The sequence below is a fragment of the Acomys russatus genome, chromosome 23, assembly GCF_903995435.1.
Source record: "Acomys russatus chromosome 23, mAcoRus1.1, whole genome shotgun sequence".
Lineage (NCBI taxonomy): Eukaryota > Metazoa > Chordata > Mammalia > Rodentia > Muridae > Acomys > Acomys russatus.
In genome coordinates, this window is record NC_067159.1 from 31664161 (window position 1) to 31808339 (window position 144179).

The following is a 144179-nucleotide window of genomic DNA, read 5'->3' on the forward strand; positions in this document are numbered from 1 at the left end:
CCTGGAGGCAGGAGCTGATGCATAGGCCATGGAAGGGTGCTTATTGGCTTATTGGCTTGCTCAGCCTACTCTCTTATAGCACTTAGGTCTACCAACCCAGGGATGGCATCATCCCCAACGGGTTGGGCTCTCCTCCATCAATAGTGAATTAAGAAAATACCTCTTCTACATGTTTGCCTACAGTCTGAGCTTACGGGGGCATCTTCTTAATTGAGTTTCCCTCCTCTTAGATGACTTTAGGTGTGCCAAGTTGAAATAAAACTAGCCAGCACAAGAGTGTTTTTTTCTGTAGAGTAGGATGAGCTGGTTATGGAAACAAACAAACAAACAAACAAAAAAGCAGAGACAGAGCAACAGGCGGGGCAACAGTGGCAGTCAGAGCCCGGGCAGCACACTGAGTAACAGAAGTAGCAGAGCAACTAAGTGCTTTGACAACCCAGCGAAGGCAGAGCTGTCCAGACAGACCAAGCCACAGAGGTGGAGGGAGCCTCAGGCTGCAGAACCAGAAACTGCAGAAACTGGTGCCGCAGACAGGCAGCAGGGAAGAGCTGCATGTTGGGCCCATGCTGTAAATGCAGAACTGCAGCAACAGATAGAGCAGCAAAAGGAACGGCGATGCTCCAGAGAGAGCCAAAAAAGCCCAGGAGGCTGACCAAAAAGCTGCTGCTGCAAGGGCCTGCCACGATGGTCAGTGATTAAGAGCCCTTGCTGGCTACTCTTGCAGAGTCCGAGTTCCATTCCCAAACTACTGGTAGCTCCAGTTCTATGGGATCTGACGCCCTCTTCTGGCATCTGTAAGTACCTGGCATACATGCAACCAAAACAATTTGCACACATAAAATAATTAACCTAGATTTTGTTTGTTTTTTGTTTTTTGGAGACAGGGTTTCTCTGTGTAGCCTTGGCTGTCCTAGACTCAGTTTGTAGACCAGGCTGGCCTTGAACTCACAGCAATCCGCCTGCCTCTGCCTCCCAAGTGCTGGGATTAAAGGCATGTGCCACCACACCTGGCTCTAAAATTTTTGTAAAACATGTTTCAAAATGTCATCAGTCAAAGGGGCTGCAGGAGAGGAGCTCAAAGATGCCACCACCTAGAAAATCTGAGGTTTGGGCTCTGAGACATTTTGTTAATAAAATAAATAAAAACAAGGTGTTTACCAGCAACCCAGGGCTATACTGGGTAGCTCATACCTACAATCCCAGCACTTGGGAGGCAGAGGCAGGAGGATCACCACAAGTTTGAAACCAGCCTCAAATTCACAGACTTTCAGGCAAGCCAGGGCAACACAGTGAGACCTTGTCTCAAAACAAAACAACAAGGAAACCCAAGGAGTATTATTACAAGATCTGCAATACACCTGAAGCCAGAGTTTGGATCTAGCACTTAGGTCTAGAACTACATAACTTTTGACTCCAAGATTTTATAACCTTCATCTAATTCTTTTGTCTTTGCCTATAAGCTGATCACCTCCCTTCTCACAGTCACAATGTCCTAGACAGCCAGTGAGGTGATGCCTCTGATGTACTGCGCAAATCCTGAACTTGAAATTTTGATATGTTGCACACCACGAGTCTTGCATGAATTTCCACTTGCATGTACACATGTTCATGTATGGTTACACACATGCACACGGGTAGCCCTGCCTATGAAGGCAGGTGTCAGCCTCTGATGTCCCTCCTTAGGAGCTGCGCACCTTGTTTTTTGAGACAGGAACTCTCACAGGAACCCTGTGCTCACTGATCAGGGTATGCTGGCTGGCCAGCGAGTCCCAGGGATCTTTTTATCTCTGTCTCTCCAGCACTAGGGTTACAAGCATGCATCGCCATGCCAGCTTTTTATCTTGCATTCTGGGGCGCTGTTGCTATAGCACTTGGTTTTGATTTAGAAAAACATTCCTTTAGCACTTGGGAAGCTGAGGTAGGAGGATTGCTGTGAGTTCAAGGCCAGCCTGGTCTACAAAGAGAGTCCAGGACAGCCAGGGCTGTTACACAGAGAAACCCTGTCTCGAAAGACCTAAATGAATAAATAAATAAATAAATAAACAAACAAACAAACACCAGTCTGGACCACAGTGAATTTCAGTGCAGCATAAGCTAGCCAACAGCTCCGTCTCAAAATCCCAATGAGTACAGGAAGGAGAGCAAGAAAAGGTACAGCAACCAAACCCCACCACTGTGGCTCTCCATAAGCATCTTGCTTTGAATCTGACGGCAAGTGAACATTACAGTAGACTAAAGAGGCTTGGTTCTTTCTGAAGCACATGTTAAGTATCATGAACAAACTGAATATACCAAATGAGAAAGAAGGCAGCAATAACAGCGGGGGTGGGGAGTTTGTTTCTGGGTGGAGTGGGTAAGAATTTTAGCGAAGGTAGAGACTGAGAGGGCAAATCGCAGGCTCAGCCAGTGGCTAAGGACCATCTGTTGTGCTGGACTGCAGCCTTCTGCTTTGTGAGATGATGTCCTCCTTGCCAGACTCTGTATGAGAAACTCTGCACAAGTCTTCAGGAAACCTTCACCGAGGGATTAGAGGCGAAGGCTAAGGAAGTGGTGAGAGAGGCCCAGGTCATACAGCTAGAAGAGGCCCCATTGTGTGGCAGATGCAGAGATAGAATTAATTTTTTTCTCAAGACCACAGTTACTTCCATCACACCTCGCTCAGATTGTGTTGCAATTTCTACTGAGCATCATTCAACATTCCTTACCGGGTAGGAAATCCCATATTCACCTTCTGAATGGTTTGGATTAAATCATCCGTGTTTTGTCCTTTTATGGGGTTGTAGAAATACATTAACTTTCTTTTTTTATAATTTATTTTTACATTTTATGTGCACTGGTGTTTTGACTGCATGTGTGTCTGTGTGCGGGTGTTGGATCCCCTGGAAGTGGAGTTACAGTTGGAGCTGCCTTGTAGGTGCTGGGAATTGAACCCATGTCCTCTGGAAGAGCAGCCAGTGCTCTTACCCACTGAGCCAAGGCAATGTAGAGCAATTGAGTGCGTGCGCTCCCTCTCTTTCTCTCTCTCTCTCTCTCTCTCTGGGCAGGGCATTTCAGCCCTAGTTATTCAACAACTCCAAGTCATGGCCTTTCTTGTCCACAATGTGTTCTTTAACTACTTATCCATATATTCCTTATTCCTGACTCTGAAAAAATAATAAAATCCATTTTTAATAATTAATTGGAAGCAGATCACAGAACCTTCTATCCCATTCCAATTTATCATCCAGTAGGAAATTAAATCCTGCTGGGGCAGGACTACAAAGAAATTGAATGCCAGGGCTTCGGGTGGGCCATTAAAAATTAAAAGTGGGAGATTCATTACAAAATGGGAGAGTCCTCTCAACTGGCACATAGTATAACTTGCCGAAGGGTCAACGTGAATGAGCGTTGGTGGTACAAGGGTAAGCACAAAGCCGTTCTAGGAAGGGCTAGTAAGGTTTTCTAGTTAAACAACTCAGCTAGCATGGTTCTGCATACTCTTGTCTTGGGAGGGGAGCCTGGGGATATGGCAAGTAGGATAAGAAGTTCAGCCAGGCATGGTAGCACATGCCTTTAATCCCAGCACTTGGGAGGCAGAGGCAGGCAGATCGCTGTGAGTTTGAGGCCAGCCTGGTCTGTAAAGTGAGTCTAGGACAGCTAAGGCTACACAGAGAAACCCTGTCTTGAAAAAACCAAAAAAAAAAAAAAAAAAAAAAAAAAAAAAAAAAAAAAATTCAAAAAAGATAAAAGGTGACCTGGGGTGTTGCTTAATGGTAGATAGAGTACCTGCTGAACACGCAGAGGGCTGGGCTTCAGTCCTTAGCATGGAGGAGGAAGGGAGGAGGGAGGGAGGAAGGGAGGAAGGGAGGAAGGGAGGGAGGGAAGGACCTAAGATACAGTCGACCTTTCCTGTTAAGTAAATATATATATATTTATATAATATATATATATAAAATAAAGAACTAAGAGAAACATACAAAATGTTTATTTTCAAGAACTTAAACACACAACCATAAAACTATAAATTATTAACTTAAAGACACCCAGTATTTCTATTGTTCCTCTTAATCATCAGTATGTGTTATAAGCAAAGTAAAGGTTAGGTTATACAACTTGAGTTTTTTTCTTTGTAATGTCATAATTATTTCATTTCTGAGCTATCTTAAAGTCTTACCAGAAAAATAAAGTATCAAATGTGCACATATATGTCACCACACACTAATCAAAATAATATACAACGACCTAAGAGGTTCTCAGGATAAGTTATTCACAAGAAAGCAAAGATCTCGACAGGAACCATGGCCACTTCTGGGCAGGGCTGCTTGCCTGAGGGGTGTCCAGCACCGACTGCGGGGCAGCTCCATCAGCCGCTGGCTAGCCTAGTGTGGGATGGACCTGCATCTATGCTTCTGGGCACTCTTATAAAATTATAAACCTTATACAGAAAGCAAAATTCTGTGAATGGGTGTACCAGTAAAATCCTAATAAACACTGACTACCATTTAGTATACACTTTTAGTAATCATCAAGTCAGGCACAGAATAAAAAATATCTTCTCTCATATGCAGAACTTAAGTACACAGTCCTGGCAAGACATTAGATGGTAGATAATGACGAGATACAGTGAGGAGGAAGGCAAAAATATATTTATTCTAATTTTTAAATTTTTATTTCCTTTTTTGAGACAGGACCTCACTATGTGGCCCTGGATGACCTCAGCCTCAAAGATCTACCCGCCTCTGCCTTCCTAGCTGGGATTAAAAGTGTGCACTACAACACTCAGCTCATATTTATTGTCATAAGTAAAACCTACATGTGTGTGTGTGTGTTTGTGTGTGAAGATGGGGAGAAAAGTGAAAGATCAAAAACGAGCAAGGTACAGTGAGATCTATTATTAAACATCATAATGAATGCTATTGTTTTGTATGCTAACTAAAAAACCCAAAACAATAAAAAGTGGGGGTGAGGGTCATGTGAAATGGTTTAGTGAATACAGGACTTGTCACCAAGCCCGATTACCTGATTTTAATCTACAAAATCCACACGGCAGGACTGTACTCTGACTTCCACAGTATGCCTCCTCATAAACAAACATTAACAGTAATCACAAGGAGCAATTTTTTAGTGATCTGTAGCAAGTCATTCAGTGACATTCTGGTTAGCATCACTGTGGCTGTGATAAACACGGACCAGAAGTGACACTGAGGAGGACAGCCTACCAGGCTTGCAAGTTATAACCGCTCAGGGAGGGAAGTGATGGCAGGAGTCTGGAACTGAAGCAGAGAGCACAGTGGGAAAGCTGCTTCCTGGATGCTCTCCAGGACTGTGTCATGGCACCCATGAGCCCTCTTAGTCCAGAACCACCTACCCAGGGTGGTACTGCCCAGATGGCAGGGACCTTCCACATCCATCATTAGTCAAGAAACCTCACACACAGGCCCACAAGCCAATCTGATGGAGGCGGCTTCTTAGGTACATGTCCATTTACCAGGTGGCTCTAGTTTGTATTGAGAGAAACTAGCAAGCACACGTGGTTACAAGTAAGTTTTTTTGTTTTGTTTTGTTTTTTGTTTTTTTGAGACAGGGTTTCTCTGTGTAGCCTTGCCTGTCCTGGACTCACCTTGTAGACCAGGCTGGCCTCGAACTCACAGCGATTCACCTGCCTCTGCCTTCCGAGTTGCGGGATTAAAGGTGTCCATCACCACCGGCCGGCTGGTTACAAGTAAGTAATGCTCATAGATCTGCACTGTTCACCAGTGGGTGGGTCTGTTTATATCCCACCGGAGGGCATGGGCACCTGGGTGCCCCAAGCATGGCCACTTCCCCTCCTAAAGCCACTTCCACATATGTGCTTACCTACTTTTGTTTTGTTCTGTTTATTTGTTTTCAAGACAGGATTTCTCTGTGTAGTAGCCCTGGCTGCCCTGGAATTCTTGTAGACTAGGCTGGCCTCGAACTCAGAGATCTGCCTGCCTCTGCCTCCTGAGTGCTGGGATTACAGGTGTGTGCCACCACTCCCAGCTTGCTTACCTACTTCTTACAGATACAAGGAGGTAGGAAGGGTGAGGAGAAGGAATCATAAACTACTTTCTTATCATTTTATATTTTAGGTCTTTGCTTCATGTGTCAAACCAACAGAATGTTTCTAAATTTTTACATTTATGCACACGTGTGTGTCACATGTACACATTTGTGGGAGTTGGCTCCCTCTTTGAACATAAGAGTCTAAGGGCTGAAGTTAGGCTTTCAAGATTAGCAGCAAGGACCTTTATCCACTGAGCCGTCTTGTTTTTCTTTTTCTGGTTACTTACAACTATCTGGATAAAATCTTCAATGGTAAACTTTTTTTGCAAGTGGGTTTTCATCTTTTCCTGTTTTCAAAAGTATTTTACTGGAAATACATGCTGAATAGCTTCATGGCTTCTTCAACATACCAATATCCCCATCTGTGTATTTTCTGGTCTCATGGCTAAGAGTTCACATCCTTAAATAATTATTAAACCTTGCCTGGCGATAAGGCAGTTGGGAGACTGCTCACTCAGCATGCACAAAGCCCTAGGTTCTATCTGCAGCACCCTATAAAGTGAAGTGTAGCAAGGCACACCTGCAATCTGAGCGCTCAGGAGGTGAAGACACGGGGTCAGAAATTTAAGGCCATCCCCTCAGCTTAGTAACCTCAAGGCTAATGCTAGTGGACACAGGCATGTATACTCATGCCTAGACACTCCTTGAAAACACACAATGTGTTTCTGGTGCAAGTGGTGCACATCTGGCTTGAGGAGGAAATACCAGACAGGTGTACAAAACTTTTTTCCTGGAGCTGTGAGTTCAAGGCCATCCTGGTCTAGAAAGGTAGTGCAGGACAGCCAAGGACGGTGAAGACCTTACTATGTCACTGAGGAGAACCTTGAACTCTTGACGTTCCTGCCTCCATGGCCCAAGCACTGGGATCCCAGCTGCACACCCAGCTTTGGAATCTAGACAGTTTCAACACAACAGGGTGCTCCTGGCAAGCGTGCCCTTTGCTCATCCAACAGTTGATGTCTCACAAAACAATTGGCTAGAGACTTGTCCTAGGAGACCATCAGGATAAGTCTCCCCGTGCCACCAGTCTGACATCACTCACCAAAAACTGACACCCAACTTGTGAGGTACGACCTCCACTGCAAACCCTCTATGACAGTTTCTAAAGCATGTATGCATGTATGTTTTTGGCACTGGTAGGCAATTACACATGCCACAGTACATGTATGAAGGTTAAGAAGACAACTTGAGGCACCTGTCTCTCATTCCAGCATTTGAATTGCAAGGATGAAACTTAGATCTTCAGGCTGGGTGACAAATACCACTGAGCCACCTTTCCAGGCAAGAAAATATATTTTAAATTATTCGGTAGACTGCTTATAACTCCAGCTCCACAGGATACGATGCCCTCTTCTGGCCTCCACGGGCATTATTTACAACTGGTGCATACACTGAGGACATACACGCAGGCAAAACCCCCACAAACCTAAAGTTAAGAATCTCTTGAAAATTAGTGTACACTGTTGTACAATGTGCTTGGTTTTATAATGACTTTCATTGTTGTTTTTCTTTTTTCTTTTTTTCCGTTGTTGTTCTTCAACAGGGTTTCTCTGTGTAGCCTTGGCTGTCCTGGAACTCTGTAGACCAGGCTGGTCTCAAACTTAAGAGATCTGCCTGCCTCTTGCCTCCCGAGTGCTAGATAAAATGCATGTGCCATTATAATGACATGTCTGTCAAGAATATACACGTACTCTGAATCATATTCATTTCCCATTATCCTCTCTTGTTCCCTCCTTCTGCTATCATGCCTTATATATGCATGTGTATTTGTTGCATGTGTGTTGAATATATTTTATTTAAATATATTTATTTTAGATAATATGTATTTTAAATATAGTGTATAATAGATAATATATGCATTTATCTTATATAAATATTACATATTAATTATACTAGTAGATAATAAAAAATTCTATTAATAAAAATATTAAACATGTTATTTATCTTTAAAAAAATATGTATTCCTCTTCTCTATCTTTGATAACATCCCAAATGTTTACTCCCATATATACTAGATATAGCCTACAGCAGTCTTTTCATAGCCACTTTTAAACATACACACACACACACACATTTGTTAAAAAGATGATCTTCCATTCTATCCATTTTCCTACAAATGGCATAATTCTGTTCCTCTAAATTTAAAAACTGAACTGTACACATAGACTGACTGGTTTTGGTTCCCATCCCCACGAATCCCTCCTTATCTAAAGGAAGGCACCTTTCTCCTTGTTTCACGTCTCTCAAGAGCATGCCACCCAGTATCATACCCTGACATTTATAGCCCTTCACTTCTGTCACTTTCACAATTAGAGGATCCACTTTAAGCCTAGAGCTTCCTGTTCTGAGCCCTCTCCTCTGGCTATCTCTGATAACACCTCAAGTGTTTACTCCCACATATAGTCTACAGCAGCCCCATTATATTTAAAAAAAAAAAAAAAGCCATGTGTGCCCATTTGTATTTGTATCAAATGCACACAGTGCCTCGGAAGCCAGAAGAGGGCAACAGACTCCCCTAGTACTGGAATTACAAGGAGTCATGAGGCACCCTTTTGTAGGTGCTGGGAACTGAAACCCAGGTTCACTGCAAAAGCAAATGCTCTTGACCACTGAGCTATCGTCTTCCCCAGTGACAATTACTTGACCCCATCCCAAACGCAAAACTGAGGCCTACATGGTGCCCATGTATTCCTTCTGGTATCTATATTCCACCAGCCCTTTGACCTCATTGAGATCTGCAAGCCACCAAGTGCACTCTTTTCCACACATTTTGTCTTCCTTTAAAGATTACAGGTGTGTCCACCAGACAGGATTGCTTGTCCGACCTGCTACACACCAGCAGTCAGTTCAGTCTCACTGTTCTAGGAGGCACAGGGCACTACCCCACCTCCCTACTGATATTCTGGGATCTTCCCAGAAAAATCAGGTCTAATGCAAAGGTGATTTTCAGACTCCCTGACTGTGACAGCACTGCCTGAACACGTTCCTCCCAAATATCCACAGGGCTTCAGGTCTTCCTTCAACATTCTCTTGCCATTCAGAAGGGCCTTCCCTTACTATCTAAATAGCATCTTCTGCCACCCCACCCAGCTTCACTTCCCAGCATTCATCACACAGACAGGTAGGATCCAATTTCCCTCTCTCCTCTCCCCTTACAGTGTAATAAGCTCCATGGATGTGAGGGTTTTTGCCTTGTGCTTAGAACAGAACCAGGCTAATGCTAAGTGATTTAGTAATTTCTAAAATAAACAACAAAGTTCACAAAAGCAAAACATTCAAGTAGAACTATTACACTCTTGTTATATAGTGACAGTGTTAGAGCAGTGAGATGGCTCCGTAGATCAAGGCTATTACCATGAAAGCATGCTGGCCAGAGTGGATGGAGGGACGTCACCTCCAGAAGGTGTCCTGATGTCCACACACTGGCTCTCATTCACATGCACATACCCAACAACACATGATAAATAATAATACAAACCAAACACAATGGGATGGCAGTATTTAGTCGCCCTTAGGGAACCGCATGCAGTAGGCTACTGGGTGGTGACAGCAGGGCACAGAGACAATCAGTGGGGGCTGTGGGTGGGGAGAACACTCGGGTTTGATTACAGCTTTGGCACTAAATAGAGTGACTCATTTAAACTCCTTCCCATTGGGGATGGAGAGAGAGCTTTTATCTAAAGAAAAGAGGGAGCTCCGGGGTGCCGTCTCCGGGGTTACAGCTGTGCTCAGTGTGCACGAGACTGCATGAGCTGGATTCAGGAGAGCAAACGCCTTTATCTCTCCAGGAGCTGCCTCTTCAGTCAGTCACCTTCTATGCCCAATACCAGTACTAAGCCAATATTTTGTTCAGAAAATAAAGAAAAGGGATGCAAAGCATAAACCCAATAAAAGCCACACATGCCAAGAGCCTTATTGTTTCCCCAACATTTACCACAGGGACTTTCACAGAGCATAAAAAAATTCCACTCCGTAGTCTAATGGTCATCATCAATTTTTATAGCAAATTACTTGCTGTGAATGACAGAGTTCTTGATCAGAACAAAAATCTCTCAGAGCTCAATATGATAATCTTCATGTCAATTAAAAAGGAAAGTCACATCCTTAAAAAAATCTCATTACAAATAGGTAGGAAAATCCTCAATTTCAATGATAAGATTATGCTTAGTCATTAAATGTATTTTGAAACTAACATCATGTTTTAAGAATACAAACAGAATCACTAGGCAGAATCTACAAACTGATGACAATGTATTAATTCATTGATGAATGAAACTCAGTATTGCATTTTCTCTAAGCAGTGTATTTAAGATTCTTATGTTTTAAAAAACAAAACAAAACAAAAAAACCAAAACCCAACCCCCCCCCAAAAAAAAAACCCAAAACCACCAATCCCACCAAACCAAAGAATTTCTACAAACAAAGCACCAAACCAACTGTCAAGCAAAATATTTTTAATTAGTAGGCTGATCATAAATAAATCCACATAAAAGATTTAACAGAATTACAAAGTTTTGTGTTTCTTTTGTGGACTCAATTCATAATATGCATTAGTCAACCTCATTCCCTAACTGTGACAAAGAGTTGTCATCCAACAATGCAGCACTGTTGAAGCAATTCATATTTAGTTACATTTACATTTTCTTTACAAATGTAACACTTATGTACATTATATATATTTTTTCCTATAGTTCATATACTGAAACTCTATTGCCTTTACAGGGAAAATGTTGAATCCATTTAATGACTATGGATCATTCCTGTTAAAAAGTAACTCATACAAACAACACAGTACCGCTGCCCTTTGTCATCTCCTGTCAGAGTTCAAGTCCAGAGCTGTTAATTGGAAGATGACTTTATCTAGTTTTAGATTATGACATGTCATTCCATGGTCCTCAGGTCTGTTGCCTGGCAGAAGAGCACTAGTCAGTCCTGGAACTACTAGACACCAACTCCACACGCCGCGTTGATCAGCGTCGCTGGCGGGGCTCTGCCTAGCTCTCTCTTCCCGGTATCTCTGACCCACGCCTTAGACAGTGATGTGCACCATGTCTTCTAACAGCTAGTACCTCGTGTCAAGCCCGTGTGCTTCTCTGATGGACTGAGCCCACCTGGCTGCGGAGCTGGTCATCCTGGTCCAGCTTTGTTTACATCACTTACAGATCTGCTGCTGAATGTGAATCAGAAACTCATAGTAGGAGAATGCAGCTTCCGTGCGGTCTTCAATCAAATGCTGAAAAAAGTCTGTTTTGGCAGGACTCTCATCTCTGAAAGACAGAAGGCAGCATTTACCTAAGAATATGTATTACTACAAAAAATAAATATGCATTGTGGAATTTTCTACTATGTGGACTTCAGGAAAAGGGAACACAGGGGTTAAACAAGCCCTGAAATTCGCTTTGACGAGAAGCACGGAAAGGAGTTGGACTTACTTTACCAAGTGAAGGGCAGTGCTCAATGGTCGGCTGTCTCTAAGCCAAGTTATAAAGGATCGAGTTCTTTCTGATGGAAGCGTGTCCAGTTCTGGAAGATGTGTCTGATAAAAGAAATACAATTAGAAAACAAATACATGCTAACCTTGAGCACACTCTTCCCTCTTTAGGCTGCGTTCCTTTTAGTGACAGCAGGACAGCTGAGCATTTAACCCCATACGCACGTGTCTGCACACACAGATTTCCATGAACTCCATCACAGTGGACCGTTGCCATCTAGGTACTGGATGCCAGAGTAGCACTGGACGATAGGGCAGCACTGGACCTGGAGCTTCCAGGGCCGCCAACCACAGCCTGCATCATTCCACCCCACACCCCACATCAGAGCTAGATAAACAGTATTTTAGTTGTAGAAAAGAAGTGTTTACTGGCAAGTGTGTTGATTTACCCATTGCTGTCCCGTTGTGGACAACCCAGTAAAACATGCAGGACCTGGTGTGCCTCTGGTGCTCTCCCAGCCTCCTGCTTCTCCTAAGGGCGGTATTTGAATGAAGGGGGCCTCACACCCAGCTCTGAGTTCATCTCAAAATTCACATAACTTACTTGAAAATCATCTTTCTTTCTTTTTTAAATTTTGGGGGGCTGGAGAGGTGGCCCAGTGGTTAAGAGCACTCCCTGCTCTTCCAGGGGACCCAGATTCAATCAATCACAGCACCCAAATGGTGTCTGATAATTGTCTGGAACTCCACTCCCAGGTGAGCCAATACCCTCTCTTCTGGTCTCTGTGGGCACCAGGTAGGTATGTACATGATACATGTACAGACACACACAGAGACAAAACGCACACATAAAATAATCAATTATAAAAGGAAAAGTTCCTAGCCGGGTGTGGTGGTGTACGCTTTTAATCCCAGCACTTGGGAGGCAGAGGCAGAGGGATCGCTGTGAGTTCAAGGCCAGCCTGGTCTACAAAGCGAGTCCAGGACAGCCAAGGCTAACACAGAGAGATCCTGTCTCAAAAACAAACAAACAAACAAACAAACAAACAAAAAGAATCAAATTTGGGTCCTCTAGAAGAACAATAAATGCTTGGTGGAGCTATCTCTTTAGACCTCAACTTTAATTCTTAAAGTTCACAGGCAGTGAATGTTTAAACTGTAGATTTGTAATCTATGTGTTATTTTAAATGACCTAAAAGTAAGTATGTGCACACACATATTTTTTCATAATTTACAGCATATGTATGTGTGTATTTGGTTATTCTATAGCAGGTAGGAACTAGGCTAATTCTTACTGCCAAAGCCAAAGCCCACTGTGACATAGTAAAACAAATGAAACTGTTGAATTATCATACATGTAATGTATGACATGTAATGTCAATACTTAAAGCCTTTTTAAATCAAATTTTTACTGGTGGTCTTTATTCATTTGTTTTTGAGACAGAGTCTCACTTGTGTAGCCCTGGACAGCCTAGAAGTCACTGTACAGCTCAGGATTGCACTGAGCTTGCAGAGGTTTGCCTGTTTGTGCCTCCCCAGTGGTGGGATTAAGGGTCTCTTCCACCACCCACACCTGACTTTTTGGGGCTTTTTTCTTCTTTTCTTTTCTCCCTTTCTCTCTTGTTTTTTGAGACAGAATTTTTATGTGTAGCTTTGGCTGTCTTGGACTCACTTTGTAGACCAGGCTGGCCCCAAAATCAGAGATCCGCCTGCTTCTGCCTCCTGAGTGCTGGGATTACAGGCGTGAGCCACTGAGCCTGGCTTAGTTTTGTTTTCTTAGGTTGTACTCGGGCTGACCCTAAACTCCTGATCTTCCTGTACCTGCCTCTCAGATACTGGGATTATAGGTGTACACTATTATATCTGGCTAAAGAAGGACAAAATGAAAGGACAAATGTCCACACTTCAGCAATCCTCACAGCTACTTGGAACCCAACCCCCAGAGACTCATGATCATCAAACAGCTCGGGAGCCAAATTCCTAATGACCACTATGGCCTACTTTTTAAAGGCTAGTCTCAAGGAAAACAAGCCACTCTGTAGAACTTACTACTGGACACAATCCTGCGATGCCACTGTGCAGACATGAACCCTGCAAAAATGGCTCCCGAGACAAGCTCAGCATTTCCTCTTAACTTCTATAAAATCCCACCCCTCAGCCATCTCATTCTCCCTCCGGGAACTTGCCATTGGTTGCCCTTTGTCTGTTCATGTGTACTTGATAAATAACATTTATTGTCACATCAGCAGCCTTCCAGACTGTCTGGGACATGGCAGAAAGGCCAGGCAGTGTACAGCTCAATTTATACGACTCATCAAGAACAGGTAAAATCATAGCAAGTAGACTGATAGAAACCAGGGAGGGGGAGGGTAAATGGGCAGAAAGGTTTCTTTCTTGAGGATGATGGAAATGCTTTGACACTACACAGTGGTGACAGTGAGGAGTACAGGAAGGAAATCTCAGGGATACGGAAGGGACAGGAGCCCCTGCATCCTAGGTATTTCTCCTGTCAGATGAGTCAAAACACTCAACATAATTAACAAATCTGCAGTAGAGAATAAGCTTGGTGTGGTGGCGACACTCATAATCTTCACGCTCAGGAGGCTGAGGCAGGAGAATTGCTGCAAATTCAAGGCCAGGCTAGAATATGCAGGGAGTTCCAGAACAGCTGAGCCACAAGCAGAGACCCTGTCTCAAAACCTAAAAGGTTTCCTAAGATGCCTACAGACACAACATTCCCTTTTGACAGCAATTACTTCAAGTATGAATATTCAAATATCACAAGCCATGCTTAATGGCCAAAGGGTATATGACATTTGAGTTTAACCTTGCTCTCTTTGAGGGTGCAACCGCATACCCCTTTGAGAGTATCATAAAAGATTATGAACTTGGTATACAGTCCAAATGGGTCTAGCTCTCTTTATGATCTAGAATAGTAATGATTCCATTGACTGTAGTGGCTTAAGTTCTGATCATATTTTCTAGTATCCATCACCAATAATACCATAGTCTCTCATACAGGAGCCGGGGCGCCTTAGAAGCCCTTTAAACAATGTAACTTCCGCAGCTTCCCAAGCTAGTGCTGACACTTATGACCGCATGCCAGCCCCCACCTGTGGACACTGCTCCTCTCTCTGCAGTTCTCACGCTGACAATGGGTTGAAGCCTCTTCTTGCTAAACTCCCAAATCTGCTTCACATGGACTCATCCTGGAATTCTTGTGTGTGGTAAAATACTAAGTAAGCCGAGAGCTGGGAGAAACCCTGGCAGCATGGGGCTACAGCTCCAGACAATGTTTGTACACACTGTGATTAACTCCCAGTAATCGAGTTGAACACACCAAAATGATAAACTAAGCCAGATGCCACAGGCCACACCTGTAATCCTAGCAGGTGGAAGAGAAGGACTACCAACCTGGTCCAACCTGCTCATTAGCTGAGACTATACAGGGAGACCCAATTTGAAAAAGGGGGGAGAAAAGAAAGGTAAACACACAAAAAGTTTGTTAAAAAAAAACAAAAAACAAACCAACCCCCCCAAAAAAAAAACTACCACCTGGGCACAGTGTCACACGCCTTTAATCCCAGCACTTAAGGAGGCAGAGGCAGGCTGATCACTGTGAGTTCAAGGCCAGCCTGGTCTTCAAAGTGAGTCCAGAGCAGTCAAGGCTACACAGAGAAACCCTGTCTCGTAAAACAAAAAAACAAAACAAAACACACCCAAAGAAACAAACAAAACAAAAGAACCCGCCACATACATATTAAATACTGCAAAAACTGTTGACATAAAGGTACTTCCTCCAGGCCTAACATGTGCCATCACCATTCCGTCACTATCAGTGAGGACAGAAAACCAAGGTCTGCAGTCAGGGAAACAAAACAGGTCTATGCTAATACAAGGAGTCTGTTAACATTTCCCTCCTCAGGGGAGAAGGTGACCCATACCCTAGGCTGAGGTTCCACCCGTCTCCCCTGCTTCCTAGCTGTAGGTACTGCAGAACGTGAGAGGGGTTAACAGAAAGGGGATGCTATGATTACACTGTCCTAAGACCAGCACTCATGACAGGTGGGGCTTCAGTGACACCTGCTTCCATGTGTACCCCTCACCCACATTCCTGTGAGCAGGCCAAATGGAGCCACTGGCTCAGCAGACTGTCTTGGGTGGAGCTTGTCTGGTTTCTGTTGTCTGTTTTGTCTACCCGAGATAAACAGACATTTGTTTTCCTCTCCCCAAGCAAAGAAACATAACAAAAACCCACTGACCATTTTCTGTGGTATTGCTGCAAAATCAGGACAGCCAAGCACATTCTCTATAAAGTTATTGTCACAGCCTTTGCCAATCCAAATGTAAAACACCTAAAACATAAAGAGGGTAGGCACAACAGAATATTAAATTCCCCACTAGAAAATCCATTACAACTAACTCAGTTATCCTAAGAAGTCACTACACGGTCTCAGACACAAAAGCTGATGAACATAAAAGAGGAATACCACAAGCACTGTGAACCTCGTTCTAAGAGTCAAAAGCAGGCCCCAGCTTTGTCTAACTGCGAAAGCTTCTCCCAAGATTTTACACGCTTCCTCATTTAAGATTTATTTATGTATTTGGGGGCTGCAGAGATTGCTCAGTGGCTGAGAGATCTGCTGCCCTTGCAGAGGACCTGGGTCCGGTGCTTAGCATCCACAGGGTGGTTCATGGCCATCTGTGACTCCAGCTCCAGGGGATCCAGCGCTCTCTTCTGACCTCAGGCACAAGGCATGCACGCAGCACATGCACATACATATAGACAAAATACCCATGTGTATAAAATGAAAATTTTTAAACTTACAAAAATTTTTTCTATGTGTATATTTTGTCTGTGCATGTATGTGTACCTCTTGTGTGCAGTGTCCACAGAGGCCAGGAGTGGACATCAGATGTCCTGGAACTGGAGTTACAGATGGCTGTTAGCTGCCATGTGGGTGCTGGGAACCAAGCCAGGGTCTGCTAGTTAAGCGCTCTTAGCCAGTGAGCCATTGTCTCCAGCCCCCTTCATGTGTCTCCCTAACAGGAATGTAGCGCTTCAATAAGAAGCTGACCCTACTTCCTACTCACTCTTTCAGTTACCGTCTCCACTTAGCTCATGAGCTCTGTGGTGTCCACACTTGTCTTGATGCCTGGACACCCCTCCCACCACTCCTGAGCAGTGACTTTTCTGACTCCTGAGCAGCACAATTTCTGGCAATGGATGTAAGATGAACCACCAGAGGAAACTCTTGAGCTCCATCTGAATTGTATGATTCGGATGGTAAGGTTCTTGATGGTAGGGTTTTCTTTTCTGAGTCCATCTAACTCTTGGTAATTCACTAATTTATGCTAATTTGACATAACAGCTGCTTCGGCCCTGTCTTCTGGGTGATAACAGGGCAGTCCCCTGCCAGTCAGAGCAGCACTTGGCTGGCAGATGCTTACTGAGCCACAGTCCATGAGGAAAGCGCCTTCTCTGGTCAGCCTCTCTGCAGACAGTTTTTGAAGGGACGGCTGAGGCACTACCCTGTCGCTGACATGTATGGCACCCTGAAAAGAAAAGGGAAATGCTGAGTCACAGGTAGTTCAGTGCTATCATCAGATCGTAGAAGTCACCACCCTCTATGACATTAAAATATGACACATTTTAGAGAATGTAAAATGTATTGCCTGTTTACCATGGTTCTACCGTAGACTGAAGACTTTCAAATGCATTCAAATTAAAAAAGTAAAAAACGTGAAAGTGGGGAGGATACAAGTGGCGGGATAACAATTGAGTTGTAATCTGAATAAATTAATTAAATGGATCCCTTTGCCTCATTTACTTTCCTTCTGAGGTCAGTATCTATTAACACCAAAACAGCTGACTGCCACTTTTTAACAACATAATACTATGTGTAGAATGAATACGATTCCCAAAGAATACAGTTTGAAGACAAGGAAGAAAAAAAGATGCTATACAGTTGTGCACTTAAGTCATTCCTGGATAACACCCAGGATAACACTACGTACCTAACACTATAATCTGGTCACATCACAAACTGCCAATGGCTACAAAATGCAAATGGAAATCATCTGTATTAGCTTTGAATCAAATACTGAAACCAAATCTATGTTAAGTTATTTCCCATAGAAAACTATTTTAAAAACCCCATGTGCAAGTCCTCTCCTGTGCCTAGATTTTAGCATCACAGGGAAGGACTACCGAAAATGCCTTATCACCTTAGGTGAAACACTAAGACAAATACACTCAAATACACACCTCGTCTGTCAACCTGTCTATTCTGTATAAGTTGGGGTGGATCATTTTCATCAGATGAACAAGTGGCTGAGACTTCATCTGGCACATGGCATATACTCGATCATCCAGGCGCGTGCTTGTACCTGTTCTAAATGCTTTCTGCAAGGAAAAAGACAAATGCTCCAAGTGAAACATACAGGTAGCAAAGAAACCGCAAAACAAATGACCATCAGTCATAGGAAAAGCATGTCTTCAAGTCACACATACTTTTTTCATACTGATTTTTTAGGAGGTAAGGAAGTAAATTGGTTTCTGTGAACCATCCTATCCTTGTAGGTAAAATAGAAACTCTGCTAGGTTGTTAAAAGGGCAATTTTACAATGCCCGTTAACACACGCAGCAATGCAAAGTCAGTCGGTAAGCGTCAGCGCTTTCCCTCAGCTAGTCTCCTGCAGGGGTGTGTGTGAAGGGCTGCCCCTGAGCACAGCATAACTCAAACTGCTCATACAAATGAAGGAAAAAGGATTTATGCTTGGACGAGAGGCATGGTGCACCTGTACACCTCCATATCCCACACTTTCCCCTTACTTTTCAAGCCTTAAAATGCCAAAGCACATAATCCTCTAGCTACGTTCTAGTTCTTTGTTCGCCCAAGAGTTTGCAAGAAGCTGACTAGCTATGAAATACAGAGAACTACCTGCTTGAGAAGCGCCAAAACATAGAGTGGGAGCAGCTTAAGCGAGCTTGGTGCCGTCAGGGTGGAGCGAGGCGCACTCGACACTGCTGAGCTGTAGGCAGACAGCGGGTCCACCACAGCATTCACCAAGGCGTCCCTGGCATCCGACAAGCTTGAGGACACGGAGCGGTCCACAGCTGCAAAACAACCAAAGTGAGAGGACACTGGGCCACCAGATTCCAGCAAGTGCTCTCTTCTCGTTCGCGTGTACACACACGTCTACACAGTAAAATCCTGAAGGAGGGGTAGCATGCTCCGTGACTGTGCCCAAGAGGTGTGAAGAGCAGGTGTCTTTCAGTTACACGATTATAGTTTTGTACCAAGGTAGTAATAACGGCTGCGTTCTCTAGTGTATGTGGGAAACCACAAGACTCACTGAATGTTTAGATATAAAAAGAGACACATTAAAACCAAACCCTCAGCGATGTATTAATTCTGAAGGCTTCCTTTAAGCTTAAGAGTAAAAATTTCTTTCTGAGTGTAGTTCTACAGCAGCCACTGAGTGAGTATGACAGTTTACTCATTAGGAGATACTGGTCTTTACAAATCATGCCCCTAATAGATTTTAAATTAGGAATTATTTTTAAAATATTAGAATAGTCTAATTCATCCTGTAATAGATAAAAATGTGTTAAAATGCTTTTTAGTTGAGAGATTTCTTTAAAAAAAAAAAAAAAAAAAAAAAAAAAGTAGAAAAGCCCCAGTGTGGTTTTAGACAAATTTATTTTACCTGCTTTTTTATATGTTACTCACCCATGTTGGCCAGAAGGCAGATGGCAGCTTGCACATCCACTCCTGCATAGACATCTGCGAGTGAACTTACCACGGGCAAGCAAAGCGTATGCACTCTAATTCTCCGTTCACCTAAATAAAATGAAGCACGTCATTAAAGCATCCTAGGCTAGTTAAGAGAACAAACACATCATCACCATTCCACTCAAATTGCTGTTTTGGCTGGATTAAGTCATCAACAACACTCTGGCATAGAAAAGGCTTTGATGAATATGCTTTGAGTGTCTGCTTTGTATTGTTTTTGGTGCTAGGGTTTGAACCTAGGTCCTCCCAAATGCTGGGCAGGCATGACAGCACTGAGCAGCACCACCAGTCTAACTAGCATGCTCAAACAAACTATTCCCCAGAGACTAGACATCTGCTTAGAGGATACGAACACTTGCTGTTCTTTCAGAGGACACAGGCTCAGTACCCAGCACCCATATGGCAGCTCACAACTGTCTGTAACTTCAGTACAAGGACATCAACGCTCTCTTCTCGCTTCCATAGGCACCAGGCATGCACGCAGTGCATATACAGACATACAAACAAGAAATTCACACCCATAAAATAAAAATAAATCTTAAAAAAATTATAAACTATGAACATATATCTTGTGCATAGTTGAACAACAGCTTCTGGTTGTCTTGTTTGCCTTTTTTTTCTAAGATTTTATTTGTAATGACAATATATGAACATCTCTACATGTAAGTGTGCATGTGCCCACAGAGGCCAAGAGTGCAGGATTCCCTGGAGCTGGTCATACAGGCAGTTGTGCTCTGCTGTGTGGGTGCTGGGAACAGAACTCCAGCTTCTGAAAGCAGCAAGCACTTTAACTGCTGTGCCATCTCTCCAGAGTGTCTAGTTGAACTATAATGCTGCTCTAAGTTATACTCAACTGAGTAATCTATTAAAATACTTATACTGTCAAATAAGAAACAAAGGCCTTCCTTGTAGTTCTTTATTTTACAGAGCACTGATGCAAGGCATAGTAGTCTCTGTGCTTGCCAGAAACATATGATGCTGAATAGAAGTTCTCCACAAATTAAGAAAATCACATGGCTAGTGCAACGGCTCAGCAGCTGACATTTGTTGTAAAGCCTGCTGGGCTATGTTTGAGCCCTGGCACCCGTCTGTGAAAGGAAGAACTGATTCCTGTAAGTTGTCTCCTGACTTCTACATGTGTACTGTGGCATGCCTTGCCCATGAGTGTACACACAGAGAGTAAATAGATAAATATAAGAAAAATACTTTTAAATGTGTTATTTGCGGCTGGAGAGAGGGGTCAGTGTTAAAAGTGACTACTGGCTGGGTATGGTAGTGCACGCCTTTAATCTCAGCACATGGGAGGCAGAGGCAGGAGGATCTCTATGAGTTCAAGGCCAGTCTGGTCTACAAAATAAGTCCAGGATAGCCAGGGCTATTACACAAAGAAACATTGTCTTGAAAAACGAACAAAAAGGTGATTATTGTTCTTGCAGAAGACATAATTTGAATCCCAGCATCCATATACTGGTTCAAAGCATTAGTAGCTCTAGGTCCCCTTGAGCTTATGTTTGCATGTGGTGTAAATAAACTCACATGGGCACACACACTTAAATAATAAATCTATTTTTAAGGTGTGCTATTTAAGGATTCAAATGTAAAGAGAAAAAAAAAACCATATATTTAGTCAGCTAATACAAATGCATTATCCTTCTTTTTCTCCTCTACTAAAAGGGAAGTGGAAAGAGGACCTCTGGCTACAGGCCACTTCAATTTTGATAGCATTACCTTTGCTTGATGTATATAACAGAGCTGTCTGAAAGCACACTAAGGAAGTATCTGTCAGACTTTCTTCAATTGACAGCTGCACCGCAAATCCAGCATCAGGATTGATGTTGGCAAGAGACAGTAAGTCAGTGGAACGGACAAAGAAGTTTCCATGGAAGGTGTGCATTGAAAGCCCTGGGGAGAGAACACTGGCATCAGGATGAGCACGAGCACTTCACCTCCAGCTAAAGCTGCTGTCCAAAGTCAGAGGCGCCTCTGCGTAACTACAGAGTAAGGCTGGACTCTAGGGAGGCCTCTAAAGGGAGCCTACATATTTAACCTATATTTACACCTAACCTTACCATCATATTTTACATGCGAGTCCAGCTCAGACACAAATATAATACACAAAACTAAGAAACCAAGGGTTCCTTATCTTGAATTTAAGATGAGATCAGAATCCACCCCACAAACAATCACATAACCCAAGGAAGTTATTAATTAAACGGTTGTTATGGTAGAAGCCTTTCCCGTGCTCCATCACTCTCAAATCATATCTAATACACGCTTTTCTTGAATAAACCACAGTGTTGCTTTTATCCACTTATTCTAGTTATTTAAAGAAACTGGTCAATGATTACTCAAAAACTGTATTTCAAACAGGGTTCAGCTGGACCCAACAGAAAGTCCTCCACGATGAACGGCCATCACTATGGGTCTGGGAATGCTTACTGGCTGACACAGGAATGCAGAAGAACCCACACTTTCCACAAGTCCATACCTTTAGTGCATCTTATTCTCATAACAGCTTCAAATCCAATTTTCCTAGTGAGGTACCGTTTTAGGTCTTTCTGTAACTTTTCTGCTTGCGAAGGATTGTGGGTAGAGTGGAAAGATGGATAGTAGAATATGCAGCCAGCAGAGTACTTGGACATGCACGCTTTAGAGAGAAAAACATCAAGTATCAGCTAGAGGAGTAATGGCAATCTACTTGCCTAACAGTAGAGATGTCATGTTATGAAAAAAAAATTTGTTATGAGAAAGCCCAGCCCATGGAATCAGATAAATCTGAAAACTGAAACATTAATAAACATCAACAGACATTAAAATTCATTGTTGAAGCTGGGTGTCGGGGTGCACATCTTTAATCCCAGCGCTCGGGAGGCAGAGGCAGGTGGATCTCTCTGAGTTTGAGGCCAGCCTGGTCTATGAAGTGAATCCAGCACAGACAAGAATGTCACAGATAAGGCTACACAGAGAAAGCCTGTCTCGAAAAAACAAACAAACAAACAAAAACAAAAAGAGAGGAGGTTCATGGTCGAGTGGCTAAGGGAATCATACTACAAAGCAGAATCGTATGAGCACTGTCTTTTGGTACAGGGCTTTAAAGCTTCCTGTGCCACCGAAAGTACATATCTCATCCACACGCTTGTCCCCAGCACAAAGAATGTGTACTGAAGAACACAGCTTCAATTACATGTTAGAATCTTTAAGCAGGTAACACAGTGACATCTTCTTACCCAGAGAAGCAAGGTCAGAATACTGTGAACTTAGAAGGAACAAATCCACTGCAGTCTGCTGTCCTGAGCAATCTAAAGCAAGTTTCTTATAAAAATCAGTTGCAGGGCCAAGATGATGCACCACCTAAAGCAACAGATCATAAAAAGGCTTTGGTTACGCACATAGTACGGCTCTCTTATAGCAAGGAAGAAGATATATACTTTACTTCATTATCAACAAACAGAGGATGGGCCCAGATTTCCAACAGTAATAAAATCTAGTGGTTATAAAAATGCATTACAGCAAGGCATTATGGCTCAGACTGTTACCCCAGCACTTTGGAAACTGAGGCAGGAGGACTGCTGAGTGTTTAAACACAGCCTGGGCTATTCATCCTTCACAGATGACAATACTGAGACAAGACCGATGATATCAGACTGACCAGAAAGCTAGTTCCAGGGTGAGCGCTCCTGAACTGTATGATAGCATCTTACTCAACGCAGTAAGAAAGGCATACTAGATTCCCTCCCAGCCCTGGACAGGTAACTGAGCAGTTGAACATTCACTAACTCATACACACTTTGGGGATCACAGAGATCTCAATAAAAAGGCCAAAGTGAGCCGGGTGCAGTGGTGCATGCCTATAATCCCAGAACTCAGGAGACAGAGGCAGGGGAATCTTTTTGAGTTTGAGGCCAGCCTGGTCTACAAAGTGAGTCCAGGATAGCCAGGGCTACAGAGAAACCCTATCTCAAACCCCTTCCCACCGCACCTCCCCAAAAAAGGCCAGAGTGAAAACAGTTTATGTGAGTGAAGACAAATTACATTTGTTTGTGTGTGTTAACTAAACACTAATGCCCGGATAATGAGATAGTCATGGCTTACATTTTTCTCTATATCTAAGTTTTATAAAAAGTTTATTCATAAGCATGCTAAATTATAATAGCTTGATTAAGTTTTTACTTGTATAATAGAAAAGACACTGAGGACAGAAAAATCGAGCCACAACTTTATCATCAAATAGCCATTCAACTTTTGACAAGACAATACTTTTTTTATCTGAATAAAGGGATTAAGGTATGTTTCTAAACATTAAAAAAATTAATGTATCTAGTTTATGTGTGGGTGTGAGTGCACACATGCCACAAGCAGCAGGGCTGCTGGGACTGTAGATGTGTTCCGCCACATCTGATGTCTGACTTGACAGGGATTTGATTTGGTGATGGTGTGCATGGCCAGTGCTCTGACCACCAAGCCATCTCATCACACCATATTTATGGCCTGCTAACTAAGTAATAAGAATACCAAACCCCTAATTCTTCCTGGTTGGTTTTATTATTGCTAATGAAGCAATGAAGAGAAAATGGATAATTTCAGTCTGTGGGGGAAGAAAACTGCAATGGTTAAGATACAAACACTCAACATACATACCTTGGTACTTGACCTCTGATTTGGATCTTCTCTGGACTGCAGAAGTCCCGCCCCCAAGGAAGGTAACTGTGTCTGAAATACTGACACCCGGCCACCCGTGGGGGACATTAGCTTGAAGGCAGCCTGAAGTGCAGGCCCAAGGGCACTGTGTGTTTCTCTGGTATTGACGAACATATTTGGTAATGCGTTCAGTAGGTCTTTTATAAGCTGAGGAAAGAGTGAAAGTTGAATTACTGAGAAGGCAAGCTGTTTTCTTCTCTAAGACATCCCAGGATAAAGCACGGCGTCTCCGTTCCTGGGGACTGAGAAGGACGACTCACTAGATAGCTTCCTACAGTCTAACAGCAATGTACCAGTGAGCAAGTGTTACACAGCAAACAGCTGGTACAACAAGTGTCTTGATACTTTGAGAAAAGAAATTAATCTCACCTCTTTACTTTCATACAGATTCACAAGCAAACTATCCGGTGTGGGCAGAAAAACATCTATAGGAACAAAAAGATTTCATGAGCACACAGCCGAGAGGACACTATAAAGAAGCGAGTTTTGATTGTATAAGAACATTTGCTGTGTATATTGTAATTCTGCTTTAGTAAATACATACACGCCATATATATCATATGTACACATGTGATAACACACACACACACACACACCTTAGAATTGAGCATTTCCAAGAAAATGACTGTAAAAAAATGCCAAGGTACACCAAGCCATGCTCACAGAAAACGACAAGACAGACCTTAAAATAAAGTAGCGCCCACCCTGAAGTCCATGGCTCCAGACCATCCTGCTGATGCTTACCGTCGATATCGGATACAATCAGCATCTGAGGCTGGGATAACCCTTCTTGTAAATTGTAGAAATGAATAGTGCTGTCAAAAGTCATGAATCCTATTCTTGTTCGTGAATCTCCAGGAAGCCTAGTGACAAAAACAGCAACCTGAAATCCAAAGCCCTAAGTCTCAAGATAGCTACACATGGCTCTGCTGGAGACAGAAAAACTATGTGGACCAATATACAAGGAAATAGACAAGGGTACAACCTCCTGTTTTCAGGCAGGAGCACGCACATGAATTCAGGCTCAGATAGTAAAACATTAGCCTTCGGGTAAGAGCAACCAGAACTCAAGTGGTTTTTAGAATCTCAACATTTCCCACTTACTTTCCTCTAGAACAGTAGTTCTCAAACTTCCTAATGCTGTGACCTTTAATGCAGTTCCTCATGTTGTGGTGACCCCAATCATAAAATTATTTTGTTGCGTCTTCAAAACTGTAATTTCACTACTGTTATGAATCATGATGTAAACACCTGATATACGACATCTGTGAAAGGGTTTCTCACGGCTCCATAGGGGTCATGACCCAGAGGTTGAGAAACATGGGTCTAAAGACCTGGACTCTTACTTTAGCTCAGGCTGGCCTTGAACTTGTGGCTATCCTGCTGAGGTGCCAGCCTATGGGATTACAGGAGCAAGACACTACACCTCACTGTATAGTCTTGGATAAAGATGTGCTCATATTTTTTGTCTCAGTATCATGTAGCAGTGTAATGTCTTTGAACACTTTATGGGCAGAATGACAAATACTTTTCAGGAAAAGGTTTTTCAGGAATAAACTAACAATATTGTTAGACTTTAATGTGTGAATTTTAAACAGAAAATACAGTTATGAACATTGAAATGATTATCTATTATCAATCACTAGGATGTTTTCTGTTAGAACTCAGTTTTCGAAAGAATGCCATGGTTCCAAGAATGAAGCCTGCTGTCAAAGCTTCCCTCAACAACACCGTGTTACAGAAGTCTATCTCAAAGTAGGCCTGGCTGTGTTTACCTGCCTATGTAGTTTATGGTTTTAGCATGTCATTAAAATATTTTGAGTACAAATGATACCAGGGGCTAGAGAGATGGCTCAGTGGTTAGGAGCACTTACTGTTCTTAGAGAAAACCCAGGTTTGGTTCCCAAAACTGATAATAGCTTATAACATGGTAACTCCAGTCTCCCTAGACCCGAGGCTTGCACACGGTGCACATCATAAGAGCAAGGAAATCTTTAAACACTTCAGAAGTAGAATGTACATCAAAGTACAACACTTCATGTTAAGGATGACTGATCTGCTGCTCACAGTCTCAAGGGCAGTCAAACAGACTTCAGGGAGAAAAATACAATATTCAGGTGCCAATACCGGTCAAGACTGATGTCTAATGTACGTCTAATGTGTACTCTTTTGAGACTTCAGAAAGTCTGAGGGCAATCGTCAGCAGTGAGAGTGGAGATTAGTGACCTACGCTGTTAAGAAGATATCCTAACTTCTGTAGGAAACTCCTCTTTCTCAAGAGTGTTTCCAGAATCCTGTCAGGAAATGTGCTTCTACAGTGTTGTTATTCTTCTCTCCTTTCTATTTCTGCCTTTAAATTTCCAATGTGTCTGTTTTCTGCTGGAATCAAATAAAAATAACTATTTTCCATTCTCAGTTCTATCCTTTGGTTTTATACAATCTAATTGACAAACAGTCATGCATCCTTGTTGCAGTAAAACTGCGGCCATCTCCTCATGCCTGTTTGAGAACAGAGGAGGAGAGGGATTGATGGAGCAGGAGATGGAATGGGAACTTGCTCCATTCACTCAAAGAAGACATGTAGTACTACAGTACCTCCGGGGCGCTGACTGCAGAGAGAACAGACGGCATGGAGGGCGGGGCGGGGTGGTGGTGGTCTTAGTGATACAGTACTGGCCCAAGGAGAGGTCCTGGGTGCCTCCTACTTAAACTGAAGTCTAGAGACTGTACAAACAAGTGGAGGGACTCCTTCAGGACTGCTGGCAGACAGGCGGGGGCTAAGGGACTAGATAAAAGCCACTTTACTCTCTGCTCCTATTTCTACAACAGAGCTTGGGGCTCATGGGCCAGTACGCAGAGCACACTCTCTGGCTCCTACACTTTCAGCCCAAACTCAGTTCCTACCTTCCCTTTCTTCAAACCATTCTCTCACTAGTGCCAATAAAACTTGTTTAAGAAAACATACCTTGCCCAGTCATAAATTATAACTAAATTTTTGTGAACTTATTAGCTTTATTAAACTGACAAATCAAATTATATATATATATATATATATCAGTGTACAAGTGTCTTAGGATGCATTCATACCATGAAATAACAAAATATAGCTAACTAATATGTTAAGTCAACATGTGATAACAATATTAAAATCTACTCAGTATTTTCAGGAACACACATACCAGTCAGTCACCACGTCAGCAATAGTTCTCTGAATGACTGCAGTCTGAACGTCTGCACCCTGCCAGCCCACTCCCCTGCCCTCCGACCCTAGTTGCTGGCACTCTCCTGCTTACAGACCAGCTGTTCGGGGTCTAGCTATGAGACCATCATCTGGCAGGCCTTTCTCACTGCCTTTCTAATGTCACTAACCCTAACATCCCAGAGTTAGCCACACTGTAACAGTCTTATCCAGCTTCCTAACGCCCAGGCCAGTCCCTTGATCAGCTAGTCAGAGGAAAAAACAAAATTCAAGTTCTTATAAAATAGTAGGGCATATCTTATTTTATGAATTATATACATGCTGTTATTAAATCATAACAACTCAAGAAACAGAACTCTATGAAATTAGGTAAACATAGCCAAATTTAACAAAACTTAGAAGAAAAAGAAAGAAAGAAAGAAAGAAAGAAAGAAAGAAAACAACAACAAGAAAACCCCAAACCCATAAATAGTAAAAGAGCACTTCAAAGGTATGCACACACTTACATAGCCTATGTACGAATAAAAAATATTCTTACTTGTCTAAGTTTTCTAATAACGACTGGCACAAAACTGTCAAATACCCAGCTTCCACTGCATTATGAGACACATCTAAAACAAACAAGTAGACTGCAGGCTGAGGAGGACGAAGCTGCAAGGAATAAGAACAGCATTTGGTTACCAGGCACACTTAGCTAATGTGACAGTCCCTTCTTCAATATACTTTTCTTGTAAAGTTCATTTCAGATTAGAATGAAAGGCAGTTGTAATGGCTAAGTATGTTAAGTGGTTTGGGTTTTTTTTATTTTGTTTTTGTTTGGGCAAAGAATATTGTCTAACATGTCTTCTAAAGTCAAAGCATGCTGGCTTATTATTTAATGCTAACCTGTCTAAATATTTACTTATTTCTAAAAGCCCTCCACTTGTCACCAAGGGATCACAAAAACTTGTACAGTTATGCTCAACTTCTTATGTGCGTACTGGGATTTGAACTTGGGTCTTCATGCTTGTGCAGTGAACACTCTTTCCCCCGGAGCTATCTCTCTAGCCCCCAGATTAGAATGTAATATATTCTATGACAGGAAGGGGCAAGAGGATGAGGAGGGGGTGGCTGGGTCATTAAATGTATTTGTCAAATATACTTACATTAATAAATATTCAAGCTCAAGTTATATGAACAGAAAGGCTTACTAAATTTGAGTCCCTAGTGCTGGAGAATTGAACCCAGCACCTCACAAATGTGATGGTTAATCCATGAAGGTTTTCTTAAAAATATGTCATTCAAAGGTCATGAAACCACACAACAAAGGTTAAGGCCTAATGCACTGCATGTGGACGAGGGCCCCGAAGGACTCCAGAGCTGAGGACTTGGGATGCTCTAGAGTTGAACTTCATAGTAGTTAAGGTGGGAACTAACAAGAAACCTGTAGTTAAGTTAACTTAGGCTAAATTAATCATCAAAATTACAAAATAAACAAGTCAGCACCAAGAATCTACTAGGCATCAGGTCATCCTGGCTACCTTTTGTCATGTGCAGCACTTCAAATTTTTGCCAGCAACCAAGAATAAAAAAGCAAGGGGGGGGGGGAGGAATAATGGTTACGGTTATTTTTAATAAAAACGAGAAAACAAAGATGAGCGTTATGTAACCTTAATTCCAGTTTTGTAAGTAGAGAATAAGATTTAGAATCAATATAAAGACAGATGGAATCTTATGACTGACTGAACTTGAAAGAGAAAAACTGAAGGTGTCATCCATTCATCTTGCTCTCTGTCCTGGAGGGACCATTAAAGACTGATATATATTCGTTTGTTTGTTTATTTTTATTTTTTGTTGTTTTGGTTTTGTGAGACAGAGTTTCTCTGTGTAGCCTTGGTTGTCCTGGACTCACTTTGTAGACCAGGCTGATCTCAAATTCATAGCGATCTACCTGCCTCTGCCTCCCGGGTGCTGGGATTAAAGGCACGCACCACCATGCCCGGCGTCAAAGATGGCAATAATTTTAAGACCATTGTTTTGGGCAAAAATATATGTCAGGTTTTCTGTTTGGGGTCGCTTAACCTCAAATAGCTAAATTATCTACACTCTAGTCCAGCATGTAGTCACACTCAAGTGGCAACTAACTATGGACACTGTTGTCCATAAGCATTGACTAGTGCTTCTTAGCACAATAATGCATTCTCTGGAAGCCCAAGTCAGATCTAGGAAAAGCTTTCTGTTTATTACATGCACACTTCAAATTCTGGATGAGAACTGACTTAAAGAATGGACTCATTGAATTGTATCCTCTAACCAACTCAGGCCCTGAAGCTGTTACCATGTAGTCCGAGGAAGCGATGAACTCCACAGTTGAATTCTGAACTTCTGGTCGTTTGTGAGGCTCTCCGTAAGACCGAGTCAGGGGGTTATACAGAAACTCTTCAGGAACTAGAAAGAAGTAAGGCACATTTAACAACGCACCAGGAGTTAAACACAATCACCACCAATATTTATGCAGTTTACTAAAAAAGAAAATAGCTAGCACTCTTTAAAAAAAAAAACTTATTTTTTGAGAAAACCAGGACACAGGTAACCTTTTCCCTTAGATTCACATCCTATTTATTACATCACGTGACAGGAAAACGTCAGACAAGTACAGCTAAGAAGCAGCTTTACCAGGAAGCCTTCATAAACAGGCAAAGAGAACAAGGAGACCCATGTGCCTGTGTGTGGCTATAAAGGTTGGCCTCAGTTCATTGAACCAAACACATGTGTTCACCTGAGTGACCAGAAGGGCCTTTTATGTACTTTTTCATTTTATTTTGTTTTTCTTTGCCCTTGTCACTCTTTTTATTGTCAAGTATCTCTTCTGAGATCAAATTGAAGGCATCCATATTCTATCCATTAAATGTCACCAAAGCTGTTTTTAAAACAATAAGATGTCAGAAAATGATATGGAAACACCTAATTTTAGAGCCTGAAACTCACCATCATTAACTCTATAGCACAGGTTGCATTTCCACCTACGCTGATCGATGAAGGTCACGAAAGGGTTGATGTACGTCCGACACGATCGGCACCTCACAATGGTGTTTGACGTAATCACTGGTAATTGCTGGGAAAGAAGGAAAGACAATGTAGCAGCAGCGCAGAGACCCCAGTGAACATCAGGACACAGACGCGCCTGCTCTGTGTACAAGACAATGAGTGTGTTATTCAATTAGTGTGTGTTCAACAGGACACTATCACTTCCCACAAAGGCAAGCCACATCGATATGAAAACCAGAAGCTCACTGACAGGTTGGTTAGCCACGAAAACCATCTCAGGACTCCTCAGCCTGACTTGGGAAACAGTAGCAAGGGAGCTGCCCACAAGACATAGGGAAGCCTGCTCTCTGCTGGGTGTCTGCCCCTGGTACCGGGCAGGGGAGACTGCTGTACGGCTGACAGCCATCCTACAGCAGCTGAGAACAGAAAGCCAACAACACAGAAACTACATTCCTGTGCTTAGCTTGGAAAAGAACTGTGTACTTAGTCAATTTGGAAAACATGAACCACATTAAAATGCCATATACTATTCTATGTCCCTGAATTAATCCACTATTGTTTTATATGCTTCATTTGGGATTTTAAAAATATCACCACACAGTTTTTGTATTTAATGTTCTGCATTATTATTGTATCATAGTAATAGCTGCATATCACTTGTAAGGGAAAAAATGGAAAACAAAATGAATTGAAAACGCCTTTAATCCCAGTGCTTGGGAGGAAGAGGCAGGTGGATCTCTGTGAGTTGGAGGTCACCCTGGTCTACAAAGTGAGTCCAGGAGAGCCAAGGCTACACAGAGAGACCTGTCTAGAAGAAAAGAACCCCCCCAAACTGAAATTTACTCATAATTCTAGATCCCAGAGGGCATCACTATTAATTCTCAGTATACAAACTTCTACAAGATATGGTACGTATTATCTGTACTTGAAGGCAAAGTCAGGTGGATCTCTGTGATTTCGAGGCCAGTGTAGTCTACACAGGGAGACCCTGTTTCAAAAAAAATCCACCAAAACCTAAATGGTTTAATGATAAAGGTTGTGTTAGTGTTTACATTACATAGTATTTACTGAATGAATAAATTGATAGAACTGGTTATGCATTATAATTATTTTCTATTCACTGATACTTTCCATCCATCCTAGCAGGCTAGTATGTCTCACACACACACACACACACACACACACACACACACACACACACACACACACACACACACACACAAATGTGAGAGAAAAATGTAGCTTAAGTATAAATGTCTCTGGCTGAATTTTTTCCTGGACCTTAAAAATCTTTATTTCTATTTTCTTGGCCGGCCAGGCTGTTTTGTCAGCTGCTGCTAACATCACAAGAAATAACAAAAAGGTGTGTAAGTCCCTAGCAAAGTGGCTATGAGCCCAAATATGCAGTGGAGGCCTTTCGTTCAGGGAACTTGATGTTCTTCACTGTCTCCTACTGACACAGGTTATTTATTTTCAGCCAGACAACTTCTCTATGAGGACATAACTGTTCAATAAAAGACTCTTGAAGTTTTCACATCGCCCATGGTGGCTGCAACTTCCAAACTACTACCAAGTAGTTCAAACTGAGGTCCAGATGCTTGCAGAACGCTGTTGCTAACCATACTCTCAGGGGGCTGCTTTTCCCATTGTGCTGCATGCCTCAGCACAGACAGGCAGCACACAGCTGCGGTTACATCTGTCCCAGTGGAGAGGAGACCCAGGCTGGGCCACAGCCCAGCACAAAGCAGTGCTCAGAAGACGTGCTCACTTGAGTGTTAAAGGCACACAGCAATTGTTAGATAAATGTATTACACTTATTTAGTTCTATTCTGCATGTGCCACAGTGTGTAGGAAGGTGTGGGCTGTGCTTGTCACAGCCTCAGTGTGGAGGTCAGAGGACAACGTGTGGCAGTTGGCTCTTTCCTTCCGCCACATGAGTCCTGGGGATCACTCACCAGCCCAGAAATGATAATTTCCAACTCTAATAAAAGAAGCCAAACATTCTTAGGAAACAAAACAGTCTGGATACCTTGTACACGTATCAGAACCTAACTATTTTAAATGTACTTTACCGTCAGGTCTCTGAAGGGATGCAACAACAATCCTAAGGGAAGCTTAGCTTTGTTCAGTAAAGCCTGCGTCTGCGGGATGTTTGTCAAGGTACATCGAAACGAACTGAAAAGACACAAACAAGCAGTATGTTAGCTACGAGGGTAACTGCACCTGTTAGCAAGATTACTCAACCAGTCATGTACGAGACAGACGTCAAAAGACCTAAACCAAGGACCCCACATTTCACTGTTGAAAAGCACAACATATTCTAAATAAACAGTGAGTGCACTGTACAGGAGCTACAGACACGCACCAAGGGCGCGTCACTCCCAAACCTGTGCTCCTGCTTACCTCATCTTTCAATGGGGGGGGGGGGGGGGGGGAGGGTGGCTTCCGCCTGCGCTCTAGGGTACATTCCTGCTGTGCCGAACAGTCTGGACAGGAAGAACTACCATAGCCTAGGTGTGACTCCCTGAACATAGTCTGCTTTCTCCTCCTTGGACTTCTTTGCAGTGCCGAAGCTTAGAACACTTCCCCAGAACACTGTGTGTCACTCTTTCACTAGTCTGACTACATACATATATCTTTCTTAACAGAATGTGAGTTCTATGATTCCACAGAGCTCAGGAAAATGGTTTTTGTGTACTGCCTTACTCATAACCCGGAGAGGGTCCAGGAAATGTCTGCTGACTCAGGGATGGACCCTATGTGTACATGCTATTACCATAGGCTCCGAAAATATGAAACTAAGAAGGCTCCCTCAAAATGTTTTGAGCAAAGAGAGGATGCTCAGAGGGTTTCAGACGCTGGGGTATTTCCGGCTTCCCAATTAAGAATGCCACCCAAAGACGCCCATGAAAACACTCCCAAAGCTAGAAGCACTTGCTTGGTAGCTTGAGAAAGAATACTCAACCCTTAACTGTTGACAACACTGACATGTAGATGAAAGTCGCATAGTGCCTTAAGCCACCTCCACCTAGAACCACAGTAAAAGATCTGTGTTTCCTAATTTAAAGCTGGTACTAATTACCCTTTTACATTTTGTCCAGAGCTGCATTCAAAAACATAACTAAACACAATATATGTGTACACCACTCCCTCCCTACAGGGCTTATTTACTTAGTGTTAAGTAGCTGGGAAGACCTTTAAGTGGAAGTTACCCTGATTCAGCATCCCATGCACACACTGCTGCAGCCAGCCAAGATCTCACACATGTGCACATGCTACATTCACCTCCTAGAAAACGTGCAACCAACCATTAACGCAAGGCCATAAACAGCCCGAGAACAGCTTAGAATCGCAACCGGTAGCTGCTGCTAGCCTGCGATCCTTGGTATGCTATGTTTTTATGGAAATCATTGTAGCACTGCCTTTGGGAGTCATGGGCTGCACGACAGAAGGAAAGCTGTGTTTAAATGCCATGTAAGAGGGCGCTGGAGAGAGACGGGTCAGGTGACTGCTCTTCCAAAGGTTCTGAATCCAATTCCCAGCAACCACATGGTGAGCCACAGCCCATCTATAATGAGATCTGATGCCCTCTTCTGGAGTGCAGGTGTACATGCAGGCAGAGCACTGTATACATAATAAATAAATAAATCTTTTAAAAATTCCATGTAAGATCCTGGTTGAGAAAGAGTAGCCCCTTCCCTGAACGACTAAAAACATGGGAAGCCATGGCCTTAGGAAAAGGAGAACCCTGGCTCTAAGGATGGCCGTTGCTCTTGCGTGAGGAGATAGTGCTCTCCTCTCCTGACATTCAAAGCCTATGGTGTGCAGAGAAGAAACTGCAGAAGCAGACATGCGTGCGGTGGGAGAAGCTGGCCTCAGGAGGTGAAGTACTGAAAGCAGGTAGAGCAATGAACCCAGTCTGGGAGGCCCTGGGAGGTGAGCACAGACCCAGACATGGAGGCAGCGGCTACACTTCCCCAGGAGGCAAAGGCACTCTGAGTGAAGGAAGTCCCTATGTAAATTCATATTTCTTCAATAAGCTGGGGGTTCTATCCTGAATGAGAAAAGGAAATTCAGAGGAAAAATACTCATCTAAGCCTATTCTTGGGATTACATTATGAGGTCTTTGCCATTTTCAAGAAAAGCTGAAAACAGTTTTTTTCAAAGACCACCTTACTTAAAGACGTTCTGGAGGATGGCTGAGCAGCAAGAGAGCTTGCTATGCAAGCTTGAGGAGCTGACTTCAAATCCTCAGTAGCCATGGAAAAGAGCAAGAGCAGCTATGTGTGCTTGCTGTGGGGAGTAGAGACAGGACTGCTGAGGTGTGCTGACTACCTGCCTAGATTCTAGGTTCAGTGAGGGACTGTCTCAAAGGAATAAAGCAGAGGGTCAGAGCAGGACGCCTGAAGTGTTCCTGTGGCAGGCCTCACCACTCCCCAGCACATACACAGTGTGCCACACAGATCAACACGCGTCTTCAACACACACAGTCAACCTGAGGACAGCTTACATATACTTCTCTCTACAACCCGAAACAGAAAAGCCCATGTGAACAAAACCTCCCGTGAAGGGGCTGACAGCACACTGCATGCCTATTTCTGGAGTCGGGCCCTGTCTTCATCAGTTCTCTCGCTGTGAACACACTGCAAAATAGAGTACCTACTCTGGGCTACAGTTTAGCTTGCTGAGTTCTGCACTCAGGTTAGGTACAGGAGCCCAAATAGGAGTCGCAGGTAAGATATTCTTCTCTTGGGTGAGGTTTACAGGCCGGAGGCTCTCTGGCTGTGGAGAACTCTGCAGACTGAGTCCCCCTAGACCCAAGGACAGCTGGTTCACACCTGGGTAATGCTGAGAGAGAAATTCAGAGAAAAAGGGAAAATTACACAACAAATGTAAAGGTTTCTGAACACTAGATTTTAATAAAAAGAAAACTCAAGATGAGAAAATTTACATCTGGCTTTATAGTTGTAGTTAGCAAAACAGTCAATTTAAAGCATAACTAAACATTGCAAAGCAAACCCAATCTTAACTGTTCAATATCAAAAACCAGTTTACACTAGGCAGAAACAATAAATGTTGAAGTGATTTCAAGTTCTGTTCTATCAAGTATCAATTTTCAGGATGAGCTGCCGCCTTAGAGCAGTGATTCTCAACCTTCCTGATACTGCAGCCACTAATGCAGGTCTTCATGCTGCATCAACCTAACCATAAAACTATTTCATTGCAACTTCCTAGCTGTACTTTTGCTAGTTATTATCCGTGATGTAAATATCTGATATGCAACCCTGTGAGGTCAATCTCCTCACAAAGGGGTCGTGACCCACAGGATGAGACACCACAAGGAAGCAATGAGCACTCTAGGGCGCCCTATAGGACAAAAGGTATCTAGAATTCGACTCTGCTTACTTTCTGCTGCCTGTGCTATGCCTGCAATATTATTATAACTTCACAGATTTTTCTCAATTCAAAATTATCTAAGAAATTACTGTCATAATTTAAAACCACTCAATCTTTCAGTTCAGTAACCAGAAACAATACCTACTTTCACACTTGCCCTTTTAAAGAAATAATTTATTTACCTTATTTAAGAAACTTAGTCAAGTTCTATTACCATAAAAAATCCTGTTTGAACTGATCTTACTGTCCCTTGGGACATATCTAAGGACAAAAATTATGACAAGACAAATCTTTTATTTCATTCTGTGAACCATAAAGAATTAGCTTTTCTGTATTTTCTCATCACTTTTATACACTTAAATTTAAATTTTATTTTGTGTACAGATCTCTTGTTTGTATGTGTAGCTGTATACCTTTTGTGTGCCTGGTGCCCTCAGAAACCAAAAGAGGGTCAGATCCCCTGGAACTGGAGTTGTGCGCTGCAATGTAAGTTCTGGGATTTGAACCCAGGACCTCTGTAGGAACAGCCAGTGCTTGTAACTGCTAAGCTGTCTCTCCAGCACCACCACCAACAAAAAAAATCTTACATTTAATAATCTTACACTTATAATATAAAGTTGATGTTATTTTGAAATTATTTAAATATATTAAGAACTGTCTGTACTCTGTAAGCTACAAATGACAGATTCATTCAACTATGGACCAAAAATTGTATTATTTTGATATGAAAATTTTATAAGAAAGCATACTCAGGGATATCTCATCTCACTCTTCACCTGTAGCCAACATTTTAAATTAGTTTTCCATTAAGTTCTTTTGTTGCTATTTATAATATAAACTAGGATGTATACATGACTCTAACAATAGGCTTTTTAACAACCAAAGGACAAAAAAAAAAAAAAAAAAAAAAAAAAATTAGCCTTTGTGTCCGTATATAGTTATCTTCCACATTCCTTAATACAGGCAGCAAGTTTCAAATGTGAATACACTAACTCTAACTACTACATACAGAATGATAACCTCAGGAGATGGCTGTCTGGAGTAGAAGATACACAGAACTTTAAGTGACCAGGAGGTCACCAGATGAAGTATTAGCTAATCCTCACACAAGTGAGACAATAAGTTTATGCCATTAGAATGCCACAGTCAGGCCTACATAAATAACTACATCAAGTAAGGAATCAGGCTATTAGATTTAACCCCTGGGTCACAGGAAATGGAGCAGAGGAACCAGTAAAATGACACCACAAGGAAGCAATGAGCACTGTAGGACACTTTACAGACAAGTGGATCAGTTTTTCCATCAGATAGAAAGCTTGAATCCACAGGGTAAGGTTTGTATCAAATTAAAATGATAATTACAATACATAAGCAAACCTAACAGTTATCATTTGGCTAGTGATTTGAACAACCAAATCTAAAAGGACATTTTTAAAATAACAGGAAATCTGTATATGCAGTGAATTTTAATAGCATTTAGAAATGATTATTCCTTTTGTTGGCTAGGCAAGAAAAGTCCTTTTCCAATCTTCTCTGCAGTAAAGGGAGGGGATGAATAATGAAGCCAGGGATAAGGGGCCTCTGAAGAACGAAAGACCTTAAGATGTGCTTTCATGAGGGCTGAAAAGCAGGGCTTTCTCACCACTTACTGAAGGCCACTGCCAGTCACTACAGAGAAAGCCTTTACATTTCAGAGCTGACCCACTGGGCCACACCATGTCCAACATTTAAAGGGATTTCAGCTGTATTACACAAAGGTACTTAAAGTTATGATATATGTATTCTCGGGCCAGCAAGATGGCTCAGCAGGTAAAGGCACTTGCCATGAAAGCCTAGTGACCTGAGTTCAATCCCTGGGCTCCATGCAAAGGTGGAAGGAGAGAACTGGCTCCATAAAGGTGTCCTCCCACCTCCACACATGCACATAAACACAGATTTAAAATTATATCTATAATAAGATTATACACATATATTCTAAGTGGCACTTCAAATAATATTAATAATGCCAGCCTTACATGAATTAAATGCCGGCCCTGTGCTGTCAATGCACAACACTAACTGCTCAAGTTGAATGTGTATGTCTTAGTTACTTTTCCTGTTGAGCACAGCCTCAGGTACGTTAGGCAGCAGCATCCACAGTCAGGGAGCAGAGACTGAGGACTGCTAGTGCTCAGCTCATGCTCTCCTCTTTCTATTGTCCAGGGTTCTAGCCCAGGGAACAGCTCTATCTAGTATTCCCACCTCAAGAAACTAATTATGAAAATCCGCAGAGGCTAACAATGACAGTATGGATACCCCAGGACTTACCGAATCTACTCCTGGTTCTCAACATTCGCTTAAAAGATATGGATAGAAATGTTCACACGAGAACCATTCATAACAAAATCAAACCCAGAAATTTACCCTAATGCCAATCAACAATAGAGTAAACTAGGATATTCATAGTGGAGCACAGCTGGGACTAGATAAGCCGCAGCCAACAAAAAGCAGCACAAGAATGCACGCAGCAGGGCTCCTCCCGCATAAAGCTTGAAAACAGGTAAAGTAATCTGTGGTATTAAAGAGTCAAGAGAGTGGCTACTCGTTATTTGGGGTAAATGATTAGGAAAGGCATGAGAACTGTTGAATGTTTTGAGATCCAGTGAGCGCGGCATGGTGCCACATGCCTGTAATCCAGGCAACTTGGGGGGTGAATGAAGGAAGATCAAGAGTTCAGGGTCATCCTTCACCATACAACGAGCTTCATGAGACCATCTCAAAAAAACAAGCACAGTCCTGTTCTCCTGTACTAGAAATAATCAAGTTTTGAGTAGTGGTGCTGAGATTGTATTTTAGAATGCGGGCAACAACTATTCAGTTTTTCACTGTAATGTAACAGGCCCCGTGACAACGCCAGAGGCCAATGACCACAGCTGCACTCTAACGGTATGAGTTACCAGGGCTATTTGCTCCTTGCCTGCCACGTCCAAGAATTAAGCCAGCCTTGGAACTTTCTCTCAAGTACAGAAATAAGTACCAGAGTATAACTCCACATAGAAAGTCACCCAAAGCACAGCTATCAAGACGGAAACTCTGTTTTGTGTGGATCAATGTAGCTATAAGGAAAATATAATAAACTGGGGGAGGTCTGTATCAAATAAACCAGATTTCTCCAGAGCTCCTTCTAGTTTTCTTTCCCCTTTCCTTCTGCACCTTAGTTCTAAGACTAAATTCCAGACAAAAACAATTTTTCTTTCTTTTTCAATGCTTTCCATGTGTAAGTGCACACATGTGTATACATGTATGAGCAAACATGTGCAGGCCCAAGCTGATGATAGGGATCATTTTCAGTCTCTCTTATTTCTTGAGGCAAGAAGGTTCTTCAGTCAAACACAGAGCTCATCAATGTGTCTCATCTCACTAGCCAGCTTGCTCTGGGGATGTCCTGTGTAGTAGGCTACCATGACCACTCAGCACTCACATGAATGCTGGTCCTCATGCTTGGGTGGCACTGATTTACTGCTGAGCCATCTCCCTGGCCCCCATGTTTCTTTCTAAGCAAAGCATAACAGGAAATCCCTGAAAGGTAGACCCTACTAAGGCTTTACAGAAATGCTTTTGCCATTTCCCTCAACACTAAGAATTGAGAACTTTTCACCTTTCTAAACACAGCTAACCCACAATGCTTTTGGAGCCGGCTCGGCAGATGATCCCAAGCCTACCACCATGGAGGTCTGAATGAAACTCCACTATAAGCTCCGGTATGTGACCAACTGGTCTGCAGTTGGCGGCACTGTTCTGGGAGTTTATGGAAGTTAGGTCATGAAACCTTGCTGTAGGAAGTATGTGGAGGGAGCTGCTTTGAGACTATGTCACTTCCTCCTACTTCCAGTTTGTTGTCATCAAGTGTCACCAGCCCACTCTCTGCTTTGGCCACCTTGTGGCATGCCTTCCTCACCACTATGACTCTCCCTCTGGAATCATGAGCCAGAATAAGCTCTCTTTTCCCTACGTTACTTTTGGTCATAGTATTTTATCACAGCAACAGAAAAATAACTAACACAGCCACTGAGCACACAAAGTAGAGAGCACTTCTCTTCCTCAAGATTCTCAGGGTCAATTTTATTTCAGAGCACTTCAAGAAAAGGACAGGGGCTAAAATAAATACTAAATTACATTCTTCTATTTTCTGAGGTAGTTGCTAGTTAATGTTAATGTTAGGAGCTACAGAAGTGGCTCAGTGATTAAGAACACTGGCTCTTCCAGGATGCAGTTCCCTCTCAGTATCCATGCTGGGAAGCTCACAAGGGACCATACCTCCAACCCCAGGGGACTCAACACCTTCTTCTGGCCTTGTGGTTTTCTGCACATATACGGCAGAAATAAAGATGTACTTGTAAACATAAATTTTATAAGACCATATAATTTCCTGATTATAAAAAAAAAATCTGTATAAAATCTGTAAAAACAACAACAACAACAACAACAACAACAAAAACCCTAATGGTACAATACAGAAAATCCAAGCTATAGCTAATCTTTTCATCTAGACTCCACCTCTTTAAAACTCTGATCATTAGGGATGCGCTCCACTTGATACTTACAATTTTTACCAGCTTACCAAACATGACTGAATACACACCTGAGGATACCCAGAATACGCTGGGCCACTGGGATGTGCTCCAGGGGCTGGCGGTGGTGCTGCATTCTGGTAAGCAGGCTGCAGAGTCGGGTAGCCATAGCCAAAAGGCTTTGCTACCTTTGCTGGCTGAGCAGCAGTGGGGGTGGGGGCTGCAGACAGAGCCTGGGCGAGGGTAGGGTTAGGTTCCAGGGCACGATCAGGAACAGGGCTGCTTGCAGAAGAATGCATGTCTAGCAAAGAAAAAATTAGGTGTTCACAATCCCAAACCAGAACTGAATCAGTAACCTTTGGCATATTTTTCTTTTCAAAATCTTTTACTGTGACAAATACAGATTACATACCAATTAAAAAGCGTAGATCACAGAACCCATGTACAGATAACCCAACCTCTATAACTACCAGTATCCTGTCAGTTACATCTTATGCATTGCTTTGTCTGTAAATTTCAACAGCAAATGCCTCAGATGGTACTTGGAGCAATACCACATACAGCTAACACAGTAGTCATATTTTTTAATTCTCTCAGGAGGACTGGGGCTAAGAAGCAAAAGCAAAACAAGGCAATTAAAATTATAAACTGCTTTTTTCCAAACTGCCCTTTAAATGATGCTTAATGTAAAATGTCCATGAAAGGAGTGGCATACTCCTATCATCGCCTGGAAGACGGCATTACTTGCATAGGTAAATTGTGAATAGAATATAAAAAATCATGTCTAAGACTTCGAGAACAACATCTGGCATCAATAAGGGTCTAAGGAAATTTAGTGACAGACGTTCTTTGTTTAAACTTAAAAACAAAATTTCAGTAAAACTAAAAAAATAGAAAACTTGACTGCTAAATCATCCTAATGAAAGTGTTATTATCAAAGGGATAAGGAAATAAAGAGGACAAAGTTACTTGTGCTGTCATCTGAAGGTTACTAAAGTCATGAGAGGAAGGAGTGTGCCAGGTGTGTCTGTGATAGGAGACAGGAGCATAAGGAAGAGGAGAGTGTAAGTTACCACCATAATGAAATGACTATGTGTTACAGCAGTTCATTGATTTTCTGTTAATACCACCCACTGCTCCTCTAGTCTCCTCATGTAACAAAGTTATTTAGAGGCTGGAAAGATGGCTCAGCAGTCAGAGCACTTGCTCTTGCAGAGGATGTGGGTTCGATTCCAAAGACTTGCAACCCTCCGGAACTCCAATTCCAGAAATACAACCCCTCTTCTGAGTAGGAACAATATATATGAGGGTAAAACTTTTATACATATAAAATAAAATATTAAAAAAATAGTGATAGCTGGGCGCAATGGCACATGCCTATAATCTAGCACTCAGGGAGGCAGAGGCAGGTGGATAGTTGTGAGTTTGAGGCCAGCCTGATCTGCAAAGCAAGTCCAGGCTAGCCAACGCTATACAGAAAGACCCTGTCTCGAAAAACAAAACAAAAATACCAAACAAACAAACAAAAATACAGCGATGCCTCTAAAACCTATCCCTGGGTCTACTTGCCTTTTTCCTAAGTGGAGGCACCAGGAGCCACAGGGCAAGTAAGGAATCAAACACACTCTACTCCGGAGCTAGTTGGAAAGGATTCAAGTTCCCATGCTTATCAACAGAATTTAAGGAGCTATTTTTTAAGAGAAGGGGAAAGAACAACACTGTTCCTTATCAATGTTTTTGTTTTGTTTTGTTTAGAAAGAGCAAAGAAACAAAACAATAAATTTCTTCAAGTCACCAGAAACAAATGCATGGTTGTCATTTGACAGAATTATGGCTGAGAAATGCCATGAAAATGCCCCACTTTGTTAAAATGCAGTCTGCTTCTGATACACAATCATGGTCACCTTTAACATAACTAGTGGCCAGTAACTTAATGAATAATGCAGCACATGCTGGAAACAAGTTACCTGGGTAGCTGCCTCCTTCCAGGGCATCGTAACTGTTGGGCAAGGGTGATGCACTGCTTGTGGTAGAGGAACTGTCAACACCTAAAAGGAAAACCAAGTACCTGCTAAGTTCAAAGTGACAGTGCATCTCATAACAACTGCTGCCAATATGAATAAAGATGGCTTTGCTGAACTAGGAAATTCTCAACTCTGCTAGAAATCGAAATGACTGATGTTTGAAAGCAATCATACACAAAATTAAAATGATACATGTTTGAAAACAGTTACACACACACACACACACACACACACACACACACACACACACACACACTATTCAAATGGCTCAGCAGGTAAAGGCACTTGTTATGGTAAACTGACCACTTGATCACCTGAATTTGGTCCCAAGAACAAGAAAACCAACTCTGGAAAGTAGCACTCTGCCCTCCACATGCTGGCCGTGGCAGTTATGTGCCCACCCCGACAAATACATAAATGTAATTTAAAAATTATTTTAAATGAATGACAAATAAGAGTGGTGAGACTAAGTAGCTGATGAGTAGAACAAAATTTAGTTAGACACACATTAACTTCAAAAACAAACACCCAACTATAAAAATAAACAAATATAAACTTAGGGCTAGCAGATATTTTAATGAAACTATACCTGAAATACTAACTATGTCAATCTCAAGGTATCAAATATGCTTTATTAGCACTAAGAAGTTTAGGATAGTTTTAGCACAGCAAAGCTGTTTCATGCATTCATAAAAGACTCTGGGGCTAAAGAAACGGCTCAGCAGTTAAGAGATCTAGCAGAGGACCTGGGTTCGATTCCCAGTACCTACATAGCAGCTACTAACTAGCTATAACTCCAGTTCCAAGGGATCCGATATGCTCCTGTGACCTCTATGAGCACACATGGCACACCAATACACAGCAGGCAAAACACTCATACACATTTAAAAAAAACTAAAAATATAATATGTATATATATAAAACAAGAACACTTAATGGCTTGGGTTTCTTCCAGCATAGCATGAAAGTATTTCTGTGTCTCCACTTATCCATATGCAGAATAAAGATTAAACAACTCCCACCACATTGAATAAGGAAATATAAATGGAAGCCATGCTAATAGACATGAACATCAGACAATAAGAACTTACTGTTTGTGACCATTCAAACCGCTTAGATTAAGAAAAGCTGAGTGGTGCTAGGACACATGGGAGAATAGAACATAAGAGACAGTTCTTTCATTCATTCACCCAAAACAAATACTTTACAGGGAATCTCAGGTAAATGCAGTATACACTGACAGACAGTACTAGATGCACATGCCCCCCCCTTTTTTTTTTACTTTCCCCAGCTTTATTAAAGAAAAAGAGCAGTGGTGGAAAATCTCCAGAACGTGGTCAATCTCCTGGGATGCTCCCTTAAAACATGGCATTTGATCTCCAAGCACATGCTGGTGTACACGGTTCCCATGACTAAGCAGGTGAGAAGACGGCATCCAGATGGCCCCTCTCGAGACCAAAGTTACAAAAGTCTCTGGTACAGAGGTTATCCCTGGCTCTTAACTGACATACAAGCAGGCTTTTCATTTTTTCCTTTAAATCAACAACAACAACAACAACAACATTGTTTTATTCTTTGTCCAAGTATATATTACATACTGAGCACGTGCTACTACTCTTGCTCTTCCATTGGTTCCCTTTGTTCACACAACTCTCCTTTCACTCCAATGTCATTTATACGTGTGAGTTTATCTATGTAGGAGTCACAGAGGAGAGGAGAGACACCAAATTTGTCTTTCTAGGACTGGTTTAATTCACTTGATATGATTATCTCCAATTACACTCATTTTTCCTGCAAACAACTTAACCACTCTTTCTGACTAGAAAACACAAAAATATTTTTTATTCCTCTATTCTTCTGTGGTTGGACAGCTTAGGTGTTTTTAACTGTGGTATAAAAAGAATGGGCATGTATGTATACCTATCTGTCTCTGAATGGCCTTCAGATAACCTTAAGAATTCACTGTATCAACTCTGGCACAGTTGACAGTTGTTTATACGGCTATTTGAATGCTGTATCCTAGGAGAAGACTGTAGTTGCAGAGTATCTACCTGCTGTGTAACTTTGGGTCAGTTGCCCCAACCCTAATCCTGCACCAATAAGCACATGGCTAGCTAGATGGCTTAGCAGGTAAGTGTACCTGACATCAACCTTGACTACTTGACCACCTGAAGTAGAAGACTATTTAAGCTCCCTTCTTTGGTGATAAACAGGAAACTATGTATACATAAAACACTTCTCTTAATGAAGAACGCAAAGTAATAGCTCCTCCTGTTTGTCCACATATGTAACTGAAGCAAACTACTGATGTACAGGGTCAAAAGCCTCAAAGTTGGGCAAAGTGGCACACCTATAACACTGGTACTTAGGAGGCTCAGTGTTGAACTTGAGTTTGAGCTACCTAGTGAGATTTGTCACCAAAACATAACAAAAGTATTATAGTACTAGCATTGAAAAACACCAACACCAACACCACTAAAGACAAGTGTAGTAGTACAGGCCTATGCCTCCAGCACTCGGGAAGCTGAGGCAGAGGATCAAGTGTGAAAACCAGTCCTCGCTACATACAAGACCCCATCTCAAAACAACCAACAAGCAAGCAAACAAGACCACACATAAACTCAGCCATCAACAGATAATGGCTGTGTCTTGCAAAATGGACTACCATCCAGTCAAAACAAAGTGCTCATATTTGCTACAATGTAAACTAATCTTGAAAACAAACTGAAGAAAAATAGGCCAAGCCCCCCCCCCCCCAAAGAAGCACAAGTATACTGTATGGTTCTATTTCAATGAATCCCTGGAATGTGCAGCTCTACAGAGTCAGCGGATAGGCTGCTGGCCGCTGTGGGCTGGGGAGAGAGTGAAAGGAGGAGGCACGGCTTCATGAGCACAGGGCTCTCTTGTAGGGTGGCAAAGGCGCACAGTCCTATTCCCACCCACAGAGCTAGCCAGCTCTAAAAGACAGTGCAGTTGCACAGCACAGGAGGGGTACTAACCAATGCAGCATAGGCCTAAGCGTGAGGACACAGAGCCCTCCATGATGTTGGGAACACAAAAGGCAGTGAGCACATGAAAGGATATCCAGCATCCCCAGCTCCTAGGGCAGAGGAGATCAAAACAGTAACCCAGCACCACCTTCTCATCCACCCAGACCGGGTATAGGTAAGGATGCAGAAAACTGGAAACTTCATGGAATTTTAATTGGTGTAGCCACTTTAAAAAAGACAGTTACTATATGCCCAACCTGTGTCATTAGAGAAATGAAAACAAACTGACAAATGGTCACACTAGCACAAATTACAGCCAAAAGATGAAAACAACCCAAATATCCACCAAGTCAGGAATAAGTAAATAAAAAGCCATGTACAAAATGAAATGGTTCTTGAGCAATGAAAAGGAATGAAGTCCTGACACAGGCTACAGTATGGATGAGTCTACATAGTGTGCTCAGAGAAAGAAGTCAGTCACCAAAACAAGCTGCTACCGGCACCTACACCACCTCCTCCTCCTCCTCCTCCTCCTAATACTAATAATAATAATAAGTAGTTGCCCGAGCTGTGTAGCTGGAAATGGGAGCATGGAAAGTGACTGCTAAGAGGGATTTCTGTTTAGAGGTACTGATTATGTTCTGGAATAGTGGTGGGTAATAAAGTCAACAACAACAAAACCCCAGTAAAACTCGATGAGCAGTAAATTTAAGTCAGTTAATGCTATAAAGCACTGCTATAAAGCACTGTGGGAAGGCAAACGTAAGCAGATCTCTTATGAGTTCAAGGCCAGCCTGGCCTATGTAACAAGGCTACACGTGGTGAGATCTTGTCTCAGGACAAACAGCGACAACAATCTACGGTATGCTCTATGACCAAGAAGAAAGGTTAAACGAAGCACTGAGAAGTAATCCTTGCCGGGCATGGCGGCACATGCCTTTAATCCTAGCACACAGGAGGTACAACAGACAGATATTTGTGAGTCTGAGGCCAGTAGGTCTACATAGCTAGTTTAGAAAAAAAAAAAAAAAAAAGGAGGAAGAAGAAGAAGAAGCAGAGGAGGAGGAAATAATTTACTCCAGTTCCAGTGGATCCAGTGCCCTCTTCTGGCCTCCTTGGGCCTCAGGCACACATGAGGGCAAAGCAATCCTAAACATAACATTAATAACTCTGGGAATAGAAAGACAGCTCAGCTGTTAAGAGTCGTGCCTGCTCTTCGAGATGGTCAAGTTCTATTCCCAGCACCACATGGTGGTTCATAACCATGCAATCTCCAGTACCAGGGGACTCAAGATCCTTTGCTGACCAACCTCTGTGTACAATAGACACTTTCATCCAAGCCTGAAACCCTGAATTAGGCTGCCCAAGGCCAACATGGCAGAAAGAAATGACTGACTCCCACAAGTTGTCCCCTGACCTCCATAAACATGCCGAAAGCATACATTTACCCCACATAAATACATATATGAATGCTTTTTTTTTTTCCGGGGGGGGGGGGGAGTTGTCGAGACAGAGTTTCTCTGTGCAGCCTTGGCTGTCCTGGACTTGCTTTGTAAACCAGACGGGCCCTGAACTCACAGAGATCTGCTTGCCTCTGCCTTCTGAATGCTGAAATTATAGGCATGAGCCACTGCGCCCAGCTCCAAATGAATGCTTTAAAAAAAATAATAAATCTTAAAACAAAAAACAAAACAATTATTCTTGAATAAAGCCAAAGATAAGAAGATATTTATATCAAATGATTAAAAATCATACTTCTATTTAATCATGAATCTGAGGCTCTATCATAACAAGTCAAATGTTAAAATTTTAACTTTTAAAAATTTGCTCATTTTGAAGTAGACAAAGTCCCATCCCTAACCAAAAAGCTATTTGCACTTGGTATCTGCTGAGGAAAATGAGGTTTTTTAGTGGATGTCACTTCACACACCAACCCTTCTCCAGGGCAGGCATTCCCTGAGGAACGGGCTCACACAGGACCGGCTGCATGGCTTCTTGTGTGGTTTTTGTTTGTTTGTTTTTCTTTCTGGTTTTCTTTTCTTTTTTCTCTTTGAGAGAAAATGAACATTTGAAGCTGGGTGGGAAGTGAAATGGGAAGGATCCAGGAAGATATGGGAGTAGAAAGACTATCATGAAAATTTATTATATGAAAACATTTTAAATAAGTTTAAAAATGCCCATCTTAATAATGTTATAGCTACAAGCTTTCAAGTATTACTTTTATAAAAATAGTTGTTGTCCTAGTTTATTTTAAGTTTATTCTTTTATCTTCAGAAGTCCAAGTCTTGTCACAATATCAAAGCAGTGACAGATGTAACGGCAAATGGACCACTAAGAGTCAGGAACAGGGAACACAGCTGAACTCTAATACAACGTAACACTTAATCCACTCTGGTGGGTTCATAGACAGCATCACTGGCAATACCAATCAGAACTGTACTAAACATACACACACACATGAAACCTGAACGCTGACATTCTCAACACACTTAAAGACATCTCCATGAATTCACTACCATCCTAGAGGAATAACATCTAATACCCTTCAAACTACAGCTTATATAACTCACCTTGCACCCTCATTTCTCACATGCTGCTGTAGCATCCTCCCTCTCACCTTACAATGCAGTTACACCAAACACCTCCTTTCCCCTTGTGTTCATGGCCAGGACACTGTAGCCTGACTTCCTTTCCCACTTGAGAAATCTTTCCCTTATGCCAGTTGAAAGTCACTTCCTCTCCAGGTAAGGCTTTGTTTAAAACCCCAAACCACTGCCTTTTCAAGTTGTACTATAATTACAAATGCTGTTTCCCTATTCTAAGTATTTGTGGAGGCCACTACATTGTCCTTTAAAACAAAATTACAGACTGAACAGCTCTTATCTAAAATACATGGACGCCAAAAGATTTCAGTTTTTAAATTTTTTTTCAGATTCTGGACTATTTATATATAAAAGATAAGGTATCCTCAGATGAAGACAAATCTAAACATAGTATAGGTTATATTTCACATGTACCTTAAACATGGGATCCAAAAGTAATTTTACATGTTTCTAGTAAATCTAGGATTAACTATGATCTATCATGAGAAAAGCAGAATTGTCCACTGGCGTCACCTTGCTACTGAAAACGTTTTGGCTTTTGTAGCAGTTTACATTTCAGATTAGGGAAACTCTACATGTCCCATTTTAATGTGAAAGCTAACCTTAGATCAACAAAGAGTTTTGATAGATTATCCCCCTATAAAACCTTAGGCACCTCTAGGTTTCGCAGTTTCGTTACACCAGTAGCATGACAGTAAGAATGATGAGGCCAGGTAGGGAAATGCCTATACATAGAGCTCTTGAGAAGAACCCCCTTGGTACATACTGGCTCTATGTCCCAGCTGTTGAAGAAGCTTCAAAAAAAGCCAAAGGAGAAAAAGAGCTAAAATCTGAGGAAAGAAGAGGCCAAATGAGCCGTGCACCTGGACTACACAGGGAAATGCTGGCTCAAAAGGAAATAAAAATAGCACAGATTCTCTGACGCAGAGAAAATATAAAACCTTGAAGAAAAGGCCTAAGTTCTTCTCTCGAGATCAACAAAAACCAAGATATTTTCCAGTATTGCTTAATTTGAAGTTAGCTGGGGAAACTGAGAATCTGCACCCACACAACTTATATAAAACATGCAGACGAAAGGTAGATTCCATATCCACCACCTACCGCTTGAGAGAAAAAATGGACGCCTCACATCTCTGAGCTGTTCCCCTTAGTAACAACAGGTTCTACACTGACACCCATGCAGGAGCAGCAGGAGTCATCAACGTGGCACTTGAAGTAGCATGAAATCTGCACTAGTGAGACTCGAGGAATGTTCTTTCTCTCCTACCTCCCTAAGCCCAAACAGCGTTAGAGCTACAAGGGATGAAGAAGGGCACCGGGGCCCATTTGAAGGTACTGCCACTAGACAAATCCAGCGCAAGGTGCTTTCCATGGGTCTTCACAAAAATAAGTCCAACCCTCTAATACAGGTACCTGAGAGTTTGAAAAACCTTAGTGAATACTAAAGCAATGGGTGACAGTTGAATAAGGAATATGGTACTCAGGACTAGAGAGACAGCTCAGCCGCTAGAGTACCTGCTGAGCAACGAGGACCAGAGGTTAAGATCTCATAGCAAAGCAAAAGGCAGATTCGACATCTACATGAAACACCAACCCTTACAGGCCTATATTTTCAGCTCCAAGATATCCAAAGCACTCTCTTGACCTTTGCTTCTACACAGAGCCATGCATCAGCCTATGTGCACATACATAAGAATTTAAAAGAACACATCTCAAACAAGCTCCACAAAGTGTTCATTAGCTTCAACAATGCAACGCAATGCCCTTCCAGTGTCAGTCTGGCAGAGAGCCACCATAATAGAACGCTCAATGTTAACCTCATCAACATGCAAGCAGACATCACCAGGGGCACTGCACATACAATGTGTGAACATGTGTAATTCCAGCAGCTAGGTGGAGGCAAGAGAGTTCAGGGCCAGCCTTGGCTATACAGAGACTGACACCAGCACAGGCTACGTGAAACTCAGCCTCAATAAACCACAAGTGCCAATGAAAGGAAAAACTATATGATCTGACTTTAATCATCAGGAAATATTTCATAAAGTAATCGACCTGCGTGAAATGAAGTTCCTAGAAACCACACCCATGTTAAACATTCTCTAAGGCTGAGTGACTGGTTTTAGAAAGCTGGACTGCTACAGGCTGGAAGCCACAATTATCAGGAGCTAGGTTTAGCTCCCTTACTAGCCATTTATTTCCCACCTCTGTGTATGATCTAACATCCTAGTAACTATTAGGTAAATCCTTCAGGAATGTACGAAGAAAGTCTTAGCCTTCACCAAGCAATAAGAATGTCAATTAGATCATATGTGAGCCCACAGGGTTCCCCCACTGTACTGTGTATCCACTCTACCTGGAGTTTCCACCAATATATTTGAAAAGCACCTTGACTTGCGACTTCCTTTATTCTGCTACTATCAAAACTTCATGAAACTATTACCACACTGGAATATGGTATTTTGGGAAACCTGTGTTCCTAAGTTAGTCTTCACTCACATTCAGCTTTGAATAAGTTCTCTCTTATTCTCTTTGAACTGAGAGCTAGGTCTGTTTTGCATTAACAGAACTATTGCAGCCATACCAGCTAAGTTCAATGAACTACTATGGACTAGATCCTGGGCCATGGAAACAGCTACGAACACATCAGACATTACCACATGAATGTTCAATTTCCTGCGACTGCTCTATCATCATAACCAAGCAACACACACCACAGTACTTGGGAGTAAAATGCATGCCTATGATTTGTTTTCAGACAATGAAGGGAGAAATACATAAAGAATTATAAAAGAGGTGGTTAATTTGGGCAAAACATATATATAAATATCTTTCAAAATTTAAAAATATGAAATCATGTTAAAAATGTAAGACATTTCTGAATGAAATAAATACTTTTATATATTAAGGAAAACTTTTTTCCTACTTGGCATCTCTTATTTTATCCCTGTCAAATCATGTACAAAGAATTGAATATTTAAGTTGGACGTGGTGGCACATGTTTTTAATCCCAGCACTTGGGAGGTAGAGGTAGGTGGATCTCTCTATAAGTTTGAGGCCAGCCTGGTCTACAAAGCTAGTCTAGGATAGCCAAGGCTACACAGAAATACTTAAAAAAAAAAAAAAGAATATTTTAAACAATGCACACAGAATAGCAGCTTTTGGCTAGACAAATTATAGCAAATCCCTTTATCAATAACAAATATAGTAGGGAGAAAGTTGTGGTCACACAAAGTAACTTGAAAGAGCATCACTTTTTCATCTACTCTTCATGTATTAATGTTAGTAGAACTGAACTGTTTAATTTTTAATAGTGTTCTACCTACCAAAGCATAAAAATCTAATTAAGCAGGTTGTCACCACACAACCATATATACACCTTCTTTAGTTAATGTGATATGAACTAGTTCACGAGCAGGAAAATACTGACATTATATACTAAGTGGGCCCAAGAAGACCCAGACCCTATGGAACAATCTGACTTCTCCATCACATTAAAAAAATCCATATAGCTCATGTTGATTAGTCTGAAGGAGCATGCAAAGCAGAAAACATTATTCCTAAGGGTGCTACAGCAATCAGCCGGGAGCTTCAGTCAGGCCACTCCTTTGCACACAGCTTGGGAAAACAGGCACGTCTAAAAGAAGAAAACATTCAACCATCATCAAAGATACGACCACGCCAAGTGACAACCTCTAAAACCCAGCTGAGGTATTCATTGTGCTCAACCTTCAGACAGTTTCTAACGGCTGAGACTGTAAGGTAAAGACAGTTTGAACAGGCGAAGGTGGAAACTGTAAAGCTAAAGCAGACCTGCTTCCTCATCCTCATCCTCCTCTTCCTCATCATCGGAAGCTGATGACAAGGGAGTTGGTGTGGAGCTAGCTTGATTATTAACATAGTCACCATACTGCATGCCTGTAAAGTGGAAAGCACAAACACAAGAGTCAAACCAACAAGAAAGGCAAGGAAATCAATCTTGACATTACATTAAAAGTGAGAAAGAACTCTGACATTCCAAAGAACATCCCAGCATGCATATTAATATCAGCAGATTATTATCAAAACCAGAATCTTTAGAAAAATCTATGCAAAGCAGTTTAGTAAAAGCAATTTGAATTTGAACTGGTTTAAGCATTAAAAATGTACCATACATTACACTGCATTTGGAACCCACAGAGGTGTTCTCTGAAAATATTTATGAACTCTATACACCTTTACCTTTGGGACTGTGGTAGTGCATATGCTTTTCTGGAAGGCAGTGATCATTTCTACTGAACTAAATTTGCATGCTAAACACATTCAATACTAGGTTCCTTCTGTATGCTAATGCTACCTTGTTGGAGTTCAGTTGCCATAACAGAATATAACGGCTGTTAAAGAACTATGTTGAGCACAGTTCTTTGCTTATTGGGGACACTGTGGCCTTAAGTGTGACAATGACAGAGAAGTACATTTCCTGAGATGCCCAGTCCTGTCAGTGTCACCCTACAGCGTACATGTGGATGTGAAATAAGACCAATATGTCTCAAGTCCACCAGAAGGCAAACTGTGGGAAAGACACACAATCTGGTGCTGTTCCCTATATAAGGCATCCCTTGAATACAGTTACTACATAGTATTACTTAAATCAAAAGTCAGTGTGAAAATTAATATACGTAACATTTTACAGGAAAATGCAATTAATCTAACTTAAAAATGACAAAGCCTTATAAATAGGAATAAACACATGCTTACAAGGAAAATCTCATAGTTCTTTTCGAAATAGAAAAACCCCATAAACAGCTGGGATTTCCAAGAACACTCAGCAATGCTGGAAACACATGCTCTCATCATTATTTTCTGGGTGGCCTTTTTGGTTAATGTGGATAAACAACTCATCTGGAAAGTGGGAAAATGGCTGCTAATGAGCACATTTGAGTTCAGAAGAAAGCAAAAGTTAATCTATAGATAAGTAAAGCTTCCAACTAATGTAAACAGAGTCACGGGAAATCTGTTGACTGTGCAGATTTAGGGTTTTGGTTTGCTTGTGTTTATTTTCAGTTGGTTTCACTTTGTAGTCCAAGCTGGGTTTTGAACTCATGGTACTTCTCATGTCCCAGTTCCCTAAGTGATGAGACTACAGGTGTAATCTACCAGACCTGGCTAGCTGAAACATTTAATATAGATAAAGCAGTAGTTATCTTGAGTTCATCTGAGAAAGTAAAACTCAATATAAAAGAGGTCCACACATTACATGACAAACAAACTGACACCTTCCAAATTCAGTGGCATTGTCCTCTAAACCACTTACTTAAAATGAAAATTTAACTAATATTAGACTGTAAATTAAATATACCAAGAAGTGACAACTAAACAGATCAATTAATAAGTTTTTTTAAACAAAAGAAATCCTTAAGTGTAATGACTTATGATATACTTCCTCGATATGCTATTAGTGGTATACTTTAGAGGTCTATGTATATGTGTAAAGATGACACAGACAAAAATATTTTTTTTGTTGTATTAGAGAGGCCAATAAGGAGGTCAATGAGAAGAGAATCCATTCCTCCTGACTGGGTTAGGATGGCTGTTTGCTGACGCTACTCAAAAGAGCCACAATCCAAAGCAAAGTTATACACATACTATAAAATAAATATTTTCCTCTCTTCCAGATTTAGAGAAAACATTTATTTCATTTAATTACTAGAAAACAATCTAAGGCCTAGTTGAGAAAATGGGATGGCTAAAAAATTATAAAAATCCATTCAGCAATGATTTAATTCACTAAAACAAACCTTTACATATATTATTTTTTTGTAGACTTTAGAATACATTGTGGCCATCCATTTACTATATTAACTAAATGTCACATACCTTTCTCCCACCATGACTTTTAATATGTTCAGAAATTAGCTTACCTTTGCTTGCTCAAGTAAGCTCCCTTAAAAGCTTGAAATATTAATAGATAAGAACATGACATTTCAGAACCACCAAGGAAAAACTTTAGAATAAGATCCCTCCACATTTAAAGGTCCTTTTTCAGGTATGTGCAGTATATTTAGAATGCAACAAAGAGGGAGTTCTTGCCAAAAGCAGCTTCTTGCCAAAAGCAGCTTGCTGCCCGAATACCAACTCCACAGTACAGGAATCCCACCATACAGGGAACACTTAGAGAGGGTCTGCTTCTATTCAAACCCCTTTTAAGAGGTAACACCCATCAGCACGGTTAGATCAACTATAAAGTAAAAGACTAACAGAGTCTCCTAGAGCCCATCCTGAAAGCTGCCATGGGAAAATACAGAAAACACACACTATTATACTCTAAACCACTGAGTTATCTAAGACTTACAATCTATGCATTTCGTGGCAAAGAACACCTCACAGGATCTGACAAGATGAAAAGCACTGCAGTTAACAGACGCCCCCATTGTAGTGCTAACAGGAACACTCCAAGAAACCAACCAAGAAATCTGGATTTCTCTGGGGGTTCTCTTGCTGAGCTCTCTCAGAAAAGCCTCACTGTTCTGGCAACACCTGGACGTTTGTGAGTGTATTTCCTGTGGGTTTCATGTTAACTATTAAAGATGGAATACTGCTGTAAGGAAGTTGAAGAAAAGCTCCTTTTGTTTTTCTTTTCAGTTTGTCCAAACTAAGTAAATCTACTTTCCTTGTCAATTCCAATTTCCTAATGTCTTCTGGAAAATAGGGAAATTAAAATTATGGACCCAGGATTCAAATTTCAAAGGCTTGTTGCAAGGGGGAAATAAGGCAAAGGAGCACATAAGCCGTCAGACCCCATTGCTCATGGCTGTGATCTGGTGACAGAGCTGATGTGAAGCACCTGTCCAAGCTGCACGTGCCCCAGGTCTGAGCCCCAGGGGTGTGGGAGAAGTAACACTGAAAAGCACATTCAGACTAAGATCCTCTGTACAGCGCATCCTGGGAGTACAAAGCTGTCTTCACTGTGCCCCCTCAGCTATGCTGGCAAGAAACTGAAGGCCTCAAGAGAACAACTCCACTGCAACGGGCATATTTTTAAATTCAAGATTTACACTTTGGAACAACTTTTACCTTTCCTAAAGTGACTGTCAAAGCAGCACACGTTAGAAGACTTCGAGAGGGCTCTCAGGAAATACTGGCTTTCTAAGAAACTCACATGCTCATTCCACAGGTACTATCTTTCCACCCAAAGAAGTGCCCAGGTTAAGAGCCCCACCCCACCCACCCCAGTTTACAAAGGACACACTCTGAAATACTGTACTGACGTATAAAACCTCTTTCTGTAGCTACAAAGAAAGTGCCCTCTTTCCTCAATGAAGGCTCGAGGAAACTTAAGACTTCCTGTTTTGAAGATGCCTTGGGTATGAGCATGTTACAAAGAGAACTTCTCTGGCATGGTCCTCTTCAGAAGCAGAAGAGGTGAGCCAACAGGAGTCAGGACAGTTGAGTGGGTGTGCTTTCCTCCCCCTCTACCAGCACTGTCATACAACTATCCACTTTCAAAGCCTGTGAGAGCAAAGCAAAAATAGGAAGAAATATCAACAGATGAGCAGGGTGACAGTGCAGGTAACAACCGGATTCTGCCAGCACTCAGGAGGCAGAGGCGGCTGGATATTGAGTGTGAGTTCAAGGCCAGCCTGGAAACAATGAGTTCCAGGTCATTCAGGGCCACATAGTGAGACCTGTCTCAAACAAACAGGAATAAAACAGCTAGGACTCTGGGCTCAATTTAAGTTCAGCCACGTACTAGTTGTTAGTGCTCAGGAAGTTATTAACTGCTGTGCCCAGTACTGCTGGGTCCTGGCAACCTGACTGGGGCGACGCAAGAATGAAAAAACTACAGACACTGAAGAAATGACAGACACACATACAAGAAAAGCTGAGACCGGGTGGGCTTCGCTCTCTCTGAGTGGAGAGCACTTACTATGCAGCCCGAAGCTCAGCACGTTTATTATGTACAGCAAGAGGAGGAGGGGTTAGTCTTGGTGGGAGGTCTCTGTAAGGAACAGTCTTAGCTGTAAGTATCCAGGAGGAGGAAGCTGCAGTTGGGAGGAGGAGGAAGAAGCTGCAGTTGGGAGGAGGAAGAAGAAGCTGCAGTTGGGAGGAGGAGGAGGAAGCTGCAGTTGGGAGGAGGAAGAAGCTGCAGTTGATGCTTTCTGTACACACTGTCAACATTCGTGCTTGGACCAGGGGAAGGCTTTGGCCCTGAGCCTGACCCGGAAAAGGCTTTGCCATGTCCATGGATCTGAGGCACTGGGGTCCTTGACATGGCCGTGCACATGTCAAACAATACACATTCACTTAGGCCTTCCTCTGCTCCCCACATCTCCCCCTTTCTTATTCCTTAGATGTTCACGATGACTCTCCATGCTTAGTCCAGAGGTGGTTCGCTGTAATGCTCAACACCAGACTGTAAGGATGAGAAGAGGGAAGAACATAACAGCTGCTGTGGCCCAACAAAAGCGAAAGGATGTTTTAATAGATTCAACAGATTGAAGATGGAAGCTTTCAAGAGTGTTTTGTGACATTATTAGGAGACACAATCTTACATAAGCCTCTTACATCCCTAGGGTGTGCTGACATACTATCACTGTGGGTCCAAACACCCAGGGGTGGGCCTCAGTTCATTCCCCAGTCATATCTGCTTTTGCTATAAGGGGCTGCTCTCACATATGTCAGTAGTCATCTGTGTGGCACTAAATTCTGTCTAAATCTAAGGGTTGTAGCTCGCCCCTAATAGTCAAAGAGATCCCACTGGGACTCCAGGTGGTTACTGGAGTACTCCGCTAAACAGGATGCCAGTAGTTTAAACGGGTATGGAAGGAAGTGACCAAGCCACTAAATGAAAACGCGGTGGCCTGGGGCTGTAGGTCCAGTAGGCTTTTCCCCTGACTGGACTTACCTGAATGGATATGATTACCAGACACATCAGAAATATAGCCGCAGGGTTATTTCCCAACCCCAGGCCTCGGGCTCCCTCCTCCGACATTTGCATCAGCCTTTTTATCTGACCCCATGTTGGTGGTGTCGCCCTCCTTGAAGTTTGTGCAGGAGGCCTCCTCCTTGGAGACCGCTCGACTGGCTTCAAGGGCCACACTTTCGGTTTCTCTGTGGGCTCCAGTCTCAGCCTCTTCACACCTGCAACCAGGAACTGTACTGCATCCACAGCTCTTTAGGTGCCTTGAAGGTACCCAAAGTGGCTGTTCCACACCTTCAGGGAAGACACAAGAACACCCTCTTCCCCACATTAGCATGGGGAGCAGGCCAAAGCACTTTCCTGCCATAACATGTTCCTGCAGTACCTTAGGTTTTACTTCCCTGCCCTTCAGCGGCGAGTGCACTCTCCTGCACAATTTAAAACTTAGTGTAGACAAAGACCCATTTAGAGAAGTGGAAGGAGGGAAGAACTTCCCCCTTTTGCTTTTCTAATTGTTGCTTGAGCATCTGTGGAATCTTTCTATATTAGCCTGTCCCTGAGGCTTGTAAGGAACGCCCATGTTGTGAGCTACTTATGATGCACACAAAAGGTTGTTTTAATTGCAGAAAGGGTATAAGCAGGAACACTGTCCATCTTGAGGTGCTGTGCATGGCCCAGAACAAATGCAGCAAGGCAATGAGCAACAGTGTGCTGGTCGCCTCCCTGTGTGAGCAGGATCTAAACAATATGAGAACCGCCATCAGCAGAAACATGCACAAACTGCACTCTCCCAAAGGAGACGACACCGAAAACAACCATCTTGCCAGAGAGCATTGGGATCTAACATTCCGGTCAATGTTGTCATGTGTAACAGGCTGGAAAGGACCAAAGTGGGTACATTGCTTACTATTAGTCTAGCCTGTTCTCGAAAAGTAGCAAGTTCCTTTTGTAAAGAGGTGTTCTGATGACATGGAACATGACTATCATGGGCTTTTATCAAGGCAGACTGCACAGCAAGAGGGAAGCAGAGCAAGGGCCTGAGACTAAGGTGTCAGCCATGCATTAACATCAGCCAATGGTCTAGGGAGAGCTAAATGTGCCTAAGTATGACCAACATAGCAAGAACTCTGACACGGAAGCAAGAGTTTCAGGAACCTATGGAAAAGACGGTATAGCTCTTGATCTGGTGCCTGACCAATGTAGACTATCTGTGAGTCCTGCCTTGCTCCTTCTACACAGAAGCATGGGTGTAAATACTGACAAAGGGAAGGCACAACCATCTCTAACTGTGCAGACTGCAAAGAGTTCCGCTCACTAAGTACACTGTACTTGAGAACCCAAGCAAAGGTGATCGGCAGGTGTAATATTGCCAGAAGTGTCTGTAAAGACAGTTTTAGCAAACTGTATGACCTCAGGAAAAACAACCCTGTGAATAGATGTACAGTTTAATATCTTGGATGTCAGAAGATGAAAATCAAGCTGCCCAGGGTAATTAGCCAAAGAGCACTGTCAGGCACAGGACTGCTGCCAGAGCCAATGCTGATGATCTCCTAAATATGGGACAGGATTTCCTTCTGGCTCTTGACTCAGCATTCCTATAGTGTCTTTGAGTCCCTCTGAAATTAATTTTGCCACCAACCAAATCATAGCAAAGGTTCAAAACCCTGGATGAAGAATGCCCAAAATGTAACTATTTCAAAGTGCTCTGCAGTGGCCAGAGTGCCCCAGCAGGGTCATTGGTGATTTTAGGATTGCTAGTGAAAGGCATGCCTGGGTCCCAGGAACGTACCTGGACACAGTCACTTCTGTACAGCTAGAGCCATCCTAGCCTCAAGAGTAATGTGACATGGAGAAGAGGGCTCAGTGTTCCCTTCTAATTTGGGGAAATTTAAAAGGTTCTTGTGTCGTAAGCTTAAGTGCAGGTCTCGGCCAATTTATATCTCCCAACTATTCTTGAAAATCATTAAGAGTTTTGAGAAAATTATTGTAAATTTCTAGCTTTTGAGGGCATTCAGTATGTTCCTCTATAGTTTTATCTAGACATTGAGGTGGAGATGCCTTTTGCATCTCTTCTGGAGGAATTTGAAGACACCCAGGTCTAAAGGCTGGTTTTGAGACCAACCAACTACCAGTTCAGAAGAATCAGGATGACTATAGCATCCATATAGTGGGTGATGCAAGCCTTAGGGTTTTGTCAGCTATGACCTGGATAGCCTCAGCAACAAATTTGTCAGCAGGGCTGCTTTCACACCCTGGGCAAGTGCTATGCAGACAGACCATGATTAAGCAAGGGGGTGGGGGTGGGGCTGGTAAAAGCAAACTTTTTGAGATAGCCAGAACGTAGGCAAATGGTGAAAAGCAACCCTTTAAGTCGAGTGTAATCAAATGAAAGTGTGACGGTATGCAATAGGTGATGGCGGTCCCGGGAGCTGGAGCACACTGCCTGCAGGACTTTGTTCATGCTCTTAAATCTTAGAGCACCCTCTATTTACCTGATTTCTTTTTTAGAGGAAGATAAGGATGTCCCAGCTCCATGTCTGCCCTGTAACAGTTTTTCCACCAAAGCAGTGGAAATTGTGCAGGGAATTGTACATAGCTACTGATCTAGCTAGACAGGTTTCTCTGATGGCCAAGTGATCTGGGAGGCAAGTTTCCATTGGGCATGCATGTGAAAAGCAGCAGTCATGTGACACCGCACTCCCAGCCTTTGGGAGCACCCTAAGGGTTTAGGGGAATAGATGCATCTTGTATTTTACCTAAACTCCGTAAAGGATTAGGTCCCTGGTGAGATATCTAATGACAGTATGGTTTGGGCTATTTAAAAGGACTCCCATTTGGCTCAGATATCTAAGTCCCCTAAGATCACAAGCATATTGGGCAGGATATATGACCTAAAAGCACCTTGATGACCTTTGACATCTGACAATTAATCACAGCAAACTGTGTAATGGTGCCCAAGCCTCGCCCACTCCCTGGAGGCCAGTATGTCATTCCACAATTACTGGCAAATCTGCCCTGGCACCAATAAGCCCAAAAAAAAGCTTTACCACTTAAGTTCAGCTTCGTTTCTGAGTGAGTTTGTGTTACTCTTTCTACCAGTAAGCATGGTTTGAAGATCCCAAACCTCCATCTTTACGGGACTAGGCCGTGAGCACCTTTTGTTGTTTAGCAAACAACAAAAAAAAAGTTGAGCGATTTTAAACTCAGGTGTAGCACCAAAAGAAGTCGGGGGTAAGTGAACTGTGGAACCTTAATTCCCCTGCACAATTTTCATCCATGACCCCCAGGTGAACCTGTACTCCCCTAAGCTCTGGCTGAGTCAGGTGATGGGACTGAGGTTCAATCCCCCACTGCCTGAGGCTGCTTCATAGGCTCATCAGTGGTGCTTTTGGTAGCTGAGGGTTATTGTCTGTCCTATCCTTCTTGGAGAGCTTCAGGGTGACAACATCTATTGTTTGAAGGGGCATCAACCATTTCCCAGGCCCTATGGTTGTTGCTAGTGAATACCCATTTGTAAACAGCATTTATAAGCCCAGTAGACTCCTCTCTCAGGCATAAACCTGGGAGGCCATGCAGATCATGGGAGATGGAGGGTACGGAGGCATGCTTCTCTTTTTTAAATTTTAAATTCTTGTGGCAGCAATCACATGCGAAATGTCCTGTTTTTCCTTATGTATAACAGGCACCATTTTCCCCTCAGGGTATATAACTTGCTTAAGGACTGCTGCAAGAGACGTTTCCTGAAGTTGGCTTAGACGTATGTCCATATGCAATCTAATCATCCCTTGTAAACATAAGTGCTTCTGATAATCCCTGTGCCTCCTTACAGGTCTTGTCAGCATTTTCAAGGACCAAGTGATACATAAGTACCTTTCTTGCCTTACAGCCAGCTACCAGGCGACACTGTAGCTTGCAAGAACCAGGCCACAAAATCTGGGTACAATTCTGGCCCTTCCCCCTCCCCACTTTGGAGGGCAATTCTCTGTGTCCTTAAGGCAGGTATGTTAACTTGTTGGTAAGTTTGCAAAGAATATATAACTGGTTGTTGGTGTCTTCTTAAGTCCGGGACCTAGGAACCTGTTTACAGCTGTAGCAACTCCACAGGCTAGATAGCACTGTGCTTGGTCCTCACATCATTCTGTAAACGCAGTCTTGAATTGCAGCTAATCCCATGGGCTGAGGCGAGATTTTGCCATGTTTAGCCACTCAGAAGGAGGTCAAGCATTGCCATTGAGGATATGCTGAGTAAGTCACTGAGTAGAGAGAGCCACAGGCCCATAGGCTGTACAGGCCTGTGTGACCTCCTCTCGGGATTTAAAAGGTACAACCTCATCATAGCACACCTTTTGGTTTGAATTCTGTAAATGAGGTCTGCTCCAACAAGAGAAAGCAATTAAAACCCTGAGCGTCTTCTTCAAATCGCTCAGCCTAACATGGATTGCAGTAAAGGAGGAAGATTACATCCCTGAAAGCTTGCTGCTGCCTAGACCCAAAGTGCAGTCACCAGGGTTTGGGCATCCTCACCCCTGTAATCACTTTCCTCAGTTTTAGGGTCCAGGACATCAGGCAGGTCAGGGCGAGCCTGCCCTGTGAACTCAATCTGACTCTCTGCCTCTGCAGATCCAACTCTACAGAGCCCGCCCTCCTTTGAGGAAACAATTATGGATCTACAGGATCCCATATGAGACTCGAAAAACTGTAAGTGAAGATGGGAATACACTTGGGTTGCTCAGCCCTGTGTCTCACAGCCTTTTCTCTATCTTTTCCTGAGTAATCAAACTCCCTGTCTCTTCTCTGGGAAGCCAAAGGCATGTCTCCTGAAGAAGTCTAAGAACTGTTGGAACTGTAATGTTTTCTTCACTCTGCCTCACGGCTCCCCGAGAGCCTCCTCCAAAGTATTACCATACAAAACTGGCATCTCTACATTCTGCCTGGCCATGTTTTATACCTAACGCTTACAATTACACCCCCCTCCCATTACCTTCATTTTATCTTTCTCTTTACCTTTATTTGCGAACTTCTCTGGGGGGCGTTCCCTCATCCGACCGATGCAAGTTCCCCACAGTCCAGGGTCTCTGCTCAGGCGCCACTTGCCACATCCAGCAAGGCTAGGTACTGGAAACCTGACTGGGGTGACGTGGGAATGAAGAAACTACAGACACTGAAGAAATGACAGACACATATACAGAAAAGCTGAGACTGGGTGGGCTTCGCTCTCTCTGATGGAGAGCACTTACTGAGCAGCCCAGAACTCAGCCCTGTTTTCTATGTACAGCAAGAGGAGGAGGGGCTAGCTAGTTTTGGTGGGAGGACCCTGTAAGGAGCACACTCAGGCTGTGAATATCCAGGAGGGAAAGCTGCAGTTGGGAGGAGGAAGCTGCAGTTGATGCTCTCTGCATATACTGTCAACACTCGTGCTCAGAGCAGGGGAAGGCTTTGCCACTTCCTGAGCCTGACCTGGGAAAGGCTTTGCCAATTCCCATGAGCCTGAGGCACTGGGGTCTTGGCATGGACATGCTCCTGTTAAATAATAAACACTCACTCAGAACTTCATCTGCTCCCCACAACTAACTCTCCCACTTTTCACTTAATGAAATGGAGTACTTACTACTTTAAATGCTTGTTGTAAGGATTTACTAAGTCCTATGTATCCCATGCTTAGACATACAGTACCTGACATGAACTAAATATTGTACATGTTAGTTACCACTGTATTTTGAAAACTTGTATATTTAATCTGAAATGATTATCAGTTATTCTCTCTCTCAAAAGTTTTTCTCAGAGGTTCTTGTGTAATCCAGGATAGTTTCAAACCTGAAGTGCAGTTTAGGCAGGCTTGGCTTCCTGCAGCCAATCCCTGGCCTTTCCCTTCCATCTAGGTAGTTCACTTCACACTCTGTCTTTCTCTGGAGCACTGGGATTCAATGATTGTGACTTCACATCTGGTTCTATATACTAATTCTTTAAAAAACTAAAAACAAACAAAAAACAAACAAAAAAACCCAAAGCAAAACAAATGGGAGTGTTTTCTAGCACTGTTATGTGTTCCTCCAGATACACTGGGTAAGATTCTATGTGAAGGCTGGGACGATGGCTCAGTGTCTGAGAAAGCACTTGTGCAAACATGAGGACCAGGGTCCATATCCTCTGAGCCCATGTAAAAGCCAGGCAGGTGGAGCAGCCACCTATAATCCCAGAACTCAGGAAAGCAGACAGGGAATCCCTGAGGTGAGTTAGTTAGCTAAACTACAATGAATAGTCGAGCTCCATGTTCAGCAAGAAACTCTGTCTCAATTAAAGTGGAAAACTATTTACTTCTATCAGGTTTACAAACTCATGTGCACACATGTACACCCTCTCACAAGGAAACACGCATATACACATGCATACCACACACACATACAAAAATAAAATCTACAAGTGACACCATGCCTAGCTTCCACAAGAAGATCTGAAAGCCCCTGTCCACTCAAGTCGCCTATATAAATGGTATGGTACATGTATATAATCTATGCATACTCTCCTATATGCTTTAAATCCTCTCTAGATTATATATAACACCCAATACAAAGCACATACTATGTAAATACTCGCTCTGCTGTATTGCCTAGAGAACGATAACAAGAACACGCCTGCGTGCCTTTGGTACAGATGCTCCCTAGGTACTTTCAGTCAGTGGTTTATTAAGCATTCCAACACAGAACACAGGATCTGGAGAGCAGTAAGTAGTGGTCACATGAACCCTAGCACACTCTATAAAGGTGGCGCACTGCACAGCTTCCAAGAGCTCCACGTATGTGGGCTACAACTTGCAAAACCACAGCATTCGTGACTTAGGTCAACAATTAGGTTCCATACCCTAGATCTATTCAAAGGCAAAAAGCAATCTGCTACTTAGAAAACAAATGAGTATGGTTTACAAGTTCACAGATCTCCAGCATTACATTTTCTGTTACTTATACAAGTAGCTGATCTTCGGGAAATCAAGAGTTTGTCAACAGCTAACAATAAAAGTTGCATTTTATAGGAAGAATGAATGACAAGTTTGAATGAAAAATCTTTTGCTCTGCTACTTATTAACCTGTAATGTTAGGCAAGTTACTTCAACTCTTTGAATCTCACTTCTTTACAAAACAGAGACTTGTGCCATATGATTAGTATGGGGATTAGCTAGACAAAAATACAGTTATCTTAAATATCCTAAATATTCAATAAATGGTAGGAGCTTCTTCTCTTTCTAAAATGTACTAGGAAGGAATACTGTGATTGTTTAGGGGTAGAATGCAGGGTAAAATGGTAACTGAAGACACTATCAATGTAGAAGACACAAGAAAGATACTGGGGGTGGGGAGTGGGGCTTAAGTTCATGATAAGTCAAGCCTTCCTACCATTGCTCCCTCTGGAAGCAAACATGCAGAAAAACTAGATTCTATTCCTAGACACACTGGCTTTTGGGAACTGCTAGGTACTTTTGGCATTGATTCTTTTCAAATCAAATAAGCAATTTACCCCAAATAATCTGACCAATTAACAGAAAAGACTTGTTGGCCACATAAACACTCAACAAACAGGCCATGAAAGCAGCCTAAGGAGTTACAGTGCCTTCTCTCTTCAGAACATAACAGAAGAGTTTTTCGTCATCAAGGCTAGAGGTTGTCACACATAGTACATACAACCCTTAAAATAGTTCAGCTGGAAATACAAATTCTGATCAAATGAAAACAGGTTAACCAGAAACATCAGTATTTTGAAACTTTTGCCATATAGAAAGTAACCAAGAAAAGTTCTGAAAGAAAGAACAATGTGGAAGAACAAGATCTAAACAGTCTCTGTCCATCCAATCTGTCACTTATTTCATAATATTTAATTAACTGCATGGTCTGTCAATGATGCAAGTAGAGGTTACAATTCCACTTGACACCTCTCATCCCCCAAACTGAAGATGATTAACAAATAACAAGCACAGAAATCTTCAAACAAGACACAAAGATTCACTAAGTAAGATGATGATGGTTGATTTATCCTTAAAAAAAAAAGTCTATAATGGCTTAAAAAGGAAATTTAACATCCCAGAAAGAATGATTAGTAACCTAATTTATACAAAGTATCTAATCAACAACAGAAATTATAAATTAACATGAAAGACTAAACTGTCATATGTGAGTTTGGATTATAAATTACTTTTTTCATGTTTTCAGTTAGTTATGGTTATACAGTTTGGCTTTTTAAAATAAGCTACTGAGACATGAGTGTGCATATGCATAAAGTGAACAGCTCCTCACATACCTTTTGTCTGCATTTGCTCTGGAGGTGGTGGACCCGAGGGCACAGGCCCAACCGGGTGACTTGGAGGAGGTGGCATTCTTGTTGACGAGGGTCCTGGCAAAACTGTAGGTACTACGGAGCTGGACTTGGGGGGTTGGACATTTTCTGTAACAGGATAAAAGACAGAGTTTGCAACTGAAGACAAGAAACCATTTCATTCATAGCAACAAACTTGAAACCTGTTAAAATAATTTACTAACAGAAATACAATGGATCTGAAGTCCACAGAAGCTCCAGTGGCATCACATTGATTTGGTATCTAGAGAGAAGGCAGTCCAAACAAACCATTTCCCCAAAGTGAAAGAACTAGTTACTAATTTGTAATGACAATTTTTACTAAACAGCTCAAAGATGTTACTACCTTTTCAGACAAAATGAAATGCCATTTTTCTTTACAAACTAATGACCACTACTATTAACTACTGTACTGCACACTGGTAACCAAGGTAAAGTAAATAAAAGTAACGGGATCTCTAAATCCATCCTCATTTTGCTTGCTTTCTGTATTTGTTTACCAAGAAGGATGTGTGAAGGATGGGGGTTCAAGAACAAGTCATCCTGGTAGTTCTTCTCTGAAGCTGCAGATAACATCTTCCCCTTCAGCTCCACATGGTCTCTGTGAACACCTAGGTTCTAATCTTCTTGTAACAACACTATTCACTTTGGGTGTGGCCCACCCTGATGACTTCACTTGAACGCAACTGCCTCTTTAAAGACCCTATCTCCAAATACAGTTATATTCTGTATTTGAGACTCTGCCATGGGACTGCATTATGGCCTTGCACCTGAACTTAAACTTAGAGTTTGCAGGGGACACAACCTATTCCCTAACAAGAGTCACTGGATGTTAACTAACAATGTAAAGATAGGGGGTGGGGGCATTAAATTAAATAGGGAGTGGTGCGCCTCCAACTCAACTCACCACTTTCTGTGTCCCAATATGAGGGACAATATATGGTCATCTTACCTTTTGGTTACCCACCCACTTTATCCTGTATCTCAAGAAATACCTGTTATCACTGAAAATATATTTAAAAGACTGCTGGTAGTTTTTTGTTTTCTGTTTTTTGCAATGGTAAACAGATAGTAACAGGTCAAGTAATGCATTCTGATCTTTCCCCATCTCTGATGACTAAGCAGTATTCAAGTGCAATGGCATCTTCTGTTTACTTTAATGAGCATATTAAAGAACATCTCTTTTTCTACTTAGATTAGGCTTTTAGGGAAGGGTGTGGGAGACTTCTGCAAGTAGCTGGCAGCAACTTGAATGACCAAGTGATGTGTCAGAATAAGAAAAAACAGACTCTGTTCCAGAGAGAAAAGAGCTTTGATAATTTACAAAAAGGTAGATGGGACAGCTGTATTGTACAGAGAAAAGGAATGCAAACCCAGGCAGAGGATAGCTCTATCCAGGTCAGAGAAGGGACAAGGGAAGCAGAAGCCTCATCCAACAAGTAAACCAGGTAGCCTTGCCCTCAGGACAAGCCCGAAGGACTGACACACCTCAACACCAGTTACAGGTCTTCACTGGACAGTGGCTTTTCCCAGGGGATAGCTAGCAGTAGGAAGGAGTTGCCTCAGCTCAGAGTGCTGCGTCCAGAGGCCACCATGAAAGGGAACCTCTCACCTTGCACTGTTAATGGCCATGTGCTATCTCCAGTTTCTAACCAGATGCCCCATTTCAAGTGTAACTAAGCAAGGGGCTCGCCATAATACTAGGCTAGACTTCTAGAATAAAGTGTCTATGATTCAGAGTAGTAAAAAGCAGATAGGACAATCCTAAAAATTCCCAGAATGCTGGGAAACTTAAGGCAAGGGTAGTGGTAAGCAGTGACTACATAGCGCCTGGGTAAACACACCCGCACGCATGCACAAATACGGGTGTGTGTGTAAGAATGAGGCGTGCTTGTACATTAACTTAGGTCTAGGAGTAAAAGAAATGTATGGATATGGTATTCAAACAAAATGTGTCCTGCTGCACAAGCCAATAAATATACAAGTTAAATTTGGTACAACAGAGAAAAGAGATGGAAGATAATCCTCGAAAGACTGCTTTACCACTTTTAGTAAGGACGCCGCCACTGTAGGAGACTAAACACCTCACCATCCCCAGGGCAAGGTTTCTCAATGCACATGCCACAGCTTCAGTAGGATGTGAGGATCAGAGAAGAAGACATCATCACCTGTAGGAACTAGGTCTTGCTCAAGAGAGAAATTAGTCCCTAGTGTCTGAATCCCAGGTTATCATTTGCCAGAGTGTCCTGTATCTAAAGTAGGAATGGTGATCTCCTGGGCCTTCCTCATCAAAAGATAGCATATGAGACACATCCTTTGGAGCATGCTCTTCAGCCCAGTCACATCAGGCCAGTAATCAAATTTAAAATTTTATTAAGATCCAGGAAATTCATACACAAAATTTGAGAAGACCTTCTTTAAAGCATACAGCCTTGGGGCAGCTGTGTTTCTGAGTGTGGCTATGTTCTGTTCCATTAATGTCGAATTTTCCTTAAAACACTCAACTATACATCGTCCTCCAACAGTGTTTCTGATTATTCACATCCTCATCGCGCCTTCAGTATTATCAGAGTTTCTCATTTTTAATGGTCTAGTAGCTGTTTTGGTTTCCTCCAGTTGCTTTTATAACATCTGTGACCGTTATAGTTTTCTCTTAGTTATGGTTTTTCCATATCAATTTGTGTATCTATTTGTATAGCCTACAAAAATACATTTTCCTCCCACTTTCCAGTTAGTTTCATTTTTATTTCTTTTCAAAGACTAAAACTTCCCCACTAGATACACTAAAGTTTTTCAGTGGCTTAGTTCTTATGGCTAGCACTATGTGTGCTTTCTTTATAAAATCTGATCTCGTCAAAGTTCTGGTGATAGTCTATTTCCTCTGAAGGATTTTAAAGTTTTGCCCTTTTCATTTAAATATTTATTGAGCCACAATTTACTTCTTACATGAGGAATTCATCCTTTCATGAGGCTCCCCTGAAGTCCACAAGCAACAGGCCAATATGTCCTCCCTGAACTCTCAAAGGACCATAACCTTCTGCTTCCTGCTACTGACGACGGTTTGCTTTGCTGTTGTCTAGTGGATGCCTGATGCCCTGAGTGCACTACAAGCTTGAAATAAAAGAATCTCATCTTTTTACCCACGATTATCTCCCAACTCCAGAAACCCTGGCATGACTGGCTTTCAAATAGCTAATGGTGTTAACTAGCTCTACCAACAAGGATCAGAGAAGCATGCCAACAAAGAATTTGTCTTTTTCACAAAGGGAATGTGACTGACACAAAAACATATAAACTGCTACTATGTAAAACAAACAGCCGAGCTTGGCACAGTGGTGCACGCCTGTAATCTCAGCATTTGGGGAGGCAGAGGCAGAGGCAGGAGGATCTCTGTAAGTTTGGGGCCAGCCTGGTATACAAAGCAAGTCTAGGACAGCCAAGGATACACAGAGAAACACTGTCTCAAAAACAAAACAAAACAAAACAACAACAACAAAAAAAAACAAAAGAAAGAAAGAAAAACCAAATAAACAAACAAAAACAAAATAGCTAAACTTGTGTTTTGTTTATAGCCTTAAAAAATATTATAGCTGGTGTGATGCACACACCTTTAATCCCAGCATTCAGGAGATGGGGAAGGCATATCTCTGAGAATTCAAGGCCCTCCCCTTTTGTTTTGAATCCTAGAAAACTAAGTTCAGTGTAGCTAGAGAGATGGCTCAGCAGTTAAGAGCACTTGCTGCTTTTACAGAAGATCAAGGTTCAATTTCTAACATACACATAGTAGCTCACAGCTGTCTGTAACTCAAGTTTCAGGGTATTTAACACTTTGTTCTGACTGCCACAAACAGGTATGCACATGTATACACACGGGCAAACACTCATATGCATAAAGTAAATAATCTTTGCTGGGTCTGGTGGCACCCATCTTTAATCCCAGCACTTGGCAGAGGCAGATGGATCTCTGTGTAAGGCCAGTCTAGTCTACATAGCAAGTACCAGGCCAGCTAACACTACATTGTGAATCTGTCTTTCTCTCAAAAAGAAAAAGAAAAAGAAGACAGAAAAGGTAGCCTCTATCTTTTGGCTCATGGAGTTCTCTATGATCTGGTAGATTTGATTCTCAGCTAGTACTGCTGCCCGCATCCAAGCTGAAGTTTTGTCATGCCATCTTTAAGTCTTCTTTTCTCTCTTTAAGCTATACCAACCAATCTCTGAGAAGGTGCTGTCTGCTGTCATCACGTTTCTCTGAAGGAACTGCTGGTCATTCCCTTCTGGTGTTCCTCGTTGAGTACTGAATCCTCCAGGTGTCTCTGTCTCCCACCCTGCTGACGGAAGTGTTTCTGAAACTCTGACACAACAGCACCATCACCTTGCAAATAAGTCGCTGATGGCTGAAGATTGAGGGGGGGAATATCTGTTTTTTCCTGTGACTCGCGGTACCGTCTCGCCAGCAAGAACGATGCTGCACACACAGGATCCTTCTGCAGTAAAGCTTTAATGCGTCTTAAGAGGGAGAGCATAAGCTTACGACAAGTAAAATGGAGACCCCAAACAGCAGAAACCCATCCCTTATATAGGAAACTGTTCTCCGCTTAGGATGTGTCAGTCCCTGATTGGCTGTTACTCATCAGGCGATATGACGCCACGGGAGAGGCAGAGCACAACAAGTGGAAAGTTCCTTCGCACATGGGCAGATTACTTGTTTACCAGTTTGGGACACAGGATGTCAGCGCCATCTTGTAATAGCGAATGTGAGTGCGGCCTCTCACAATTTCCTTCATTAATTCTTCCGAAAAATAAAATAAAAATAAAAATGAGGCTGGAGAGATAGTTCAGCAGTTAGAGCACTAGTATTGGCTGCTCTTCTGGAGGACCCAGGCTCCCAGCACCCAAATGGTGCCTCACAACCATCTGCAATTCCAGTGCCAAGAGATGATGCCCTCTTCTGGGCTCTTTGGACACTGCATGCATATGGGGCACAAATTTGCATGCAGGCAAAACACTAATACACATAAAATAAATAAATGTTTTTAAAAATTAAAGAAAAAAACTCCTCTCACTTATCCCATGTCCCAGCAGGTAGAAACTTGGAAGAATGTCCAAGGTAGACCGCTCGTCTCCAGGCTTACACAGTGAAGACCGTAGCATCCAAGAGTGGCTTTAGAAATCAGAAGCCATGCATGGTGGCGCACGCCTTTAATCCCAGCACTGGGGAGGTAGAAGCAGGTGTGAGTTTGTGGCCAGCCTGGTCTACAAAGAGAGTCCAGAACAGCCAAGGCTATACAGAGAAGCCATGTCGCAAAAAAAAAAAAAAAAAAGCGAGAAAAGAAAGAAGAAAGGAAGGAAGGAAGAAAGAGAAATCAGAGAGTAAGGGTGACAGAACAAAACCATGCTGGTCTCCTCTCACAATCTACAATCTCAAAAGGTGCCAAAGAGGAAATCAGTGTCCTTTATATTACTTGCTTTTTTCTGAGTGTTTTACAGTGCAGCTGCGCGATGTATTCCTAACCTACACTTCTCTATCCTATATCACATCTCCTACACTGGTTATTTGGCTTTCCTCAAATGCATCCTCTGGACTACCAGAGATGATTACCTTAGTGCCACAGGTAATCTTTTAAACAGAATACATAGTCATTTTTAGATAAGCTTTTTAGATGTTTCTTGTGTAACACTGTACATAGAAAGATGTCATTGCAGGCAGTGCTCCTTTATCACATGCTATCCAAATCACAATTCAGAAAGTATTCAAAGTAATTTGTTTTAATCAAAATGGTGTTTGGTAAATACTTCATCTGTTAACTGTTTATGTGCATGTATGTGAGTGTTTATTCATGTGGGTATACATACAGGAAGTATGCATGACAAGAGCACAACTCAGCTGTTTCTCAGGTGCTGTCCACTTGGATTTTATAGACAACCTCACACTGCCAGTGGAGCTGGCCTTGATGACAGGGCGCAGGTGAGATGACCCTTGTGATGGCATGGGCAAGTGACAGATGGCCTCCCCATTCCCTTACCCCTGCGGCAGGTGGGAGCTAGCCCTGCCCCTGGTAGGCTGTAGCACCACAGGGGTGGGAATGGGGGCTACCCCCCCCCCCCGCTTAAGGCAGTACAGTACAGCTGGCCCCTGTGGCAAAGGTACCAGTGAGCCAGCCCAAGGACATGAGAACAGGCCCTGCCCCCTGCCCCACTGCAGCAAACCCGGCAGTGCTGGAGAACTAGCCCCGGTGGTGTGGGTACAGGTGGCAGGCTGACCAACTCAGCTACCACCCAGGCCTTTGAGTTGACCCATTCCGACATCTACCCCATCTATGAAGTGCTGGAGTGTGTAAAAAGGGCTGGTCCTGCAGATCCAAAGCTGCAGGATCCCCATGACACAGGGCAGCAACAGTCCGATATCCAGGAGGAGTCCCAATGAGGGTCTAGCACAGACAGACAATGTAACAGAAATCAGCAGCCTTGAACTAGATCAACAACTTACTTCAATGAACATAATCAAGTAAAGATGTGTGGACAAAAGGGTCTACTGCGAGACACACTGTGACATACTGCAGCTTCCACAATGACTTTTTTTTAATGTTTTGTTTTGTTCATTTTTGTTTGTTTTAATTTTCTTTTGGGGGCAGGTTGCAAGGGCAGAGGGCAGACATGAAGGGATGGAGAGATGATGTGAAACTCACAAAGAATCAATAAAAAGTTAAAAACAAAACAAATAAAAGTTTGCCAAGCAAACCTATTTCCATTATCCCAGCAATGAATAAATGCATAATCATGCCTAACCTTAGTTTTGTGTTTTGATTTTTAACCTGGGTTCTGGGAATCAAACTTGGGACCTCATACTTTACTGACTGGCTACCTTCCCAGCCTTGATAATTCTTTAAATCACGTGTTTTGTAAAATATATCTGAAACATAATTGAGGTTTAAAAAAAAAAAGCTTCTGTTCTCATCTCTTGATAATAACTTGTACTAGATTACTTGACAAGACTGGAGATTCATCTAAGAGACAGTTTTTAAATGGACTACACTAAAAAAAATGAAAAGTTCAGTGTAAGCTAACCAAGTGCAGCACAGAAAACACTGGACTCCTAAATGAAGTCACCTAAAATCCCAAGGCTGGCCGTGACCTGAAGTGCACAGCATGGGTTTCTACAAAGGCCGATGATGGCACTCAAGGTTTATCTCCATGTTTTGAATATAACCTAAAAAAAGCAACAACTAGTTATCACAATTCAAACGTACAGTTCAGCACTAATATAAAATTCGAATTAAAATTTGAAGTACTCTCTCTACCTCTCCAGACTGCCCTTGAACATGACTGTGTGCATAGTTATAATTTAAAGAACACTCAGAAAACTACTATGGTGTCATCAGCTACCACTCTGTGCACACATTTTCTTTTCTATTTGTTTGTTTCTTTGGAGAAAGGGTTTCTCTGTGTAGCTCTGGCTGTCCTGGAACTTGCTCTACAGACCAGGCTGGCCTTGATTGAACTCAGAAATCCTCCTCTCTCTGCCTCCCTAGTGCTGGAATTACAGGCAAGCGCCACCACTACCCAGTGCTGTGCATACATTTTCATTCCCTTCATGGGCGCATCATTAGTCACGTTTACAACTTCAGTTTAATTATTCTATAAAAACAGAACACTTTAAAAATATATTATCTTGGATGGGGCATGGTGGTACACACTTTTAATCACAGCACTTTGGAGAAGAGGCAGATGGATCTCTGAGTTTGGGCTAGCCTGGTATATGTAGAGTTCCAGGACAACCAGAGATACACAGTGACATCCCTGGCTTGGGGGATTAATACACACACATTCATATCTATATTTTATCATATGCACTATATATGCCTTATATACATACTCACATCTATATTTTATCATATGTACTATGTATATATAATTTAACTACCCCTTGACAGAAAGACTAACCACCAAGGAGTCATGCAGTCTTCTTCTTGTTCATCCTTCATCTTAGTGCACTAATTTGAGAATGAGAAAGCTTTTATTTGTAGGAAGCATAGTTTAAGGGAGCCAGTATGTTTCTGACCACCATTTTGTTTTCTATAATAGTGGGACTATAGCTGAAAATAACTAAATGGAGCTGGTATGAAAAGAAGGTAGCCGGGTGTGGTGGCACATGCCTTTAATCCCAGAATTCGGGAGGCAGACGCAGGAGGATCACTATGAGTTCGAGGCCAGCCTGGTCTACAAAGTGAGTCCAGGACAGCCAAGGCTACACAGAGAAACCTTGTCTCAAAAAAACAAAACAAAACAAAACAAACAAAAATAAAGTAAGGGCCAGTAAGACACATTATCAAAAAGACTCTTCCAACTTGTCCAAGCCAATCCACACTAAGGACAAGTACTGCGGAGGAATAAAGACCTCAACAAACACTGGCTGACATCTCAATCAAGGCACGGAACCAGGGGCTTAAGACAGACCACTGAAGGCATAACAAGGGTTTGGGGAGATTTAGCACAATACCACAAAACAAAACAATTAAGCAAATACAGTGCAATAGTGAGCTAATTTCCAATGTTTCTGTCAGGAAATACCGTCTATAACAAGACTGGAAATGTTCTGATTGTCAGTCATGCTTTGGTAAACTTCATGATCAACTTACCATTATTTGTTGGGTGGCTATTGGCCGTAGCCAGGGATCCCATTTGGTTTCGGGTGAGACTGTCTTGGGCTGGTGGAAGGCCTGGAGCTGGCCAGGGTAGAGAACTGTATCCTGAATGACTCTGTGGCGGCTGCTGCTGCTGCTGGGAAGGTGGAGGTGGAGGTCTTGATGGGTAGGTAATAGCTGTGCTTGGGCCAGAGTAGGACTCTTTGACTGCCCTGGTAGGCGGAGCACTCTGTGAGGTAAACATCTGCCCATATGGCTCACTGGCAGGCAGTGAGGGATATGAAACATTAGGATACACAACATTAGAAACAGTCGAGATAGGATAATGACTACAGGTAGAGGGATATCCCTGAGAAGCAGCAGAGGAGTTGGCAGAATATGTGGCAGGACTACTGTAGCGATTCCCAAATGAGGAATAGGGCTGGGAGGCACTCGTATACGAATGGGACGCTGATGCTGGAGCTCCTTGGAAAGATCCTGGAGCAGATCCCCCCATGTGAGGGGCAGGAGGTCCTCTGCCATACATCTGCTGTGCTCCTGGTTGGTTTGCTGAGCTAGGAGTCCCCACACTTTGTGATGGTCCTGTATATGGACGAGAGTAGTAATTATCACACTGGTTATCCAATGGCAATGAGGTCATTTTCCCAGGTCCTTGAGAGTAATGTCCTGAGGGGGCCATATAGTTTTGATGCGGCAACCCATAGCCAGATGGAACTTGCATTTGACTCTGTGCTGGACCTGAAAAAGAAACCCAACTTTTTACAATGTTGCACATAGACGATGTATAAATAACTCCCATCTAATTGTTGACCCAATTAATCTTCTTCTCCGTGATGCTAGCATATTGTTAAAGATTCGCAGGCCCACCTTATAGCTAGACTCCAAAATGATCTCTAATGAGTCCCACCTCCTGCTACTCAAACCCTTGAGTAGTCCTCCCTCACCTTGTATCAGGACTAATCTACATGAGCAATAGCAAAGGTGCTGATATACTACTTCCTATATTAGCCCAGTCTTAACTCTAGCCCCATCCCACCCCCAAGTCTTGAGTGACCTTATAATACAGACAAGAAGAAAGCCATGTGGTAAGGGATGGACTCTGGCCAACAGCCAAAGAGAAACAGAGGCCAATAACGCAAGCCTTATTGCAAGCATCCTTCAAATTCAATGGAGTCTTGAGATGATGACAGCCCACCCAATAGCTTGACTGTGAGAGACCCTGATCCAAAACCATACAACTGATTTCTCCCAAGTCAACATTCCTTAACAAACTATGACACAGGCTGGAAAGATGGCTCAGCAGTTATGAACACTGGCTACTCTTCCAAGAGGACCTGGATTTGATTCCCAGAGCCTACACAATACCTCACAACTGTCTGTAACTCCAGTCCCAGGGGACAGACAGGATACCCTCTTCTGGCCTATAACCCCATTTTTGGAGGCCACAGCAGGAAGGATAGCTTTGAGTTTAAGGCCAGCCTGATCTATGTAACAAGTTCCAGGCCAGTCAAGGATACATGTCAACACCCTGACTTAAAGGAAAGAAGGATAGGAGAAAGGAAGATGGGTAGAGGATGGGTTAGCAAAAACTAAGGCTGTGTGAAAAAGCTGTATAGAACCCACTACTTTGTAAGCTGACTTTAAACATGCGAGAAGGAATTTAAACGGACAGTACTGCTTCCAGAAGACACGGTGCGTTACACAAAAATGTTGGTGCCAAGCATGGGATATTTTCATACATGTAATTCATCAAGGGGTCCCAGAGTCCCCTAAACCAACACAGGTTATTCCCAATGCTCTTGGTTACCCACTACAAGAAATGGCAAGACCCTAGTGAAAACATTACACACTTTGATTTCAGGACATAGAGAGCCAGTCTGGAACTAACTGGCACACTTCTGGCTTTCACACTACCAGAGGTGTTGTGCTGACTGCTAGAGGAAAAGGACATCAATGGTCTTACCCAGTGCTAGACTCTGCACGCTACAGTACACCTTTAACAAGATGACCCATGGCAATCAGTGGCATGACGCTTCTGGGAGGTTACTAAACCTTTCTGATCTTGATTTACTCTTGTTCTGTCTGAGGGAACTATAAACCTGGCCAGAAGCCCAAGACCTTGCAGGTCATCGGCCTTAGGGGAAAAATCTGCTTTTACTGGTGTGTTTTTGTTTTGTTTTGCTCTGTTTTGTACTCTTCCCTTTTTTTAGAGGTCCCATTATGTGGCTGTGGCTGGTCTGAAACTATGTAGACCAGGCTAGCCTGGAACTCAAGACATCCACCTGCCTCTGAGATAAAGGCATGGACCACTTCACTGGGCTTGTTTTTGTTTTGAGGCAGGGTCCCACTATATAGTCCTAGCTGGCCTGGTACGAACTCATTATATAGGCTAGTCTACCTTGGAATTCACTGATTTGCCTCTGAGATTGAGCATTTGCTACCATACCCAGCCTACTACAATTGTTTTGTTAGATGATCATGTTGTCAAATATCTAAGTATTTACATTTATACTCAGATCAGAGCTACTCTCAACCATGATCTAAAAAAAACGCCTTCTAGGGGGCTAGAGAGATGGCTCAGTGGTTAAGAGCATTAGTTGCTCTTCAAAAGGTCCTGAGTTCAATTCCCAGCAACCACATAATGGTTCACAAGCATCTGATGCCCTCTTCTGATCTACAGATACACATGCAGGAAGAATATTGTATACATAATAATAAATAAATAAATGTTAAAAAGAAAGAAAGAAGGAAAGAAAGAAAGAAAGAAAGAAGGAAAGAAAGAAATGCCTTCTGGCAGTGGCAGCATTAATGCACTAAGAATGAGTGACTATTGAGAAATCAACCCTAACTAGTACATCTACCTACCCCATCCCTCCCAAAGCTCAGAGAGCATCCCGAGACGATTAAAGGTAGAAAGAACTACAAGAGGAAGCTGGAGAGGTGGCTCAGAGGTTAAGAGTACTGGCTGCTCTTCAAGAGGATCCAGGTTCGATTCCCAGCACCCACAGGGTATCTCATTAAACTAGTGCCCCTTTTTTGGCCTTAAAGAGCGCCAGGCATGCAAGCTGTGCACAGACATCCATGCAGGCAAAACACCCATGCGCATTATTAAATAAAAACATTTTATAAAATGTAAGGGCTAGAGGATGGGGAAGAAGTTGTGAAATGTAGTCTTCTGGACATGAGATAGCCACTGCACTCCTGAAAACACAGCAGCTGGGGGTTCCTGTACAAAATCAAGCTGGTCACTGTTGGTGGCTACAGGGGAAGAGAGAGTAAATGTTCTGGTTTGCCGAGGTTTCCCATGTTCTAGTATATGGTCTCACAACCCGTGAGCATTCAGGCAGCAGTCACCGGGATCGACGAATAACAAAACACAGTGGCTATGAGAAGCACGTGGGTAAGGAGGAGAGGGAGAAGGGAGGTGGGGTAGAGATGAATAACAGACATATACACATTTTGAACTGTCAAAGAATACAATTTAAAAACATTTTTAAAGATCAAGAGAGGAATTAGTTTTGGCATTAGTTTTTTCTTTGACGTAACTATGAAAGTACTAGGACCAGGGTCTACCTGAGTGGTACAGCACAAGCTTAGGAGGCAGTGGCCTTGAGTTCATTCCCAGCACTACAGTGGAGGGTGGTGTTAGCAATCTATATAAGGAGTGAAAAGTAACAGTCCCCTTCTCACCGTCATAAGTGATCTTCTACTACCCGGCACAGCTGGATGGAGCCAGCGGTTTCCTGTAGTCTTTGGAGGAATGGCCCCTAGCATGCTTCTACAACTATATTCTTAATGTATCCTAGATGTATTCTTCTGGTAGAATGTATAAGTCTTCATTTTTAAAAAATATACAAAGTATTTCATTGTAGGTGAAGTTTACTAAATCCTCATCAACAAACATCATTTCAGAGGACAAACTTCTATGATAAATTAAGAGGATAGGCTTCCTACAAATGAAAGTGAGAGTTTGTACCTTAAAAATTGGCTACTATGCTGAGCACTGAAAACTTGCTTGTACTCCTGGCACTAGAAGCTGGGACAGGAAGATTTATGAGTTCAAGCCCAGCCTAGACTAATAGCAAGAGGCTATATCAAACAATAACAACAATAAAGCAAAAAACCAAAAACAAAAAAACCAAGCAAACAAAAAGGACCATTGTTAGAGCTCTTCCCAAGACTGCCAATTCATTCTTTCCATCAGCATTGCTACCGAATGCCTCATATTCCCAACACCAACAGTCTACTCTTAACCAACATGAAGTATTCCAGAAGCATTTTACTTTTTAAAAGCCCAAATTTATTTATTTTATGTGTGTGACTGTTCTGCCTGCATGTATGTACGTACACTGTGTGTGTGCCTGGTGCCCCTGAGGTTACAAGGCAGTGAGTCTCCTATAGCTGAAGGTGGGGATGGCTGTAACCACATGGTGGCACTGGGAGTTGAGGCCTGGTCTTCAGTAAGAACCACTGAGCCATCTCGCCACCCACTTTTCTTTATTGAACTATTCTGAGGATTGAACTAAAGGCCTCCACATACCTGACAGGTATGCTGCCACTGAGCTAACAAGGACTTGGACTCTCTTTGTAGCCTATGCAGGACACAGCCTGTGATCCTCCTGCATCAGTCTTCCAGGCAGCTGGATCCCAGGTCTACAGCAGAAGCCCAGTTGCTAAAACGGCTTTATTCACCATCTTATCTTCTGTGGCTCAATTTTTTGATAAGGTGGGCACAATACTTTGCCTTCAAAGAGCTGAAGGCTCTAATATTTAGAGAAATGAGTAATGTAGCACAGAGAATGTTTAGTAGTGTTTATAATGTTTCTGCTAACAAAAATCAGCGTCAGCGTTAGTGTGGTCGCTATGTCTATGTAAATATTAAGAGCACTAGCTGCCCTTGCAGAGGACGCAAGTTCAATTCCCATCACATATAAGGCCGCTCACGGTCACCTGTAATTCCATTTCCAGGGGAATCAATATCTCCTCTGGCCTCGAGACACATGTGGTGCATATAAATACAAACAGGCAAATACCCAAGCACATAGAATAAAACTTTAAAAAAAAAAGAGGTAGCTATGTGCTTAGGCAGTGTCAAGGCTGGAACTGATCAAGAGCCCAGATGTGCTAGAAGCTCGTAACTGAGGCTTGCCTCATTGTGCTAAGCACAGCTTGCTTTAGCCAAGCAAATGACCCTGTGTCTCAACAACAGGATTCTAGTCTTAATTCCAACTATTTTTCTTTGACTTTTGGCCATATATTAATACATACCATTCCTGTCATCTCCAACCCCATCAAACCCAGGGCCTTGCACATACTAAGTACGTTCTACCACTGAGCCTCATCTCCAGCCCTAATTCTTCTAGTATCTAGTTTTCCTATCAGCTGTAAGGAAATAGGGATTTATACCATACCTCAAATGAAATAGTATCAACAAATTTTCATACTGTAACACAAATAAAAAGAACCACTATAATAGAAAATATCTGCTCATAAGAGATGAGTAAAAGTTACACTTTGTTTATAATTACTAAATAATATAGAATTACTAAATAATATAGAATAAACTATTTGTGGGCATGCAATACATATTCTATAGCCAACACAAAGATAATCTGAGAAGTCTTTCATTCCCTTGACAATAAAATGTGAAAAGCCTCACACATTTAAACACATAAAAAGATGGCTCACTTCCTGTCACTATAGTTTTCAGAACTGAACAATGAAAAGGCAGCTCAAGTCAGAATCTATTTAAATAGGCTCTGTGTAATTGCTGACTTGGCTCCATCCTTCACGAGGTACAATCGTGGGAAACAATCAAGTCCCTGTGCAAGTACTTACTACCACTCCTAAAAGCACTTGTACTTGCTGACACCTCCGGTGAGTTACTCACCAGGAGCCAGACTTTCAACTTTATTTAAGAAAAGCAAGGGGGGGGGGCGGATCATGATGGGGTGGGAGCAGAGTGGGAGGGCTCCTTTTCATTATTTATTCAGCATCACAATCTATTCTTTTGGGGGAGAGGTTGATTCAAGACAGGGTTTCTCTGTGTAGCCTTGGCTGTCCTGGGCTCATTTTGTAGACCAGGCTGGCTTCAAACTCACAGAGATCCTCCTGCTGTGTGGGGATTACAGGCACCTGGCCAGCATCGCAATCTAAATAAACCAGACATAGAGACATTATCAGCAACATGCCCTTAATCCCAGAGGCAGGTGAATCTCTGCCTCGTCTATATAATGGAGTTTGAGGCCAGTCAGGCCTGGATGGTAAAGCTCTTGTCTCAGAAAGGAAGAAAGTTTTATTTCAGCACAGAGCAAGTGCACATACATTCCGTAGAAACTGATTTCTCAGCTTTGACTTTTTTATGTTCTCTTGGGCTAGTGACAAACCTCCACATCTTCCACTCTAGACAGCAGGCAGTATGCCCCAAGCTAAAGGATCATCAGCAACAACTGACATTGTGATCTGTGGTGCTAGTGTTTCTGGCTAAGAAGAAAGTCCTTACATTTGATAGGAAATATGGGACTAGCAATATGGCTCAGAGAGCTAAGGGACTGCTACAAAGTCTGGTGACCCAAGTTTGATCCCTTGGACCCAAGTGGTAAGAGAGAGCTGATGGCTCAAAGTTGTCAACTAATCTTTAACTTCAACACACACACACACACACAAAACACTACATATAATATAAAAACAAATATTCCAAATATTCTTTTTTTTTTTTTTACTGTGTTCAATGAGCCATATGCCCATATCCTAACCTGTGACTATGTGAGGCTACGTGGCAGAGGAGAATAAAAACTGAAGGTGGCATTAAGGTATTAATCAGATATCACCTATTAAAATAGTTTCATTATACTTAACTATTTGGAGAATGAGAGCCTGGCTATAGAATCTTCAGGAAAATATTTTATGGTTGGTTCTAAATACAGAGAAAATGGGCCATGAGCCAAGGAATGTGGGCAGCCTCTAAAAAGCTGGAAAGGGCAAAGAAACTCTCTAGAGCCACGGAAGGAATGCATCCTGCAGAGACATCCTGATTTTAGCCCAGCTGGACTTCTCATCTACAAATAAGAAATCCAGACTATTTCAAGCAGTCAGTTTGTGGCAATTTGTTATAACAACAGAGTCAAAGACCCATCCTGACCTGACCCTGGTGTCACAGCTTACCTTACTGTCTGTCACAGATGACCCTCAACTGGCAAGCCTAAGTACACTAGTATACTGCAGGTCCTTTACATTCCAAGTTCAAGAACCAAAGGTGAGTTTGCTACAGTGAGGTCACTTGCTGATGAGAAGTCAAAGTAAATGCTGACCTGTGGGGAAGGCGCGCAATGACACACACAAAAAAATCACAGCACAAAGAGCTTGACCCCAGAGGCCCAGAGGCTGATGAGCACCACAGGTAAACTGACTGAAACTTCTGTGTACATGTGATCAAAGCTTTCAAAAATGCCAATAAACCGGGCGGTAGGGGCACACACCTTTAATCCCAGCATTTGGGAGACAGAGGCAGGCAGATCTCTGTGAGTTCAAGCCCAGCCTGGTCTACAAAGAGAGTCTAGGATAGCCAGGGCTCTGTTACACAGAGAAACCCTGTCTGGGGGCTGGGGGGCTGAGGGGGGTGGGGAGCCAATAAAAACAGATGCACCAGATGGTCACAAACTCCGTAAGCTCCACCCTTCCTGTGTGTGCTCCACCCTTTCTGAGCCATTCTTCAGATCTCAGCCCAGTTCTTCCAGAAGAAAAACATGCCCTACCACTCAGCAAATGCAGCTATATGTTGCTTCCATAGTATCCGAACCTCAAGAGAGAGTTCCTTTGCTTTTTCCAGCTTCTAGAAGCTTCCTGCGGACAGGTCTCATTTCAAACTCTCCAAGTGCAAAGCCTGCATTGTCTTACTCCAAGGCCTCATGCCTGCCTCACAGCACTCATTTTGACAACCATATGCTCTGTAAGTTATCACCAATTATTTCTGTATCTGGCACTTATCAAAGTGGGTCAACAAGATACTTCAAGAGAAAAACATGAAACCTCAAGAATGTCTCCTTCAGATCTGGAAAGCAACAGACTAAGAGGAGTTTCGCTAGGCTGAAGCCAAGATTGGCCCCTTCTGTATGCTCCTAGTGGCTTCTTCATCTTCAGAGCACACGACCCTGTTTCTGCTACTGAATTAATTACAATTACCTTCTTTGTCACTTCAGACCCCTCTTCTCTCTCTCCAATAAGAACTGCTTTAGAGACGGGCGTGGTGGCATAGTGCTCAGAGGAGGCAGAGACAGGCAGATCTCTGTGAGTTCGAGGCCAGCCTGGTCTACAAAATGAGTCCAGGACAGCCAAAGCTACACAGAGAAACCCTGTCTCGAAAAACCAAAACCAAACAAACAAAAGAACTGCTACAGTTCTATCATGCCAGATCATACTCTGTCTGAGTCAGGGTCTATGTAGCCATGGCTGTCCTGGAATTTGTTGTGCAGACTAGGCTGGCCTTGAAGTCATAGGGACCCAGTGTGTCTCCCTCTTCAGTGCTGGGATTAAAAGTATGTACCACCACACCAGGCTCAGATCACAATCTTACCTGAACATGCAAAAGACTAGCCATTTTTTACTTAGTTGGTTGTTTTTTACTTTTTTGGGACACTACCTCACTATGCATCTTTAACTGGCCTGAAATGTACTATTTACACCAGGCTGGCCTCAACCTTTCAGAAATCCTCCTGAGTGTTGGTTTAGGGCATGTGCCAACTTGCCCAGCTTGCTCATCACTTCAGATACAGCTGAAGCACCGCTTAACCCTTCCCTTAAATTTCTCCTATTGCACGTTAAGATCTGGCCACTGGCTAAGGCAGGGGTGACTTCACAACTGTTCCTCTCTACTTGGATATGCTTTCTCATTACTGTTTCAGGCTTTTGTTGCATAATCCCAACTCACCCTCTGGCAAGCTGGCTGGCTACAGAGATGGTCTGTTAGCAGAAACTTCCCTAGAGTGGACGAAAAGAGGAGGAATGGGTGGAAGGCAGAATAAAACAAGTGACTAAAGTGATCAGAACAGTGACTAAGCCCTAAACATGAATACAATAAGGAGAGTCAAGCTGCTAGTAGCTTTTGGACATTCTAAAGCAAGAAGGAACTGTGAAAGCCAATTCACTTGTTCAGCTAAGTACCTACTACAAGCTGCTACAAGGAATACAATGAAAACACACACACACACACACACACACACACACACAGTCTGTCACACAAAGAATTTATGACCTGGTGTCCTAAAGAAAATAGAATAAGGGGGATCCTCGGTGCTGATTCCCGGACTGGGTACTTCGCAAATAGTACCTCACTTGATCTAATCCTCTCAAAGGCCCTGTAAGGCAGATACCACTAAACTCTAAAGCTCAAAGATGGTAAGTAATTTTTCTGCATAATGCTTGGACTGAATCAAAGCCTGCAAGTACTCTGTACCTTCTGTGCAACCCCAGGTAGCTGATCCTACTGCAAGCACAGCCTCCGCCAGGCCCATGTTCCTCCATCTGAGCCAGGCTCATGGTACTCCATCACGCTGCAGTACTGGCTGTGAATGTGCCTCACTCCTAGAAAAGTCCCTTCAAGATTGTTCCACGCCATGGTATTTCCCATCCAATAGTTCAGGGTGTAGACGGACTTTTAAAAAGAAAGTTGGGGCTGGCTCAGTTAAAAGCAGCTCTCTTCTAGGGGGCCTGATTTGACTCCTAGCAGCCATGTCAGGAGACTCACAACGACCTGTAAGTCCCGCTCCAGGACCAACTGATGCCTCTCACCTGCTTTGGCATCTGCACCCACTCACACATTCCCAACCACATGTGTTAAGTAAAACATAAAAACAGATTTTTAAAAACAGTTATTTTAGGCTGGGCCTGGTAGAACACACCTTTGATCCCACTACTCTGGAGGCAGAGGCAGGTGGATCTCTGTGACCAGGCCAGCCTGGTGTACACAGTGAGTACAAGATAGCCAGGGCTGTTACACAGAGAAACCCTGTCCCAAAAAAACAAAAAAATAAAATAAATAAATACTAATAAAGTTATTTTAAAAGAGGAAGTTAGCCGAAATATTGCTAGGGACAATGAATAAGGTTCACACATACACAAAACTGATAGCTATAAACTCAGAATCCTGAGAGGTGTGTGTGAAAGGCACAGCAAATAATTAAAACCATATATTATAGTAACAGTTTATTATTATCATCATCACAGATGGAGAGATGTCTGTGTATATGCAGAGTGAAGACCTTAAGGTCCTTGAGATTGCTAGCAAGCAGTTAAGAAAGAAAACAATTCTGGCTGGAGCCAGGCGGTGGTGGCACACGCCTTTAATCCCAGCACTCAGGAGGCAGAGGCAGGCGGGTATCTGTGAGTTTGAGGCCAGCCTGGTCAACAAGGTGAGGCCAGGATAGCCAAGGCTACACAGAGAAACCCTGTCTCAAACCACCACCACTGCCCCCCAAAAAAGAAAGAAATTCTGTATTCAGACAAGTCCACAAAGGCCAGAGAGACGTGTTCTCCTGAAGACCCAAGCTTCCGGGCAGCCAGACACAGCGCACTGATCAGAAAGAACTGAGTTGCCAGGGCCGGGGACACCAGCATCACTCTAAATTCTGTATGTGCTCTCCAAGTTGACAGGCTTCCTAGAACCCACAGAGTCCACAGTCTATCTATCTTTCCATAAGAAAGTCTAATGCTTTCCACTGTGTTTAACCTCTTTGCATCATTCACAATTAAGACGATGAGCCACCGGGACTGTCATTTTGGGAAAGGGCAGCGGTACGCTGTTAAGTCTGGGTTCTATGTATGCTACTTTCAGGTAAAGTAAGGTGGGAACAGTTCTGGACTTTCACCACTATCAAGCTATTATTTCACTCAGCAGTGCATCTTTTCCCACCTTTTGGTTTTTCAAAACAGGTAGTGTATTTTTGATGGCTCTTTTGGTTTGTTTGTTTGTTTGTTTGTTTGTTTCTTTCTTTTTGGTTTTTCAAGACAGGGTTTCTCTGTGTATAGCCTTGGCTTTCCTGGACTCCCTTTGTAGACCAGGCTGGCCTTGAACTCACAGAGATCCTTCTGCCTCTGCCTCCTGAGTGCTGGGATTAAAGGTGTGCACCACCACGCCTGACGCCTGGCTGATGACTCGCTTTGGAGGAAATGTTAAAAAGCAAAGTTAAGCTGATCATGGTAGCGCCCGTCTTTAATGCCAGGGCTGGGGAGACAGAGGCAAAAGGATCTCTGGGAGTTCAAGGCCAGCCTGAGCTAAGAGTAAGCTCCAGGCCAGCCAGACTACACAGGGAAACCCTCAAGAGTTAAAACTGAAAAATATTCAACTAATATTTCATATGAAAATGCAAATATTTCTATAAATCCACATGTTGCTTCAAATGAAAACCTGGAGAAGTGTTTTCTAAGGTGAATGAAAAAGAGTTCACAGATGGAATGGCATTATACGAAAGTGGGGCCTAGGAAATAACCTAGAGAAACAGTAAACGAAATAAGGCCTCATCTCTACATATTCTCTGCTCTTCGGTGTCAGAAAAGCTTCCTGACTATGTCAGTGGACAAATGCCTGTTATCTCAGCATTTGGGAGTGGAGGCGGGAAGACCAGGAGTTCAAGGCCAGTGTGGCAACTAGTTAAGAGTCTATTATAAGAGCACTGAACTCAGTCAGAATTTGGGCTAATTGGCTTCATTCAGCAAATCTTTAGTGAACATGTATAACTGCCCAACACTGTTTGCAGCACTAAGTACACAGCAATAAACAAAAGATAAACAGCCTCCTTCCTCAGGTATTGGTGGAAATGCACCTGCCTCACCTTTCTGATTGTTTTATTTCACCTGCAAAATCGAGGGACTAGACAAAGTGTTTTCCAGGTTGTGCTCCAGAACCAACTAGATTTCTATCTCTGTCTTAACATTTGATGGAAAATCAAATCTGATTTAAAACACTTGCTGTTTCTTTTTTTAAATTATTTTATGTGAATAGGCGTTTTGTCCACATGTATGTCTGTGTATCATATGCAAGTCTGGTACCCCCAGAGCCCAGAAGGGGGCATTGGAAATCCTGGAACTTGAATTACAGACAGGCACCACGTGGACGCAGGAATCAAACCTTAGCTCTTAGCTGCTGAGCCATCTTTCCAGCCCCCATTTGCTGTTTCTTGTGAAAGAAAAGAGCTGAGCCTGAAGACTTATGGGAGTAGATGTGTTGGGGTTTCTTCCCTTTCCAGGCAATTCTCCAGTGGACAGCATCCTAGTGCAACTCTGCAGTTCCTACCTGAGGTTAAGAGTCAGATCTCCCAGGCATGGTGCAGCCCACAACACTGTCCCCACTAGAGAGGCCCATCACATGAGCAGTTGTCACCACCTTCCTTTAAGGGATAAAGCTATCAGTTCCTACTCCTGCCCTCTGGACATACTCTGAAGGTGGAAGCAAGAGGATCAGCAAGCAGTTGGGAAGCTGTGCTGAGGCAAAAAGATCAGGGGTTCAAAGTCATCCTCAACTTCTTTGCTTGAGACCCTGCTCAAGCAAACACAAGACAAGACCCTTCAAAGGAATATAAGGTAAATTCCACCTCCTAAAAGAAAAAGAAAAAACATAATAAATAGCCACAACTGACTCAAGGTGGTGCACACAAGCTAGGCCTGGGGGCAGGGGTGGGGGATGGGTGCCTCTAGAGCATGCTGGTCAGACCAGACTTTCTCTTCCCAGAGGCTACTAGATAGGGACTGAGAGGTCAAATCCTTGGGTCACCAGTCCCATTCTGAGGGGCCATCTTGTCACGTAATTATACCAGTATAAAACTATGTGCAGAGTTAACACTCATTATGAGTAACAAAAAGCCATTCCCACCACTCTCACAGACACTGCTCACAGAATACCAAGGCTATGAAGGAAATGATCTCATTCTGTCTCCTATGATGTCTTTATTGTCATTAGTTTGTTTTTCCATGGCATTTTATATTGATACTTCTAATCGACTCTTTTATATTATTATTACCATGGCTGAACGTCCAGATATAGTAAAAAGCAAAGTGGTTTCTGGACATAACAAAAACTGAAATTATTGCTTAATCTTCATGATTATTTTCTCTAAACCTGAGAAACAAAACAATCAGATTTGATGCTATCATCTCTATGCGCAGGTTAATCCCTTCCACAAAACAAAACCAACCCCTGACTCTAGTTCTTCATTTCCAAATGCCTTAGCAGGACATTTTAGGACCTTTCTGCAACCTGGCTTTTTCTACTGACCCCTTCCCACTTCCTCCTGTGGCCTTTCCCTTCCACCCAGTTCCCTCTGCTCTTACCCACGCTTTCAGTTTCGACACAGGGCCTGCACTCTCTAAGTGCACACTTCCAGACTTGTTCCTGACGTAACCTCTTACTAGACACGGCTCTTCCCTCTCCTCCCACCCCTACCTACCAAATCACCCAAGACCAACCGGAACCAATTTGAATGTCACCAAAGTACAACTCAGGGCACGAGCGGGGATTCTGTTTCATCTACTACTCTAACTTTGAATACCCATCTGGTTGCCAGGCAGCAGATGCTAAGTGACTGCTAAGACTTCACATGAAGAGTAAGTATAAAAAGAAACCAAGCATCATTTGCACCCGGCACCAAGACATGGATTTCTTCTTTCCATTTTAACAGCCACGTGGCCGAGTAAATATCCTGGCCCCTTTGTGTTGTTTCAAAAACGCGTAGTAAGGCTAAAATAAAAATGACACTTGAAAAGCAAGGGCACCATCCTTGAATCTGTTGAACACGGGTTTATAATGTTCTAACCTGGGACCTATTTCTAAATTATGAAGTTCTGGTTGCTTCCCACACAAAGACAAAAACAAAACAAAACAAAGCCTTGTTAGTGTTTATGAGAAGTCTACCTGAGTTGGATTTCCAAAGCCCACAGAATAGAAAGAACCAACTCCCAGAAGTTGTTTTCTGACCTCCACGTGCAAGCAGGGGCATATTTATTCAAATGCACACAAAACAGACAAGTGTGTTATTTAAAACTGTTCATAAATTATGTTTCATTTCTGTTAAGGACAGGTATGATACCATCAATGACACCGTTCACCTTCAAAAGCTCTTTATACTAAACAAAGACTATCAGAGGCATGAAATATTGATAACTAAGGGAATAAAAATTCCACCTGATTCTCTGGGTGTTATGATAAATTTCATGTTTGAAAAGCATTATCAATTTTTAAAAGTTTGGCGAAAGATGATAAAGCCTAGAACATTTTGATTAGCACACTGGGTAAATTAGGTCAATGATTTGATGAGTTCTAAGGTGGTTTTCTTCTTTGCCACAGGACAGAGGGATTTCATTATATTTTATTTCTTTGGGAGGGTCTCATCAGACACACTGTCAAGTCACTGAAGCGTGCCCTTCCCCCAGGACTATCTAGGAATATTCCAGATCTCTAGAGTAAAATAGGCATACTAGGGTAAGATCTCTCTCAGCAGAAACAAGTGCATGCTCAGTGCCTATGGCCTCAGTATGAAAACCACATTCGTGTTGCTCTAGCAAGGCTTTGCCTCAAAACAGTGACAAGCAACTCTGGCACGGTGTGTGTGTGTAAGTGGAGCTGGGGATGGGAGATCTAAGGTGTTCTGTTCGGATTATTCTGACACCTGCTCCCCGTCTACAAGCAAACTCCAAAGGCTAGAGCGCAACCTTGGCGGTAAACCACAACAGATCCCCAGGCCGAAGTGGGTCGGGGTTAGAGTTGCACTTCTACAGCATATTTACACCCTTTTGTCTACAAACTTGAGTACAAACTAAGTTCCCTTACAGGCAGCGTGGCTCGCTGGGCCTTAAAAAAAAAAAATCAAAGCGACATTCCTGAGGCCGGAAGGATGCGACCCACCAGTGTACTAAGGCTGCACCAAGTCCTCCATAGACCACGCAACTCTGCGGCTAAGGCTTCCAGGGAGCTCTCGGCGCTTGCCGAAGGGGTCGCCAGGGGCAACCGGCCGGAGCCCAGGTCGGAGACGAGGATCGCGCGGATGCCGACCCCTATGTTCGGGCTCCGTCCGCGCCGGAGGGCCAGCCTGGGTCGCGGGACGCCGGCAGCCCCGCCCTGCGTCCCCTCCGCCGCTCGCCTCTTCTCTCCGCGGCCTCCGAGCCCCACCGCGGCCTCCCCGGCCCGGCCCTGCCCGCCCCGAGCCACGGCGCAGGCCGCCCTCCCGCCAGCCCGCCCGCCTAGGCCCCGCGCCGCGCCCCGGCTTCCCTCCCGCCTCACCGTTCTGCTGCGGCGGCGCCAGGCCGGAGGCTGCTCCGCCGAGCTTGGGCGGCATCCGGGCGCCGGCGGCCGGGTGAGGGGACCCGGCGGGGGCCGACATGACGGCGCGGCTGGCGGCGGCGACGGCGGCGACGGCAGCTCCGCGGCGGGAGATGGGCGGAGGGAAGGAAGGCGGGGCCGCGGAGGAAGAGGAAGAGGAAGGAACGCGCCCGCGTCACAGGCCGAGTCACTCAGGACCGCGGCCCGGGGCACCCACGCTCTGCCGCGCCACCGCACCGGCGTGGACCCCGGCCCGGACCTCCCGCGCCAGCGCCCCCTGCAGGCCGGAGCTGCGCGACCACCGCCCCGGCGCAGGCCATGGGCTGCGGCGCCGCGGAAGGGGAAGGCGCAGGCCCTGTGGCCGCCACTACCTAGATGGAGCCTGCGCCCTGCAGGGCTGGAGGACGGTTCGAACTGAGGTCGGGAGCCCTGGGTCACGCCAGTCCCAGCCCACCCATGTGCCATTCCTCGGAAGAGGAAGCCTGGTTTGGATTTGTTATTTATTCTTGCAGCCCTCCCCCGCCCCAATTCCAAATTAAACAGCGCAGTCAAGCCCAGTGTTTATTGGAAAAGTGTAATTCCCAAGCGAAGAGAAAACATCTCTCTAAGACAGATTCTCAGTCACAATGGTAGCATTCAAAACTTTAAACAGTGGCTTTTAAATAGGGGAAGAGATGGCGAAAGCCTAATATAAGAAGAGGAGAGCTCGAAGATAAACTTTATCTTTCCTCCCCCATCCTCCACCCCAGGGTTGGCTCCGCCTATTGGTATTTGGAAAAGCTGCAGGGTATCCAGAAATCGGAAGGTCAGCTTGCTTTGATCATTTTAGTAAAATCTTTGAATCAATCTCTCAAGTCCACCCAGCCTGCTGACTGTCAGGCAAGGGCTGCATTATCCAGGTCGCTTGGGCATCTTGGTCCCAAGTAGGCCACCATCGCACGGTAGTGGAAGTGCAAAGGCTCAGAAACATTTGAATTCCGGAGCGTCGGAACCCTACTTACTGGAAGGTTATGCAAACCTTAAAGCTTGGTTCTAGAGCAACAGAAAGCCTTCAAATAAAGCCTACAAATAAAGACTTTTAGTAGCTGAAGTCACACACTTTGGAGTTCTGTGATTTCCAACTACAGATTATAGAGGACTTTATTATTTATTCATTATTCACCGTACATCCCAGACGTAGCCCGCCCCCCCATCTCCTTCCAGTCCCACCTCCTTCCCTCTCCCCTATTTCTCAGAAAAGGGGAGCCCCACTACCCATCCACCCCAGCTCATCAACTTGCATCAGGGCTGTGCTAGTCCTCTTCCCCTGTGGGCAAGTCCCCTGTCAAGGCAGTCCCACCAGGGGGGAAGTGATCAAAGAGCAGGCAACAGAGTCCATCTCAGAGACAGCCCCCACTCCCCTTACTCGAGGACCCACAAGTAGAGACCCTAGGTCCAGTCCATGCATGGTTCTTGGTTGGTGCTTCAGACTCCACAAGCCCCTCTGAGCCCTGGTTAGTTGGCTCTGTTGGTCTTCTTGTGGAGCGCTTGTCCCCTCTAGGCCCTTTTATCCTTCCCCCACTTTTCCACTAGACTCCCTATGCTTTTTTATTTTGTTTTGTTTTTCGAGACAGGGTCTCTCTGTGTAGCCTTGGCTGTCCTAGACTCACCTTGTAGACCAGGCTGGCCTCGAACTCACAGCGATCGGCCTGCCTCTGCCTCCCAAGTGCTGGGATTAAAGGCGTGCGCCACCACCGCCCGGCCAACTCTCTATGCTTTGCCAAACGTTTGGCTGTGAGTCCCAGCATCTGTTTCGAACCGCTGCTGGGTGGAGCCTCTAAGAAGACAGTTAGCTCTGCTGTCCTTGCAGCAGTTTGTAGAGGAATTTTGATTCAGAACATGGCTGCTCTGGCAAGAGATCACATCAAAAGACCTTCTAGGTCTGTGTAATCCACCTGGAATACAGACACGCCTTTAATCCCAGGAGCACGGAGGTAAGCAGATCTTCGAGCTCAAGGTCAGCTTGGCCTAGAGCAAATTTCAGATAAAGAAAAGCTTAGATCCAGGCGTGGTGGTACATGCCTTTAATCCCAGCACCTAGGAGACAGAGGCATGCAGATCTCTGTGTTCTGTCCCCGCAGTTCGGTTGAGTCAGTGAGTTGAGAGGCAGTGCGGTGGTACTTCAGTTCCAGGCAGTTCAATTCATGGACTTCAGAGCCAGTTTTTACCAGGACAGGTTTTTTTTGTTTGTTTGTTTTGTGTTAGTTTTTGTTTGTTTTGGTTTTTTGAGACAAGGTCTCAAAAAGGTTAACAGTGGCTGTCCTGGACTCGATTTGTAGATCAGGTTGGCCTTGAACTGACAGGGATCTCCACCTGCCTCTGCCTCACAAGTGCTGGGATTCAAGGCGTGCGCCACCACGCCCAGCTTCCGGGACAGTTTTACAGAGACAAGTGGCAGAGAGAACAAGCTAGACATCGGTGAAGGCAGAATGAACCAGAGATTGAGGCGGAGCCAGAAGATTAAAATAATTTTGCTAAAGTTAGTATCAGGTCAAGCAGAGTGATTCAGTGAGAAGCTGCAAGAAGCCAGATCGAATCAGTCAGCTTGGAGAGGAGTTTTGAGCCAGAACAGTGGAGTTGAACCAGACAGCCAGAGCTCAGAAAGAACTAGAAAGGGTGAGCTTATTGAGCAGTAAGTCTCAGAGGCTGAAAACATCCTGGGCCTAGAATAGATTGCATAGAAGCTGGAAGCTTGCAGAACTAGGCCTATGTTAGCAGACAGAGACTGCAAGCCTCCAAGACGACGGTTAAATCGGGCAAACAAAAGTTACTTTGGCACGTTATATTCATAGATAGAGGGGCATTTTTCAGCTTCTTCACAGAAACCTGATCCTCCTGAACTACAGATCACACCCCCACTTTGTCAAGGAAGTCACAGAGTTTAAGTCCAGCCCTTGTCAGGACTCCATTGAGCTTGGATTAAGGGCGACAATGAGTGAGTAAGGAAATAATAGGCAAGTGACTCTCTGCCTCTGTATTCTCTTTGACATAAGCTCACTTTGATCAGGAGCATGCACATGAAATGAAAAGCAATGCTGGCTCTTCAGAGAAGATTCCTCGCACAGGCTGAGCTAATTACATTTTCGTAGATCTTTAAGGTCCACTGTTGGCTCTGTTTTTTAACAAGTAAACTTTATTCTACAACCCAGCTATCTTGCACGAGAGGGGGAAAGGTTAAAGGGAAACAAGAGTGAACCTTCCAGTACCTTCCAGTATCTGTTCCACGGGACAGGTCCCTAGGTGTCTCTGGCCTGCGCGCTGGTCCTACCTGTTCGCTGATCCTCTTCCCGATCCACGTGCACTTGAGCTCCGTCCAAACCTGCTGCCTGTCTGTCTCTCACGTGCAAGGGCCGGTCTCCTCCTCCCATCAAGGGTCGATTAGAAACACAGTAATCGGGTGGAGTCCCCCATCCGATTCCCAAATTCCCGGCCCAGGATGGCTCCACCCAGTCTTTCTCAAGGTTAATCTAAGGGAGTATCCGTGGTGTGTCTAAAGGCAAAGCCCACCAAGACTGCTTTCACCTGTGACAAAGCTTATAATCCTTCCCACACATCCCCCTTTTCTTTTAAAAAAATAATTAAGAACTATATATACAAATATATATATATATATCCAGAATCATCAGGTATCAAATAATTAATTCCTTTTATATTTGTTAACCCGGGAGAAAGTATTTCACTATCCTACCAAAGAGAGTCCTTTCCTATTGTTTAAAGTTTTCAAAAGTCCTTTCATGAGAAATTGTAATTATCAATCTATAAATGTGGTTTTTATTCTTAAACTAAAACTTCTAGTAACATTGTGGCTATCTAGTCTTCAGTCCCATCAGACCCAAGAAAGAAATTCTATCTGATAAAGGAAGTGCTGGCACACAACTTTCAAATGTGGATAGGACAGAGAGAGCAGACTGCTTGGACAGTCACCGGATTCTCTCCATCATTGGGGCAATCAGTCTTCAGCCTTATCAGCCCAAAACATTCAGCAAACTGCTTTTCGAAACAGGAATTCTGACGGTCTGGTCCACCTAGTCTCTTCAAAGCTGGTCAGTCAACTTTCTAGCATCAATCCACCTTGATTTACTTACTTGTTGATTGTGTGTTGTTTCGAGTCCAACGGAAACTCCAATTCCCCAAACTCCAAAAGGCCATCCAAGCATCCAGAAACGGGCTCAACCTGAACTATAGGAGGGTAAGAGCCAGCATTTCCCCCAGGAACTTGTGAGACTGGTCACCTCTATCAAAAAGAGGTATTCCTCTTATATCAGGCAGAAGGGACCTGTGGCTACCTGTGGTGCCTATTAGCATATCCAAACCCATGCTGGCCCCCAGCCTCCCTTTGTCCCACAAGCTAGTTATACATTCCAAAGTCTATCCTGCACCTTCTCATTTCCTCCCCTACCCTAAACAGCTCAAGGATGTCCCTCCCCCCAGCTACTCAGTCTCCTTATAACCCTGCTATTCTTGCTATATCCTCTCTCTGTGTCTCTGTCTGTCTCTCTCTCTCTCTCTCTCTCTGTCTCTCTCTCTCTCTGTCTGTCTCTCTCTCTCTCTCTCTCTCTCCCTCTCTCTCCCTCTGTTCCCCTTTCTCTCATCATGCGTTCTCTACACGCTATCTTCAGCTATTCTCTCCTGTCTCACAGATAGCCCTGGCCATGTCCAGTCTGCTGGTCATATTTATTCCACTCCTTTCTCTCTCTGCTCTGAACTCTTCAGGTGCCTCTGCCCACCCCCACCCCCCATATCTACAATAAAAGCCTCCATCTTAGTTATACCATGGATTGGTCATATTGTGAGTTTATACAGGCTGGCTTTTTTTGGGGGGGGGGGTTATTGTTTATGTGTGCTGATTTACTTTTGAGACTAGCCTATGCAGCCCAGACTGGCTTTAAAGTATAATCCTCTTGCCTCAGGACAACCACACACAGCTCTTCACAGTCTGTAACACCGGTTATCCATTAATCCGCCGTAGGACTCTTCCAGCCTGTTCACGGCCGTATTCAGGCCTTGCCGCACCACACCAAATCGTATATAACAGTGACCCTTGAGCATATCAGGTACTTTAAGCTGAAGGGATTGAAGAAATGGCAGATGCAGGAGGAATTCCCCTGAAGCAGATCATAAGACCGCATGTGCCTGTGGGCGAATAGCCTCCCGAAATGCAAGACAGGAACACTTAGATGAAAGGAAACAGTCATCTCATGTTTTCCCATGACCTCTGCTCTTCCTCAAACCCTGTTCAGAAACACATTTAACTCTTTCTTCAAGTTTCCAATACTTTATGAAAGCATCAATATCATGTAGAATTTTTTTTCAAGTTTTTACTTTGATCTTTTGGTATAGGGACTCCAGCCAGGAGCTTAATAGAGTTTAGAGACTTGGGGAAAATCTTGAGCCTATAATTAGCAGAACCAGAGAGAAAGCCAAAACCTGTTTAGCTCCAGTACCTCCAATTCACTGCAAGCAATCCTGAGTTAGTTTACACTGCTTCTCATAAAGCTGTGCTAATTACAATGTCCTATTTTGCCCATCAATGGACTTTCAGTTTTACATAATTAGTTTGTGAGGCTAGAGAGTGCTTGCATTACAAGCTTGAAGGCCTCTGTTGGAGCCCCTAACTGCAGATCTTTACCTTTTCTCTCTCTGTTACAGCCAGCCATCCTGTGCCCCATTCTCAGCTCTAACTCTGTAGCAGGCCACCTGTTACAGCTCCCCTTCCTCTCTGCCCCCATCTCCAGCAGATCAATCAGATTGTCTCCTCTAACTTTCCTCCCCACTTACCCTGTTATCCCAGCCCCTGCCTCAGGAACCTGCCAGAGAAGCAAGTAGGCACTCTCCCTCCCCTCCTCCAAATGCGCTCCCCGAGTCTGGTCCTTGGCTCTGTAGCAGACTGCCTGCTGTGGCTTCTCTGCCTCCATTCCCAGGGGACTAAGCAAATCAAGGTGGGAAACCCTGCTTTCCCCACTCTTGCAGACCCCCTTAGCCGTACCCCCAGCCCATCCCCATTCCTACACATCAGACCCTAATACCTAGAAACACATTTTACCTAGAACCCCAAGTGGACACACCAAGCAGAATCCCAAAAGAATTCCCCACCAGGTAACACACAGCCACCATACTTCTTAAGAACCAGTGAGAACAACAGAAACCAAGGAACAAAACACTCATCCAACAAAGACAACACCAGCACCTAAAATTACAATCATCCCAAACCCAGATGCCAACATAGAAACCCAATCAATAATAGCCAGGAAAATATGTCTTCACTAGAACCTAGTCACCCTATCACAGTAGAGCCTGAGAATTGCAACATAACTGAAATATAAGGGGGAAAAAATCCTTAAATGGGCTTTATAAAGGTCCTTAAAGAGGAAGTGAGTAAAGCCCTTAAAGAAATCTATGAAAACACAAACAGTGGAAGGAAAGAATAAAATACTTTAAGACCTGACAGTAGAAATAGAATCAATAAAGAACACCCAAACTAGCTGGCCATGGTGGCACACACCTTTAATCCCAGCACTTGGGAGTTCGAGGCCAGCCTGGTCTACGAAGTAAGTCCAGGACAGCCAAGGTTACACAGAGAAACCTCGTCTTGAAAAACCAAAAACCAAAACCAAACAAACAAAGATTCACCAAAATATTACAAAAGATGGAATCGCAGGCATTGAAGGTATGATAGAAAAAAAAAAATGGGTACCACTAGCAAAGAAAATGTTAAATCTAAAAATAAAATCCAGGCATAAAATATCTGGGAAATCTGTAACACTATGCTAGGTCAAAGGCACAGAAAATATTTACAACAAAAATCACAGAAGAAAACTTCCCTAATTGAACGAGCAAGATGCCAATCAAAGTATAAGAAACATACAGAGCACCAAATAGATTGGACCAGAAAAGAAAACCCTGTTACCACATAATCAAAACATGAAATGTACAGAACAAAGAAAGAGTACTAAAAGCTGAAAGGTTAAAAAAGGCTTATTAGAATAGCATCTGACTTCTCACGGAGACTATAAATCAGACAGATCTGGACAGATGTGCAAGTCTCTAAGAGACCACAGATGTCAGGCAAGAAAACTATACCTACCGAAATTTTCAGTCACAATAGATGGAGAAAATAAGAAATCCCATGATAACCCCAAATTTAAGCAATAACATTAATCTACAAATCCAGCCCCACAGAAGGCACTAGGAGAAAAATTCTGATCAAAAGCATTAAACACACCCAGAAAAACACAGCAAATAAGTAATCCAAGACCAGCAAAGCAAAAAAGGTGAAATAGACACACACCACATCAACAAAACAACAGGAATCCACAAACACTGTTCCTTGATATCTCACCATCAATGGTCTCAACTCCCCAATGAAAAGACACAGACTAATAGAATAGGTATAAAACACAGGATCCATCTTTCCACTGTATCCAAGAAACACACCTTAACATCAAGGATCGACATCTCCTCAGAGTTAAAAAGGATAGAAGAAGATAATCTAATTAAATGGACATAAGAAGCAAGCTAGTATAGACATTTTAGTTTCAGACAAAATAGATTTTAAATCAAAACTTCAGAAAAGATAAGGAAGGACATACTCATTAAAGGAAAAGCCTACCAAGAGGACATTGCAATTCTTAACATCTATGCTGCAAACACAAGGGCACCCAAGTTCATAGGAGAAAAACCACTACAGCTTAAATCACACATGACCCTCACACACTGATACTGGGAGATTTGAATATCCCATTCTTGCCAATGGACTAGTCATCCAGACAAAAACTAAATAGGGAAATGCTGGGTTTAACTGACCAAATGGACCTAACAGGTACTTAGAGAACATTTCACCCAAACACAAGCGATGTTCCTTCTTCCCAGCACCTCATAGAACTTTCTGTGAAATTGAGCACATGCTCCAAAACAAGTCTCAACAGATATAAGAAAGTTAAAATAACAACCTGCATCCTATCTGACCACCATGGATATCATCAACAACAAAAACCACAGAAACCTTACAAACTCATGGAAACTGAACACCTTACTACTGAATGAAAGGTGTGTCAAGAAAGAAATTAAAGACTTTTAGTAATTCAATGAAAACAAATACACAACATACCCAAACTTATAGGACACAATAATGGCAGTTCTAAGAGGCAAGCTTATAGTGCTAAATCCCTACATAAAAGAAAAGATCTCACACTAGTAACTCAGTGGCATCCCTGAAAGTTCTAGAACAAAAAGAAGTAATATGTAAAAGGAATAGATGGCAAGAAATAAGCAAACTTAGTGCTGAAGTCAATAAGCTCGAGCCAAACAACAACAACAACAACAACAACAAAAAGAACGAAAGAGAGAGCTGGTCCTTTCAGAAAATCAGCAAGGCTGGCAAACCCTTATCTAAATTAACTAAAAGACAAACAGAGAAAATCCAAATGAGCAAAATTAGAGACAAAGGGGGACATAACAATTAACATGGAGGAAATCCAGAGAATCATAAGGACATACTTTAAAAACCTGCGCTCCACCAAATTGGAAAATCTAAAAGAAATGGATAATTTTCTTGATACATACTAAGTGCCAAGGTTAAATCAAGATCAGATAAGTGACTTAAACAGATCCATAGCCCCTAGTGAAATAGAAGCAGTTATCAAAAGTCACCCAACCAAAAAAATCTCAAGGTCAGATGTTTTTAGCACAGAATTTTACCAGATGTTTGAAGAGGAGTTAACGCCAATGCTTCCCAGATTATTCCACAAAACAGACACAGGAGGAACACTGTTCAATTAATTGCACAAGCCCACAAGTACCTTGATACCCAAACCACATAAACACCAAAGAGAAACACCAAAGAGAAAATTACCCTCAACTAAGGAGAAAATTTTAGGGTAATTTCCTCTATGAACATAGATACAAAAATTCTCAGTAAAATACTTGCAAACCAAATCCAAGAACACATCAAAAAAATCATCCACCATGATCAACTAGGCTTCATCCAAGAGACACAGAGATCATTCAATTTATGTAATAATCCACTATTTAAACAAACTGAAAGAAAAAAAAAGCACATGATCATCTCATTAGATGCAGAAAAGGCCTTTGACAAAACCCAACACCCCTTCTTGATAAAAGTCCTGGAGAGATTAGGGATACTAGGGACATACCTCAACATAATAAAGTTGGATTACAGTAAACTTATAGACAACATCAACTTAAATGGAAAGAAACTCAAAGGAATGCCACTAACCTCAGGAACAAGGAAAGGTTGTCGAATACAGTGCCTGAAGTCTTAGCTAGATCTACAAGCCAACTTGAGGAGTTCAAGGAGATACAAATTGGAAAGCATCATTATTTTTACATGCTATGATAGTATACATAAATGACTGTAAAAATTCCACAGGGAACTCCTACAGCTAATAAACACTTTCAGCAAAGTAGCTCACAAAAACCAATAGCTTTCCAATATGGACCGGGAAAGAAATCAGAAAAACCACACCTTTCACAGTAGCCTCAAATATTATGAGGTATCTTGGGGTAGCTCTAACCAAGCTAGTGAAAGGCTTGTATGATAAGAACTTTAAGACACTGAAGAAAGAAGCTGAAGCTATCAGAAGATGGAAAGATTGCCCATACTCATGGATTGGTGGGTTTAACATAGTAAAAATGGCTGTCCTACCAAAAGTCATCTACAGATTTAGTGCAGCCAATTCCCATCAAAATTCCATCATGATTCTTCACAGGTCTTGAAATGACAAGTTACAGCTTCAAATGGAAATATAAAAATCCCAGGAGAGCTGATAATGCTGGATAATTTTGTGTCATCTTGACACAAGCTAAAGTCATCAGAGAGGAGGGAACCTTAATTAAGAAATGCCTTCCTAAGATAGGGCTACACGCAAGCCTGTAGCATTTTTAAGTTAATGATTGATGGGGAGGGCCCTGTTTATTGTGGGTAGAGCCATCCCTGGGCTAATGGTCCTGGGTTCTATAAGAAAGCAGGTTGGTCAAGGTATGGGGAGTAAGCCAGTAAGCAGCACCCCTCCGTTGCCTCTGCATCAGCTCTGCTTCCAAGATCCTGTCCCAACTTCCTTCAATGATGAACAGTGCAGTGCAAGTGTAAGCCAAATAATCCTTTTCCTCCCCAGATTGCTTTAGTCATGGTGTTTTATCACAGCTATAGTAACACTAACTAAGACACTAACACAATCCTGAATAATGAAAGAATTGGTGAAGGTATCATCAACCTCAACCTCAAATTGTACTACAGAGCTATAGTAATAAAAACAGCATGCTATTGGTATAAAACTAGACATGATCAGGGGAATCAAAATGAAGATTTATGTCTGGGTCATAAATCCAAACCCCTATGAACACTTGATTTTTGACAACAAAGCCAAAAATACACACTGGGAAAAAAAGACAGCATCTTCAATGAACGGTGCTGTTGAAAATTGGATGGCTACATAAAGAAGAATCCAAATTATCACCCTACACAAAATTCAATTCCAAATGGATCAAAGACCCCAACACAAAACAGATACCCTGTACCTGATAGAGGGAAAACAGGGAAGAACCCTGAGCTCAGTGGTCCTGGAGAAAGGCTTTCTGAAAAGAACAGTTAGCATAGGAACCAAGATCAGCAGCTAATAAACAGGGCTTCATGAAACTAAAAAGCTTCCACGTGGCTAAGGAAACCACTATTGGGACAAAGAGTCAGTCTACAGAACGGGAAAAGCTTTTTACCAGCTGCATATCCAACAGAGGGCTAATATACAAAATATATAAAAATGAAATATAAAAAAGCTTTAAATAACCAATTTTAAAAATGGGATACAGGTCAAAACAGAATTCTCAAAACTTCAAATGGGTACGAAACACTTAAATGTTCAATGTCCTTAGTTATCAAGGCATTACAGATAAAAACTATCTTGAGTTTTTTTGTTTTTGTTTGGTTTTTTGTTTGTTTGTTTGTTTTTGTTTTTTGAGACAGGGTTTCTTTGTGTAGCCTTGACTATCCTGGACTCACTTTGTAGACCAGACTAGCCTCGAATTCACAGCGATCCACCTGCCTTTGCCTCCCAAGTACTGAGATTAAAGGCGTGTGCCACCACCGCTCAGCTGAGATTTTGTTTTACACTCATCAGAATGGTTAAAATCAATAGAAATGAGTGACAGCTCATGCTGGAAAGGATATGGAGTAAATGAATCACTTATACATTGCTGGTGGGTCTGCAAACTTGCACAGCCACTATGGACATCAGTGTGGGGATTCCTCAGGAAGATAGGAATCAACCAACCTCAAGACCCAACCATATCTCTCCTGGGCACATACCTAAAGGATGCTTCATCCTACTACAGAGACACTGTGCTCACTGCTGCTTTATTTATTATAGCCAGAAATTGGAAACAACCTAGATGTTTCTCAATGGACTGATGGATAAAGAAAACATAGTACATTTATACATGGAATGTTATTCAGCCATTTAAATTAATAAAATCATGACATTTGCAGGCAAATGGATAGAACTAGAAAAAAAAATCATCTTGAGAGAGATACTCCAGACCCAGAAAGACAAATATAGTATGTATTTGCTTACCTGTGGATATTATTGCTATTAAGTCTATGAGAACCAAGCTACCATCCAGAGAAGCACAGAGGTTAGGTATAGAGCAAGCAACTTGGGGGCAGATAGATCTCCCTAGGAAAGGGGAATAGAGTTATGAATTGATGCAGGGCTGGAACTGGAGGATCAAGTTGTGGGGGCAGGGGGATGATGGAGGTAACCCAGGGAGAGACAGCTAAAATTAAGGGCCAGTTGAGGGGTAGTATAAAAACCTAATACAGTAGAGGCTTCCCAATATATAACTTATATAACTTTTGATTTGTAATTCCTTGATAACTAAGGATACACACACACACACACACACACACACACACACACACACACACACACAACCTAAATAAAATCACCAAATATGGGAGAGACAGACTCCCAACTAGCTATCTCTTGTCATCAATCAAAGCTTCCTGTAGTGGCATCAGGTTATACCTAATTAAGTTGTTGGCTAAAGGGGTCCCTTGTGAACCCCCAAACCACCTAGGCTGTTGCTAAGAATATAGATGGCTGACCACAAACCGACAGCAAGAGCCTATTGCTGAAGGCAACACCTACACAACTCGGTGAACGTGGAGAAGTCCGGCTGGTGCCTACATGGAGCCTTCATCTCTATGTGCTAGTGCCTTTGGTACAGAAAGGCACTCTTTATACTACCAAGGGAGAACTCACTGGCACTTTACACAGAGCCTGCACCTGTGTGCATCAGATGGGACGCTACGGCTGAAAGACGCGTATGAATGCTTCCATCCCTAACACAGAGACTGTCTGCAACTGATAAGCACTTGCATATGAAGACTGAGTTTCCCCTAAGGGGGAACTTAATTGTTTCTCATGGGGGAAACACACTACTTTAAAGGGCAGGCTGCATGCCCAGCAGTAGACGGCCAACAGAAAATGAACTCAAGGGCATGTTTAAAGGTTTCTTGTCTCACAGTGTGTCAGAGTTTTTCCTCCTTTAAAAATTTAAAAATTGCCAGGCCTGGTGGCACACACTTTTAATCCCAGCACTCAGGAGGCAGATGCAGGTGGATCTCTGTAAGTTTGAGGTCAGCCTGGTCTACACAGCACGTCCAGGACAGCCCAAGGCTACACAGAGAAACCCTGTCTCGAAAAAACAATAAATAAATAAATAAAATACATTTATTTATTGGTTTTTTTCAAGACAGGGTCTCACTATGTAGCTTTGGCTGTCCTGGAACTCACTATGTAGACCAGGCTGGTCTCAAACTCACAAAGGTTCACCTGCTTCTGCCTACCAAGTACTGGGATTAAAGCGGTGTGCCCCATGCTCAGCCTTATTTTTCACTTGCATTTTATTTATATATTTTTTGCTCTCTTTTTATTCTATAGGTCATTTGTGTATATGTTATGGCTTCAAGTTTAGTTTTTATGGGATTCCTGAGTGCAAAAAAGTGAGTCTTCTGTGTCCGTATCTGTTTCTTGCGCACAGAGATTCGCCTTTGCCTCCCAAGTGCTGGGATTACAGGTGTGCACCACACCTGGTGATGCTGTCTTTATATTTTATTTTTTAAAGATTTATTTATTATTATATATACAGTGCTCTGTCTGCATGTACACCTGCAGGCCAGAAGAGGGCATCAGATCACATTATAAATGGTTGTGAACCATCCTGTGGTTGCTGAGAATTGAACTCAGGACTTCTGGAAGAGCAGACAGTGCTCTTAGCCTCTGAGCCACTCTCCAGCCCTGAACAGGCTATTTAAATAGCCCAGAGCAACTGGGGAAAATGGGGCCTACTTAGAGGCAGTGAGTCCTTGAGGGCCTGCTCTTACAGAGAACATCTTGGCTCTGGTCTTTTGCTGTTATTCTTTCTCCTTGCTTCTTGGTTGCCATGAGGTGAGCAGATTTCTCCCAACAGTCCCTTCTTCCATGACATTTCTTCCTTACCACAGGCATGAAAACAACGGCCAGCCATGAACCAAAACCTCTGAAGACCTGAGGCAGAATGATCTTATTTAAGTGTTCCTGTCCCATACATACATACATACATACATACATACATACACACATATGTATGTATGTATGTATGTATGTACATTGGTATTTTGCCTGCATGTTGAGGGAGTTGGATCCTCTGGAACAGGAGTTATAGATAGTTGTAAGCCGCCATGTGGGTGCTGGGAATTGAACCCTGGTCCTTTGGAAGAGCAGCTAATGCTCTCAACCACTGAGCCATCTCTCCAGTCCCTCCTGCTCTTTTGTTTGTTTTTGTTTTCTGGGTTTTTGTTTTTGTTTTGTTTTTTGCCAGAGTGATGAAAAGGCTAACACACTCTCTAACACCCCTATTTTGAGAACTGCCACTTTGAATAACAAGGTTAAGCTAAACTGGTTTATTGTTTTTTACTTTATAAGAGGCTACAGGTCCCTTTTCTAAGACATCTCTCCAACCTCCTGCAAACCCATAAAAAGTATATTTGGCACTAAAGTAGCACGGACACCGAGTGCGACAGCTCCTTGTCAATCTTAGTTGTTTGATGGTGGGTTGTTGCAATGTTGCAGCCAAGTCTATGCTGAGAGAAAAAGTGTCATTGTCTGTATTTTTGAGTACAAGAGAAAGGTAGAGTTCCCCACTGTCACCCTTAGTAGCCCGAGGAATACCTAGAGTTTCAGGTACTCAGGCCAAAACAGGATTTGTAGCTTTGACACTAAACAGTTTCAGGGCTAGCCAGTTTATGAGGTTGGAATTGGAGGCTTCATCAGAGGAATTTTAGTACAGGCTTAAGCAGGAAGGTTAGGAGAAGCAGATATGCTCAGAGAATAGCAGACACACCAGTGTGTAGGCACAGCTCACTGTTTTGGTGAGGTTTGACTGTTTGATTGTTTTTTTTTGTTTTGTTTTGTTTTGTTTGAGACAGGGTCATGCTGTGTGTCTCTCAGGCCTCTCTATGTAGATCAGGCTGGTCTTGAACTCAGAGCTCTGCCTGTCTTTTCCTGACTGCTGGGAACAGTGCATCACCATGACTTGGCTCATGGTCTTATGCATTCAGTGATAAACTGGATTGTTGCTATTTTAATGTCCAATATTATGTATGAATAGAAAACTAACTCCATGCCACCACCCTTTGCTGCAAATGCTGTTCATGATGCTGGCGTTCCTGCTTCTTAGCTCATAAGAGGCATCCGTCAGACTGCCACAGAAGGGTTCTCTCCTTCTCATGCCCCCCACAATTTCCCTGTCTTCCTGTGACTCACGATAGTTCATCCTTGCCACGTACTCAGAAGGGACACTTTGCCCTGTAGGCAAACTAAAGAAAAACCCGACCACTCTCCAGTTCTCACACAGAGCCTTTGGTTATTGCTGTTGGCACACTGCCAATTCTCTGGTCCCATCCCATCCCCTATTAGAAATAGATCCATAAGACAGAGGAAGAGAATGGGGTTGGTACAGAGGTGTGCGTGCCGAGAGCAACAATCACTACATGTTGTCAGGGTAAGTACAAGCAGGACAAGAGAACTGGGGAAGTGGAAGATCTGGACATGCGCAGTTGTCTGATGCAATAACTGAAGTTGAGCAACTCCATTCATTCCACCGGGAAATAGGAGAAACAGCCTACAAGTCTCCGCCATTGGAGAATTTATAGCCTGGAACTCTGAAGGGAATAGAATGAAGAATAATTTGCTAAATACACCTGAGTCTCAACCCACGCACTCTTTAGGAAAGCACCATATGTCAAAGACCAAAACAGATATTCATAGCAATGACGCTCTATTACAAAGAATTAAATCATACCTTGCACACTGTTTGAGAGTGGGATCATTTGCAGTCCGTTTCTAGCATCGTATAAATTTGCATACAAACAGGCTAGATGGCTAAAGCTCTGGGTTCCCCTGTTCGCATGCTCAGGAAGGGTTTTTGCTCATAGGGCATAAACACACCACCAAACAGAGAGGGAGCCCCGACTCGGAAGCTTCTTTTTTGCCGATACATGTTGGCGCCTCTTGTGAGCTAGTGAATCACTTTAGGGTGTTTTCAGGATGCAGGTTCTGAGTGGCTTGTTTGGGGACTGGCCTGATAGTCTCCATTTACTTGTGTGCTTGAGGCAGGATCTTGTTATGTTGACCTGATTTCAAGTGACCCTCCTGCCTCAGCTCACAAGAATCTGGGAGCCCAGGCAGAAGACAGTACAGGGTAGACTCTGGTTTGGCTGTTCTGTTGTTGAGATAGGGTCTCATGCGGCAGCCAGCTCTGGCCTCTAACTCACTATGGGACTCAAACTGCCTCTTGAGATCTTTTTGCCTTAGCCTCCTGGGTGCTGGGATGACAAGCCGGAGCCATCACAGTCAGCTTAGAGTCCAGAGTTTCACAAGCTTCCAAGTGATGCTGGTGGCATTGGTGCTGGCCTATGCACCACACTTTGTGTTGAATTAACTGAAGTTCCAAGAAGAAGAAGAAGAAGAAGAAGAAGAAGAAGAAGAAGAAGAAGAAGAAGAAGAAGAAGAAGAAGAAGAAGAAGAAGAAGAAGAAGAAGAAGAAAGAGAGCTATATCTACGTTAAAAGGACTTTTGGGCTGGAGAGGTGGCTCAGAGGTTAAGAGCACTGTCCTGCTCTTCCAGAGGTCCTGAGTTCAACTCCCAGCAACCACATGGTGGCTCAGAACCATCTATAATGTGATCTGATGCCCTCTTCTGGTATGCAGGTAGAATGCTATATACATAATAATAAATAAATCTTTAAAAAAAAAAAAAAAAAAAAAAAAAGGACTCTACAAGGCCAAAATGACTACACTTCTGATAAGGGAGAGCTAAGAAAGTGAAAGGCCGGGTGTGGTGGCGCACGCCTTTAATCCCAGCACTCGGGAGGCAGAGGCAGGCAGATCGCTGTGAGTTCGAGGCCCGACTGGTCTACAAAGTGAGTCCAGGATGGCCAAGGCTACACAGAGAAACCCTGTCTCGAAAATCCAAAAAAAAAAAAAAAAAAAAAAAAAAAAAAAAAAAAGAAAGTGAAATTACCTTGGTCTAATTTTAGTCTCTCTAGAAGTCATTCATTGTCTACCCCTATATCTGCTCTAACGTCCTTGTGGCTGTCAAAATCTTTAATAAAAACAATTGGGCATGGTGGCCCATGCCTTTTATCCCAGCACTTGGGAGGTAGAGACAGGTGGATCTCGGAGTTTGAGGCCAGCCTGGTCTACATAGCATGGCCCAAACAGCCAGGCCTATACAGAGCAACGGTTCTCAACCTACCTAATGCTGCTACCCTTCCTGTTGTGGGAAAGCATAAACCCCAACCGTAAAATCATTTTCATTGCTGCTTCGTAACTGTAATTGTTCTTCTTTTATGAACTGTGATGTAAGTAACTGTGGTTTCTGAAGATCTGAGGTGACCCCTGTGAAAAGGTCATTAGACCCACAAAGGGGTCCTGACCCACAGGTTGAGAACCACTGGTATAAAGAAACCCTGTCCCAAATATAAATAAGTAAATAAATAAACAAATGAAACAAAAAAAAAATGAAAAAGAAGGAATAATAATGAAGAAGAAGAAGAAGAAGAAGAAGAAGAAGAAGAAGAAGAAGAAGAAGAAGAAGAAGAAATACTCTGCAAGCCATTAGCTTTCCCAGTTGTAAGGCTAATGATGTCATCAGATAGCACCTGGGACCTATGAAGAGTTCTTCTGCCTTTGCTGTAAGCTGCCTACTTATGGTCCCCACCACTGCATCTTCTGATTTCCTTGATTTATGATTTTCTTTCTTGAGTATTACTAAAATCTCATGTCACTATTTCCACAGTGGAATCCTGTATTTTAGGTACCCCGAATCTTATTACCACACTGTGTTCACACATTTTTGACTGCAAGAGCTTCTTTCTTCCACGCCCTTTATGTAGGCTGCCACCAGAAGGCATGCCCATGATTTAGGGTGGGTCTTTTGACGTCAGTTGATCCAATGAACTAAAACCCAACACAGATGTTCCCAGCTACTTGGAGTTGTTGTTAATTCCAGATGTAGTCAAGTTGACAAGCCAACAGCCATTATAGCCCTCCTTTCTTCTCTGTGCCTGTCACACTAGGCCGAGCTATTGGAGATATGTAACAGTGAAAAGCAGAAGAAGATTAGTCAATGTGGCACAATAGAATAAGAAGCAGACAGGAAGTCCTGAAATGAACATTGGCCTTGCATAAAGGAAGAACTGGGCAGGTGGCAGGAGGAATTAAGGAGCCTTTGTCAAAGAGAGCTCTGACTGGTCATCATCTCAGTTCTGATTTTTCAAGGTAGCCCCAAGAAGTTGTGATGCTGTCATTGGTTGAAGTGAACACACTGGTCCCATGAGATGAACATTTCTGCTGGCGGGGAAGCCCTACCTCACAGATATTACCCCTCATTGGTGATGCGGGGAGGCTTGTTGCTGCTTGGGGATGGTTTCAAAGTTCCTTGCAAGGTGTTTATCTCTCGGTTCTCTTTCTGAGATCCAAGGTGTCAGCAGAAGTGAATGGCTCTTGAGAAAAACGTTACACACAGTCACAGAGCCGTAGGTAGGCCAGCACATGGCACCTCCACGTTGCCTAGACTGGCATCCAACTTGCGGTCCTCTTGCCTCAGTCTTTGGAGTAGCTAAGACTATTCTAGGTCCTTATTGTAACCTAGGACCACGTTTAACCCCTCCTACCTTCTTAAAGACTCTGCAGCTGTAACAGAGTCCCCCGGCAGGAGCAGGGAGAAAGGGAAGACATCAACATGTGAACTTTGGGAGGCCACAAATTGACTATAGAAAGTGGCATTTTCACATATGAGGTGTCTTTGTTTTCTCTCTCTTCAGATTAAGTCGTTTCAAATGGGTTGTCTCATTATAACATATACTTTTTATTATGAATTTTTTTTACTTCTCTGCTTTTAACCATTTCTTCAAACAATTCCTCTTACTACCGTTTACAAATTTCTTTAGATTTGTCAATGATGTGAACATTAAAGTTAATATCTAGAATGATTTGTTGATGGGTGTTTTGAGATGGCCTTATTGTGTAGTACTTGCTAGCCTAGAATGTAACTGTGTAGTCTAAGCTGGCTTCCAACTCTTATGTTAGCTTCCGCAGGGCTGGGATTACTTGTAAAACATATTTTAGAGATTTATTTGTATTTGGCCACAAATTGTTAAGAAGATGCCCTCGGGCTGGCCAGCACACTACAATACCACACTTCTCACTAGAAGACTGCCATGATACGGATTTATTCATGTCTGAGGACAGCTGAGAGAGCGAGGGTTTGGCTTCCAACATCCTTGTCTTTCTTTTCTGTAAAAAACAAAACAAAACAAAAACTAACCAAACAAAAACCCCCACTCTTTATTTTCCAGCCATACCACCACCTGAAAGGATGTGACAGAGGTCTGCTGGGAACAGGAGAAACTGACACACAATTGCTCCAGAAAGCTAATCAATCAAATGACCATTAAAAAGTACATTTTTTTATTCTAGAGAATTAGGTTACATTTTCTATTTTTTCATCATTGCGAAGGTACATTCATGGCTAGAGAGATGGGTCTGTGGCTAAGAGCTCTGCTGCTCTTCCAGAGGACCTGGGTTTGATTCAGCATACCCTCGCAGTGGTTCACAACCATCTGCAACTCCAGTCCCAGGGCATCTGGGTCTCCAAGGGCACCAGGAGTGCATGTGGTGCACACACAGACATGCACAAAAATGATCTTTAAAAAAAAAAAAACACACAGCTGGGCGTCGTGGCTCATGCCTTTAATCCCAGCACTTGGGAGGCAGAGGCAGGTAGATCTCTGAGTGTGAGGCCAGCCTGATCTACAAAGCAAGTCCAGGACAGCCAAGGCTACACAGAGAAACCCTGTCTTGAAAAACAAAACAAAACAAAACAAAAACCACCCCAAAACAAAAAAACAAACAAACAAAAAAAACCACAAAAACACCTGAAAAACAAAACAAACAAACAAACAAAAACAAGCAAGTAAGCAAACAAGCAAACAAACAAAAAAACCCCACACAACAAAATAAACCTTACTTATGTGAAGGAAAGTGAAATTTTAATTTTTCTCTTCAAAAATATTCGATTTAGCAACTCCATCTTGAGGAGCCCTACCCATATTTGGGGGGTCTATCTTACTTTCTATGATTCATTCTCAGAGAATCTCACACCCATATTCTTGTCTCTGTCTTCTCATCCTTTAAGCCTACATTGAACTACCTTTATTAACTCCCCCACCAAAACAATACTAGTTCTCAAAAACGGTAAGCCAGACGTGGCACGTCCTAATACCCCAGAAGTGGAGAAAAAAAGATAATGAGCTCAGGGCTTGCCTGGGCTACATAGTGAGTCCTTGGAGGGAGAGCTGGCTCAGCCATTGAAGGCACTTGCTGCTCTTCTATAGGATGCCGGTTAAACTCATAGCATCCACATGACCGTTCACAACCATCTCTAACTCTAGATCCAGGGGTTCCTTAGGCATGCAGGTGGTGCACAGACAAACATGCAAAGTGTCTATACACACACATTTGGGGAAAAAAAGAATTAAGAAGCAATTGTTAAAAATACCAATTCAGCTGGGTGTGATGGCACACAGCTTTAACCCCAGCACTTGGGAGACAGAGGCAAGTAGATCTCTGTGAGTTCAAGGCCAGTCTGGTCAGCAAAGCAAGTTTAGGACAGCTAGGGCTGTTATAGAGAAACTCTGTCTCCGGTGTGTGTGTGTGTGTGTGTGTGTGTGTGTGTGTGTGTGTGTAGGGGGCGGGGAGAAGAAGAGGGTGCTGGATCCTATGGAGCTGCAGTTATCAACTAGTGTTGCCATGCTAGTATTTGGGAATTGAACCTGCGTCCCTGGGAAGAGGGTCAGGCGCTCTTGACCACCACGCCATCTCTCTAGCCCCTCAGGCTGGTTTTCTTACACCGTTAAGTACGTTCCCCACAGACTTCTGCTGGGCTGCACGGTGTTTAATGTCACGATTGGAAATCAAACCCAAGGCCTCCTGCAAGCGAGGTAAGAACTGCACCCCAGGCCCTCAAGTATTTGTTCCTAAACAACTTCATGTTCATTTTTGTTTGTATATGGAAACTGTGAGAAATGAAATACACCACGTCGTCCAGGTTGGCCTCAAATCCACGCTAATTCTCCTGCCTCTGCTTTCTGAGTGCCGGAATGATGGGAGTAAACCAGCACACCAGGCGCTTATTATTACAAGGTGTTTTGTTTTTATTTTACAAAACAGCTCTTTTAAAAATTGACATGTAAAGTTGGGTGTGGTGATGCACGCCTTTAATCCCAGGACTCAGGGAGGCAGAGGCAGGTGGATTGCTGTAAGTTCAAGGCCAACCTGGTCTACAAAGAGAGTCCCGGGGCAGCCAGGACTGTTACACAGAGAAACCCTGTCTCACACACACCCTCACAAAGTGAATTTAAATAGCGAGGTGGTGGCACACACCTGTAATCCCAGCACTCAGAGAGGCAAAGGCAGGTGGATCTCTGTGAGTTTGAGACCAACCTGCTCTACAAAGCAAGTCCAGGACAGCCAAGGCTATACAGAGAAACCCTTCCCCCCCCATATATATATATATTAATATATATATATTAATCGTATATATTTTAGAGTATTGTATGATGATAGTAGACACTTGCCTGTAATATGTTGATCAAATCCTCCTTAAAATTTGACATGTAATAATTGTGCATATTTTGGGAGGACAATGTGATAGTTTAATATTTGCATATGAGTTGATCAAACGTATATAAGGTTATTTTATTTTCATGTGTGTGTGGTGTGCATGCATGCATATACACATGTTTACATTTGTGTTGATACTGGTTTATGTGTGTATGCACGTGTATGTGGAAGCCCTGTTTGGTGTCAGGGAATGGTGCTTGATAGCTCTTTTACCATAATCATTGAGGCTTCTTTCATACCTTGTTCCCATTTGGGGGAGCATTTACCATGTTCGGGCATGATTTTATATATATATTAACACATGATTTACATATAACATAGACAATTGAAAGTCATTCTACACATGAGAAAGCTGAAATTCTAACACTCTTCCCCAAGATCATGAACTAATAGGAGTCTCAAGTGAAGAAAGGGGAGTTGTCCAGAGGACTGCAGAGTCCAACACAAATGTCCAGGCTCAGCTGCTGCTGCTGCTGCTGCCCTTTAGAGGAAGTGCTCTCCGCTAAGTCTTAGCTGGGAGTGCAAAAGATGAGATTTCAAGTATCCTGGAGAATGGGACTTTCTGTTCCATCCCAAGTTAGGAGCTTCAAAGACTGTTACCTGGAACAGCAACATCAAAACAAAACACTCCACCTCCCAAAACAACAACCCCCAAAACAAAACAAACACCCCCCCCCAAAAACCTAATCAAAATCCACCTTATTAAACTTCACTAGGATCATGATGGTTAATATAACTTTGTTTCATTAAGAAAATAACCAGAAAATGTTAACCTAGTTAGGTTACTAAAAATACTTATTAATGTATATTATTTTTTAAATGGGCTTTTAAAAATTAAATTGAGATTCTAAAATTAAAAACAAATTCTAAAAAGCATTTTAAAAAAGGTCTTTTGTACAAAGACCAACATTCGAGGCTCTTACTTGCAAGGCTCTTCCATTTAAAGTCTTATTTTCATTTGGGTTTTGAGGTAGGGTCTAACTGTGTAGTTGTGGCTGGTCTGATACTCATTATGCAGAGAAGGCTGGCCTTGAACTCAGAGACCTGCCCGTCTCTGCCAGCTGAGTGGTAGGATTAAAGACACGAGCTACCAGTCCTGATGCAACCTGAGACACTGGCTCCCCTTTTCTGAAGACAAGGGGGGAAGGAAAGAGGGTGGGAGGGAGGGACCAGGAGGAGAGGAGGGAAGAATATATGACTGGATATAAAGTGAAAATAAATTCTTGTGCCTGGTGGTCTAAAAATGTTTGTGGGCCTCCACTGCCATCTAGTGGACAGATGCATGAGAGGCAATTGATCTGAAAGGATCACGGGGAATATAAAAACTAAATAGGTGGAATGGTCTACTTCCGTGTAATAATTATAATATTATAATTGTAATAATGGGAACAATCTTAGACATTTGAGATAGAACTGAAATGGTTAAAGTTCTCTAGCTCTGCTGGGCTCCTTCAACTTACTCTACAGCACGTGACACTGTCTGAGCGAACAATCTCCACACCAATAGGATTTGTGAGGACAGCCAAGTCCGGTGATAGCCAGTTCCATTGATCTCACTGGTCTTGCACTTAGAACTTTCAGCATTAAGAATCTTCTCTGGGGACAGCTCCCCTTCCTTTCCCTCTGCTCCAGCCACGCAGTAAGAGGTAAGACAAGACCAAGGGAAGGGAGGTGACCTCAGCCTCTATTGTCAGGAAGAAGCAGGAGGACAAAACACGAAGTCCTCCTGTTATGTGAGAAAAAGTCTAAGAACTTTGGTGATGACATGGTGGCTCACAGCCACCAATAGTGTGATCTGATGCCCTCTTCTGGCTTGCAGGTGTATGTGCAGGCAGAATACTGTATACAATTTTTAAAATTTTATTTATTTATTTATTTATTTTTCGTTTTTTGAGACAGTGTTTCTCTGTGTAGCCTTGACTGTCCTCGACTCACTTTGTAGACCAGGCTGGCCTCGAACTCACAGCGATCCACCTGCCTCTGCCTCCCGAGTGCTGGGATTAAAGGCGTGGGCCACCACCGCCCGGCAAATAAATCTTAAAAAAAAAAAAAAGAAAGAAAGAAAGAAAGAAAAAAAGAACTTTGGTGATGGATAGGTCATCAAGCCCCAAAGAGACCCCGCCTGCTTTTTCTAAGCACCTTGTTACAAGTGCCTGAAAGTGCTCCCTGTAATGACTAAGGAGGTCACTCTGGCCCTAGACCAGCTACCCAGCTGCTTGATCTTGCCGGCAGGTACAGCCCAGACACAGGTAAGAAGACACAGAGGCTGCTGGCAAAGGGCACATCCCCACTAAGAGATAGCCTGTCCCTCCAGCAGGAGTCAATACTGTCACTACTTTATTGGGGAACGAGAAGGCTGAGATGGTGGTGACCACAGACAGGTGTGCTGTGAGACGGTAGATCCCCTACTGTATTATCAATGAGGAAGCCCACACTAGGGTATTGGTCCATGTGACAGCATGTGGCACAGTTGCCTGCACACCATTTGACTCAGAAGACAGATGTGCTTTGGGTAAGTGTTGGGGTGTCTGGGGAAAAGGGTGTCAGAGGAAAAGCGATCGACAGCTATGGTTCGCAGCTTCTCCCAGCATTCTGCCTGCTGCACGTGGCTGTTCCTATGAGGACTTGTTGAGCCATGGATTCCACTGTGGTCAATAATTTATGAGTTATAATATTAAATCCCTGTGACTCTAGAAACATGCATGAACATTTGAAAACAAGGCAGCCATTCTTATACTATGCAATTGTTTTATTTATTTATTTATTGAATTGAATTTATCTTTTTCTTCTCTTTTTTAAAAAAAAATAATTCCACCAAACTTGTTGACAATTTTATACTTGTCAACACATAAAGAGCATTGTGATTACTTTAAGAACCCCTTCCTAATCTGTCTTCCTACCCCTGTCACTTACCCTCTCATCTCTTCCCCACATTCATGTCTTTTTGTTTTCTTTTGAGGCCTACTGAATTTAACCAAGGTCACCTATGTGACAGTGAGTTGGGAACTGCCTGTTAGAGCCTGGTGGTTTTCTCAGTGGACACCCAACTGAAGACAATGGCTACCCTCTCCCAGAATCTATCAGTAGCCAGTAGCTCAGCAGAGAGCAGCGGGGGTCTGAAGGTCCTCCTCACCCCATGCCTGACCCAGTCTTGTGCAGGTCTATTGCATCTTAGATGCTGAAGGGTCCCAACTGCACTGGCTCCATCATGTCCAGAAGCCAACATGTCACAGCTCTTCTCTTTAGCTTCCGCCCTTTCTTCTGAAATGTTTCCTGAACCTTAGAAGGATTTCTTCTCTCTCAACCCTGAAGCCCAGGCTGATCTCGAACTTGCTGTGTAGCTGAGGCCTTCAACTCCTCTGCCTCTGTCTGCTTCCTGGTTAATTGTCATAGGGAGATAATAAATACAACGCATGCTCAATGTCACCCTGTCCTATAGTATATGACAAATGATATGAGATGGGATAAATATAATGTACGGAAAAATGTGTGCATATAATAATATAATGAAGTTACATTTTCACACCTAGAAGAATATAATTTCTGGGCAGCCATCTTGATAATCATATATTCACTTCATTCATTCATTCATTCATTCTTTCTTTCTTTTTTTTTTTTTTTTTCTGGTTTTTCAAGACAGGGTTTCTCCCTGTAGCCTTGGCTGTCCTGGGCTCACTTTGTAGACCAGGCTGGCCTTGAACTCACAACAATCTGCCTGTCTCTGGCTCCAGAGTGCTGGGATCAAAGGTGTGCGCCACCACGCTCAGCTCGTTGTTTCTTAAATATGAAGATATTGTAGACAGCCATGAGTACACAGCTGCTGCCACTGCCTGTACAGCGCCACAAAACAAAATGAAAACCCAGAAAGGAATGGCGGGGGTGGGGGAGATGGTGGGAGGAAGGGGACTAGTTGGGAAGAAAGGAGGCCAGTGAGTGGGAGAGGGTGAGGGAGGACGGTGAGGGATGCATGTTATCACAGCGCACTGTAAACAAGAATGAGAAATCATTTTTAAGAAAAATAAAATAATTAAAGAAGTGAGGCGAGGTGGCACGTGTCTGTAACCCTTGCCCTCTGGAAGGCAAGTGGATCCCTGTGAGTTCAAGTTTCAGGCCATCCAGGGATGCATAGTAAAACCCTGACTCAAAAAACAAAACTAAAAAAGAAGAGGCCATAAGTCTCTCTCTCTCTCTCTCTCTCTCTCTCTCTCTCTCTCTGTGTGTGTGTGAGAGAGAGAGAGAGAGAGAGAGAGAAAGATGCAATGGAGAAGTAGGAAGAGGGTGGGGGAATGACATAAATACAAATTCATGATGACGTTTTCCTAAAATGGTGAAATTAATTAATTAAAAAACCCAAATCTAAAAAAATATTAAACCAATATAGAAGCCACAAACCTGCATATTTCTGTGCCCTGTCATCTTCACCTGCAAGATCGTGAAAAGGAGCTCTCTGGTCCAAATTTCAGAAGCACGAGTGAAACGCTTGCTTGTGCTTCTGAAGTGCTGAAATGTCTCCTAAAACCACCACTTACTTCCTTGTAAAGGAGAGTTTAGCTCAGGCATCCCCAGTGAGATCCCTGACCCCAATGTCTCACCTCCCTGACCATTTCATCAGCCTCCAGCTCCAGGTGATGGCTGACCCTGGAATCTCATTAGGCTGGCTTGGCCAGATTTGCCTTGTGCCCCAGGTTCTTTCTCAGAGGTTTCCCACCCACTGAGCCCCACCCTACCCCTTAGTTACCAATTCCTGCTTGCCATGTTACGTTGGAAAGGTGAGTCTTTCTCACTCCCCTCTCTCCCGGCTCCACTGTGGTGGTCCCTAACCACATGCCAAGTGTCCTGAATAGTAAGTTCCAGCTGTAAGTTAGCAAATAGCATTGGAAAAAAGTTAATGTGATCAGCTGTGCACGGTGGCACATGCCTGTCATCCCACCACTTGGGGAGGCAGAAGTAGGTGGATCTCTGTGTGTAGGCCAGCCTGGTCTACAACATGAGTCCAAGACAGCCAAGGTAACACAGAGAAACCCTGTCTGGAAAAACAAACAAACAAAGTTAATGTCATCTTCCAACAACAGATGGGCTGCTACAAAGCAAGCTTCGCAGGACAAAGTAACACTTTGTATGATTAAGATGAATTCTAAGATCTTCATGACTGTAAGTCACACCAGACATGACCCTATCCGCACTGGATTGCTCAATGCTCAGAAATAGGGATAGCCCAACAGCTATGCTCCTAGAAGACCAGACTGTGGGCCGTCTGACCTGGTGGCTTGGTGAGATGTGTCGGGTTCAATTTCTTTGCCTCCCCCTCCCACCCCCTTTCTCATAGTTACAGGCTAGATGCTTATTCATGCATTTTCTGCTTAGTCATATTTAGCTGCATGTCTATGGGAGTATGAGTGGCATGGTCAATGAGCAAAAATGTTGATTCCCAGAAAAGCCAATCAGGGTGGGCAAGATGGCTCCGCAGGTGAACACACTTGCCTTGCAAAGCTGAGTTGGATCCCCAGATCCCAAAGAGAAAGGAGAGAACCTGCTCATAAAAGCTGTCCGTCCTATGGTCACCACGGGAGCTCACACACATGAACATGCACACATACACACACACACACACACATGTGCACACACACGCCACACCAATAATATAATTAAACAACAGCCACAAAGCAGAGTTTCTTAATTGAGGGTAAAGTGATACAGTTTTAATTGGGAGTTTCTCTTAAGTAGATGATGATGACGATGATGTGTGTGTGTGTGTGTGTGTGTGTGTGTGTGTGTGTGTGTGTGTGTGTTCTGGATTTGCAGGGGTCCTCTGCCCTGTAATTAGACTCTTTGTTTGTTTGTTTGTTTGTTTGTTTTTTCAAAACAGGGTTTCTCTGTGTAGCCTTGGCTGTCCTAGACTTGCTTTGTAGACCAGGCTGGCCTCGAACTCACAGCGATCTGCCTGCCTCTGCCTCCCAAGTGCTGGGATTAAAGGAGTGTGCCACCAAGCCCGGCCCATAGCTCATGTTCTTTTGGTGCATTCAATTCTTCCTCATCCCTTGATCTTTAACTTTTCTTTTCCTTTTTAAAAAAAAATGTATATGGGGGTTTTATAGGTTCTGGATCCCTAACTTGGGTCCTCTGCAAGAGCAATGGGAGCAGAGCAACCCTTTCAATACCAAATATAATCTTGTTATCACTGAGCATGCTGGCATATGCCACAGTAATTTCAACAACTTGGAGGCAGAGGCAGGCATGAGAGGCCAGTCTGCGCTCTACACTAAGCTCCAGGCCAGCTGGAATTACTGTTGGGCGCCTATTTTCTATGAATTTCCGAAGCACTCCTTCCTAGGAGGCCCACAAGATTCAGGAAATAAAGGAAACTTACAAGGCCCAGGAAACTCCTAACATTACACTGTTCACAAGGACCCTCTCAAGGTTATTTAAGCAGTAACAATGGCTGGGAAGAAGAGACCCTCCCACTGACCCTGTGGCCATTAAGTCACACAGGGATCTCTAGAGACTCAGTGCTCCTGAGTCATCACCCACACCAGGGGTTCCTTTCCTGTAACAGAGCTGTATGGAGTCATGCATGCTTCTGTGAGGAATGCCACTAAATCCACTGGGTCCTAAACTAGACTTGGCTGGAATAATTTCTTTGGTCTCTCATCTGGTGTGAATAGATGCTCATGTATCCCTGGAGTTTCTCCAGTCTGTATATAAGGGGAAAGGAATTTCTTTTCTATAGATACTTTTTTTTTTTTTTTTTTTGGTTTTTTGAGACAGGGTTTCTTTGTGTAGCTTTGGCTGTCTTGGACTCACTTTGTAGACCAGGCTGGCCTGGAACTCACTGCCTCCCGAGTGCTGGGATTAAAGGCATCTGCCACTGCACCTGGCTCTATAGGTACTTTCAGTTTTCCTAACATTGATGGTCATTGGTGATAAATACCTTCATAGCAGGCCATGACTTTTTTATTCACTATTGGCCCCTCCCCCTGGACTCAAACCTCTCCTCATACTTATGGGGTGATCAACAATTAATCACTGAATGAAATGATTGCCTTTGTCCTTCTAAGTTAGAAAGATGCTCTGATTTTAATGGTGACATTTACAGCATCACAAGGAAAACGTCATCCATTCCTTTTCCTTCAGTCTTGCAAAGCTTCCCTAGTCTCTTTTCAAAATATCAGTTTTGACCTAGCTGTAACATCCTCTTTAAAATAATGTGCTTCCCTTCTATTTATTTATCAATTTACGGTGCTGAGAATTGAAGCTAGGGCCGTGTGTTGGCTAGTCAAACCCTCTACTACTAGGCTATCTCCCCAGGCCCGCTCCGGAGCCTTTGAGGTATGGATGGAAGGATACATGTGATCTGACCTTATCATAAGCTTGCTTCAGCGTCTTTCTCCCCCTCACACGGGCCACCCAGCGCTCCCCTGCGGAGCCATGTAGTGCACCTCTCTCCGCATGCCTGTCCAGCTGTGGCTTCTTGTCTATCACTGGAATAGTCTTCCTGGACACCCACCCCCCACTCCCCTCCAACCACTTCTCTTTTGGGGCCAGCTTCACGGTGTTTTCAACATCTGTTATGGTTTAGAGGGACCCTTGTCTGGAATAGAAGTTCTTTCCAGACCACGATATAAAATTCCAGTAAAAGCAAACGAACGGATATACAGCAAGGAAACACGTTTCACGGGGACGCGTCTCTGTAAGTGGGCCGCTGCAGTAAGCGCAGGCATCTGCCTGCCTTTTAGTCCCGGCAGCTGGATGAATTGGTCCAGCCGGGTCAGGACCCTTCCGCCTAACTGTGTGGTTTGCTCTCCACGCTTGCCAGACTGTGGGTTCCAGTGTGTGTGTTGGCACTGGCTACACAGCAAGTGCAAACAGCTGGCTTTCTTGCTGTTCATCCTGTGCCAAAATATCCCTCGCAAGACTTTCTTAAACTGCTTTTGCTGCTAGTGACATCAGTGAGTGGGAAATCAAACATTTTATCTCGCGGTTCATTTTAGTGCTATTTTCCAGATGTTTTCTGGGCTGCTCCTCAGATGTTGATTTGTGATGGTGTTGATATTTTCTTTCTATAGCATCTTATTAATTTGGAGCAGTGAGATTTAATTTAGTTGGGGGAATTTTTTTTTTTTTCCTTCCAAACACTTAACTTCTGATGACACACAATTATTTTGGGTCTTGTTCTCACAAACTGCAAGACTTGCTCTGATTATAGACAGGGCTAGACCGAAGCAGCTTTTTTAGAAGAAGCACCATACTTGTATCAAGGCTACCAGGCATGCCCTGATCATAGGCCCATGGTAACCAGACATGCCCTGATCATAGGCCCATGGTTAACGTCAGACCCTGACATATATGCCTTATTCAAACTTCCTCTTTATGCACAGCTCTGTGAGTGAGACTCACAGACATTAGGTAACACGACCACCCAGCTAGCTATCAGTAGAGTCTGAACTAGGAGCTGACCTAGCTTGATGGAGAAGAGTTCTTCTGTGCTTCTTACTTACTGTGAAGTTGCTTGTCACCACCCCTCCTCCAACCCCTCCCCCCGACCCCCGACCACCCCAGAGCCCCAGGTTTCATCGTTGACAGTGATATCTCTTCCCCGGGTGGTGGTGGTGCACACCTTTAATCCTAGCACTTGGGAGGCAGAGGCAGATGGATCTCCGTGAGTTCGAGGCCAGCCTGGACTACAGAGGGAGTTCCAGGACAGGCCAGAGCTGTTATACAGAGGAAACCCTGTGGTGAAAAACAAAATAAAACAAAGCCACCCCCCCCCAAAACCAAAACAAAACAAAAAACAAAAACCCAAAAAGACAATGATATCTCTGGACAGCATTTTGAAGAGGCAGGGAAAACTCTGCTGATGGTGTCAAGGAGTCACCCACCGCTCTCTCTGTGGGCAGTCTTGCCTGCTGTGCTGGGCTAGACATCCCTGTAGCCTTTCACTGCTGATGCGTCCCTGGTGTGCAATGGCTCATTTTATTCGCAGAAACTGATCCCAAACCTTTACTCTCTAATCCCTTCTTTCTCTGTAGAAGATGGCCCCTGGAGAGCAAAGGCACCCAGGCCCTCTTAAAGCTCTCTATCCACAGCCACCGGTGCAGTGGGGATTAAGTTCAGTACACTGTGAGGTAGGCTGATGTGAGCCTGACGGCAGCTTATAAATAAGTCAGGGTAGAGGATGCTGTTGATGGGAAGTGTATGTGGGAAAGACCAGCTCAACAAAAATGTACTCATTGGGAATGAAGAATGACAGCACACAGGCCAAACCCTGAAAAAGCTTAGCTGAAATTCTCATAAAACTGTAGGTAAGCTTACATTTTTGTCCCTCAGATTTTAAATGCTGGAGTGAGGCCGAAAACATCACCTGCTTTAGGCCTTCATTCAGGCACTTAGGAGGTACAGGCTAGCAAAACTGACCAGCAAAGCACTTCTAAATTTGGTTATAATCTATAGGCTGTCAGCTTGGGAGTAACTGGTAAAGTAATTTGCGGTCTCTTTTTGTCTGTTTTAATTGATGGCTTTTCGCTGCAGCTAGCTTTACTGGAGAAATTGAAACACAACCGCTGCATTATAAATCCACAAAGTGAAATAAGGTGGCGTCCAGTGAATATCGAGAAGGGTCCAGAAGAATTTGTCTCTGACAGCCCGGCTCGCTTCCTTTCCTGGAACATTCCGTGTGGGCTTGCTAGTGTCTCATGCCTTGAGGGCTGTGGGGCTTGGGAGACAGAGGTAATCTGGGGCTAGAAAGGAGCCCATACATACACACTGTTGAGGTTTCCCAGAAGGCTTGGAAGAAGAGTTTAGGAGTCTCTCAAGTCAAGGCTCACCCTGATGTTAATCCCTGCCTCTTCTTACTTGGCTGTATTAACTCTCACCACATGTCTTCCTCTCAGCGTGTGGGGACTTAGATTAGCCATGGGTGACATTATTCTAAAACACCTACTGGTCCTGAACACATTCCTGGTGGGTAGATTGTGACTGTCCAGCAGGCCACCACGCTGAAGGTGTTTCTCTCCCTTGGCCTGAGGCTGACCTGCAGAGCATATTTCCTGCAGGAGGAGCCTCTGTCCCAAACGCCTGCTCTGCAACAGCACCGGCCCTCCCACACCTATCCTCCCTACCTCAGGCGGGTGTTGATGCTTGTCAGTGGTCCATGTTCTCACTCCACACTTTCAGCTCCATGCATCATCTAGTTGCTCCAGTTTATCCTTGGGTGTGAGCAGGGAAGCAGTCCTGGAGAGTTTGAACACTGAGCGTGACAATGTCATTGTACACCTGACTTTGATAACAGGTAGTGGATTTGGGTGATCTAAAGAGAAGCCAAAATACTTATTTCGTGTTTATGTATAATTCTGGGGATTGAGCCCAGGGCCTTGAGCAAGATAGGCAAGCCTTCTCCCACGAGCTATACCTTGTGTTCTTTGATATCTTGACTTTAAGATGGTCTTAGTACCTGCCTGTTCCAGTGAGGCCAGATTAGGCTTAAGAAATAATATATATTCATATATATGCAAAATATATACATGTATATGAAAATGTTATCATAAAACCCACAAATTTGTGAACTAATTAGTAATGATAATGATAATAATAAATAAAAATGGTAATAGTGAATAGCAATTTTTTTTAGATAAGGTTCCATATAGTCCAGGCTAGCTTCAGACTCATTATGTAGCCCATGCTGGCCTTGAACTCATCTTCTTCCCTTGGCCACCTAAATGTGGGATTAAAGGTGTGAGCCACCAGCCTGAAAGGCAAGCTCTCTAGCACTGAGGCATATCCTCAGTTCACGAACAGTACTAAAGATATTTTTCTAGTGTATATTTATTGTATAAAGCAGTGAGTCCTATAATGACACTATGTTGACATATTTGTTTTGACTTGTTGATTCCCTATTGTCCCCCTGCCTCCTGTTTATTTCTTCTCTCTTCCTAAATAGTCACTTTCTATTTGCACGATGTAAACATACACACATGTAAACATATGTCACTTAGGTTCCATATATGAGAGGAAACATGATATTTATCTTTCTGGTTGGCTTTATTCCATCTTATCTGTTAATCTCCAATTCTATCAGTACTCTGAATATGACATAATTTCACTTTTCTTTATGGCTGAGTAAAACCTGAGTCACATTTTCTAAACAAGTCTCTATTCAAGAAAGGACGTTGAAATAAGGAGAGACGGATACCCAAGCTCACCTTTTCAGATTATTCAACTTCAAATAGCAACATTAAACCAACGAGAGCCTTCCTCAAGTACTGCCGAGAATGCAGTTCTGCATCATCCTTATGTTGCTTTGCTAAGACCTTCTGTCATCACTTGGTACCTAGATCTTGCTCGCATCACCTGGTTGGAGGAGAAGCTGAGCTTCATTTCTATTTCCCTTGTGAATGGGCTCTTGAGCTTTTGAAGTAACAAACCGACCACAGTACCAAACCAAGACCTGCATGTTGGGACCTGGGAGCTGCTGGTTAGGGTACAGATAGTAACTCCTGGAGGACTCCTGTAGTGTGAGGATCTGGGAGCTGCTGGTTAGGGTACAGAGAGTGACACCTGGAGGATTCCTGTAGTGTGAGGATGTGATGAATCATACCATGTAAACATTCTGTCTATTCTCTGGGCCCACTTATGATTCCCATAACGTGCTTGAAGCTTCTTCTTTGAGGCTGATCCAAGGTTGCCTGCTGTACTCTTTAGGGTCAGCTATGTAGATAATTCCTATCTTTCAGGGCTTAGTGGAACATATGCCTGGTCCAGCTAGGCATGGTGATGCAGAGGCAGGCGAACTCTGAGTTTAAGGCCAGCCTGGTCTACAAAGTGACTCCAGGACAGCCACAGGGTTACACAGAGAAACCTTGTCTCCAAAAAACTAAGTAAGTAAATAAATAAATACTAAACAAACAAACAAACAGATAAATAGATTAATAGATGAATGAATAAATTAGTAGACAAATAATAAATGAATAAATGAGATAATGTAATGTATGTAACACAGCTGTAGGCTATCATTAAGTGGTCAAATTGTATGAATTATTGCTATTCTTCCTATTATTGCTTTAGTTGTTTTTCTAGGCTGCTATTTCATCCATCAAGTGTTGGATTGTTTCTATTGTAGATGCAGCAAACACTTCCTATCAAAAATTAGATCATATTTAAGGCTTTGTCATAGCTAAATCTGGCCCATATTCTTTGCCTTATTTTATTTTATTTTTGGTTTTCAAGACAGGGTTTCTCTGTGTAGCCTTAGCTGTCCTGGACTTGCTTTGTAGACCAGGCTAGCCTCAAACTCACAGCGATCCACCTGCCTTTGCCCCCCGAAGTGGTGGGATTAAAGGTGTGTGCCACTACTGCCTGGCTCTTTGCCTTATTATTATTATTATTATTATTATTTTTGTCTTACAACCTTAGATATTCATCCTAGCTCACAGGTTGTACCAACAGGGCCCTAGACCAGCTGCAGCTTTCGGATCTTATGTAGTCCAGACCAGCGTTTCCTGTGTAGAAACTCAGTGAGCAATCTTGTCTGATTAAATGAGGGATTATGTGACTGGGCCCTGGTAGACCTTTCCCATTATTTTATAACTTTTGCAAATGACCTCTGTTGTTGTTTGAATGTTAAATGTCTCCCATAGGCTCAAGTGTTTCAAATGTTGGTCCCTACTGGTGGCGAAGATTGGGAAGGCCCTACCTAGGACCTTTAGGAGGAGATCCTTGCATAAGACCAGTGGGGGTGAGCTGTTAGGTCTAGTTAAAAGTAACATTTAAAATTTATTCTTTTAGAATTGCATACATGCGTACGATGTATTTTGAACATATCCACCTCTCCCTGACTCCCCCTGCAATCCCTCCAGGAGCCTTCCTGGTGTCTACCTCCCACTTCATGCCTCTTCCTCCTCCTCCTCCTGAATGCAACCCACTGGATCTACTTCATGGTGCCTGTAATTGCCTGGATATGGGATGGTCCACTGGAGCTTGGGAAACCTACCAGGGGCCCACACACCCAGAGAAAATAATTCTCTCTTCTGCAGCAGCCTTTAATAGCCTCAGCTAGGGGCGGGGCCTCCTCAGCTCCTCCTCAGTCAGTGCTGGAACGGTGTTTGACTTGGTCTTGGGCAGGAAATCGCAGCTGCTGTGAGCCTGTAGTGCAATGGCTCTGTTACGCTCAGGAGGCACTGGAGACAGCAATCCTCCCTGACCTCTGGCGCTTGCAATCTTTCCATCATTTCTTCTGCATTGGGGGAAGAGAGTGTGCTATAGATGCCCAACTTAGGGCTAAGCACTTGTCACTTATTGTCTGCACTTTGACCATTTGTGAGTCTCTGTATAAACTGCTGTCCAGTGCAAATAGAAGCTTCTCTACTGAGAGCTATGTTAATTAGTGGGTACAACAATACATATTTAGAAAGCTGTTTAATAGTATGTCCATTCAGAGAAGGGATCGTATTGGGTTCTCCCTCAGGGCTTATGACCTCCACAACCCTGGGTACCAGGCACAAGTTCCCTTGTGGAGCAGGTCTTAAATCCAACAAAAAGTGGTTGTTTAGTTCCATAACCATGTCAATATTGTATCACTTGGTGTAAACTGCATATGTTGCCAGGTCTGTTGATGTAGTACCTCATAGAGTTCAAAGCTGGATGAATCTGTGCTGCTTATTTTCCTCCCTCAGCAGCTTGCACAGAATCTTCTGGAATCATAAAATCTAGCCAGCAAGAATGGAAGTGCACAGGGCAGCATCAGCTTGATATCGCCACCTCCTGTGATCAAATGTGTCATATCATCAGCAATAGGGTCTTACCACCAAGTTCTGGTGGGCAACCAAGAGCAATACTAAATAGCTTGTACTGGGGGCCTCCCAATACAATACAGGGACCTCCCCTGACTGACAGCTTGAAAGAAAATATCCCACCTCTGGCTTTTTGTTTGATAACCTAAATAGCTTCTGGGAGGAGCATTCACCCTACCATGCAGAGTAACTTGGTGCAAATTCCTTTCTGGAAAACTTATAAAAGAGTAAATTTCCAAATCTACTTCCTGTTGATGCTCTGCTTCTTGGGTGCAGATGTCATATGACCATCTAGCCACGCTTCTGACGCTGTGTCTTCCCGCCATGATGGACTGACTGTATCCCTCTCCAACTGGGGACGGGAATAAGCCCTTTCTCCCTTAGGTTGCCTTTGTTTGTGTTGTTGTTTATTTGTTTGTTTTGTTGTTTGTTTGTTGTTGGTTTTGGCCAGGGTATTTTTATCACCGCAACTGGAAAAGAAATAAAGATGGCTTCCTGTGCTTATTCCTCACACGATTTGAAGTCCCGATGTTGTAGGAGATTTGAGTCTAAATATAATCTGCATGAGCCCTTGATGTATGGAGCCATTTCTACACAGTGGTGTCTTTTCAGATCGACAGTTTTTCGCTAGTCCAATCAAGCAGGGGCATCCTCTGTTGAGTCAGCAGCTCTAAATCAGTTTGGGAGGAACAATTATGAGACTATTAAGACACTAATAAGCTGGACTTCCATGCCACCTATTTATGTCTTTTCACTAACTACAAAGCCCTTGCTCCCATGCTGGCTTTAATCAAACATCTGGCAAACCCAGTCTCACTGTGGCAAAGGGAAATGAGAACACTGGCATCAGTGTAGCTTTTTAATTTCCCCTTTGCTGACCACATTTGCATATAAGCTCCCAGGAGGCCATCTTATTTTCTCCGTTGTGCTTTATCACAATTGTTATCCCTCCTGCTAGGCACCTTTCATAGGTGCTCGGGAACATGGGAGGAACAATGGCTCTTTTTGAGAACTTTTGTTCCTCCTGATTCAAGTCACCACCCTGCTCCCCTCGGTTTCCTTTGTAATCTCTCACTGCAGGAAACAGCATGAGCTAAGTTAGAGGCACGGACTGCATGTGTGTCTCGACACACTTACAAATGCTTGTCTCTTATTAGTACTCAATGATTGTGATGCCCATTATTATTGATTCTATTGTTATAATTAATTTTTAAAAAAGTATATTTCTGTGTGTATGTGCACACCCATACCAAAGTGTGCTTGTGGAGGTCAGAAGACAAGTTATAGAAGTATGTTTTCTCTATCCTGTGGGTCCTGGGGTTAGGCCTGGTAGGCCTGGTGACATGTGCATTTAACCACTGAGCCATCTTGGCAGCCCCCTCATTCTCTCTACTAGGTGAACTCCATAAACTCATTCATTTGCTTACAAGCTTGTATGAGAAACTTTTATTCCCCTGTTTCAGTTGTTGTCTGGGAGGCTTACAACCCCTGTCTGCTAACCTAGGCCTAGTCCTGGAAGCTTCTAGCCTCTGTACAATCTAACTTAGGCCTAGAATGTTTTCAGCCTCTGAGACATACTGCTTAATAAGCTCACCCTTTCTTCTTTCTGAGTTCTGGACTGGCTGATTCAACTCAGCTGTTCTGGCTCAAACTCCTCTCCAAGATGACTGATTCAATCTGGTTTCTCTCTTGGCCCCAAAATTACTCTGTTTGGTCTCAAACTAACTCCAGCACTCTTTTCTACTCTTTTGGCTCCTTATTCTCTGGCTCGTTCCGCCTTCACCTGTGTTTAGCTTCAGCCTCTCTCTGTAAAACTCTCTGGTAAAACTGCCTTTTCTCTCCTTCCTCCTCCTCCTCCTCCTCTTCCTTCTTCTTCTTCTTCTTCTTCTTCTTCTTCTTCTTCTTCTTCTTCTTCTTCTTCTTTTCTCTCTCTCTCTCTCTCTCTCTCTCTCTCTCTCTCTCTCTCTCTCCTCTCTTTATCTCTCTCTGCATTGCCCCTTCAAGTAGCTTCCCTTTCCTCTCTCATCTCCTGAGAGTTGGGCATATCCTATTCTGTCAAATCTTTCTCTGATTTTTCACTTTTCTGTCACTCAATTAACATCACTTTCAAACATGGGCGCTTCCTTCTACAAACTAACTTTACCTTCATTGTTTGGAATTAAAGCCATGTACTACCACACCTGAATCTAAGCTTTTCTTTACCTGAAACTTGTTCTATATAGGCTGGACTTGAACTCAGATCTGCTTGCTTCTGTCTCCTGGATTAAAGGTGTATTTGAATTCCAGCAGGATCACACAGACCTAGGTCTTTGGATGTGATCTCTTGCCAGAGCAGCCAAGTGTTCTGAATTAAAATCCCTCTACACAAGCCCAACTTTAAGCAATAGTTAGTCAACAAGGTCCACACACATTTCGTTCCTCTACACTATTTAGCTGGGCTAGGTGGCCCATACCTGCAATCACAGCACTCCAGAAAGAAAGGCAGAAGGACCCAGAGTTTGAAGCCGACTTGAACTAAGTGAGTTCTGCGATAACCTGAGATCCACAGCGAGACTTCTCTCTACCAAACAAAGCCAAACCAACAAAAACCGTAATTCAAATTAAACAAAACCCTAACCAAGCCATACATCAAACCAAGCAAAGCCAGTCGACTTTAGATTTTCATGATGAAATGATTCTTTATGGAGAATATCCAAATTTCCACTAGGTGTCGCTGCTGTACTCTGAAATTGCTGAAAGTAGGCAAAGAACAAGCTAGGCTTCTACTTACAAACTCATTTTCATGATTGCTCAAACCATTAGTGTGTCAGGATACAGAAGAAATGATGATGATACAGAAGAAAATGCTACTCACTCCCATATAATTGTCACTTGTAACTTTTGTTCAGATACGGCAAGATATCCTATTAGAGAAGCTAACTCAATACTAATGTTTATTTATTTATTTATTTTTAGAAAAACAATTAAAGGAATATGTAAAGATAACATTTTAAGAGATGCAAAAATGAAGCAAACGATGTAAATAGACTTTAGGAAATGCCATATTTCGGCAACATTACATTTTTAAAGTTAAAATCGCTATTACTGATGGTCCTATATTCCTAGCAATATAGAGGCTGAGATAGGAGAATCATCATGAGTTCAAGGGCAACCTGGGCTACAAAGCAAGTTCCAGGTCAACTTGGGCTGTAGAATAAGACCTTGCATCAAAAACTTAAAAAAATATTATTTTAACAATTCAGCAAAACTCTGCAGTGATGAACCCAAGTCTTGAAAGAAAAGGAAGACACATGTTTTGGTCATGACTTAAAATCCCACGCTGTATCTATTTCACTGTCAAGCCTGCAGTGCTGCAGCAGCTGCCAAAATATCAAGCACCATCCGTGCACTGTATGAGCTGTGCTTTGGGGACTATTTACAAGAGTTCTATGATGATGATGTTGATGATGAAAAAAAAAAAGCAAAATCCAAGATGTGAGCCCGAGGAGGCTGGGCGGCAGCAAGACCATGCTGGTTCTTATGCCAGTCTTTGTGAGGGCTGCATAAATTCTGTGAAGGGAAGCAAGATGGCGTGTTCTTCCCTTAACACTGTTGTCCACTTTAAGTGGGGATTGGGAGCCACACTGTGGCTGGCACACCTCATCCCTGTGAGCAGGACGCCACAGACAGGGCTTTATGGACCAGAGTGGCAGGGTCTGAGGTGATGACTCACAGTCCAGGACAGACACACCTTTTAGAGGCAAAGATGAATAAAGTGGGTGTTATATGTCCAGTCTAGTATATTTACCCTTCCAGTTTGCAGTTAAATTGTGATTTCAATCATTTGGTTATGGTAAACTATTAATTCATCAAACAGAAGCTCCATTGGAATTAAAGACTGAGAGAGAGAGAGAGAGAGAGAGAGAGAGAGAGAGAGAGAGAGAGAGAGAAACGAGCCTATGCAGTCTCATATTTTCCCCTGTAATTCTGCATTTTGCTAATCCAGATAGTCCATTAGGCCTGCATGAATCATAAATAAAACTCTAAAATTTCTCACAAGAAGGTGAAGAGTGGCTAGTATTTTCATAAAAAATGAGCAAACAGCAAATTATGCTAATTTTTCCCCTATGTTTATAACATGTATTAAAAAGCACTATTGTATTTAAGAAGTGTTTTTAAATTTTTTATTTTTAATTACTCTCTCTCTCTCTCTCTCTCTCTCTCTCTCTCTCTCTCTGTGTGTGTGTGTGTGTGTGTGTGTGTGTATGCATGTGCATATTTCCATGAGTGTGTATCATGCATGCGTGTGTGTGTGTGTGTGTGTGTGTGTGTGTGTGTGTGTGTGTGTGTGTATTTTAATCATAGGGTCTGTGGATGGCCTAGAACTCATCCAAGTATGCCTCTGCCTCCCCCATGCTGGGATTACAAGCGTGCTCCATAGAAAATATTTTAAAATTGAAATTCAACTTGATAGTACTGAAACAAAAATGTTACACGGTAGGGACCTCACGAATATACAAATATCATTTCCGTATTTAGTGTTTATGTATTACCTTAGCGTCTGCCTCTGTAACTGGACTCCAGCAGCACTGTCTCATATGAACAGTGTCTGCAGTAGTAGGTGCTTACATGCTTTTGTCTTTTTGCATATGAGCTACCAATAAACATAACAATATGAAGATAATCATTGCTGAACTAAACAAATGCAGTGTCCACTAAGGATGATTCCAATCTTAGTGACTGAATATGAGATAATTGGTGAGCATGAATCATCCCGAGTAAGGCTGAGCTCAAAAGTCCTTTGGTAGGGGAGATACTGAGAAATTAGCCACCTTGTCATTTCCCCAATTTCCTCAGTCCTTAATTTGTCCTCCAGAATAGTTTTCAGCACCCATTTCTCTTTTCTCCTCTCTCTTCCCTTCTCTTCCCTTCCCTTCTCTTCTCTTCTCTTCTCTTCTCTTCTCTTCTCAACAACCTTAGTTGTTGGTCCTCTCCTTGTACCTTGTTCGAGACAGATCTCTTCTTTGTTGTGTGCTGCTATGTCCACCCAGCTAGCTGGTCTACGAGCTCCTGGGCTTTGTTCTGTCTCCGCCTCCCACCTCTTTAATGTGTTCAAAGAGAGAATAACAAGACTCTCCATGCATTCATCACCCTGTTTCCACAGCTATTGACCTGCAGCTGATGACACTGTATCTGTAGGCCACTCACAACTTTCTGCACAGTCTTCAATTATTTTGAATCAAAATCCAGAATTGAGGTATTTTGTGGTAAATGCCCACTAGAGATGATATCTCTGCTCTTTTGTTGGCCATTTGTTGTATTCTCTGAAAGTTTTTTTTAGGGGACCTTTTCTGAATTTCTAAATCTTAACAATATTGCCCCTACACATATTTCTAGGGCTCATTCTATGAGTGAATTCATTTCTTTGGTTCTAGAAATGCCCTTAAATGGTTTCATTGATCCTGCCTTCCTCATTGTCTAGATGTTCAACCTCTCAGATGTTTTCCTATCTTCTTAGTTTTTTGTTTTTTTGTTTTGTTTTGTTTTTGTTTTTTTTTGTTTTTTTTTTAGTTTCATGACATTGCTTCTTTCTTTTTTCCTCGTTTAGAAAGTAATTTTAAAATTGTATAGTATACGTGTGTGTCTGTGTGTGGTGCTGTGCTCACATGTGCAGTTGCTCATGGGAGCCAGAAGAGGGCGTAAGAACCTCCTGAAATTGGAGGCAGTTGTGAGCTGTATGACATCGGTGCTGGCAACTGAACTCAGTCTATCTGCCAGAGCAATATGTGTGCTTAATTTCTGAGAGGTCTCTTTAGTCAACTTGATTTGCTTTTTAAAGGATTGTCTCAGGTTTATTTGACTAAAGGTTTCCAACTATCTCTGTATAGTTTTGATTCTTTATTAAAAAAAACCAAACCAAAATCTGCAACTTTGTATGTATATAAGTGTTTTGCCTGCTTGCATGTCTGTATACTAACTACTGTGGTGCTTGTTAAGGCCAGAAGGGGGCATCAGATCAGATCCCCTATAACTGAGTTACAGATTGTTGGGAACTGCCTTACGTGGATACTGGGAATTGAACCCAGGTCCTCTGGAAGAGCAACTAGCATTCTTAACCTCTGAGCTGCCTCTCCAGCCCATTTGGTCTTTGAAGACGGCATCTCAAAACTCAACTGGCCTCAAACTTAATACTCACCTGCCTCAGCAGTGGTGGGATAGCTGTGTACCAGCAAAGCTAGCCTTTAATGTTTAAATTTTTTCCCCCAATTTTCTACTATATTTTTTAAACTCTTGGCATTTTTTTCTGAGACAGGGTTTCTCTGTGTAATAATAGCCCTGGCTGTCCTGAAACTCTCTTTGCAGGCCAGGGTGGCCTCTGCCTCCTGAGGAGTGGGATTGAAGACATGGGTCATTACATCACTAGATCAGGCTTAGTCTTAGCACTTTTTACAGTCTTTGAAAGCTTCTTTCTATGGTGTCTTGTTTTTGTTTCACGGTGGAATATGCTCTTTCTTTGTCATCTTGATCTTATAACGATACTTTCTAAGTTTTTTTTTTTTCCCTCTCCTTCAACATTGGATCTGTAATTCCTTTACTGTCTCCTCACGGAGGAGAAAACATGAAATTGAAAGTGATTGGCCGAGGCTAGAGAGATGGCTGGAGTTCAGCGCAGTTGTTCCTCTTCCAGAGGACCTACGCTCCGTTCCCAGCACCCGTGTCTAGGAGTTCTCAATTGCCTGTAACTCTAGCCCCATTGGGGCCCCAACACTTCTAGTCTCCAAGGGCACTTGCACTCACTTGCACAGACCCACACACGTACACATCATTAAAAAATAAAACAAATGAAAAGAAACAAGAAAGAGAAAAGTACCCCAGGAATGGGGGGCTCATTTGCAGGGGACATTCTGGGCTTGGTATGTTAGGTTTTTGCTCTTGGGCAGGTCAGACATTCGGAAAAGAGGTTTTCAATCTGCCCTTTGCAGGGTTAGCATCTGGCTGCCAGCTCTCTGTGGCTAAGCCGCCGCCGCCAAGGGAGAAGGATCCTAGCATTTGCATTCAGCACTGGCCTTGATCAGTAGATGTCTGTCTGGTCTCAGAGCACACCTCCCCTCGGCCCCGCCCGTCTGTTTTATGTAGGTCAACATAAGGGAGCTGAGAAATCTGTCTGCCCACACTTCCGTATTTGGAACCCTTTCACACTCACTCAGTTTGGGATTTTCCTGGTGTTGCCAATGTCTGATTTTTGAGTTTTGAGGACTGTAGTGTGTACAAATCACGCTGGTTGTGAGCTCTCTTGCAGCCAGCTAGGGATTTAATTTTTTTGTCGGGGGGGGGGGGGGGGGGGAGGAGTGCTAAATCAGTGATCACACATTCTTCTGCTTTCTAACTTCCAAAAATGTCACTGCTGCTGTTTCCTCCCACTTACAGGCTTCAGGACCACGCGGGAGATTTATTTTGCTGTCACAGGCCAGGAAGACAGAACTAGTTTCACATTTTCATGTCATCTTAACCTAGAAGAATACTCCCTCCCCTGCCTTTTTGTGTTTGTTTGGAGTCTGGGTCTCCCTATGTAACCCAGGCTGGTCTCAAACATCCTCGTGCGGTGGCTTCCTGGGAGGTGGGATTACAAGTGTGTGTCATCACAAGCCTGGCTGGCATGTGATTTTGTCAGAGGAGTCAAACTCACACCTCTTTGGGAGCCTGCAAGTTGAACACAGCACTGTAGACTGCAGGGTTCCATTCCCCTTTAAAGCCTTAAACTCCCATAGCCACAGTTTTATATTGACCTGACCTCCGCTGCTCCTCTGGATGAATTTGATGGTAGGGCTTCTGTTAACCAGCAGGGTGCCAGAGCCTCTGGATCTGGTTTTGCAGTAAAGAATCAGCCGTCAAGAGGGTCTGGCCATTCTCGGCGATGGTGTCATTTTCTCCCTCTTAGAAGGCTCAGGCACATGCTTCCAGTAACAGTGCGTCAAGTGGTGGAAATGGGTTGGCTGATTTCTTAAATCTGGACTACATGAGCATTGTGTTTTACAAAGGCATAGCATCCATGCTAGGAATCCACCATCAGTACAGATTTAGCAGCTTGTGGTGCAGCTTGCTAGGGTCAGTTACTCCAGGAAGAATCTGCTCCCCTTCTTAGAGCTGTGCGCTCATATGCAGTGGACCAGACTTCACATGTCCAACACTTGCAGGGGCTCTGGTGGGTGGACAACAGGGCTGTGGGTATTGACAAGAAGTTGTCACTTTGTAGGTCTGCACCAGTAACAGAAACAGCTCAGTCTATATTTACTCAATCGTTTCTTGGACTTGAAATGTGTTCTTGTCTCATTTCTGTTGCCATAATAAAATACTGACAAAGGGCAACTTAAAGAAGAAAGGGTTTATTTAGCTTACAGTTCCAGGCCTATTATTGTAGGGAAGTCAAGACAGAAAGTCAAAGCATCACAGCCATAGTTAAGAACAGAGAGAGAGAGTAAATTCATGTGTTCTTGTTTCTGCATGGTTTGGCTTCTTGAAGCATACTGCCCAGGACCCGTTGTTTAGGGAATGACACTGCCCACAAGGGACTGGGTCCTTCCTACATCAATTAACAATCAAGGCAATTGCCACAGGCTGGCTTTATCTATACAACTCCTCATAATACACTCTTTGGAGGTTTGGAGCCATGGCTCTGTGATTTAAGTAGCACCTCTTCCTCTTTTGTAGGACCTAAGTTAGCTTCTCAGCATCCAGGTGAGGTGCTCACAGCTACTTGTTTATTTAGTTTCATAGGGGCCTACACTCTCTTCTGCCCCCAGCTTGTCCCTGGTAACTGCATACACATGTGCATGTACACATGTGCCCACATCCATGTGCATACACACATGTGCATATACATGCATAAATGAAAATAAAAACAAATCTTAAAAAAGGTCTTTCCTGTGGTGATTTCATGTTGTGTCAAGATGACCCAGGTTTGATTCCCAGCTCCCACAAGGTGGCTCACAACCATCTGTAACTCTAGTTCTAGGGCATCTGATGCCCTCTTCTGGCCTCTTGAAGGCATTAGGCACACACACAGTGTATAGACATACATGCAGACAAAGCACTCATATACATAAAATAAAATTAAATAATAAGTCTGAAAAATGTGCAGAAAGAATTGGAATGATCTCCTGCTTGTTGATTGGAATAATCTGTATAGTGAAAATTCCAATGTCGCTGAAAACAATTTGCTGGTTTTTATCTAGTCACCATGAAAAGATCCACGGCACACTCTCTCTTGCTTTCTGTTTTTCTTTTTGAGACAGCCTCATGTGGCCAGGGCTGGCCTTGAACTGAGTATGTAGAGTATGATCCTGAGCTCCTGACCCTCCTGTTTCTACCTCCCAAGTTCGAAACCACGCTCAGCATCTCCCTACCAGTCCTTATAGAAGTAGAAGAAGCAATGCTAAAAGTCGCAGGGAAGTAAGGACTACACACAGATAAAGTAGTCTTGAGCAAAAAGCACAAGTGGAGTTTAGGAGATGACATCTAAATTCAAGATATGCCACAAGAAAAAAGAAATTAAGATAGCATAGTACTGAAATGAAAAGTCACATGTAGATCAATGAAAGAGATTAAAGATCCCATTAATAAATTCACGCATCTCCCACCAACGGATTTCTGAGAAAAACACTAAAACAAATTAAAGAAAGAAACAGAGAGCTGTGGCTCACGCCTGTAATCCCAGGCACTTGGAGAGGCAGAAGCAGGCAGATCTCTGTGAGTTCAAGGTCAGCCTGGTCTACAAAGTGAGTCCAGGACAGCCAAGGCTACATAGAGAAACCCTTTCTCAGCAAACAAACAAACAAAAAGAAAAAAGAAAGAACAGGGCCTGGAAAGATGGCTCATCAGTTAAGACACTTATTACTCTTGCAGGGGACCTAGGTTCGATTCCCAGCACCCACATCCTGCAGCTCTCAATGCCTGTAATTCCAGCTCCAGAGGATCCAATGCCTCTGGCCTCCACAGGTACCTGCATGCAGGCATGTGACGCACAGAAACTCACAAGAGCGCTGCCCTAATTTCCTTTCTATTGCTGTGATAAAGTCTATGACAAAAGCCATGTGGGGAGGAAAGGGTTCATTCAGTCTACATATTCTGAGCCACAGTAGATTGAGGGAAGCCAAGACAAGAACTCAAGTGGGGCAGGCAGCTGGCGGCAGGAGCTGGTGCAGAAGCCATGGAGGAGTGCTGCTGATTGGCTTGTTCTCCCTGGCTTGCTCAGCACCACCTGCCCAGGGGTGGTACTGCCCACACTGGACACGTACCTGCCATATCAATCATCAATCAAGAAAATGTCTCACAGGCTTACTTATAGCACAATCTGACAGGGACATTTTCTCAATTAAAATTCCTTCTTCCCAGAATGAGGCTAGTTAGTGTCAAGTTGAAAAAAAAACACAACAAACCAAACAAATAAACAAGCAAAACAATACCCTTTCCCACCCCAAATGAACAAGTACAGGGCACACAGAAACAAAATAAAATAAATACATCTTTTTTTTTTTTTTTTTTTTAATTTTAAAGAACAAACTCTTTAGTAAACAGTGCTGAGAAAACTGGAAAGCTATAATCAGAATGAAACTTGAAGTCTATCTCTCTTCCTACACAAAAAAATCAACCAAAAATAAATCAAAGAACTAAAGGTAAAGCTCCGAAACAGAGAAACTCCTATAAAGAAACAGGGACCACTTTCAGACATCAATATAAGCAAAGAGGTTTTCTGTTTGTTTTGTGTTATGTTTTGTTTTTGTATGGCCCCAGCCTCATGTCTGCTAAAGCACAGGCAACACAACAAATCTGATAAGTGGGGTTATATCAGGAGGCTCCACATAGCAAAAGGAGCGAGCAAAAGAGAGAAGAGACAACTTACAAATAGAAGAAAGCATTTGTAAGTCGTCTAACTGAGGACTAGCATTCAGAATATATAAAGAACGCAGAAAACTCATCCCAAGAGTGGGAAAAAAGCAAACAACCCAATTGGGAAACGCCCAGAAGATCTCAACATTTCATTCCCATCCCAGTGGCTGTTATCAGAAAAAGGACACTGAGCCAAGTGCCAGAGAACACTGGAGAGCAAGGAAACCCTGTGGGAATGTGACCTTGGGCAGCTCTTTGAAGAACAGCTTCAAGGTTCCTTATGAAACTAAAAATAGATGGCGGCCTGCTGCAGCTATCGTATCCCACTTGAGAGTTTACATCTAAAGGAAGGGAAACTGAGAGATCAAAGACGGGCTGCATTCTCACGCTCCACGAGACGCCTCAAGAAAGGTGATAGCAGCCGGGAGGTGGTGGCACATGCCTTTAATACCAACACTTGTGAGTTCGAGGCCAGCCTGGTCTACAAAACGAGTCCATGACAGACAAGGCTACACAGAGAGACCCTGTCTCGAAACCCCCCCCCCAAAAGAAGAAGAAGAAGAAGAAGAAGAAGAAGAAGAAGAAGAAGAAGAAGAAGAAGAAGAAGAAGAAGAAGAAGAAGAGAAACTATGTACTCTGGCTCATCTTCTTAGGTGTCGGCACTGGTGGGCTAGCACCATGGCTGTGGGCTATGGAGAGACAGACCACCATGGTGGGAGAGTGGTGGAATGGTTGCTTCCCTCCTGCCATCCAGGAAGCAATGAGCAGGACAGGGAAGCTTCCCTCGTGGCAGGCTTCACCTTCTGAAACTCTCAGAGCCTCTCAGAATAGCACCAACAGTTAGACACCAACCATTCAACACGTCAGCATATGGGGACATTTTACATTCAGGCAATGCGAGAAGGTGAGAGGGAGGCTTGATAGCATGTCCCCAAACATGGTGAGAAAAAAGGAGTGAATTCTATGTGCCATAGCCCGCTGGCATGACCGCTATTCCAAGGACACATTATATACTTTATTAAAAAGTAGAAGAAAGGAGCTTAAGTTTGAGGTCTCCAATAAAAAGGTAAAGCCATCAGCCAGGCCAACTTCATCACTACATGCTGTATACACTATTGAAATATTCTTCTGTGTCCCATAAGCATATGGAGTTATTACTAGTTAATTAAAAGATGAAAATAAGGGGGCTGAGCCGGGCGTGGTGGCGCAAGCCTTTAATCCCGGCACTCGGGAGGCAGAGGCAGGCAGATCGCTGTGAGTTCGAGGTCAGCCTGGTCTACAAAGTGAGTCCAGGATGGCCAAGGCTACACAGAGAAACCCTGTCTTGAAAAACAAAAACAAAAACAAAAACAAAAACAAAAAAAAAAGAAAGAAAGAAAAGAAGGGGGCTGGAGAGATGTTTAAGTGGTTAAGAGCACTTTCTGTTTCAGAGGACCTGGGCTTGGCTCCCAGCACTAACATAGCAGCTCACTACAGTCTATAACTCCAGGTTCAAGGGTCCACTGCCTGCTTCTGAGCTCTGTGGACACCAAGCATGCATACACAACATGCGAGCAAAACACTCATACTCATAAAATAAATAAAAGAAAGCAGTGAAACAATAGCCTATGACATGGGGTTACAGATAGGCCAAACATATATCTGACAAAGGGCTTAATCCAGGGTGTATATAAAGCACTCTTACACCTCAATATCAAAAAGGCAAATAGCATAATTTAAAAAAAACATCAAAAAAATTGAATGTATATTAAAACTAGTAGCTTAAAGGCCTTTTGAACATGTCCACCTCCTAATTCCTGTGTGCATTCAGGTGGTGAGTTCTATGGTGAGTGAGCTGGGTTTCAGTGAAGCTGGTTTTGTTTTTGTTTTTTTTTAAGTTTTTTTTTTTTTTTTTTTTTTTGAGACAGGATTTCTTTGTGAAGCCTTGGCTGTCCTGGACTCACTTTGTAGACCAGGCTGGCCTCGAACTCACAGAGATCCTCCTGCTTCTGTCTCCCAGGTGCTGGGATTAAAGGCGTGAGCCAACACTTCCTGGCCCAGCAAGGCTGTTTTTAAGACCAGTACAAGGCATCCCCTTATGTTTCCCTCCCCATCCCACCAGCTATTTTCACACTAGCCATTAGAATGGTTTGGGATAGTCCCAACACAGGAAACAGCTGATGTCCAAAGTGACAGGTGCCTGATCACTGTTCAGTGTTCCCACGTATTTAAAACATCATCAGACTGAACTACAGAAGTATGCACAATCTCCATGCTAACAAGTTTTTAAATGTATTTTTAAAGTGATCCTTGACTTAATTCCACCCAGAAGCACTTTTCCCTCCAGTTCTCTTTCCCCTTCTGCCCCAATCCTCTCCCCCCCAAGCATTAAAATTACTTTCAATAGAACATTTCCTGGAATTTTGTAGAAGAAGGATTCCTAGGTTTCACAATGAAAATATTCCTAAAGGTTGAAGTCCTTGTTAATATTTTTTTTCATTTAAAAAAAATTTTTATTAATTTATTCTTGTTACATCTCAATGGTTATCCCATCCCTTGTATCCTCCCATTCTTCCCTCCCTCCCATTTTTTCATTATTCCCCTCCCCTATGACTGTTCCGCAGCCAGATCGCCCTCACATCTTTTTTTTTTTTCATTTTTAATTAGGCTTTTGAGAAATTTGAACAATGTGGTTTGATTATATTCGCTCTTTATCCCAATTCTCCCATATCCATCTCCTTCCCTACCCACTCACTCAGCTTTGTGTCGTTTCCCCCCACCTCCACCGCCCCATCAAGTCCAACTTGTGCTGTCCATACACTCTGGCTGTGTGCCTTCTGTTGGAGCTTGGTTAAGCTACTAGGGGACACGCCCTTAAAACTGCCTTTCCTTTCCCAGCAGCTGCCAATTGCCAAGCGCCCCTCCTCTAAGAGTAGGACTGTGTGTCCACATCTCCCCTCCCCCACTCCATGCTGGGGTTTTTAAAAGAATACTTTTATGTATTTATTTTTAATTTTCTGTGTACCCGCGTTGACCTGCAGATATGTCTGTTCACCATGGATTGCTAGAAGGTGGCAGCGGATTTCTGGTCTTGGAGTAACAGACAGCCGTGAGCTCCCGCACTGTTGACTGCTCTGAAGCTATGAGCCATCTCTTCGGTCCTCACGCTGGGATTCTGACAGCATGCACAAGCCCTGCACAACCTCATTAGTTCTCAAAGAGACTTCCAGAAGCACAGGGGTCTGAACTGTTGTAGGCACGTGGCTAATTGCTTGTTAGACAATGACAGCAGCTTGCTTGCACTCTCACCTGCGGCTTTGGAAATGCCTCCGGCCTTGACCTTTTCTTGGCATTTATGCTACCATTTCTTAGAATGTAAAATTGATGAGCTAAAGCCACACTTCATTATTTTAACTGGCACTTTAACTTGGAATAATTTGAACACTTTCAAAGTTATGTTGGCTCTTTGATTCCTTATCTTTAAAAATAACTTGGCCACCAAGCATGGTGGTTCAGCCTTATAATTCTCACACTTATATAATTGCTCAGAGGCAGAGAATAGCCATGCTTTTAAGGCCAGCCTTGAAGTGAATTCTCTTCGAAGCCAGGATGAACTAAATCTACCCTCTCTCTGGGAATTAGAAAAGCAGCCAGGGACTTCGAGATGGTTCAGTGAGACAAGGTGCTTGCTACCAAGCTTCATGACCATCTCAGGAACCTGTATGGTGGGAGGAGACATCCTCGGAACCCATACACGGGAACTGACTTCCACAAGTTGTCTTCTGACATCTGTGTGGGTGGGCTCCATTACATAAAATGAAACACTGTAATATAGGGCTCGAGAGATGGCTCAGAGGTTAAGAGCACTGTCTGCTATTCCAGAGGTCCTGAGTTCAGTTCCCAGCAACCATATGATGCCTTACAGCCATCTGTAATGAGATCTGGTGCCCTCTTCAGGCCTGTAGGTGTACATGCAGGCAAAACACTGCATACATAATAAATAAATCTAAAACAAACAAACAAACAAACCAGTAATATAGCAGTAGAAAGCAAAGCAATGAGCTAATTTTAAATGTTTATATACACTGGATGTGTCATTAGATCTGGAATTTTATTTCCTGTGTGTGTGGTGTCATGTGTGGTAGATGTACATGTTTATGTGGACATGTGCATGAATACATGCATGTTTATGAGCATCTATCTTCCTGCAGGGAGACTAACATTTGCTACCTTGTTAAGATTCATCAGAGGCATTTGGAGTTTCCAGCCCTTTCCCCAATGGTGAGGTGACATCGTTGTGTTCTCTGTGTTATGTTCTGGTCTCCTTTGGGCAGTTCCAGGGCTGTAAAAGTAGTTGGTGTAAGCATCAGTTATCATGGGCCTATTGGATGTTATTTATTCTCATGTTTGGATGTAGTCACTTCTTTTTATTTGTTTTACTATGTATCCCTGACTGGCCTGGAACTCACTTATAGACCAAGTTACCTCAAACTCACAAGATTTACCTGCGTCTGCCTTTTGAGTGCTAGGATTGAAAGTTTATGGCGCCATGCCCAGCTTGCAGCCTCTTATTAGTCCCTTCTTCATGGTCTGTGGAGAGTTTTGAGTGGCCTACTGTGAACCAAGAAGCTGCGTCTATGTTAGACTTCTGTATTGAGAGGGACAGATGATAGGTTGGCTGTCAGTCTTCACAGTGCCACCCTATAGCAAGTAGACCACTTGTGCCTGGTCTCTGTTTGGACCTGGAGTTCCAGGCACTTCCTCCCAGGCCTTGTCCCCATCTTGGACCCCCTGAACAACCTAGAAAACAACCATTGCTTCATTCACTTTGAACCCAGACATTTACTCCTGTACTTAATAAGTATCTATAAGGCATCAGAGAATAGATAAGAGCCTGGTCTTGAATTGGAAAATTTACTTGTTTTACATGTATGGAAACTGAGGCATAGTGGAAACTGTGTCTCTTGCTGAAGACCATGTTATTTTCTGTAAAAGTAACTTTTACTCTCCTGGCTCAATTGTGTCTTGGAGGCTTACTACTTCCTTCTGCTGGCTTAGGTCTAGTCCTGGAAGCTTCTGGCCTCTGTACAATTTAACTTAGGCCTAGAATGTTTTCACTCAGACCTACTGCTTAATGAGCTCACCCTTACTTGTCTTTTCTGAGCTCTGGGCTGGCTGGTTCAACTCAGCTGTTCTGGCTCAAACTCTTCTCCCAGCTAATTTATTTAATCTGGCTCTTCTCTCTGCCTGGGCTTGTTCTGCTTGACCTCAAATTAATTCAGCAATCTGCTCTAATCTTCTGGCTTCTCATTCTCTGGCTTGTTCTGTCTTCACCTGTGTTCCTTCTCGGCCACCCATTGCTCTGTTACTGTCTCCCCTCCCTCTGCATTGCCTCTCGTGTAGCTTCCCTTTACTCTCTCCTCACGCGAGTTGAGTGTATCCTATTCTGTCAAATCTTCTCTGATTAGTCACCTTTTCTGCCACTCAATTAGACATCACTTTCAAACTTGGGTGCTTCCTTTTACATACTAACTTTACCTTCATTTGGGATTAAAGGCATGTACCATCACACCTGGATCTAAGCTTTCCTTGAATTCAGATGTTTGCCTCTGTCTCCTGGATTAAAGGCGTGCTTATATTCCAGCCTGATCACAGAGACCTAGAAGATCTTAGGATGTGATCTTTTGCCAGAACAGCCATATTCTGAATTAACATTCCTTTACAATTTTCTAAAGATGAAAAAACAAAAACAAAAACAAAAAACCACCACCAAGACTCATGCATCAGGGAATGAAGGAGAAAAAAGGCTCATTTGTCTGCCAATTAAAAAAAAAATTTTTTTTTTACTTTCTTTTTTTATTTAATTGATTTATTTAGAGTACACCTCAATTGTTATCCCCTCACTTGTATCCTCCTGTTCCTCCCTCTCTCCCTCTTTCACCCTATTCCTCTCCCCTAGGTCTGTGACAGAAGGGGACTTCCTCCCCCACCATATGGTCACAGCCTATCAAGTCTCATCCTGGTAGCCTGCTTATCCTTTCTCTGAGTGCCACCAGGCCTCCTCACCAAGGGGAACTGGTCAAATAAGTGAGAAGCAGACACTAATTTTGTCATGTACACTTTCAATAAACAGTGCAGCAAGAATTATGTTCATGGGGGGCTGGAGAGATGGCTCAGTGGTTAAGAGCGCTGCCTGCTTTTCCAGAGGTCCTGAGTTCAATTCCCAGCAACCACATGGTGGCTCATAACCATCTATAATGTGATCTGATGTCCTCTTCTGCAGCACTCATATGCAATAAATAAATCTTAAAAAAAAAAAAAAAGAATTATGTTCATGGGGCTGGAAAGTGGCTCAATGGTTTAGAGCACTTTCTGCTCTTTCAGAAGCTGGGAGTTCAATTCTTAGTATCCACATTGGATGGTTAACAACCACCTGTAACCCTAGTTCCTGCACTTGGGGTATATTCTTCTGTCCTGTGGTATAACCAAAAATAGACACACACACACACACACACACACACACACACAAATATTGATTCTAAAATTGATAATTACTCAAATAATTCAGAAAAACATCCTGCTTTTTTGAGTTGCCTTTCAAAAACAAAATTTACTCTGATAATTGCTTTGGTGTGGTAAAATGACAAGCCTATTTTACATTTTCAAAATTCAACACAATCTACGCTCCCTGTCTGCAGGAAGGCAAACAAGATGAGGTGGAAAGAAAACAAAAGAGGGAAGAGTGTGGTCGGGGAGACCCTGGAGACATCGGGCTCCTTGTTCAAACCGTTGCTATTGGTTACTCTTAAGATATTTCTTATACACTAAAATACACTACATAAGGGTTTGAAATATTACTCTAAGAAAGAAAAATGAGGCTGAGCAACAGACTCTTCATAGTTAAGCCGCCAGTGAGGGGCAAGGGAAACGGAGAGAGCTGCCACCCTGTGGTTTGCGTTCTTTCGCTATTGACTTGACTGTCTTAACCTGCGTCTACTCCCAAAATGCTTTTGCAGTTCCGATCCTCAATTCTCTGGAGAAATGTGAAAATGTGTCCTGGGGGCTGTTTTTTAGTGGGTCGTCTATGAAGTAAGTATGTGCTGCATTTATCTTGATTTTTTTTTTTCAGCTTAGTTGCACATTGAAACCATCCATCTTCCTTATGTCTCAGAACACGGCTGTATTTTCAGAATTAGGAAATAAATATATTTTTGTTTCCTGCCTTCCAAAATAAAGTATTGGAATTGTTTTTCTAGGCTAAATTGTATTTTTTCTTCCTCTTAGATTTCTTTTACCTACTGACATTTTCTCAGTTAGTGCAAAATTTATACCCAACAAACACATTTCATTGAAAACATACATCATCGGTCATAGCAGCAAAGCTAAGCCTAATAAACATTAAGCAGACACATTCATTTAAATAACACAGTTAAAAAAAAAATACCTTTGCCTTCTCCCAGGAATGGTTTCCTCTCTGGCATGTGGGACCTCTTGTGGTTTGATAACAGCCTGTGCAGCCCCAGGTCTAAGGCTTTGGTAGGGGTAGCTAGCATGGCCGTTCTCTTGGCCCAGTTCTGTTCATTGCCAGCAGCTTTCTTTAGCAGATAGTCTATGTTCCTCATATCTCTAATTCCTAGGGCACCCCCTCCTCACAGATTCGCTCACACACACACACACACACACACACACACACACACACACACACACACACACACACAAATTATAAAAAGGGATTTAGGAGTAGGATCCTCGTATAGTTAAGGGCAGAATTCCACAGAAATCTAGGACGTCTCATTGTCCTTCTGCCTCATGCTCGTAGGATGGAGAATTAGTAGTTACTCAGTCAAGAATCTGCATGCCTCCAAACCAGAGTCTCAGCCCAAGGCTGTCGACTCTAAAGCTTCTTGACCGGCATTTGAGTCTACAGCAAAAGCCATAGAGCTAGAGTGTGAAGTTCACGAGTGCCGGTTGCAGCAGCACCCTCGCTTGCTCGGGAAGGAGGGCGTGGCACGTCTGGGTGGCTCTCTCTCGCATCTACCTTTATTTCTTCCAGACTCCAGCCTATTAGACGATGCAACACACACTCAGGGTGGGCCCTCCCCTCAGTTGCTTCTATGTCTTGCCAACGGTCTCTAAAAACACTCTTCCAGACACAGTGAAAAGTGTGCTTTACCATTTGCCTATATTTCTTAAGCCAATTAAGTCACTAGTCAGTCACAATATCTCTTGGTGGTTTTGACTTGGATTTCCCTGATAAGATAATTAGTGGTATTGAACATTCCGTCACAGAGCTGTTGGCTATTTGAGTATCTCCTTTGGAACAATGTCTATTCAGAGCTTTTTTTTAAAAAAAAAAAAAAAACAACTTTTTTGTTTTTCAAGACAGGGTTTCTCTGTGTATCCTTGGATGTCCTGGACTCGCTTTGTAGACCAGGCTGGCCTCGAACTCCAGTGCTGGGATTAAAGGTATGCGTTGTCACGCCTGGCCTTATCCAGAGCTTTTAAATCGAACTTTTAAAACGGAGAACTTTGAGTTTCCTATATATTCTGTATATTAATACATCTTCAGATGAATATCTTGCAAGCCATCTCTTCACGCTATTGCCTGTGTCCTGCCCCGTGAAGAAGCTTTTAATTTGAGACAATCTCATTTATCAGGGTTTTGCTTTTTGCTGCCCGAGCTTTTGTAACCACAGGAGGAAGAAGACCCCTCCCCCAGGCCAATAGCTGACTGGCTTGTGTGTACAGTGAGAGGTAAGGGTGTCATTTCCTTTGGTTTGCATGGGCATGGCCCATCTTCCCAGAACTGTTTGTTGAGGATCCTGCACTTTGTCCACTCTGTGTTCTTGGTGCTCTTTTCAAAGGCACTTCACCTGGCTGCATAGATACGGATTATCTCTGGGGTCTTCACTGCGCAGCAGAAATTTGGATTTGGACCCATTTTTATAATCTCCCTTTCTCCAGATCTGTTCCCATACACCACTGCCTCTGTATTTATGCTTGTATCTGTATATACATATGGAATGCGAATGTCTTCATATGTACACTATATAGCTATAGCTTTGGAATTTTTCTAGACTATGTTAGGGTAGCCATGTGCCTTTGCTCCTAAGTGCCTCAGTATGTTTGCTAAGCACAGAAGTTTCCCTTATATAAGTAAGAGGCAGCCACGCACTTAGAATGTGTATTGGATTTTTCTTCTATTATTGTCTGTAGTCTATATTTTAAATGCTTTCAGGTTTCTCAATGAAGGCTGTCTGTATCACTTTCCTTCTAGACCAGGATTCAACCTGGCACTGCATTTAAACCC

At 43.0% G+C, this 144179-nt stretch overlaps 1 protein-coding gene across 3 annotated transcripts; it reads right to left on the reverse strand.

Moving 5' to 3' along the window:
- Positions 1–10433: 10433 nt before the first annotated feature.
- Positions 10434–89026, reverse strand: Sec24b (SEC24 homolog B, COPII coat complex component). Of its 3 annotated transcripts, XM_051165916.1 has the most exons (25): positions 88925–89026; positions 73654–74397; positions 64964–65107; positions 61682–61804; positions 51592–51696; positions 42132–42212; positions 40236–40465; positions 34881–35065; positions 32290–32392; positions 30158–30284; positions 29508–29617; positions 27729–27841; positions 24736–24854; positions 24361–24416; positions 23932–24138; positions 22521–22644; positions 21782–21940; positions 21022–21195; positions 19231–19341; positions 18439–18614; positions 17763–17900; positions 16946–17050; positions 15757–15849; positions 11496–11599; positions 10434–11330 (listed from the first exon to the last, which is right to left on the reverse strand). In XM_051165916.1, the coding sequence occupies exons 1-25, from the start codon at positions 89022–89024 to the stop codon at positions 11216–11218; spliced, it is 3846 nt and encodes a 1281-aa protein (XP_051021873.1). In that variant the 5' UTR covers positions 89025–89026; the 3' UTR covers positions 10434–11215. The 3 variants fall into 3 exon arrangements, with proteins under 3 accessions (XP_051021873.1, XP_051021874.1, XP_051021875.1); XM_051165917.1 differs by lacking the exon at positions 61682–61804; XM_051165918.1 differs by lacking the exons at positions 51592–51696; positions 61682–61804.
- Positions 89027–144179: the final 55153 nt, after the last annotated feature.

Bases quoted from the DNA above. Each gene is read 5' to 3' on its own strand.
- Sec24b (XM_051165916.1), bottom strand. From the start codon at position 89,024: ATGTCGGCCCCCGCCGGGTCCCCTCACCCGGCCGCCGGCGCCCGGATG. The intron at 17,051-17,762 runs GTGTGTATTTGA...TTTTCTTTTCAG, and splicing joins TAGACAGGTTGACAGACGAG to GGTGCCATACATGTCAGCGA. The intron at 15,850-16,945 runs GTAAGCATCTGC...TTTATGTTTTAG, and splicing joins TCCTCATGGACTGTGGCTCA to GTGTTTTACATTTGGATTGG.